General features: G+C 41.4%; 2 protein-coding genes and 2 long non-coding RNA genes across 6 annotated transcripts; 2 read left to right on the plus strand and 2 right to left on the minus strand.

Moving 5' to 3' along the window:
* Positions 1-23,057: 23,057 nt before the first annotated feature.
* DAW1 (dynein assembly factor with WD repeats 1) lies at positions 23,058-71,887 on the minus strand. The gene is made up of 13 exons (XM_029932902.1): positions 71,765-71,887; positions 60,275-60,347; positions 55,815-55,959; positions 54,132-54,190; positions 48,219-48,341; positions 44,493-44,592; positions 40,510-40,617; positions 38,247-38,353; positions 37,253-37,355; positions 36,341-36,455; positions 28,238-28,314; positions 25,637-25,799; positions 23,058-23,459 (listed from the first exon to the last, which is right to left on the minus strand). The coding sequence occupies exons 1-13, from the start codon at positions 71,802-71,804 to the stop codon at positions 23,425-23,427; spliced, it is 1,248 nt and encodes a 415-aa protein (XP_029788762.1). The 5' UTR covers positions 71,805-71,887; the 3' UTR covers positions 23,058-23,424.
* Positions 71,888-72,164: 277 nt separating this feature from the next.
* On the plus strand, positions 72,165-97,196 carry LOC115286338. 2 transcript variants are annotated; one of them, XR_003906007.1, is made up of 3 exons: positions 72,165-72,350; positions 86,028-86,190; positions 86,287-86,552. It is a non-coding gene; the product is annotated as an uncharacterized LOC115286338 (long non-coding RNA). The 2 variants fall into 2 exon arrangements; XR_003906006.1 differs by lacking the exons at positions 86,028-86,190; positions 86,287-86,552 and adding an exon at positions 96,748-97,196.
* A 3,716-nt stretch (positions 97,197-100,912) lies between these two features.
* On the plus strand, positions 100,913-103,056 carry LOC115286339. Its single transcript, XR_003906008.1, has 3 exons — positions 100,913-101,063; positions 101,987-102,094; positions 102,619-103,056. It is a non-coding gene; the product is annotated as an uncharacterized LOC115286339 (long non-coding RNA).
* Positions 103,057-111,565: 8,509 nt separating this feature from the next.
* CCL20 (C-C motif chemokine ligand 20) lies at positions 111,566-115,012 on the minus strand. 2 transcript variants are annotated; one of them, XM_029932905.1, is made up of 4 exons: positions 114,881-115,012; positions 113,651-113,762; positions 112,621-112,698; positions 111,566-111,983 (listed from the first exon to the last, which is right to left on the minus strand). In XM_029932905.1, exons 1-4 carry the CDS (start codon positions 114,957-114,959, stop codon positions 111,962-111,964), a joined length of 291 nt encoding a protein of 96 aa, XP_029788765.1. In that variant the 5' UTR covers positions 114,960-115,012; the 3' UTR covers positions 111,566-111,961. The 2 variants fall into 2 exon arrangements, with proteins under 2 accessions (XP_029788765.1, XP_029788764.1); XM_029932904.1 differs by having other exon boundaries at positions 113,651-113,765.
* Between the last annotated feature and the right edge of the window lie 29,167 nt (positions 115,013-144,179).

Raw genomic sequence — 144,179 nt, forward strand, 5'->3', positions numbered from 1 at the left:
ACTTTGGGTTAGTTACTTAGCTTCTTACATTCTGGGAAGTTTGTGAAGCTTAAAAATAACAACAATCACAAATTACTTGGAGCATATTTGGTCTTTAATGATAAATGTAAATATCTTTACTTTTCCCTTCCCTCCATAGCAACCACTTAAAAACATATCTAAATCTCAAGTCACAGCTTTATCTACTTAAGATTGTGATGAAAGAAGATCTAGAATATTTGGGCAAGAGATGCTCTGGAAATCAGCATCACTATTGCATAAGAATTCAAAGCAATGGAAATGTACTCCTTCTGCTCACTCCTTTTTCAGGAAACTGACGCACCAGGCTGGGAATTATGATTTATTTGGTCTCACCATTCCAAAGTTAAAGGAAACAGACTTGGAATAATTAGCTAATAAATTATATTCTTATTTAATAACCAAGGGAAATGATCATTCTTCCATATCCTCAAAGCAGGTCATTTGTGGATGCTTTTAATGCAAAGTGGTAAGCATAACTGATCAAAAATTTATTATTTAGAGAAGACATAAATACCAAAATATTAATATAATTATCTCCTACATTCTCACTCTGACCAGTTCAGACATATTTATTAATAATAACTTGTGGAAACAGAATTCACAGAACAGACCTTCCTAGAACAATAGTGCATTCACTTATCTCAACAATACCACATGCTGATGCTTGTCCAGCTTTCCTGGAAATAATTATTCAGCATCAATATGCCAAGTTTAAAATCAGAATCTAATTTAAATACTGGTAAGTACACTTGCAAATTAACCTCTCCCAAAATGTTCTCAATTACCAAAACTCTGAACTCAAAGAATATTTTATAATATTGGAAATTGTTAAAGTGGGCTTAGGAAAAAATATATTTTATAACAGATACTCAGTTGTGCTTAGAAAAAAACATTTTATAACAGATATTCAGTTGAGGATGCACACACTGACGGCTCCCGCATTTCCACACAGAAGTGCAGCTTAGTAGGAGAAAATCTTATCTTCTGTGAAAACATACTGGTTTTATAGATCATTTGTGTTTGGTTAAAAGAGCTTTTGGCAATGGTGGCGGTGCTTCAGCCCCTTAAGCCCCTGTCCACTCCTGGTCTGCAAATATATTTTTCTTTCATGGAAAACGACAGGCCCTTTTAAAGAACCCTGGCCTATGGATATTTCAACTCTCATTGACTCTTCCTGTAAAAAAGAAAAATATGTTAGAGTCGAAGCCTGACATCTGGTCCTTTTCTGGTAATAAATAGAATTGTGACTGGCTTATATATTCCTCACAGTTCAGACCTCGATATAAGCACCAAGAAAGAAAATCTGAAGATAGTTAGGCTCAAGCAAAAGCAATAAGGAAGTGTTGACTTTCACACATAAAATATCCTCTAAGGGGCCTGTGAGAATAGCTCAATCCTTTGACTAGATGGACTTAGCTGCCTGACAGATTTAATTTGAATGCCCCTTGAGTTGTTAAGCATCACTGTACTCAGGCATCCTGGGGACACCAAAACCAAGCCTATGGTCCCCAGAAAATCATTCTTATACACCAAAATCTACAATACCCAAAGACTAGAAGTTCTTTTTACCTACTTTTCTTCTCTTTCATTGTAGCCAGTAAGATCTTTCTCTCTTTTATCATGTTCAGTTTTATAATTACATGAAGTATTTGTGTGTATGCATGTGTCTATCCACAAGTTTGATATTTCCTATGAAGAAATGTTAGTTCTTGATACACAATGGCCCTTGGAGAACAGTTTGTGAATCCATTTCTTCAAGCTGGAGCTTAATCAGAGGACCCAGCACAAAAGAACAATCACTCTGAGGGCTCTGTGATGTCTCATGGGTCAGAACAGGCTGTATCTAAAAATCCTGTTATTGATTTGTCTTCCTTATTTTAAAACTAAAGACTTTAACCCAGATAAAATTATATCTTTCCTGCTGGCTGATCTTTTAATAATACTCACAAGCAACTGAGGATTTATCAAAAGAGATTGCTAATGTAATTTCGAGCAGCTTCCTTTAAGAGATGCATTTCTGCATAACACATTTGTCATTGTGTTTTGATAAAGTATTTAAATTATATTTAAAAATAAAAACTTCATATTTGTCAGACTAGATATCTGAAAAAATAACCACCTCAGGCTGAAAATTTCTTTGAATGTACACTAAGCTTCTCTTTAACATAACTTCCAAATTAATTAAATCAAAAAGACATGAGCTAGGCCAAAACACAAAGTCAGGGAGCCCAAGTTCAAAGATCACCTGGGATGCTTCATTGGTCTTGCCTTAATTTGCTTTTGAGTGGTGTCATTTAGAAATGGTAAAACTAAATTTATGCAAAAAAGCATCAAGTTTATGCAGCAAATTAGAAAAGTTAATAAGTACTTCCATCTTCCTTTTCTTTGAATAGATGTTAAAAAATCATCTCAAGGTCAAACAAGTTAAGATTCAGATAAGCAGTAAATGAAGTTGGCAATCACTCAACAAATATTTGAGCATTTCCCACACAAAAAACATTGGATAATAGTTGCAAGCCCCTGGACTACCCATGGCTCAAGACAAACAAGAGTCAGTTTACCCATAAAATGTAAGACTTCCAGACAAAGGAAAAGTAAATACTCTTAACCAGCTTGACTTTGGCCTCTGCCTTAACTTGGCTATAGAATAACTGTTGTAAATCCGTCTGATTGCTGTCTTCAGAGATGACATCTCAATACCTGTACTCTCCAATATGGTTGCCAGGAATCATTTGTGACTATTGAGTATTTGACTCATCACAGCTATTTTGAAGGTTCCTAGTCTTTGTGTCAATATCTTCTCTGATGGCTTCCATGCTTTTTTCAAGCCCAGCGATTAATTTTATGACAATCGTTCTAAATTCTCGCTGAGTTATGTTGCTTGTGTCTGTTTTGAGCAGTTCTGTAGCTGTGATTTCTTCCTGGAGTTTCTTTAGAGGAGAGTTCTTTTGTTTCATCATTTTGGCTAGCCTTCTGTCTCTTGTCAGTTTTAAAAGCTCGTTCTGCACTGTGGGCCTGTTAGTATTTCTCTATTAAAGGAGGCTCTTTGACTGTCTAGGGTCTGTTGTTTCAGGAGATGTTCTTTAATGGTGTCTCTCAGTTTCTCTTGTTATGCCTCTAATTACTTTATTTCCCTACTTAGTGATATTTGGGACTTTCCACTATGTGTGCTTTGGCTTGTTTCTTGAGGTGGCTTCAGGCAAGGGGTCTGTGCACGGACCTTCGTTCTTGGAGATCAGAAAGCTGTGGCTTTTAATTCTTCTCAGTTTGATAATTGAGGGTGGGCGGAGGTAATGGGGTTCCTTACTTCTCCGCCATCATGCCAACTTCGGCTATTGAATATTTGAAATATGAGTAATATAACTGAGGAAGTGAAGTTTTTATTTTACTTAATAATTTGAAGTTAATAATAAAGATTGATAGCAGGATTAATGAATTTAGTTAAAACTTGGACAAATATAATTTTGAAACAGATGTTTTTGCTTCAAAGCCAAATCAATTCTTTGACTAAAGATGAACCGGGTCTGTCAATGTGGGTGGAGTATGAAAGGAAAATGATTATTTGGTATCCAATATAGTTATTGAGCAACTTTCAACATGGTGGAACAATTCAGGTGTGTGAGCCTAGCTTTCAACTGGAAATTTTATGAAATCTAAATACAAAGCAAATATTTCCAGTGAAAATTTAATATCTGAATAAAGATGAGTCTTCCCTAATGCTGCTCTGCTATGTAAATATTCCCATCTTAATTTGTCCTTGAGAGATGTTCATGGAAGTTTTGGCCTCTGGAAGTCTCCTAGAGAACCTCTCTAACAAGTTAGCTACATCTGATCTCACACAGAAAGGGCTGGAAAATGCAGAAGCTTATAGGTACAAGTAAGATTCTTGAGGCCCTGACTATGGGGCCTTTCCAGGCAAGCCTCAAATCTTCAGATCTGGGATGTGTGGTGACTGTGCTGGCCAGGGAGATTTATCTGGAAGTAATCCTGGAACTGCATTATTCATTCTCCACAGAACCTAGTCAGGTTCATTGTAAACAGACTTTATTTTTTTATACTTTATTGCCAAGTTGGTTTCCATATAACACCCAGTGTTCTTCCCCACAAGTGCCCTCCTCCATGTCCATCACCCCCCTTCCTCCTTCCCCTCCCTCTTCAGCCCTCATTTTGTTTTCAGTACTCAAGAGTCTCTCATGATTTACCTCCCTCCCTCTCCCTAACTCTTTTCCCCCCTTCCCCTCCTCATGATCCTCTGTTAAGTTTCTCCTGTTAGACTTATGAGTGAAAACATATGGTATCTGTCCTTCTCTGCCTGACTTATTTCACTTAGCATGACACCCTCGAGTTCCAGGCATGTTGCAATGAATGGCCAGATTTCATTCTTTCTCACTGCCTTGTAGTATTCCATTGTATATATAAACCACATTTCTTGATCCATTCATCAGTTGATGGACATTTAGGCTCTTTCCATTAATGGGGGATTTTCTGAAACATTTCTTGCCTTTTTATTTGGTCTAAAAGAGAAAGTCTGAAGAGATGAAGGTCAGGATTCATAGGGAGCCTCTCTGCACTGATGATGTCACTGCAGTTGGGATCTCCAAGACCTCATGGTTATAGATATCTGTTCTTCTACTCCCAAGAGCTATGAATTTGGGGAGCTGTAGACCTACAGAGATAGTGGGCTGAGAAGCACCTGCCTGGAGAGGAAAAAAGTAGATCTGCTACACACAAATCACATACAGTATCTAAAAAAGAAGAAAAGGAGGATGTGAATTCATCAAATATCCAATAAGCTCTTACAATGTGCCAGTTTTTGAGCTAAATGCAGAAATACTAAGGCTAATTATGAAGTGCCTAGGTGGCTCAGTTGATTAAGCATCCGACTTCAACTCAGGTCATGATCTCACAGTTTGTGGGTTCGAGCTTCACATCGGGCTCTGTGCTGACAGCTCAGAGCCTGGAGCCTGTTTCTGATTCTGTGTCTCCCTCTCTCTCTGCCCCTCCCACACTCGTGCTCTGTATCTCTCTGTCTCAAAAATTTAAAAAGTATTAAAAAAATTTTTTTTAATAAAGCGAGTCAACTAGATCTTACTAATGAGCTATCCAGAGAGAACACCTGCCTTAAACGGTTGCCTAGACCCACTGCAGAGTTTGCATCAGTGAGAAATAAATTTCTGTTTATTAACCTCTTGAGAATTGGGGGTCAGTTTTTTGTAATTGCAGCTTAACTTTATCTATCCTAATTGATGACTAATAAATACACAGTACTTACCCATGATAGGTGTACAATTCAGGGAAGTAACTTCAATTTTCTCAGTGGCTGCAATAAGCCCACATATTTTTAACTAAAAGAATTACTTATTTCCAATTTATATAGGTATTTACTTCCAAGGATGATTGAAAGCTTATTTCAATATAAAAACATGTATAAAGGTGGACAACTACAACATTCAAATTCATTAGAACAGTTGTTCTCAACTCTGACTACATGTTAGAATTACCTAGAAGTACCATTCCAAAATGCCAATGCCAGAGCCCTAACACCCAGAGATTTCCATTTAATTGGTCCATATTAAGGTTTAGGTATTAGTATCTTTCATCAAAGTTTCTAGTTTGAGACTCAATGAATTTGATAGTTGCATTAAACTCTTGGGATAAATTAATTCTCTTACATCTTAAAATTGTACATTGCATTTAACTCTAAACATCCAGCAAAGAGAGGAAAACAGAAAACTTTTTCTCATTCCTGAAACTTATCATGATATTTGAGTGTTTTCTTAAGCTTATTTATTTATCTTGAGAGAGAGAAAGTATGTGAGCAGAGGAGAGGCTGAGAGAGAGGTGGGGGGAGAGAGAGAGAATCCCAAGCAGGATCTGCACTGTCAAGGCAGAGCCCAATGAGGGGTTCAAACTCATGAACTGTTAGATCATGACCTGAGCTGAAACCAAGAGTTGGATACTTAACCAACTGAGCCACCTAGTCACCCCCAGGTGATTTCTTCAATGTTTTTCCCTGTGATGGTCAGTTTTATCTGCCAACTTAGGCCACAGTCCCCAGTTACTCAATCAAACACTTGCTATAAAGGTTGTTGCTAGAATGGTATTTGGTAGAGGTGATTAAAGTTCATAATCAGCGAACTATAAGGAAGGAATGCTGTCTAAATAATATGAATGGACCTGATTCAGTAAGTTTAAAGCTCCTAAGGGCAGAAGCAAGGCTTCTCAGGAGAAATTCTACAGCAGCTTCAGCTTAGGTCTAAGAATTTCACCCAGCTCATCCTGATGGCTTGCCCTGAGGCTTTCAGACATTTCTTGTGTTCCCTCAAATTATATGAGGCCTTACAATAAATATCTTAACATATATTTCTGCCAATTATGTTTCTCTGACTGAATATTAATACACCCCAACTTCCATTAAATTGTATACTCTGAAGGCAGAGGTATTTGTGTTATTCACTATGAATCCTAATACCTAGCAATATGCATGGCCCATAACAGGCACCAATGAACACTTGTCAAGTGACTGAGTGAATGAACCATCTGACTGGGGAAGTAAAGCATGCAGTATAAGGGGGGGGGGCATAAAGGCACAATGAATGCTATAGAATCTATCATAAGAAGAAAGCATCCAGCCATGGGGATCCGGAAAGATTTGCAACATGAGCTGAAGTTACAGGATGGAGAATTAAGGATCAAAAGGTAGAGATTGGAAATGACATACAGACACATTATGTAAGCTAGGCAAGACAAAGCATTTATGTGAACAAATAGAAGAAAATAAATTGGGAAGATCAATCATGACCAGATTTTGTATGATTAAATGCAGCCAGTGGTGGCTCTCACTCTTTCCCCTTTCTCTCCCATTCTCTCTCTCTCTCTCTCTCTCTCTCTCCCTCTCTCTCTCTCTCTCTTTCCCCCTTTCTCTCTTATTCAAAAACCTTTCTTTGAATGCATTTTACTTGCAAGCTAAAATCAGGAAGAACAAAAAAGTTAAGCTCTTCTGGTAAAGAAAGATGTGAAGGACACAGTTCTCACTCACTGGAATAGATGCCTTTAAGAAACTTCTAAAGAACATCTAATGTTCCATAAAACGAGTGTTGAAAATGAACACTTAAGTAACTGACCATATCAGTATTAGTCACTCATTTAACCAGTCAGTCAATCATTGACTCTTTAGAGCACTCTACGGTGCCACATTCTGGAGAAGCTCAGAGGGAAAAGAGAGGACTATGTCCCCTGTGGGTGGGTCCAGCATGAAAGACAATGATGAGGTCCTGAGAGGTGGCCTTCTAAGGGCTCTGAGGTTTATTTCAAAGGCAATTAGTCCCTGAGAGAGGAGGCAGAGTTTTGTAAAAACTGTGAATATGTGCTTACAAGGTTTTTCTCCGACCTCATTTCTCCTCCATGAACTTGTGCCAGAGCCCTGGAGAGAGGAAGCAGAAATGAACTACTCCATCATGGAAATCTCAGACGTGGGAGGGCCAAGGGTGCTTCACAGCCCACACAGCAAAACCGCCACACAGAGTGTCAGTGCCAGAAGTATTGTCTTCACTCAAAGTGGAACATCTTCTAAAAATGGAATATGAGAGAATGCCACCTATCAGGAGAGGGAAAGGTGAGGGTCATTGTGGACAGAGGAAAGGTATTTTGTCCCCTCACCTGGATCCTGTCTTAGAAGAGACAGGAAGACTGACAAATTCAAGGTGGCCCAAAGAGAATTCAAGTCTACGTGCTTAGTTCGCTCTTCAATGCAGACTTTCCATTTACCCCCCTCCCCCACTCCTCTCCCCGGCCTTCTCCTTTCCAATGCCCTTGACTCTTTCTAGCTAAAGATCTTCTCATTACCCAGAAGGACTTCTGGGTTTTCTAAAAGACCCTTGTGCTGGTGGTTAGTCTACTCATATTCTGTCTCTGGGCACTGCACTACACATACCTCACGGCCAACCAACAGAGCTGTTCTCCCTGGCACTCTTGACTTTGACTTCTGCTATACTTTTGTCCTGGTCTCTCAGTAACCCCAGGCCAGAGCCAATTGTAAGATATGCCTTCTTCACACCTGTGCTGTGCAGCCAAGTACCTTGGGCAAGAATCCTACAATCCTGGTACAGATGCCTACACGTATCCGTGGTCCCCACTGTCTGGACCTTTGCTGCTGCCCACTTTTTTGATTTCCTTCAGTGAATATTGGGGGGGAAAAAGTCAATATCCCTCTCAGTCTCTAAGCACCAAATTCTCAGTGGACAGCCCTACAGAAACCAAGGTCATCAGGCATTCATCGACCAGGTCTTGGTGTTGCTACTGCCTTGATATTAAGACAAAAACAAAATGATTCCATTATCATGACCAAACACAGAATTGTTCAAGCACGAAAATGCCCAAACATCGCCCCTTCCTGGCTCGTATGAGTGGTTCCTTTTCCCTCACCGATTTTATAAAATTTACCAATTGCAAAAAATCTATGAGTATACACAATTACAGAATTATACCCACTTTCTGACAGCAAGCCAGAGTAAACAGCAAAGTCTCTAAACAGTCCCCCCAAAGAACCTAACACAATTCCAAACCCTGTAATAAATCTCTTCAAAATTCCCTTTCTGAGTGGCTCCAGGATTCCTCAGGAGAGTACATTCTTTCCTCCAAGGAGTAATCAGCCCAATCTGTTCTTTGTCGGGAGGACACTGACATTACTAATAGGAGTTACTGTTATCACTATTGTTAGGCTCTATGCTAAGCCCTTTTCATGTGTTATCCATTTAATTCTTTGATGACAGTGACAATTTGCCCACTGAAGATATGGAAACACTAAGACTGAAAAGAATCAATGGGGCGCCTGAATGGCTCACTCGGTTCAGCATCTGACTCTTGATTTCAGCTCAGGTTACTATCTCATTGTGAGTTCTAGCCCCACATCAGACTCTCCACTGTCAGTGGGATTCTGTCTACCTCTCTCTGCCCCTCCCCTACCCGCGCTGTCTCGGTCTCTCTCAAAATAAATAAATAAACTTAAAAAAAAAGAGACTGAATGGGATTGTAAAGTCATTCATGTCACAGATTCAGCATGATGTGCAGGGGGCTTCAGGAATCTGGCTTCAGCTCATGCTCTTAATGGTTTTGGAAATAACCCACAGGGGCGACTGGGTGGCTCAGTTGGCATCTGACTTCGGCTCAGGTCATGATCTCACAGTTCGTGAGTTTTGAACCCCATGTCGGGTTCCATACTGACAGCTCAGAGCCTGGATCTTGCTTCAAATTCTGTGTCTTCCTCTCTCTCTCTCTCTCTGCCCCTCCTTTGCTCACACTCTGTCTCTCTCTGTCTCAAAAATAAATAAGCACTAAAAACAAGAAACAGAAAACAACAAAAAAGAAATAACAACCCACAACATTAGCAAAATTAGCTTCTGATATCCCCTCCTCGAGAGTCAGAACATGAACTCTTATTCTTCCAACATCATCCCCTCCTCTGTCTGTCCTTTGACCACCTCTTCCGTCTCCTTTAACACCAGGTTCCGGCAAGTTTCAATCTCCTAATTCTGCAACCTTCCTTTTGCTACTCGAACAATTTTCCCAGTCTGAAATCAGGCATAAGCTTCATTCATTCAAGATCTTTTCTACCTTGGAGAGGTAGGGACGGGTGGGAGGGATCAAAGAAGAGGTCAAGGGAAAAATAAAATCTGGAGTAAAGTGTAAAGCATGAGGTGGGGGGATTGCCCAGCTAGAGATACAAGAATGTGAGTTTAGGATAGATAGGTGTTCCCCCCCAAATTCATATGTTGAAAATTAACCCCCAATGTGATAGCATGAAGAGATGGGGCCTCTGGGAACTAAATAGGTCATGAAGGCAGAACTCACATGAATGGGATTATATGCCCATATAGAAGAGACCCCAGAGAACCTCCTTGCTTCCTCACCATATGATGACACAGCAAGAAAATGGCCATCTACAAACCAAGAAGCAGGCTCTCACCAGACACTGTATCTCCTGGTGCCTTGATCTTGGATCTTCCAGCCTCTAAAACTGTGAGAAATAAATCTCTGGTGTTTCTATGCCCCCCACCACCACCTGTCAAGTCTAGGACATTATTCTGTAATAGCCAAGTAGACTAAAACAGGTAACAGTAAAATCACAAAGGGAGGAAAGTCTGGCATGTTTTTGAGACCTGATGAGTGGTCTAGTTATCTACTGTGTTAGCTCAGGCCACCAAATGAAAACACCACACACTGGATGGCTTAAGCAACAGAAATGTATTTCTCATGGTTCTGGAGCCTGGAGGTCCAAGATCAAGCTTTTGAAAGATTTGGTTTCTCCTTGAGTTTTTCTCCTTGAGCGCAGCCATATCGCTTTGTCTTCACATGGTCTTTTTTCTGTGCATGTCCATTCCCGGTGTCTCCTTACATGTAGAAATTTCCCCTTTGGACACCAGTCAGATTGGGTTTGGGACCATCTTAAAGACCTTAACATAAGAACCTCTTTAAAGACCTTATCTCTAAATATAATTATATTCTGATTGCATTCTGAAGTGGATTAGGATTTTGACATATGAATTTTGGAAGGATACCATTTATCCCATAACATCTGGGATATCAGGGAGCAAGAAAAATTAGGGCAGAAATGTAGGTTAGAATCAGTTCACTGATACCTTGGAATGTAAGGATGGGAAATTTGAGCCTCTTTTTCTTTTTAATTTTTTAAAATGCTTATTTATTTTAGACAGAGACAGAGCTCAAGCAGGGAAGGAACAGAGAGTGAGAGAGGGGGACACAGAATCCAAAGCAGGCTCCAGGCACTGACCTGTCAGCACGGAGCCCGACACAGGGCTTGAAGCCACAAACCATGAGATCACGACTTGAGCTGAAGTAGGGTGCCTAACTGACTGAGCCACTCAGACACACAAAGCATCTTCTTTAAACAGTGAACTGTATGGGGCGCCTGGGTGGCTCAGTCAGTTAAGCGTCCAACTTCAGCTCAGGTCATGATCTTATGGTTCATGGGTTCGAGCCCTGTGTCTGGTTCCGTGCTGACAGCTCAGAGCCTGGAGCCTTCTTTGGATTCTGTGTCTCCCTCTCTTTGATCCTCCCCTGCTCTTGTTATCTCTCTCTCTCTCTCTCTCTCTCTCTCTCTCTCTCAAAAATAAATAAACATTTAAAAAATAAATAAATAGTGGGCTGTATAAATACCTGACATGACATCACTTCATTAGACTGGTCAAAACCAGAGTGAAACTTGCTAACATGGTTCATTTACCAATTATCTATATAGGTTAAATTGTATACTTTGCAGAAACTGACTTCCTTCCAAAGAGACTTATTCCCAGATCTATATATTCATATTCTTAAGAATATTCTTTATCTGCTTCCTCAAACCAAGTCTAAAAGATCCTTGGGATGTTTAAAAGATTGTCTGCAACAAAATGTTTACGTTTAGCCCATGCTTTAAAAGTTTTTGTGATTAGTACTTGTAAGCATCAGCTCAAGTGCTTCAGAAAGCAGCTGATGCTCTTCTAAATATAGGCCACCTGCTTGTCCCAAGGGAGGCAGTGAACGCTGAGCGGCTGAGAGAAGCACATTCAGGAAGGGAGGGCTCTGGCCTTCAGAAAGTTAGAGAAGCATCCACACGGACGGTTCATGCAAGTTCGCCGTCCCCATCACCCAAGTCAGCCCTGAACTCAACCTTGAGATGGCACGTTCTCAATGGAGCAAAGCAAGGTCAAGGACACTCTTGACTGCCAGCTATACCACCTTTGAGTTGGTTTCTCTTTGTGTGTATTATCTCATTTGAGTCTATTATTATATTTCCACATTGTAGATGAGGAAACAAACCCAAGAAGGTCAAATGATGTATTCATAATAATAAAATGATGAAGCGAGCATGTCTTATTCCAAACTGCACACTCTTTGCCACACACCGTGGTAAGTGCATGTTATCTCCCAGTGATCAAAGTCAAGATATCATCAGCCAATTTTGGAACCCCTCCATCGGCAAGGACACCGGTCTGCAATAATGGGTGCAGGCCGTGATCAAGGATCTTTTTGAGAACAAACATGAACAGGGGAGCCTGGGGGGCTCAGTTGGTTAAGCATTTGACCTCAGCTTGGGTCATGATCTCATGGTTCTTGAGTTCGAGCCCTGCATTGGGCTTTGTGCTGACAGCTCAGAGCCTGGAGCCTGCTTCCAATTCTGTGTCTCCCTCTCTCTCTGCCCCTCCTCTGCTTGCGTTCTGTCTCTGTCTCAAAAATAAATAAATATTTAAAAAAAAAACACCCACAGACATAAAATCTCTCACCTGTACATATACGGTGATATACTGGGGTGAACCACACGAAATTCTTTTTATAGATCAAAAGTTGTCAAAATTAGCAATTCTACATGACTCAACCTAATTGATTATTCATGGTAATAATCCAAGAGTTAATAACTGTAACAGTTTTACTCTTCTTCCTATAGAGATTTTCTGGCCTAGAAAATAATTGTGTGTGCCCTTTTGCCTCAGGCGCACCTAGAAAACGAGTCTTCTCCAGCCTGGGGAAAAACACCCAGCGTCACCGTCCATGACACGAAAGTACACTCCTCCAGGAAAACAGGGGAAAACCACTTCCAATTGGAGCCAAAATTCAGCCATTCCTCCTTGAATTGCTATTTCCATAATTAAAGATGAGAAATAGTTGCAAATAGCAAAGTGGTTAGGATGAAGAAAAATACTAAAACTATGAACCATATCACAAAAGATTCAAAGAGCATTATTGCATGTTTGGCATTAAGTCCACACCCAGCATGTGACCTGTAACACACTGGAGGTGACAACAGGAAGTGTGTCTGTGCTCCCTCTCACTGAACGGTCACTTGTTCCTTTGATTGGCCAGTATGAGTAATTAAAATCCAAACCCGGAGGCATTTGTCAACTCCAATACATGCAAATCACTGACATTTTAATAGGCATCTGAGAACATCCTGAGGACTATTTCTACCTTTAAGATATTTCTGAGAAGAATCTGATAAATTCCCTCTAATTTGCCTAACAAGAACATCTTCTCAAGCATGAGAAGAGGAGAGTTTCAAGAAGAATTTTGAAATTCCACTTAATTAATGGCATTTGCCTCTCTTCCTCTTCATCAGTGATTTCCATGACTGTGCGGGCTGGATGCAGCTTTACCTAAAGCACCGTTTTGCAAAAGGGGAAAACTGCAGAAGCACTGGGCTGATTCAGAGCTAGAGGGAGAGCATGTGTATAAGCAGAGCCAGAATTTTATTCACAAGACTGCGGCCATGAGAACTCATGAGAGATGAGCCCTCCAGGTATCCCTTCCTATTAATTTCCCAGCAGAAGGGGAACTGGAAGGCTTTGTCAACTGCAGAGAGGCCCCAAATCATAATAAATTAAGAAAATTTGCCTTGAATGTACAAATTCTCTCTCACCTCTTAAATCCTTTAAATCTAAATCATTGAAGCAGTGTCCACAAATAATATTAGCTGCCTATTGATTGAAATGTTAACAATGTATCAGGCTCATTATGTATCTGTTGACTTATTTATTCCTCACAAACTTCCCCATGCTATCGTTCGTCCTATCTGAGAGATGACAAAACAGCCAAGAGCTGTGTGAATTCTCAAAGTCCCACAGCCAAGCAGTGGTTGGACAGCATTCAGCATTCTGATTCTTGAATCTGTGTTTTTAATGACCAAAATGCTGTCCTTCATAAGAAACTGGCTGTCTCGGTGGCCATCTCCTCACCAAACAAGGAAGATACTGTGACAGTCTGATGGCAGCAAAACATTCAGGGCCTCCCTCCATTTATTCCAGGAAGTAGCTACCAAGGAAACAAAACAAAACAAAACAACAACAACGAAAAGACCACCTTTGCCCATAACACTGAGCAATCCTTCTTTTGAAACATCCCCAAGCTATTTGCTTGACCCCTTGCAGCCAACCAAGGACTGCCAAAGGTACGTGAAGACCAATTAAGAAGCCACCAGTTTGAATTCCCACCAAAAGTGCAATAGTGTTCCCAAAGCTCCCATCCTCATAGAACACTTTTCGGAGACTCAGTCGTTTTACTCTATGAAACCAACTTTCCTTTGCACCTTTAAACTCCAGCTGGCGGGAAAGTGACAGCACCTGGCTCTCCCTCCCCCAAGTTATGAATAAGCAGACTTTGTTAATTTAGTCTCAGACTTACTCTTGTCTCTGGTGGCCCAACACAAACCAATGTGACCTTTTTGATTTATGGTTATGTTAACACACTGAAATTCAAATTATTCACAATTCTTAGACTCTCAACCCAATGAAATTACAACAAAATGTATTAAAACATAAAAGGAATAGATGTTACACTCTGATTAGTTATTACCATTAAAAGACATAAATGGATGTTGGATTCCCTGATAGATTGACTGTATTGTTTTAAAATGACTAATAGAAGGGATCTATAGGGAGAAAAAGAATGATCTCTCATTCACCTTACTCGTCTAAGTCCTCATAGATAGAAAAATATCTCTACCCTGCATCAAGATCTGTCATTTGCCCCAGATATGCCAAGATGGCCCTAAGTTTAAACCAGACCCAAATCTGAGCATTGTTATATATCCCCACATAACCCTGGTCTTTAAAGGACGTAGAATAAAAAGTTTCCCCTTTATACTCTTCTTGTGTAGCTATTCAAAGCAGCAATTTATCTGCCAAAAGATAAACACTGCCACCTGCCGAGATGAGAGAATAAAGGCAAGCAAGCTTATGTACTTTCATAGCAGCAACATTTTCTACTTTTCATTAGTGAGAACATTAATTACTTCATTAAGACCTCACAGTCCCAAGAAAATAGTAACAAAAGCAGCTTTGTTCAGAGAGATGCAGCCAACATTTCCCAAAATGCAGAATAAATAGGCTCTGATTTTCATTGTATTTACAGCTTCTAGACAACTTTTCTGGGATTTCCATCTTTTGCATTCCCATAAACTCATTTGTCAGTTCTAGGAACAAAACCGAAATTCCAGACTCAAGAGGAAATTTAGAAATAGAGAGAAACGGACGGTTTTAATGTGCAGAATTCAAGGACCCCTGTGATACACACACACACACACACACACACACACACACACACACACACAACCTTATCATTTCATCTCCATGTTTTAAGCCAATAGCCATTCTTGGGATTTTTTATAAAAACCAGGGTGTTTCAAAAGGAAGGAGAAGAAAGTGGAGGAAGGTGGTAAAAAGGGGTAGAAGACTCAAAGCTATACCAACTCCCAGGTGGAATCTTCCAGATGTTACAGTGAATTGGCCTCAGAGACCTATAAAATTCCACCGTGTTCGCCCTAAAGAACGGGATAATCCTTCACCCTAAAGAATGGAATAATCCTAAAAGTAACATTCCCAAGCACCAGACTGCTCTCATATAATCAAACCAAAGTCAGAAAGTATAAAACCATGAATTGTTATAAAAAAACATTTTGAAGACTCTAGATCATGTAATTTCAAAAGCATGAAAACCAACTGAACCCTCTTTCCAGACCAGATTTTATGAGATAATCAGAAAGTGTTTTTCCCGTCATGATTCAATCTTTTCCTCCTTCAGGTTTTATTTCAAAGTATACTCCTCCAAAATATACTTTTAGTTCTAAAAAAAAAGAAAAGAAAAAAATTCCCAAAATTTCATAGTCTTCTTTCTCACCAGAAAACTAATCAAGTTGTTTGTACCTAGCACATAGTGTCTGAGAGACAATAAGTAATTGTCGAAAGATATTACCCAGCTATAAATATGTCTAAAGAATTAATGTCAATATCTTCACAGCGTATGTCTTTTTCTTCATGAGGTCCATGTATGATCTTTCCTTTAAATGATATGACTCTAACAGGCAAAAACAAAAACAAACAACCAACCACAAGAATATCATCCTGTGAAAACCAGGAAAGTTGACAACTTAAACATTGCAAAAGATTGTGGAAATAGATTGAGCATCTGATACACTTCTATTGAGGTGAAATTCATATAACATAAAATGAACCATTTTACTATGAATGATTCATTAGCATTTAATGGAGTGCTGTACAATTACCACCTCTAATTCCAAAACATTTTCATCACCCCAAAATAAAACTCTGCTCCCATTAACCAGTTGTGACCCATTTCTCTTTACCCCCCGTCTCCAGCAAAACCAGCAATCCACATTCTACTTTATGGATTTACCTATTCTGGATATATCGTATAAATGGGATTATCCAACATATGATATTTTGTGTGTGGATCCTCTTATTTAACAGCATAATGTTTTCAACATAGGTTTGCCTACACGGTAGCGTATATCACTACTTCATTTTCATGACCGAATAATATTCAATTGTGCAGATACATCACAACGTGTTGATCCATGCACCCACTGGTAGACAGTTAAGCTGTTGTGAGTAGTGCTTCCATGAATATGAGGGTACATAAGCTTCAGTACCATTTTTAATTTTGGGGGGTAGGGACCATATATATCTAGGAGTGCGATTAATGGGTCATATGGTCATTTTATGTTTAATCTTTGGAGGAATCTCAAGATCGATTTTTAAATCAAGAAAAATAACAACATGAAAGATGAATCTTGCCAACAGCAGAGGTTAATCAAGTCACAACCCACCATAATTTAACCTAGTTGGGCTCAGGAATCTCACCAGAATGAGCCAGCTGTGGAGAGAACACTTTTCTGTGGAAGAATCTTTACTCCCTTCAACCATATAAGTGTACCTGGCCCATATTTAAGAATGATAAATTCATTCTAACATAAGGTAAAGGAAAGAAATATATGTGACTCATAATCTGTCATTGGCTTATTGTATTAGTAAGTCAAAAATTACTACTTTGGATACCACTGATCGCATTTAAATATGAGGTTCTTTGTGGGGCACGTGGGTGGCTCAGTTGGTTAAGCATCAGACTTCGGCTCAGGTCATGATCTCACAGTCTGAGTTCAAGCCCTGCATCAGGCTCTATGCTGCCAGCTCAGAGCCTGGATGCTGCTTCAGAATCTGTGTCTCCCTCTCTAGCCTGTCCCACCTTCATGTTCTCTCTCTGTCTCTGAAAAATGAATAAACCTTTAAAAATGTATTTAAAAATGAGGTCCTTTATGATAAATGACGATTAAATACCCAGTGTCAGACCTGCAGTTACATGAATCAGAGAAAAAAGCCCATATAGCATTATCCATTAATCATATTCATTTAGTAAACATTGATCTCATTAAACAAAACTAACTCCTTTTACTTATAATGAGTACTCTTTAAAGTGGCTTTTGTGGTTTCTTTTGCTCTGAGTTTCCTAAGCTTTTTTCAGTATTTTTCAAATATTTTGTTTTACATGTGCAATTATATTATGGTTACATAATTTTACTAAGCAATTAAACAAATACACATTTTACTATAAGAGGAGCCCTACCTTACACACTTGTGACTTTTTCTTTGTTTTCATTGTCTTGGCATGATTTTGACACCCTGCATTTGTGAAATGGATTCCACAAGAAGAATGAGTGGAGCCCTGGTTTTCCTCTGGCTATGGCTGCTGGGTAAAGAAACTTCCAGCCAACGGAGAATGAATGCCTTGCTCTTACAAATTCATACAGGCCATTCGATTACTAAGCGGATCTGCTAGGTCATTACGACATCTATCTTTCTACTCTCCAAGTGTGAATAAGAAGAATCTGAGCCCTTGCCCTTTTCTACTTCCAAAAGCGTTTCTTTTTAATTTTCATCTAGTATCTGTAATGTTTGGGACAAACATTTCTGCTCTGTTACGATAGGATTGCTAGGAGAAATGTGAATTTAGGATTCCCAGGCCACCGGAAATTGGGACCCTGTTACTAAATAATTGAATGCATAATAAAGGTCCAAACTCAAACTTTTATTGGTTGGAAGAAAGAACTACACTTCATAATGTTTATTTTTAAAAACTCATTGAAGGGGTGCATGGGTGGCTCAGTAGGTTGAGTCTGATTCTTGATTTTGGTTCAGGTCATTATCTCAGCTTTTGAATTTGAGCCCCACATGGGGACTCTGTGCTGACAGGGCCAAGCCTGCTTGAGATTCTCTCCTCTCTCTCTCTCTCTCTCTCTCTCTCTCTCTCGGCCCCTCCCCTGTTCTCTCACTCTCTCTCTCTCTCTCTCAAAATAAATAAACATTTAAAAAATAAAATAAGTTATTCAGAGGATTCAAAGGAAATCCAAAGAATTAAAAAAAATACATACGAGTCTGTAAAACACTCATTAACCATGTTGGAAAAACTCAGGAAGTGCACCATTAGTTGAGGCCTCTCTTGGCTATATATAGGACACAGCCTTTCTAGGCAGCTAATTCATGTCTGGCTACTTCCTGGCCAAATGTTCTTGGGCAAGCCACCCTCCCTCTCCTAAATTATGTGTTATCAACTCAAATTTGGGCTCCAATAATCCTACTTCATCCCTCTTTATTAAATGAACTGAGTTATGTAAAAGTCTTATAAACTGTAAAACATACAAATATTTGGAGGACTTTTTTTCTGTTCATTTTAGAAAGCAATCATCTTGATAGAGCAAAAGGAAGCCAAGAAAATAAACTAGATAATTGTCTCAGTTTCTAGTACAGAAGTAACGAGATTATAGATTATAGATAAAAATGTCAATCAGACTGGAGAGCTAGAATTGTTGTTTTTTTAATTGAGGCAAATGTTTATGATATGGTGGGCAGATAGAGAAAATAAAGAGAAGAAAGGCCAGATGATTCCATCAGTAGCAGGAATAGAACTGCTAAGATGTTAGGGCAAATGGAAATCAGAGAAAGGGAAGTAAGTTCTTTCTGGATTTGGTCAGATTAAAAGGACGGCAAGATTTAAGGACACACTTATCATGATGAGCACTGAGTCATGGATGGAATTGTTGAATCACTACATTGTCACCTGCAACCAACATAACACTGTATGTTAACTGTACTGGAATTAAAATAAAAAACTTTTAAAAAGGATGGCAGAATACTTAAACCAAGAAAACATGTCAGCCATCTAGCAACAAAGAAGGATACACAAGACAAGTCAACAAGAGAAACAAAAGGGAAAGCACTCAAACTGTGGGTTCTTGGGTCATTTGCCACTAAATAACCAACATTAGGGGGCACCTGGGTGGCTCAGTCAGTTAGGCAGCCTACTTCAGCTCAGATCACGATCTCATGGCTCATGGGTTCAAGCCCCACCTCTGGCTCTGGGCTGACAGCTCAAGGCCTGGAGCTTCCTTTGGATTCTATCTCCCTCTCTCTGCCCCTCCCTTGCTTATGCTCTGTCTCTCTCTCTCTCTCTCTCTCTCTCTCTCTCTCTCTCTCTTTCTCATCTCTCTCTCTCTCAAAAAAATAAAAATAAAAATAATAAACATTAAACTTTTTCAAATAACCAACTTTGGGAATGCTTTGTTTTCATTGTACATTTTGCTACTTGCAGCCAAAACCACTCTACCCAAGATAACCATGACTTTGAATGAAAAATGAAATAATCCTGGGAAGATAAAAAGATTATAGAAATGTTGAGTCAGTTTACAATTCTTTGTGTCTGAAAAGGAACATGTCTTTAATTATTGTAATTGCTTTTTCTTTTCGTTACAAATTTCCCCCCTTTGGAGACGCACCAAGGTAAATTGTTTGAAGAATAACCACAGCAGGGGGAAGACAGGAGATAATCCACTTGTAATTTGAAATATTTCTGATGTGTTTTTTAATTGCAATGTAAAAGTTGTGTGTATAAAAAGCACTTCTTAGATCAAAAAGCATTTATTTTGTCTCTGAATCGGGCATTATGCTAAAGCATGAGCTACTGCAGTTTTAGATAGGAGCTGTTAGAAAAGATATTTCATTTTTATGAGAATGATTCACTTTCATAAAATCCTATACTAAATCTCAATATATGAAGATGGACTCGACATTAATCATTTATACTGATGATCGTTGCACATCTCAGTGCCTCTATCCAAGAGAGAAATCTCAAAAGGACAATGATGTCAGGGTTCTTAAATTTTAATTGATAAGAATTTGAGTCATATTTCTCCCCAGGATATCTATAATATATTAAAGTGAGTTATATTTCAACTATCACTTCTGAGTAAATAATACTATGCTTTTTCCTGAGAAATGAGCTTATATATCAAATATAGTTTTTTAAGATGACTGCTAAGTTATTAATTATACGAATAATAGAATATATTTATCATGTTTGCCAGATAATCCCAATCCTCAAAACAAGAATGATTATTATCACCATTTTCTAACTGAGGAAACTGAGGCAGTGTGGTGGGGTAATGTTCCAACAATTAAAAGTTGAAATCAGAATATATAAGTCCAGATAGGGGTACCTGGGTGGCTCAGTTGGTTGAGTGTCTAACTCCTGATTTGGGGTCAGGCCATGATCTCATGGTTGTGAGACTGAGCCCTGCATCTGGCTCCACGCTGCATGTAGAGCCTGCTTGGGATTCGGTCTCTTCTCTCTCTCGCTGCCCCTCCTCCCTTAACGTAAATAAATAAACATGTAAAAAAAGAAGAATGTAAGTCCAGGCAATTAGACTCCAAAGTCCACTCACACTTCACTTACTTTCTACAATATTCCAGGTGAAAATAAAGTGAGCATATCATCACTTCTCTTATGATCTTAAGTATCTAAGCATTTATTTTTTAAGTAGTTTTTAAAATACTACTGGAAGAAGTAAAACTTCCAGTTATAAAGTAAGTCACAGAGATGAAAAGTATACAGTGTAAGGAATATAGTAAACAATACTGTAATACAATGTGGTGACGGTTGGTGACGACCCTTCTCAGAGTGAGCATGGAGTAACGTATAGAATTGTGGAATCGCTATGTTGCTCATCTCAAAGTTAACCTTGTATGTCAACTATACTTCAATAATAGAAAATACTACTGGAAACCTTGATAAATATTCTGTGAAGAAAGATTTCCTCAACACATACAAATTAGAGGAAGCTTCTCTGGCCAAGATTTTCCTACAGCTAAATAGGTCAGTGAGATATAGAATGATCTCCATGATACACTGGCTCTCTCTATTGAATGATGTAGCAAAATAGTATTTCAACCTTCCCTAAACCCATTAGAGTCAGAGCAAGAGCCAAGGTCAGCTTCTCCTTCTTGATTTCACAAGTAGTAGCTAAGTATTGGCCCAGGTTTTTCTAATCCAAGCTCCTCTTGGCTTCACCATCTCTGAAGGTCCACCCTCTAGGAGCTGCACTGAAGTTTGTTTATTTCATGCTGCTTTTGTTTTATTTTTCTTCTTGGGTTCTAGACATCCATAGATGATCTGAGGGTAGCTCTCAGCCCAAACCTTCCCATGGATACATCTGATGCTCTTCTCCCACAATTGTTCATTTAAGCGCTGAGTTTAATGGATGTGATGTCTTTGTTAGATTATTTAACTTGAGTGTCACTCACCTTCCTCATTTTCAGATGAGGATAGTAACCTGCTCAGAAACAGATGGCTGGAGGGTTGCACAGATGATATGAGTGAAGTGAGTGGCCGGTGTGTGGGGGGCGACACGCACTCAGCCACACTGATCACTCATATTATTATTAAGAAAATTACTCCATTAGACTCTCATGCGCATTCTCTTGCGTTGGATTCAGGCATCAGTAGTTTTATCTTGTGCTTTATCTTTTAACACTGATTTTTAATATGCATTAAAGAACTTTTACATAGGAAAACCTTTTAAAAAATAGTTTTCAGCATTTCATCGGGAATCAGATTGGTGTTTGATGATTTTCCCTGGTGTCCCAAATGTTTTCCATCCAGATTTTTAAAATTGATCAGTCTGAGTTACTATCCTGTTTAACATTTTTTTTTTTAGGAAGACCTGCCCATATTTTTTACATCCACTATGAACTCAATTCATATTTTCTATTAAGTGATATCCATTTTGCTTTCCTTATATATTACCCTAATTTGATTCAGTTTAAGTTGGCAACTTCTTTTCTGGGGGGAGGAAGTATAGATACACTTTAGAATATGAGGGAAGATTAAGTTTCCATTCCAATTTTGCCTCTCATTCTTAACTGCACAAAGTAAAATCATGAAGTCAGTAATAAAATGTCTAGTCAAATTCCAAACATCCATGTCCCCCTAAAAAATGTGAGAATGCAAACTGGTGCAGCCACTATGCAGAATGGACATTCCTCAAAAAATTAAAAATAGAACTACCGTATGATTCAGTAATTCCACTTCCAGGTATTTCCTGAAGAAAATGAAACACTAACTGGAAAAGATATATGTGCCCCCATGTTCATTGCAACATTATGTACAATAACCAAGATATGGAAACAACCTCAGTGTTGTATCAATGCACTAAAAAATGTGGTATGTAAATACAAGGGCATAGTACTCAGTTATGGAAAAGAAGGCAATCTTGACATCTGCAACAATACAGTTGGACCTTGAGGCAAGTTTGCTAAGTGAAATAAGTCCGACAGAGAAAGACAAATACCATATGATCTCACTCAATGTGGGATCTTAAAAGAATACCAAAACAGAAAACAAACAAACAAGCAAAAAAACCACTGAACTCATAGATACATAGAATAGATTGGTGGTTTATGGTTACCAAGGCAGGGCATTGGGGCATGGGCAAAATTGGTAAAGGCTGTCAAAAGCTACAAACTTCCAGTTAAAAACCAATAAGCCCTGAACATGTAATGTACAACATGGTGACAACAGTTAATAATACTGTAGTCATATTTGAAAGTTCCTAAGACAGGGGCACCTGGATGGCTCAGTCAGTTAAGCATCCTACTTTGGCTCAGGTCATGATCTCACCATTCATGGGTTTGAGCCCCACATCGGGCTCTCTGCTGACAGTGCGGAGCCTGGAGACTGCTTCACATTCTGTGTCTCCCTCTCTCTCTGCCCCTCCCCTGCTCATGCTCTGTCTCTCTCTCAAAAATAAACATTAAAACAATTTTTTTAAAAAAAAGGAAGTTGCTAAGACAGTAGATCTTAAAAGTTCTCATCACACGAGATGCATACATATACATATAGATGTATAATTCACTAAAAACTGCTTCCAAAAACTTTATTCAACAGGTTTTATAACAACCTACAGAGTAGAATCTGGGAGACACATCGTGAAATCACTCTGATTTCCCTTGTCACTATCATGATGCTACTAAAAATAAAAACAAAATTGAAAAGACCAGTGACATTGGCCAAACATTGTGCTCTCTCCTATCATTTCCATCAAATAATATCAAGAAATGAATGAATTTATTAGTTTTAATGGTCATATCTGTGAAGCTAAGGACAGTATATAGTGGACTTATAGAAAAAGAGAAAATGTGAAATATCAAAACAGCTTGCTTAACATCTGTGAAGCTCTGTCTTCATCTCCATTTCCAGCGAGTTTGCTGATCACCTGGCTGGGTTCCGTCAACGCCATATCCTACACGTATTGTCCTTGCTACCTAATAAAACAAATTTTGCAAAGTTATTTTTCCTTTATTTTATTCACTAACTCTCTCTCTTTACAATTAACATTTTCTGAGTCATTGACAATGATCAATATGCTAAATGTGTCCAGTTGTGGAGTCTTTGAGCAGCTTGGGCATTTTGGGAGCGAGCTTTTTTTTTTTTTTTTTATGATCCCTGTCAGTCACAAATTGGGCAAGATGGTGTCCTACTCACAGGAATGAAATTGACATCATCTCAGAATCGCAGCCATCTCAGGCTTCCCCTCTCCTCATTGCTTTGCCCCCCTCCCCCAACAATGTCATCAAAGGGAAAAACATTGAACTTGAACATCTCCAGATATGAGTTCTTAACTTACAAGGAGGCAGCTAACTCCACTTCAGAACATTTCAAAAAAAAAATGTCAGTGGATTTTTCTCTTTGTCAGTAAAACGTGAAATGTGCATTCTCCTGGTCCTCCCTGCCGCTATGATAGACACTCTCTGGAAGTAGCTCTGATAAGACTGCAGCCCAAGGGTGCCACTCCCATTCTCTCAGCTTCTGGAAAGGACCACCCTGGTCCGGAGCAGTGATGGGCAATGCTGACACTCTAACCTTTGGGAACCAGGCATGAAACACCAGTATAGGAAGCGTGCTGACTATGTGATTGGGAACACCAGTGAAAACTGTCCCTTCCACCAAAAGGCACCTCACCTTCTAAAAAACATAATGACTATGTTAATCAGTTCCTTCTAGCTTGTGATTCTTCGCCCAACCTCCAGGAGTCCTCTAAAAATTAAACAGTCAGTCATACCTGAGCCCGTCAAGAAAAGAGGGTTGAACCATTCAAACAAAGTCATTGCTCTGCTGATGGGAAGACAGGGGCGCCACTCCATCCTAGTAAGCTCCGCCATCCAGCAGGCCAGCAGTTAGCACTTTGGTGCTTTGGGATATGCTATAGGTTGGTGATTTCTTAAAAAGCTCAGAAATATAAGTGGGAACACCAAAACAAGGCATAGACGATGTTCCTTCCCTAAAGTCTCTAGGATCTTCTCGTGGTTGAGGAAAGAGGTACCACATGCGGGCTAGAAAAGGAGGGTCCTCTGACAAAGCAGCCTCCTTCTCACTTACTTGTCAACAGCTTCCAGTATTAGCATCCTGTGTCCCTATCACTACCTCCCACCTTTCTCTTCATCATGGGGAAGTATTTGATGTTGTGTTTATAATAAAACATATGGGTTATTATGGCATTTTCATAACAGTACCTATATTTTAGTGAAGTTAGCAAAGGATAAACTTCAGAAAGTAATCTATAATTTTAGAAATTACCCACTATTAAGTAGGAAGAGGAGGTCTTTGGGGGGCAAAAAGAGACATTATTCTCAGGACCCCTGAAGTTATTTGATTTGGAAGCTACTTAATCAGCTAATAGATCAAACCAACCTTGTACGTGCAACATTTAACTTATTAGGCCAGTTAAGCAATTTTTAAATTGCTCAACACAACAAGAATTATGGAGAGCTAGGCAGATTTGGTCCTCTGTGCCCCTTTAGGGAATCCCTGTCCCACACTGCTATAGCACCCCACTCCCTTCCAGCACCTTCTCCAGGGCCACCGCACTGACATGTCACTTTCCACAATCAAAGTTAACTTATTCTCAATCCTGTTCTTATAAAACGTTTCTCATAGAACTAATTCACAATATATTGTTAATAGTTGAAAAATCTCAATATGTGTTCTCTCCCCCCAAATATTAATGGGTTAGGAGGGGGCATCTAAGGAGAAAACAACTAAAACAATTTAGCTCAAAGAATAAATCTCTCATGGGCTATAAGTCCAACTGTGTAGAATCAGCTCCTAACCTATTTTAATTACTCTTACTGACAGCCACAAAATTTAGCCATTCAATGGACAATGCCTGGGGAAATGTGGTAACCAGTAAGGCAGGCTACTGAATTCTTACTTTGTCAAGAGCAACTAAAATTCAGAATTCACAAAGCCTTAGAGTCAGAGCTCACCCCTGTGGTCCCCCAGTGCACCAAAAGTTAAATCATGGATGTAGGAAGCATGGACATGAGCCAGGGACCCTGGAAGAGGGGTAGGGGGCAGCGGTAAAATCCTTTTGGTTTTCAGCTTAGAAGCTCTAATAGCCAATTTAAAAGAAAAACCGAGCCTCTGTCTTTCTTTCCCGTACCTGTAATGATTATGTTGCCTTCATAGTTGAAAGCACATGAAAAGATCTCATCAGTATGCCCCTCAAGAACCTGGAGGCACTGCCCAGTCTGAGCATCCCAGATTCTGGCTGTTTTATCAGCGCTGCCAGTTAGAAGACGATTCCCCTGGGGGTTGAAAGAAATCTACAAGACAAGAAGGATAAATGATCACAGGTTTGTATAATTTGATTCCCAATATATTTTTCATCAGCACAAAGGGGACATTACTAAGCACCTGTCATCTTCCTAGCCTGGCATTTATTCTTACATAGAGTAGTTCCTTCCTGGTGGGAAAAAATATTACAGGGATTAATACATGGAAAGTAAAATCTAGACTGAAGAAACTAACTGGCTACATGCCCCCCTCTGCCCACTTTAACAGCTCTAAGGATAAAGGCCAAAGGTCCCTTCTAATTTGAGTATTCTCTGTCTAGCCCCTTTCCAAAGTCTCTCCATGCAAACAAAGAGAGCCCTGGTGTGGATGAGAACACAAGTCAGGCTCCTTCACACCCAAACCCTCGTGTCATCCCTATAACCCAACTTTCTGTAATCAAAAGCATATAGATCCTCCTTCAATCTGGCCACAGAAACGAGTGACTGTCACGCCCACAGGTGGGGACTTTCATTCTACTGCCACTCAAAGCAAAGCACATTGCATAAGGCTGTGCTGAGTGCCTCCTATGTGCCAAGCATTGTCAAATGGTATTGAGCAGCTCTGAAAGCAAATGGTTAGCTCACTATTCCTTCGGGGCGGTCACCATGCTTCTAAGCCTCTCTAAATTATCATAACAGTGATTTGGGTCACATCCTCCATGACTAAACATTTGATGAGGGCAAGGCTCAAGGCCATGGCCTTTTTTTTTTTTTTTTTTTTTTTGGTCTTTATGTCTCCAGCACAATGCCTAGCACAACAGAAGCTCTCTAAAAGCATTTGCGGAGGGGCACCTGGGTGGCTCAGCTGGTTAAGCATCAGACTCTTGATTTTGGCTCAGGTCATGATCTCACTGTTCCTAAGTTTGAGCCTACATTGGGCTAAGTGCTAACAGTGTGGAGCCTGCTTGGAATTCTTTCTCTCTGTCTTCTTCTCTCTCTGTTCCTCCCCTGCTTGTGCGACCTCTCTCTCTCTCAAAATATATAAGCCTAAAGTGCAATAATACAGAGTTCTAAAACTCTTTATATTCACACATACACAAAAGTATGCACCCTTGTTGAGTGGACCACATCACACATGTCATTAGACCAGCCACTCAGAAACACAGTCTGGGCTCTCCTCCCAGGCTGTGTCCCTTCCTGCCAATCCCAGTGGACAGAGAAGATGTGCTCTGCATGGCCTCCAAGACCAACCCTGAGGGGTAGGAGCTCCCGAGCTCCTGACCACCACCAGCAGGTATAGGGATGGGGGAGGGGGTGATGGGGTGGTAAAACACACAGCAGGGGACAGTTCCAGGGTCAGGGGCAGCCTTCCAAGACCGGAAGCCATCAAACTGATACATTATAAGGAAGGAACAAATCTGATCTCAGGTACAAGACCAAAGAACTGGGCTGAACTGGGTGGAAGTGGAGAGTCCCCACGCCCAGGTCTTTCCAAAATTCTCAGAGAACACAGCTAAACTTCAGGTCACTGATTGGAAGTCTTTGCTCTGTGAATCAGCTGTGGGAGACTCTTATATAAAATCCTAAACTTAACAGCTTTGAAGTTTCAAAACTGGTCATTTTAAGCTCTGTTTAGTATAGGGGCGCCTGGGTGGCTCAGTCAGTTAAGCGTCTGGACTTTGGCTCAGGTCGTAATTTCACAGTCTGCGGGTTCAAGCCTGGCATCGGGCTCCATGCTGACAGCTCAGAGCCTGGAGTCTGCTTCAGACTTTGTGTTTCCCTCTCTCTCTGCCTCTCCGCTGCTCAACCTCTGTCTCTCTCAGTCAAAAATAATAAGTCTTAAAAAAATTAAACTGTGAGGTATTAAATATTTCCAGGAAACACTTTCTCAACTTCATCTAATTCACAGGACACTTAATACTTGCTGCACAGCATGTTAATTTGCATAATATACACTTGTGTGTCAGCCAAGACCAGCTAAAGTACTTCGTGAGTTTAAGTAGCTTTAACAAGTATCTTCAGATAACTCGGTATTTTGCTGATGGCTGAGAAAAATGCTGTCTTATACTCTTTTAAAGGTTTTAAGAATCATTTATGGGGCACCTGGGTGGCTTAGTCGGTTAAGTGTCCAGCTTCAGTTCAAGTCACGATCTCACAGTTCATCGCTTGAGCCCCGCATCAGGCTCTGTGCTGACAGCTAGCTCAGAGCCTGGAGTCTGCTTCAGATTCTGTGTCTCCCTCTCTCTCTGACTCTCCCCTGCTCACACTGTCTCTCTCCGTCTCTCAAAAATAAATAAAAAACATTTTAAAAACTTAAAAAAAAAGAATCATTTATTATGTTGAGTTTGAGGTCCCACTTAAAAATAGTTTTTAGGTAACTGGTTTCCAGAAGGAGTGAGATAACTGGACAAACCTTAGTGCCAACAGACCACTAAGCATGCAATTTTTTTTCAACTGAATAGACTGCTCCAGATGAGAAAGCAACTCACCTTTGAAATTTCGCTTTCATGGCCTTCCAATTTGGCAATGCATTTTCTTGTGGCTACACTGAAAACTCTTGCTGTTCCTTTTAGGAAGAGGAGAGATACATATAAATTCATCTTCAATACAGAACTCTGAACCCCATGCTTTGAATATGTAAATATCTACCCCTCTGACATATAAGCTCTGTGTGTTTGTCTTCTTGCCCCAAGCGAGAGCCACCACCTCAAACTGTCCATGCAAGCTAGTGCCACTGCGGGAGAAGAGGGGGGAGGCCATGTCTATAGCCCTGTGCTACTTAGAAGAAACAATGGGCTCCAAGGTAGAAAGGGGGTGAAGGAATCAAGAAAGAAGAAGATTTTAAAGGAAAAAGGGAGAATCAAAACAAGTTTTGAGATGCTGGTGATGAAATAAGCAGCCAGACCAGTGTCACACACCAAAAAGAGTACAAGAGTACAAAGGGTTCAAAAGGCCTTCTTGAAAAGGAACAACAGTCATTACTTGCTGGGCAAAGAATAGGCACTAAGGTGGCTTTTCTACAGAAAGAGCTAGGAGTATGGTTTGTTCTCAGTTGTTCCTCAGAGCCCAGAAGTGCCAAGCTCCCAGTAGACACTCATTAAGTGGATGCAGAATGGATGGGTGGATGGTGGATAGATGGATGGATGGATGGATGGATGGATGGATGGATGGATGGATGGATGGTTGGGTAGATGGGTGGATGGATGGATGGGTAGATGGGTGGATGGATGGATGGATGGATGGATGCATGGATGGATGGATGGACAGACGGATGGATGGATGGATGGATGAACAGGTGGGTTGAAGGAAGGAAGAAAGGAAGGAAGAAGAGGTATATACATTTCCTTAAAATTAAGGAATGGAGGAGTTAAACAAGTGTAGAAGGAAAAAACAGCAATAATAAAATTGTCAGAAAGAAGTTAAAATTTATCTAGCCAGGTGATATTGTAATTATAACTTTACATAGAGGTAAGATTAGTACAATTAAAACATTACATAAAAGTAAAATTAGCAAAGATAAGGAATTTTGGTTACTTAATTTTCATTCAGAGAAGAACAAAATATTTTAGTAAATTTTGTACTTGTCCTTCTGACAATGTCAACTTCAGGAAGAAGTAGATAAAAATTGCTATTTTACAATTCATATGACTAAAAATATAAAACCTGATACTTAGACATTTCAAAAGCCTTAAAGTGACCGTGTTTTAAGCATGTGTTGGGGTGCCTGGGTGGCTCAGTTGGTTAAGCAGCCAACTTCGGCTCAGGTCATGATCTGGTGGTTCATGAGTTTGAGCCCCACATCGGGCTCTGTGCTGACAGCTCAGAGCCCGGAGCCTGCTTTGGATTCTCTCTCTCTCTTTCTCTCTCTCTCCCTCTGTCTCTTTCTCTCTGTCCCTCCCCTACTCACACTCCTTCTCTCTGTCTTTCAAAAATAATAAATGTTAAAAAGAAAATAAAAGAATGTGTTAGTATCACAAAAGTGAATACCCTGCATAGAGTCATTCTCTAAATTTCTCAAAAGCATTTTTAAACTCCAGGAAAGACAGAAATAATATAGCCTGAAACTATGTTTTTTAAAAAGATGGAAGTATGAATAGGACATCATTGTCTTGAGAGCAATTCCAGTGAGGAAGAAAAAGGTGATATACACAATCAGATGTAGCTACACAGGTAACTAACCCTGCTGAATGGATCCAATGTTAAGAAGGAAAAAGATTTTGTTTTTGAAGTAATGTCTTGTTGAACAAGGAAAGAATAGGATCACTGCTAGGGGGCTTAACAGATGGTAGGTAGAGAAAACAAAGAGAGAAGAATTGATCTTGTAGTTCATTCTTACCCATCCCGCAGCATCCTGATCTCCAAACCTTGCTTGTTTCTGCCCCCCTAGTGCTGACAAACTCCTAACATGCTTTCCAATCTAACATTCTCTATAATTTAACACTCTTTATAATCTAACATTCTCTATATGGCATTCTTCCTTGTCTCCCCCTTTACAATATAGCTCCACGAGGGAAGGGATTCCTCTCTCTTCTGTTCATCTATCTATCCCATCTTCCTAATACAATTCCTGGCACAAAATATGCACTTTTTCTACTTGTGTTGAATAGATTTTTTTTTGTATAAGTGAGAATGATACTTAAAATGAAAAGGATAGGGACACCTGAGTGACTCAGGCAGTTAAGTGTCCGACTTCAGCTCAGGTCATGATCTCCCTGTTCGTGGGTTCGAGCCCTACGTTGGGCTCTGTGCTGACAGCACTGAGCCTGGAGCCTGCTTCAGATTCTGTGTTTCCCTCTTTCTGCCCCTCCATCCCTCACGTTTTGCCTGTCTGTCTCTCTCAAAAATAAACATTAAAAAAAATTTTAATGAAAAGGGTAGATTAGTTATAGTTAAGGGATCATTTAAAAAAGCTGAGCTCTGTGAGAAGATGTAAAAGTAAGTGGTTACTTTGAAAAATAGAATTCTCCAAATTCAGGGTGTTTATAGTTCCAGGATATAAAAAGAACTTGATATATGATCAAAGGATCACCTTTGAAAAGTCCTGGTGAGTAAGAGAATAAGCATCCAAATGTAATTTTGAAAAGGGAGACAAAGGTGGAATAAAGTGCATAATTAAAATGAATCACTGGCAAAAAATTCTACAAGTGATAATGATACAAAAAATATGTGACTACTTAACAGTACGTTAGTCACAAGGAGCAAATGCTGGAAAGCTAAGAACAAATCATTTCCCCCAAAAAAGCATTCCATCTTTGCTAGAATTCCTTAAATGGCTGTTGAGAAGTTTACGTGGACATGATGTAGGGTCACATGGAGTCGCTAAGAGAATTGGACATAATAAAACATCCTATGTGATTGTCAAAGAGACAACTTAGACAGAGTGGAGGCTTATGCATATTGACATGGTGATGACACATGATATGCATTCATGGGAACATGACACAGACACAGTGTTGTAGGTGGTCACCACAGAGATAATGCCAACATAGTATAGCATGATGCATGGTTGTCAAGGAGATGAAAACACATAGTGTGGCATCACACCTGCCATAAAACAGATCATGGAGACACTGGGTAGAGTCATCTGTGGAATACAGGAAGATGGTACCCACACAGTGTAGGAACATATGGGGTCATCATCAGAGAGCACAGATATATTGGAGCATCATATATGGTGATCACCATGGATAGGACACATACTGTATCATCACACTTTGTTGTCTAGGAGATGATGCAAACTAGTGTAGCGCTCCCCCATGGTTATCAAGATGATATAAGCGGAGTATAGAATATACAGCGTATATCCCTATGAGGTTGTCAAAGACCTGAGTAATGGCATAGGATTAGGTATTTATTGACACATTCAGGAGTGACAGCATACCCTGACACATACTTAAGATAGGAAACAGAGTGTGGCATCATATGCTTTTGTCATGGATATGACACAGATGTCATGAAGCATCATTCACTGTCTTCAGGGAGTTTAGTCATAGTAGAACATCATCCATGGTTTTCAGGAGGTGGCGATGTCACAATGTAACATCATATACAGTAAAAGATGATACAGACATAGAGTGGCATGATTATCAAAGACATGATGCAGACATGTCATCCTATGGGATTTGCAAGGAAAGAAGTCTTCAGGCAGAAGACACAAACATGTTATGGGTCATACATGGTGTTATTGGGCCAAATTGTGTTCCCCACAAAACTCCTATGTTGAATTCCTAACCTACTGGGCCTCAGAAGTTGACTCACTTGGAGATTGGGTCTTTTTATTTATTTAAAAATTTTTAAGTGTTTATTTACTTTTAAGAGAGAAAGAGAGACAAAGTGTGAGCAGGGGAGAAGTAGAGAGAAGGACACACAGAATCAGAAGCAGACTCCAGGCTTTGAGCAGTCAGCACAGAGCCTGATACAGGCCTTGAACCCACGAACAGGAAGATCATGACCTGAACCAAAGTCAGATGCTTAAGGGACTGAACCACCCAGGTGCCCCAAGATTGGCTCTTTAAAGAAGAAATGGGGTTAACATGAGGTCCTTAGAGTGGGTCCCAACCCAGGATAGCTGGTGCCCTTGTAAGAATGTGTCATGCTAAGTGAAATAAGTCAGGCAGAGGAGGACAGATACCATATGTTTGCACTCATAGGTCTAACAGGAGAACAGGAGAAACCTAATGGAGGACCAGGGGGAGGGGAAGACGGAAAGAGAGTTGGGGAGAGAGAGGGACGCAAAACTTGAGAGACTATTGAATACTGAAAACAACTGAGGGTTGAAGGGGAAGTGGGAGGGGGGAAGAGAGGTGGTGGTGATGGAGGAAGGCACTTGTGGGGAAGAGCACTGGGTGTTGTATGGAAACCAATTTGACAATAAACTATTTTAAAAAAAAGAAAGAAATGGAAAAAATAAATAAAATAAAATAAACATTAAGCATTTTTAATAAAAATAAAAATAATTTAAAAATTAAAATATTATTCTGTGGGTGCCTTGGTGGCTCAGTTGGTTGAAGCGTCTGACTTTGGCTCAGGTCATGATCTCACTGCTTGTGAGTTAGAGCCCAGTTCCGGCTCTGTGCTGTCAGCTCAGAGTTCAGAGTTCGCAGCCTGGAGCCTGCTTTGGATTCTGTGCATCTCTCTGCCCCTCCCCTGTGTGCGCACATGCGCGCACCCTCTCTCAAATATAAATAAACATTTAAAAACACTTTAAAAAACAAAAATAAATAAAAATAAAAATATGTTTGGCGTATTCCCCTAGGGGAAAAAAAAAAGAAGAGAGACTAGGACACAGACACGTTCAGAGAGAAGACCATGTGAAGACACAGGGAGAAAATTGTCATCTGCAGATCTCAGAAGAAATCAATGCTGCCAGCACCTTGATCTTGAGCCAGTAGCTTCCAGAATTGTGAGAAAGGAAACTTCTGTCTTTTAAGCCACTCGGTGTGTTGTACTCTGTTACGGCAGCCTTGGCAAAACTCATACAGTTATCAGCGAGATCATGCAGGTAGAGGAGACCATCATGAGTCCTTGCACGGACATAATGCAGCATCACGCGTGGTTGACAGGGTGACACAGGTGTCTCACAGCATCATACATGATTGCCAGATTACTTATAAGAGAGCATGATGCATGCTTAGTAAAAAAAAAAAAAATGGAGAGTATATAGCTCCATTCATTGTCAAAGACATGACAAAACAGTATAGTTTCATGCATGGTCGTCACCTTGGATGTCAGGGAAATGATGCAAATATAGTGTGGCGTCATACATTATCAGGGAGATAACACATAGTGTAGTGTCATATGCAGTCATCAGAGTGATGATACAGGCACAACTTGTGTCATACGTGGGTATAATAGACTTGCCACAGACATATTGTAATGTCATAGGTGCTTATCAGGGATCTGAGTCACATATATTTCAACCTCATATACAATAGTCAGGAAAATAACACAGAAATACTGTGTCACCATACCCCGTTTTCCAAATGAAACATATTGTGGCGTCATATGTGATTATCACGGACATGCCACAGAAATAGTTTAGTCACATGCTGAACATGTTACTGGGTTGTTAGAGGAATGATGTAGTAATAGTAGAGCATCACACATTCTTGTACAGGGGGTTCACGTCATGCAGGCTGGTTTCCTAGGATATGATGCATATATTATGTAGCATCAGGCACGGTCATCAAAGAATCTCTCATAGTACAGAGATTATACATGATTATCAAGAAAATGATGTAGACATAAGAAAGCCTTATATGTTGCTGTGGAGAATATGATACAGACATAGTATAACATCATACATGTTTTTAAGAAAATAACACAGAAACAGCACACCACCTTACTTATGGTCAGGGAGATGGTGTAGTTATCAGGATATGATACACAGGTTAGTATCATGTATGGTTGCCGGGAAGATGATGCGATCAGAATGTGGCATCATTAATGGAGGTCAGCGAGCACTTTAGCATCACATAATGTTATTAATTGTTGATATAGACAGTGTAACATACAAGCCTCCCACTGAGATGACACACATTGTGGCATCACACATAGTACTCAAGGAGATGACATAAAAGGTATTACGTGATAAACAGATTTCGAAAACACAATCCAGACATAATGTAGAATCATGTGATTCTATAAATGAGGTGAAGCAGAGATAGCAGATCTTGAAAACATGTTTGCCAAGGTGATGAGGTAGAAATATCACAGCACCACACATAAATTTCTAGGAAATAGTGAAGATATGGTAGAGTATCAGACATGGTTATACGTGATTAGATGAAGATATAGTGTAGTACCATACACGACTTTAAAGAGAGTGACAAGAACCGTAAATTAAAACATAGTAAGGTATAGGATATGGACATAATACAGCATCACACATGGTCATTAGAGGGATAACATAGACTTATGTAGCTCCATTCATGGTCATCAGTGAATGATATAGACATAGTATAGCATTATATTTGGTCTCCAGGGAGATGACAGTTCAGCACCATACTTGGCCACTAAGGGGATGCCTCTCATGGCCATAGCATTGCATATAGTTACCAGGGAGATTAGGTGGACTTTGTGGAGCACCACACAAGCTTGTCAAGGAGATAATGCAGTTAAAGTGCATCATCCAGGGTGGTTTTTAAATGATAACAAAGTCATGGTGTAACTTAAAACGTAATCCTCAGGTATATGGTGCAGACTCAGTGTTGCATCTTATGTGGCTATTAAAGGAACAATGTAGACTTGGTGAGGCTGCATCCGTGGTCATCAGCTGGACAACACAGGTGTGGCGCAGCGTTACTTGCAGCCTTCAGGAGATGACACACAGTGTAGCATCATACGTTTTTATCAGAGTGATGGCTCATAGCAGAGCATTACACATGGTTGTGTGATGGTGTGAGAGGACATCGATTTAGCATAGCATATCATGTGCCTGCCGAGGAGACGGTGCAGAGGTGTCACATGTGGTTGTCATGTGATGTCATGTGGACATCATGACAGGGTTGCCGGCAAATGATGTGGAAGGTGTGTAGTCTCTTATGTCTTGTCAGGAATACATAGTTATGAGGATGACCCACTGTTTAGTATAATAAATTACCATCCAGAGATAGCACACACATAATGCAGTAATAGAGATGGTTGCCCAGGAGGTGATACAGACATCACACAGCATTATATGTGGCTTTCAAGGAGATGTCAGAGACCTGTGTAACATCTCACACATTTGTTGGCAAGGTGAGTTCATGGCAATCATACACGGTTATCAAGGAGATGATGCTAACACAGTACACCTCGTATGCAGCCATCAAGGAGATGATGTAGGTAGAGCATAGTATCATCCATGATTTTTATGAAAACGTGAGTATAGTGTGTTATCATGCATGGTCATCAGGAGGAAGTGATGATACACAGTGTAGTATCTTACTTGGTGACCCAGAGCTGGAGTGGATACACCATGTAACTTGTGTCCCGGAGGGACAAGATGGACATAATGGTATACACGGTCAACAGGAAAATGACATGGTTGTACTGAGCATCACATGAGGTCTGCACTGAATTGAGGCACACAGAGTGTACCACCAGCCCATGGTTACCAGTAAGATGATGCAGATATAGTGCAGAATCATAAATGGTAAGCAAGAAGATGATGTACAGCATAGTACCATATATGCTCATCACAAAGATGTGCTATACACAGTGGAGCAGCACATGTGGATCAAGGAGATAATACAGATTTATTATAGCTCCATGGATGGTGATCAAGTTGATGAGGTCAAGATGGTGTAGCATAATGCATGGCTATAGAGATGATCCAGAATATTCCATTATATATAGTTATCAAGGAGATGTGAAGACCTAGTATAACACCAGATGTGGTTGTCAAGGAAGTGACACAGACACTGTGACACGGTTACCAAAAATACAAAACAGACGTAGTGTAGTGACCAACATCACAGAGACGAGGCAGACATGATTTCTATCATAGCTGGTCATCACGTAGATGACCTATAGTGTAAAATGATACATGTTTATCAAACAAAGCATAAATCCCCCCCATAAATTCAGTATACGAACTGATGAGGACCTACCATCAGCTGACGCAGTTGCAATAAATTTTCCAGTGTAATCAAAACAGCTGTCTAGTATTTCATCATCATGGCCTGTAAATGTTGCCACACACTTTCCACTTGCAGCATCCCACAGCTACAATTAAAAAAAAAAAGATGATTATGATGACTTCCCATCTTGAAATGCAAAAATAAAAAGTGTTAGTCTTTATGACATGCTTATGGCTGGCTAAAATAACTGGGCAAGGATCATGTGTATGATGTTCACATTTTCTGTTAATTTTACCTGGATTCATAACAAGAGACCACAGCCAACCATCCAACAAGGCACACTTTGCACAAAGAGAAGATCAGAGACAGCCATTTAGAATGGGAAGTGCAGATCTGTCACTACACTAGGAAACATCTCTAAGTGCCTGCTTCACTGATTGGAGTGGAAGTGTCCTCTTTTCATAACAAGGTCATCAAATGATATGGAGCTTGTTCTAAAACTGTAATGCTAGAAAATCAAAAGCACACTAAGATTATAATGCCTTGGATATGTAATCAAACAATAATTCCAGAGCATAAGCTCTTAGCAAAAGAAAGTTAAAAGCAGGAAGACATTGTGTTGGGCCTTGTCGAGATTGCCTCTAACCAAGTTTAACAAAGGAACAGTGAGATTAAAGAAAAATAACATGCCTTTTTAAAAATAAGATCTTATAATAATTAACATTGTTTCATCTGATTCAATTAACATTGTTTTACTAGGTCCATAGTTTCTTTAAACTTGGGAGATCAGGAACTTAACCTTTAAACATACCAGTGATCTTTTATAAATTAATATCTTAATTTTACAGTACCTTTGAAATGCATTAATGTTGCAGTCAGTGTCTGACACAGTAAAACACACGCACAGAAGAACTTTAAAGCAAAGGTGTTTCTTGAGCTCACCATGCAGGTTTTGTCCATGGAGCCGCTTAATATCAGAGAACAATCCCAGCTGAATAAGGCTCTGCTGATCTCAGCACTGTGTCCAAGTAGGGTGTACACCTTCCTGCAGAGTGGAGAGAATGTACACTGCTAGCAGACGCCTCCTGTCAGGATCTGTGCACGCATAACGATGTCTAGCCCCTGGGTGTCAGAATCTCAACTTCCGCTTTTACAAAATAACATCTTTGATGACAGTACAGTGATGGCTTTACCATAGCTCAAAAAGAGTCAACGAGGCTGCTAATCCCATTTCGGCAAAAAATATACTGAAATTTTAAACACTCAAAGATAACAACATTACTTAAGGCAAGACCTCGGAAAGCCATGGGTGAAAAATAATAAAGGTCATCTGGAATTCTGAAAGTACTCATACCGGACGAGCGGACCCATTGGTAGATCAGAAACTCCCATCAAATGTCTGTTTCTCTCTCATTTCTTGTTGCATCCATCTTGATTGCCACCCCTGATAATTAGCCCCCTTACCGAGATGCAGACAAGTCCAAGGGAGAGCTTTACAACACAAATAGTCTAATTTAGTTAACGTCTTGGCAACTAGAACCAAAAATAATTAGGAAGGAAATTGAAGTTCTTGGACTAAATTAAGTTTGGGAAATTAGCCATGGTTTTATTTACTCCTGATATCCATGCCTACAGTAATGACAAGCCATTGAAATCAGATTACATAGGATACAGAATAAGTCATAGCCATACACCCAGGCTACTGTTAACATTCTCCTTTTATGTTGCTATGCGGCATTATTTCCCCGGAATTCTAAAAAGGCACACATTGTGTATGGATCAGAAATATCATTAAATAATGAATTATTTTCAGTGTGTCCAATTCCTATAGAATCCAAAGCACACTTAAGAGATATAAGAGTAAACTGATGAACAGCAAAGATTGTCTTCTTAACCCTCTGATTCAGATTTTAAAATTCTTAAAAGACAGAGATACCTTCCAGTTTCAGCTTCCCACACTACAACCGTGTGATCAAAAGACCCTGTGACGATTCTGTTTCCCAAGGTGTTAAAGGACAAAGAGATGATTTCAGCCAAATGTCCCTAGAAAGAGAATGGATTTCGTCATGCACAGCTGTGGAAAAACACTCCCTACAAATGCACAGTCTCCCAGTTGATTAGAAAATGCTAGAAAAGGCAAAACTCTCTAGGTAGAAAAGAGATTAGTGGTTGGCTGAGGGGTAGGAACGGGGAGAGGTTGCAAACAGGCACTGGCTTCTTTCTGGGGAAATGTTTGAAAACTAGAGTTTGGGGAAAGTGGCACTTGACTGAATTTTACTAAAAGTTGACTTATACGCTTAAATCGAGTCAATTTAACACAGTACGGCTGTTTTTATTAATTTTTGTTTTTGTTGTAATAGACTGGGCAGGAGCATGATTTGGGAAATCAGAAGGCTTTTTTCGTGTTGTCTTAAAAACACTTTTAAAAGGGCTGGTATGCAGGGCGCCTGAGTGGCTCAGTTGATTATGTGCCTGACTCTTGATCTTCGCTCGGGTCATGATCTCACAGTTTGTGAAATTGGGCCCCGCTTTAGGCTCTGCACTGACAGCGTGGGGCCTGCTTGGGATTCTCTACCTCTCCTTCAAGCTTTCTCGCATGCTCTCTCTCTCTCTCTTTCTCTCTCTCAAAAAATAAACTTAAAATCATTATAAAAAAATAAAAGGGCTGTCTGCTTTATGGGCTAACAATAGGTGATAGGCAAGTCTGTGAAATAAAGTTAAAAACTTAAAAAAAAAAAAAAGGATATTCTTGGGGCACCTGGGTGGTTCAGTCGGTTAAGCATCCAACTTCGGCTCAGGTCATGATCTCGAAGTTCAAGAGTTTGAGCCCTGCATCGGGCCCTGTGCTGACAGCTTGGAGCCTGAAAGCCTGCTTCAGATTCTGTGTCTCCCTCTCTCTCTGCCTCTCCCCTGTTTGCACTCTCTCTCTCTCTCTCTCAAAAATAAACATTAAAAAAATGTTTACAGGATAGTCTTATGATGATTTAACATGAAAAAGGGTAATAACTATCTGGCCTTTGGCCTGACTTGCACTTGGTCCCGGTCTACAGTCGATGCATAAAACATTCTGAGTCAGTGGGGAGAAGCCCCTCTCGGCAGCAGATTCTGCTTTGCAATAGATCCCTTGTTTCTCTAATTATTTTAGCAAATTAACATATATTACTTTTTTAAATAGCAGAAAAGTTCATTTACAAATCAAATCTCTGGCTGATCCCAAATGGCAAAACTTAAACGTAGCTGAACATTAAAATTCCAAGCCCACAGAACAAATGTGTTCTCCGGTGGCCCCCAGGGGCAGGTGCGCCTGCGCAGCCGCGTCCCTTTGAGGCCTGTCAGGCCTGTGTCTGAAGGAGGAGGCAATGCAGAGACATGATGAGAACATGAGAACGAAGACCGAACGACGACGCTCACACTAATTAAGGCGGGCACTCTGAATTGCGAAAATCCCTTGGCACCAGTTAAAAAGGTGCTTTTTCTCTCTCCAGGCCATTTTGTAACTTTCTTGGAAAAAGCTCTCCTGGCAAAGGGGTCCTGTTTTTAATGTCCATTTATAAGTTGAAAGGATAAGAATCGGGTTTCCTGTCCAGCTGTTCCCACTGGTCGGCACAGAGGACCACCCTATTTTGTCCAGTAGCATGGGCTAGGGTGGGGAGAAGCGGAGGGAGCAGGTCATAGGAAAGTGCTGGGCACCTAGTGGCAGTGGTGACAGACGCCCCTGGGGGGATGGGCGCTCTGACGCTATGGGCGGTGCCCTTGGCCTTTCTCCTCCTTCCACTTGCCCCTTGTCATTTCAGGTCTTGTAATACAGGGGGCTTCTAAGACTGGGGGCGTAGTGGAGGACAGAGTGAGCAGTCAACTTCTGGCAAGTTCTCCAGTTCTGCCTCTTCCAGAAAGTGCCAGCCTCCACCTACTTTGCTTTAAGCCAGATAGATGGCGCTAGGTTTGAAGCTACAGTTGGTGTGGTTTACAGACTGAAGTTGGTCAAAATAAAGAGCTCGTGTGGCTTTCCCAGCTCTCCCATCAAAGCCTTCGGAAAAGCCAGCAAACCAACCAGGACACTCGTTTCATTACAGTCTGAAAGCCAGTAGCTCATTCTGATATAAAAACGTCAATGCAAACAAATTCAAATGGTAGGCGGAGGCTAAAGGATGGCTAATAAAAATGCAGAGCCCCTACAGATGTTGGCATTAGGAACGTACTTTCAGGGTGGACACTTCCTCTCCAGTCCGAATGTCCCACAGTTTGGCCGTTGTGTCCATGCTTCCAGTGGCCACCAGTGTGCTTTGAGGATTGAATGACAAACACACCTGAATTACAGGAAACGGAAGAGATTTTAGAAAGATAAGAGTTTTAAACTGTTAATTTTGTATAGAAAGGCTTCAAGACGCAACCATGTTGGAGTCAGCCTAATTCTTTGTAAATTGCGCAGTGCACCATCAGATCCGAGTGCAGTGAACATTTTGCCGATTCAGTCCTGAAGCACTCTTTTCTTGAGAAGAAGCTGCTCGCTCTCCCATGCCACCCAGCTCGGGCTTGCAGGGGCACCGGTGTCCCTCACAACTTCCAGACCACAGAGGAGCAAGAACAAAAGCCAAACTCATCTCCTTTGAGATTCATGCTCTCTGGCTTCCGTCTTCCTTATTGTTAACGTCATAGTCCTTTCAATCTTCCCGCTCACTCACCAAGGACCTTGGCTATTGGATTATAGTCTCAATTCCAAGTCCTAGGTGGCTTTCCCGTGAGCCACCAATCCAGTGCCCCTGACCCGTGACCCTGCACTCCCTTTCATCACTCCCATGGCCACACCCTGGACTTTGATATCACTTCCTCTAGAAAATTCACTACCAATATCTACTTTTGAGTTATAATTTCCCAGTATGTCCACTCTCTTCCTTTCCAGGCCATCCCCAGGATACCTTCCATCTCATTCAGACCTCGGCCTTTTCCTCAGCCCTTACCTCCACCTCAGCTGCCACCCTGGGAACATCACTCCTGCCAGGATCCTCGATACCTTCACCCCCTGTCTTTCCACTGCACCGTCTGTAAGACTCCTAGCAACCGTAGCAGGCTGTCATTTCATGCTCATTTGCCCTCCGTCCTCACTCAGCTTCAGAAAACTGCATAGCAGATTGCTGGCATTGCTCTTTGGTGCCTTCTGTCCTCAGCTGTGTGCTCCGCACCATTCCTGATGACCATGCTTCTGGCTCGGTACTTCCTCCCTTTCCCCACCCTTGTCCTCAGTCTGTTCTCACCCCTTCTCCACAGATAACCTGGCTTCCTACTATTTCCCTGAGAAAGCTCATCTATGGGGGGGGGGACTTCCTCCCCTGGGGCCTCTCTTCCTTCTCATCGGTCTCAGGTGCAGAGGGATCCCTTCTGAGACACCTTCTTGCCTACACGCCTAGGAGAGACGTGCCCACTGATTTTTCCCTCCTTCTGGACTAGATCCCTCCTAGTGGCCTAGAAATATGCTTGAGCTTTTCGCACATAAAAACAAACTGTCCTTTGACTCTATGTGCCCCCTTTTTTTCCTTTCACCACTAAATTCCTGGTTGCCCACCCCCCAACTCTCCACCCCTGCTGGAACCACTCCAGTTAAAGGGCCCATCCAACGGCCTGTCGGTCATCCTGCTTAACTTCCATGCCGTCTGCAGTGCTAACTCCTTCATTCTCCACATTTTTTCCTTCTTGACAGCTGTGACACTGCTCCGCTTTGCATCTTTTGCTTCCTATCTGGTTTTCCTATCTTTTGGAGGGTTCTTCTCATCTCCATCTGCTCAAGATGCCATCACACTTCTGCCCATACTCACCTTTTACCTTTCAGAAGCTTCAGATGCTCAGTGGTCCCCATTGCCACCCTGATCCCAGTGACTCACACACATAACCATGTCTCCTGCCCAGACTTCGCCGCTCAGTTCAGTCATCACACAGGCAGCTTTGATCAATCAGTCTAAGACACAGAGTCATAGGAACACAGACCTGCTTTTCCATTTATACGTAGAACTGGTGAACTGCTGTGGTCTGAAATCAGGGACCCTCTCCAGGGCCCCTTGATTCCTTCATGTCTAGCATCTACATGGTGACCCAATCCTACTCCTCTCTGCCTCGACCTCTCTCCCATCCTCCTCGCCTGCCTCATGGCAGGCCTCACTCATATCTGCGTGGAAACAAGATACCCGGCTGGTGCCTACTTCTGATTGCAATGCATGCTGTCAGAGGAATGATCTTCCCAAAGAGTAAAAGTGACCATGCTGTCCCCTGCAGAAGAGTCCCAACACTGGAGCACCATCCACAGGGTGAACCTTAGTTCCTTAGCATTGCATAGGAATCTGTAATACGGGCCATGTCAATCACGCTTTGAGTGGGGTGCAGATGTGTCAAGACACGGTGCCCTTAACTGACGCAACTGGGCAGCACGAGGGGTCCTCGGCCAGCACCACTGCCTCCGGGCAGAAGGAGCTCCCCTCTGTGTGCTGTGCGCCCACGTCAGCATATTCTGTGCATATCATCCTGGGATGAGGTTGGGAGGCCCTGCTCTGGCCACACACACTCACCTGAGTCCCAAAGCCCCCACCACTGTTGTACACCTCCTCTGGGCATGCCACTCCTTCTTCCTGGAGGACACTGAAACGCCTGTCCTCAACACCCCCCTGCTGGGCGCTCCCCTTTGTGACCACACCAGACTGTCCACCAACTTCTAGCACGCCCACAAGAGCCTTTGAACTTAGTTACTGATGCCTCTACTCCCTCTACTAATACACAAAATCCCTGCAGGGCAAGATCTCTGTGCGATTCTATTTGGCACGCCAAACACAGAGGCTCGACACACAGTCAATAGTTAGTGAATATTTATTGATGTTGATGATTATGATAAATATCAGTGTTTTCCTAGGAACCATATATAAAAAAAAACCTTTCAAAATTCCAAGCGAGTGTGAGAATGAGGATTATGTCTTTCTTATGACTTTGGGCACATTACTTATTCTCTCTATGCCTCGGCATCTTCAACTGTAAAAGGGGGAAATATCTAGCCCTTAGGGCTGTTTTGAGGTGCAACTAAGCTAACATATGTGAAGGGCTTAGGACAGTGCTTTGTGCACAGAAAGTGCAATTAATGAGTCAGGTTATAGTTTTCCACTGCATTATCCCCCCGTGTCTAGCAAAGTATTAAACATAGCATGAGCCCTTATTGGATGAATACGCCATGCATCTGAAGGATAAATATAAATAAATTTTACTCCTAAAATAAGCAGCTTGTTTATTTTTAAAAGCTCTCATTTGTTCCGTAGGGTGCCAATTATCTCACTAATTGTTATAAGCTGTAACACAGAATTGTCCAAGGGTAAGGCCTCCCAATAGTGAAAGCTATTTAGAGTATCAAACTGTTTATGCAAATGTGAGTTCTAATGATATCCAGGAAACAATCAGCCTAAATGCCTTCTGTGATATTAAAAAAAAAAGGTACTTTCAACGCTATTTCAAGAATTTTATCAACCCCCATCGAGTCAGTCCTTCAAAAGCAAGTCAGTGAAATAGAAAAAGTCACGTTGGATACTGGACTTAAATGTTTATCATGTTACACAGCAGATTGATCAATGCAGGATACCGGTTACGGAACAACAGCTGCAAGATATGAAAACTCAAATAGTTTGTAAATTACGTGAATGTCACCATATAAAATAAATGTAAACTAAAAATACTGGATATAACTATAATATTAATCATAAAGGTAGAGCCACCACTTTTATAATGGACTCCTAAAAAGAAGGGGCAATGGTGTATTGATGTAGGTTCTTCAGTTGTAACAAAGGTACCATTTTGGTGGGGGATGTTCATTAAGGGACATGCTTGGTTTGGGGAAGCCAGGTGGGAATATATGGCACATCTCTGTACTTTTTACTCAGTTTTTCTATGACTCTAATACTGCTCTAAAAAATAAAGTCTATTAAAAAAAGAGAGAAAGAGAAAAATAAAGAAGAAGAAGAAATAGAAGAAGAGGAAGAAGAAGAAGAAGAAGAAGAAGAAGAAGAAGAAGAAGAAGAAGAAGAAGAAGAAGGAGGAGGAGGAGGGGGAGGAGGAGGAGGAGGAGGAGGAGGAGGAGGAGAAGGAGGTGGTGAAGGAGGTGGAGAAGGAGGAGAAAGAAAGAGCAACATAAAAAATATAATAAAATAAATGTACTCACTATTTCTGCTGTGTGACCCCTAAAGGTGTGGTAACATTTCCCCGTTTCTACACTCCATAGCTTACAGGTCTTATCAAAGGATCCAGTAGCAATTTTGTCACTAAGATTAAAAAAAAAAAATGTGGATTTTGAAAACAAATTCAAACACACAATATGATACCCTGAATGAAGACAACACATACTATTAAACAGGCCTATATATAGTCAGAAAGTTACTTCATTTCTAAAACAATAAACAATCCTATGTTTGTTTTGGTGGATAACAACTTTAAGGTCCAATTTTTCAATGCTATCTATTTATGCATTTAATTTTAAATATTTTACATGAAAGGCATAAAATTATGTTTGGGATGACAGTAAGTTTTTAAACTAGCACAATGAATATGGTAAAAATTTCAGCTTAGAAAACTGCTACCAAATGGAAATGAAAAATGTATGAGGTGCAGAAATGTGGAAAGATTCTATTACTAGATCTACTGACAAGGATAATGTTGAATTTCAAAGAAGAAAAATGAAAAAAGTAGAAAGCCAATGAACCATATGGCTAGATATGTTTTTGAGAATTGAGTGTCTCCTTGGGAAAGTAATTCTGCTCATATCCAGTTGTAAGACCTTTGAACAAGGAAGATTTACAGAGGAAATCTGTTAAGATCTCAGTCCATTTCAAACAAGACGCTTTCCAGGTTTACTGTAGAGCATTTGATATCATTGATAGTCACTATCAACACCGGACAGATAAGAGAAGGTTGGCCTGTTTAACCTCTGATCACGGACCTAAGTCTTCTCCTTTACCATTGACTCCTATCTTTTATAGCAAGTCATCAAAATGTTCCACCCAATGGGGTCATCAACTACAGTGCAAGCTCATTGTTCAAATATGTGAAGGGTCTTAAGACCCAAAATACGTCTCTTAAAGCAAATTATATGTGCTTGGCACGGTTGTAGGATTTATATTTTATCCAGACTAACATTAATGCCCTGTTTCTCTCCTTTGCTCTCAGACCACTGATACTAAAGGAGTGAGGTCCTTTCTGTCCACGCGCCGTGCTCCAGAAACAGTCTGCTCTGGAGAATACACACCCACCCACCTCGAGCTTCTTAACACTCAAGGCTGGTTGTCAACCCAAAGCCTGCACTGGCTCTCTCCCCATCCTCTCTGAGCGTTTCTCACTGGCTGCTGATGTCCTCACCTTCTGCTCAGATGTGCTGAGTGCCGTGTGCTCTCGATCAGCCCCTCCCCTCCTTTCTCCAACCCTCCTCCTCCTCAAACACGTTGTCTCCCAACTGTCAGACAATTGTTTCTCAATTCCTGTTTGATCACACACTGCTTTCTATACCTATACGCCACTACATTATAAAAGATAATACTGATTTCATATTTTTTAGAATTACTTTACAGGATCAAAGCTTACTCCTGACCCAATATATAAAACATGTAAATACTAAACTGGTTCATCTCTCTCTCTCTCTCTCCCACCTACACATACGCACACACACACTCATTCTTTGGTGGCTTCTTGAATCTTGAACTTACTCTGCTGAACTCCCCAAATGTTGCTTTAAACCATACATAAATTATCAGACTATGTAACCGGACAAGCAAGTGTTACATCAGGGGTCTTAGTCGAATGCAATAGAAAGGCCAAAGATGAAGAGTTGCTCACCTCTCTAGCCCCCAAAACTTTGTTCTCAGATAGACATGCAAAAATATCATGTCTTTTAAAGTAGAATATTATAAGATGTGGAATTATGTCATGCAGAATCTAGTGCAAGCCCTTTAAATGACCTTGCAAAGTAGGAATTATAGTCAAGGTAAAACATCATCATTTATAATATCTATAAAATCTCTCTCCCATAGGTTGGTGCCATAAGGCATTATAAAAACCATCATTCTCTACAATGTAAAACTGCATACATCAAAGTTAAGTTTTTGGTAATGTAACTGGAATACTTACTCATTTTAATGTACCAATTAAGTTTGATTGTGCCATCACAATTGATATGATTTAAACAGTGTTACATCTTTAAAAGATATAATGACATTAGCAACCTACATAACAAGTTTTCAATATTTATGGTATAAAATGTCTACTTTAAGTGCACAGCTTTTTATAGAATTCCCTTTATTTCCCCTGTCACTCACCATCCTGGACTGTTTTCATCATCCCATGGATGTATCATTTCCTCTGCCTCCTAAACTAATTTCCTTGCCTCCTGTTTCATCCCCACCCAAACCCTCTGAGCCCTTCTCTCTGAGAGCCAGAGCAGCCCTCCCAAAACAGCACTTTGCATGAGTCCCTCCTTTGTACACAAAGCCCTCATCACAACTCAGTCCTCCAGAACAGAATTCAAACTACACGTAACCCTCTGACCTCACCCACTTCAGATTCTCACCAGGAAACGTCCACTCCAGTGCGGGGAGCACTGGGTAGCTTGGCAAAGTCCCACCATGGCGCTGCAGGGCGCCTGCCCCCAGGGTGCCCTCCCCACCTCCTCTATCCTCTGCCTGCCAGGCTTCTGCTGCAGCCTCATGCCATCCTCAAGGCTCCACCAGGAGAAATCACACTGACCTTTCTCTTCTAACTTTTAAACCATTTGCTGTTTTGTTCTAGTCATCATATACTATAGCATAATACTATAATGATAACACTATACGGAAAAAGGGCCATATTTATTGAGAAAGCTTGGTGAATGGAAAAAGTCAAAGAGAACCGTCATGAAAAAAGACACACATTAAAAATGTTGGCTCAAATATGCCATGCGACAGCCTTTTCTATGGCTAACTGGAGCTCATCATCTGCCCTACAGAAATCACATCCAACCTCTACAACTTCCAATTTGAGAAACTGAAACGCACTTGCAGGACAATCTTCATACAAAGATTGTTCTAAATGTTTCAATGTACTTTTCATTTTTACACTGACCTCACCTGTAATTTCATTTACTAGCAGTTTTTCCAAGATTTACCTTACCGGTGTGTTCACGAATAAATAACAGCTTTATTTTCACACTCACATTTCATTAGTTTAAGCAATATTTAGTTAAGTTCCATAATTAAAGTTGAAATCACAACCAACATAAGCAGATTGATGGACAGAGACAACCAACTCATGGTAGATTTAGAACTTAACCAGTGGGAAACGCTCACCAGTGGGCGGCCCAGTGTCTGGAAGTATCCAGGGGGCCGTGGGTACGAGCAGCATATCATGCAGAAGGAGAGCTAGATGGAACATCGGTTAATCTGTTGAATCAGGTAACTAGAGGTTGGTTTTAAAATTCTATTATATTTTGTACTGTTATCGAGGATGCTACTGTAACTTTTCCTGCTAAGATTGTACACGTTCTGTGGATTTGTCACCTTCTCCAGAATTCAGCACTCTAAACATCAATAGGAAGTGCCTGTCAAGAGAATTCCAAGAGGAAGGGTCTCAACCCTGCTTGAACTCGGGACTCCTGCTCTTCTCTTTACTACCGTGGGATCCTGAGAAGCATCCTTGAACTTCATATAATTTCTATGAGAACAATAAGACCTATCCCCAAACTCCTTTAAGCATTGAAGGGGGTGTTTAAAAAGCTTTCAAAGCACACATCAGGTGACTTGCAAGTTTTAGTTCCCTTTTTCTTCTCATCTCCCAATAAACGGAGAGATGAATAAATGAAGGGAGACAAGAGTAAAGGAATTAATGGATGAATAACGAAGGAGTGAAGGAGCGAACGTCTGCTTACCCATACGGATTGTTGAATGCTATGGCATACACCACATTCCGGTGGCCCTCCAGCGTGTGCAGCTCCTCTCCGGACGCGGTGTCCCAGAGTTTACAGGTCCGATCATAGCTTCCTGTGATAAAGCTAACACGAGGAAGACAAATAGATCACAAAGTGACAACACAATGTTAACAATAGCATCGTCTTTCTTACCTGCAAGATTATAACCCCATTTATCTTGCTTTTTACAAAATGAAATTGTGTATGGAAAACCGTTAAATTAAGAATAATATCTACATCCTTTGACTAGGAACTTTTCAATTTTATCCCTAAACCAAAAAGGAGCCACTAAATAAATTTAAGAGTACTCCTGCCAATAAGTATTCTTATAAATAATTAAATAATAATATTAATTAGCAACATTTTCTGAAATTCTAACATATCTCAACAAATAGTATCATTCTTTCTGTTGGTTAGTCCATAAAATCTTAGCACCATCTTTGATTCCTCTGTTTCCCTCACATACCACACACAGTCTGTGAGTAAATTCTGTCATCCCAATCTCAAAATACATCCCCAGTATGGTCATGGCTCACCAGGCTCCATTGCCTCCATCTCTTGCATAAACAATGAAACTATCTTCTAATGGATCTTGGCTCGCACATGGTCCTTACTCCTAATAAATCTATTTTCCACACTGAAGTTGGAGTTCTTTTTTTTTTTTTTTACTTCCTTCAGATGGCTTCCTAACAATCTAAAGGAAAATTCAAACTTCTTCTCATGTCCCACAACCACAAGACCAGCAGCATTGGCTGTCTCTGGGACCTCAACTTGACCCCAAAGCACATTCTGAACAGCCACATTCACCTTTTGCTAGTCTTTCCTTTGCCCATGTGGTTCACTGACATCATCCCCAGGACCTGGAACATGACTGGCAAACTAGTAAGTGTCAATGAATATTTCTGGAAGATTAACAGTCTTCTTGCTTGACTCTTCTTCTAAGAGAATAATTTGTACGTTGGCCTCTCATATGCATTTTTTTATTTCAGAAAGAAAGAGCACATGCAAGTGGGAGAGAGGGACAGAGAGAGAATCTCAAGCAGTCTCCATGTTCAGCCTGGAGCCCAATGAAGAGCTCGATCTCACAACCCTGAGAACATGACCTGAGCCTAAATCAAGAGTAGAACACATTTAACAGACTGAGCCACCCAGGCACCCCTTGACTACTAATATTTTAAAGTTGAAAAAATACTATCTTAGTTATTCCTTAAATATACCATTATAGGAAGGATACTTCCCCAACACAGGAAAAAAATGCACAAAATTAAAAAGCCAGTCTGCAATCAAAGGAAAGAAATGCTGCCATTTGCAACAATGTGAATGGAACTAAAGGGTATTATGCTAAGTGAAAAAAAGTCGGTCAGAGAAAGACAAATATCAGATGATTTCACTCATACGTGGGATTTAAGAAACACAACAGATGAATGTAAGGGAAGAGAAGGAAAAATAAGGGAGGCAAGCCACAAGAGACTCTTAAATACAGAAAACCAACTGAGAGCTGAAGGATGGAAGTGGGTGAGGGATGGGCTAAATGAGTGATGGGCATTACGGAGGGCACGTGTTGGGATGGGCACTGGGTGTCACACAGAAGCGATGAGTCCCTGGGTTCTGCTCCCGACACCACTACTACACTGTATGTTACTTAACCTGAATTTAAATAAATAAATTAAAACAAAAAACTTTTAAATAAAGTAAAGAAATCAATTAGTAAATAAAATAAAAAACCAGTCTGAATGTCAAGCAGTAATGATAAAAGGTGAACAGATAAATGACAAATTCTGACATGGAAACTCAACTAAACAAAAGGGCTGATGAGGTAGTGTGTCTGTGATTCTCCTCTAGACACTTCCTCTTAGCTTCTTCAGGGATGTAAATTGGCACAGTCATGATGGAAGATAGGATGGTGGTTCCAAAAAAAAAAATTTAAAAATAAAACTACCATATGATCCCACAATATACTTCTGGGTATATACAAAAAAAATGAAATCAGGATCTCATAGAGATACCTGCACTCCCATGTTCTTTGCAGCACTGTTCACAATAGCCAAAATACAGAAACAACATAAATACCTATCAGGGAATGGATGTCACACTATATAGCTGTGAGAAAGAAGGAAATTCTGTCATTTTCAACAACATGGATGAACTTCGTGGTGGGGGGGGTACATAATGCTAAGTGAAATAAGTCAAACACAGAAAAACAAATATTTTCTGATCTCACATGTGAAATCTAAAAAAATGTCAAATTCATAGAAGCAGACAACAAAACAGTAGTCACCAAGGGCTCAGGAATGGGAGAAATGGGGAGACATTGGTCAAAGAGCACAAATTTGCAGTTATGTAAGGTGAATACATCTAGAGATATAATGTGCAGGCATAATCAGTATTGTTAATAATACTGGCTTGAGCTAGAAATGATCTATGAATTCAGCAAAGTCACAGGATATAAAATTAGAACATAGAAATCAGCTGCATTTCTATACATCAATAATGAAGCACCAGAAAGAGAAATCAAGGAACTGATCCCATTTACAATTGCACCAAAACCCATAAAATATCTAGGAATAAACCTAACCAAAGAGGTGACAAATCTATAAACCAAAAACTATAGAGAGCTCATGAAAAAAATTGAAGATACAAAAAAAGGAAAAATATCCCATGTTAATGAATTGGAGGAACAAATATGGTTAAAATGTGGATACTACCCAAAGCAATCTATATATTCAACGCAGTCCCTATCAAAATAACACCAGCATTCTTCACAGAGCTACAACAAACAATCCTAAAATTTATATGGAACCAGAACAGACCCTGAATAGCTGAAGCAATCCTGGAAAGTAAAACCAAAGCTGGAGACATCACAATTCTGGACTTAAATATATTACAAAGCTGTAATCATCAAGAGAGTATGGTACTGGCACAAAAACAGACACACTGATTAATGGAACAGAATAGAAAACCCAGAAATGGACCCACAGACATATGGCCAACTAATCTTTGACAAAGCTGGAAAGAATATCCAATGGAATAAAGACAGTCTCTTCTGCAAATGGTGTCACGAAAACTGGACAGCAACATGCAGAAGAACGAACCTAGACTGCTTTCTTACACCACACACAAAAATAACCTCAACATGGATGAACGGCCTAAACATAAGACAGGAAGCCATCAAAATCCTAGAGGCTACAGCAGCCAAAAACCTCTTTGACCTCGGCTGCTGAAGCAACTTCTTACTCATCATGTCTCTGGAGGCAAAGAAACAAAAGCAAAAATGAACTATTGGGACCTCATCAAGATAAAAAGCTTCTCCAAGCAAAGGAAACAATCAGCAAAACTAAAAGGCAACCTACGGAATGGGAGAAGGTATTTGCAACTGACATATCTGATAAACGGTTAGTATCCAAAATCTATAAGGAACTTATCAAACTCAACACTCAAAACACAAATAATCCAGTGAAGAAATCAGCAAAAGATACAAATAGATACTTTTCCAAAGAAGACATCCAGATGGCTAGCACACACATGGAAAAATGCTCAACATCACTCATCACCAGGGAAATACAAATCAAAACAACAAGGAGACACCACCTCACACCTGTCAGCATGGCTAACATTAACTCAGGCAATGACAGCTGTTGAGGATGCAGAAAAAGAGGAAGAGTTTGGCCCTGCTGGTGGGAACGCAAACTGGGGCAGCCGCTCTGGAAAACAGTATGGAGGGTCCTCAAAAAATAAAAATGGAACTACCCTACGACCCAGCAACTGCTCTGCTAGGTATTTATTCAAAGGATACAGGTGTGCTGTGTCGAAGGGGCACATGCACCCCAATGTTTATAGCAGCACTACCAACAATAGCCAAAGTATGGAAAGAGCCCAAATGTCCAGCAACAGATGAATGGCTAAAGAAGATGTGGTAGATGTATATACAATGGAATGTTACTTGGCAATCAAAAAGAGTGAAATCTTGTCACTTGCAACAACATGGATGGAACTAGAGTGTATTATGGTAAACAGAATTAGAGAAAGACAAATATCATATGTCTTCAGGGATATGTGGAATTTAAGATACAAAACAAATGAACGTAAGGGAAGAGAAGCAAAAACAGTATAGGACCAGGGAGGAGGACAAAACACAAGAGACTCTTGAATACAGAGAACAGAGTGGGGTTGTGGGTGGGGGATGGGCTAAGTGGGCAAGAGGCTTAAGGAAGACCCTCGCCGAGATGAGCACTGGGTGTTATATGTAGGGGATGAATCACCAAATTCCACTCCTGAAATCATTATTGTACTATATGCTAACTAATTGGATGTAAATTAGAACAAATAAATAAAATATAAAATAAAATAATAATTTGGTCTTGAATACTGGAAATACACTTAAAGAATAGATTTCAAGTGCTTTCTTCACACACCAAAAAAGTGGCAACTGTGAGGAGATAATATATTAATTATCTTGACTGCAACAACTATTTCACTATGTGTATGTATGTCAAATCATGTTGCACACCTTAAATATATACAATTTTATTTTTAAAAAAACTTTATTCCTTGGTTGTTAAAATTAGAAAGAAAGAATAGAAATGGAAATACAGTCGGTTGAGCGTCTGCCTCTTGATTTCTGCTCAGGTCATGATCCCAGGGTTGTGGGATCGAGTCCTGCGTCCAGCTTTGATCTGGCAGTTTGGAGCCTGCTTGGGATTCTCTCGCCTTCTCTCTGCCCCTCTCCCCAGCTCACTTGCTCTCTCTCTAAAATAAAGACAGGGAAGGAGGGAGGGAGGGAGGGAGAGAGACAGAAAGGAAAGGAGGAAGGAGCGGAGGAAGAAAGGAAGAGAGAGAGGGAGGGAGGTATAGAAATAAACCGGTGGAGCGCAGAGAATTCTCAGGGCAGAGAAACTGCTCTGTGTGATGCCTAGTGGTAGGTATCTGTCATTATACATATGTGTCAACCCACAGAATGAAAGAAAGCAAGAGTCACCCCTACTGTAAACGATGATGTGTTTGTCAGTGGAGGTCCATCAATTGTAAGAAGTACACAGCTCTTCGGGTTAAGATGTCAACAAAAGGAGCTGACAGTGTGTGGGGCCCGGACGTCTATGGTAAATCTCTGGACTTTCTGCTCAATTTTGCCATAAACCTAAAACCACTATAAATAATAACGTCTAATAATTTTTAAATAATTTTTTTCATTTCAAAAAATTAAAAATAGAGCTACCCCATTACCCAGCAATTGCACTACTTAGGTATTGTTCCAAAGGATACAAAAATGCTGATTCGAAGGGGCACATGCACCCCAATGTTGGTAGCAGGACTAACAATAGCCAAGTTACGGAAAGGGCCCAAATGTCCATGTAAAGAATGAAATCTTGCCGTTTGTAACAACATGGATGGAACGAGAGGGTGTTACGCTAAGTGAAAAAAGTCAGTCAGACAAAGATAAATATCATATGATTTCACTCATATGTGGAACTTAAGAAACAAAACAGATGAACACAGGGGAAGGGAAGGAAAAACAAGATGAAAACAGAGAGGGAGGGAGGCAAACCATAAGAGACACTTAAATACAGAGAAGAAACTGAGGCTGGCCGGTGGGGTGTTGGGTTGGGGGGTGGATAAGTGGGTGAGGGCATTAAGGAGGACACTTGTTGGGATGAGCACTGGGTGTTACATGTATGTAATAAATCACTAAATTCTACTCCTAAAATCATTATTACACTCTATGTTAACCACCTTGGATTCAAATAAAATAAAAAATTAAATAAAATAAAAACATCCTTTAGACTTTGTAGACAAGAAAACAAACAAATAAATAATAATGTTTTTCATTTAAAATTTTTAAAACTTTACGTTTTAAATAAACAAATAAGAGAAACTTACCAAGACCCCGATTTATTAAGTGCAACATTGGTCAATGGCAGTATATGTGCTCTGAGAACCTTCAGTGAAAAAAAAATTTTGTTTTAAACTAAAAAAAAAATAAGTTTAATAATTTTAATTTCAAACCAAAGAAGATATTCAAGTTTGTCTTAATAATACATAATAAGTGGACAATATTCGCTATCTGAACCGATGAGAAAAAAATACATTGTATCTTCTCCATTAAGACGGATACTACATTTGGTAGTTAACATAAACACAAAAAAAATATTGGGTCTATGTTTTCCTTGAAATGGTTTTTAAGATAAATTACGGGTATTATATAAGATACCAAATAGCACTGATTTATAATATTGTCTTTTAAATACTGCACATGGTTTTGTCCATATGCATGCACGGCATATAGAGGAAATACACTAAATATGTTTCAAATGCAGGTTTTACAATTCATTATTACTTCTGGAATCCTGACGCTTCTCTAGAGTCAGGGTGGCTCTTACTTCATTTATCTTTCGATTCCTACATTGTCAGGCCCAGAGAGGATAGCTTAACATTTATCAAACGAACAGACATAAATTGTACGGTTTATTGATGGAGTGATTGGCTGGGCTGGGACAGTCCCCGTTACATCTCCTGCGGGGGCATAATTATCAATAGTGTCTGCTTTCGAGATCAAAACTGTTCCCATTGGAAGATAAATTACAAGGTCATGCTGATTACAGAGCTGATATTTGGAGTCAAGTAGTGCCACCTGCTGGAAAAATAAATATTACAAGAATAACTTCCTCCTCTTTCAATAATACATTGAAGGGATGACTGCCAAAGATGGAATATTTTGTATGAGACAGAATATGCCAAATATATAATAATGACATTTATTTTTTAATTTTTTAATGTTTATTTCTTAGAGAGAGAGAGACGGAGCACGAATGGGGGAAGGGCAAAGAGAGCAGGACACATAGAATCGGAAGCAGTCTCCAAGCTCCCAGCTGTCAGCACAGAGCCCGATGCAGGGCTCGAACTCATGAACCGTGAGATCATGACCTAAGCCAAAGTCAGATGTTCAACCATCTGAGCCACCCAGGTGCCATGGTAATAATGACATTTCTTGCAAATTCATTTAAATCATAAAAAGAAAACCAGTGTAATATGAAGCAAATTAGAATAAACTGTTATTGTTCAATAATTAAGAAAAGCTAAAAGCTATTTCTGAATGAATGACTACACTTGTTTTACTTTTAATCTAATCATCAAAAACTATAGAGAAAAATAGGCATATTTACATCACATTAAAATTATCATATAAGCCATATCAATAAATAATTTACTGACATATAGTTTAGTTCATATGGAAGCAGAAAATAGTAAATACTGATATTTCATGACACATAACCTCTTACTATTACTCCAACTGAAATAAACTTCAATTATTCTGCCTTAATGATCATCCTTTGAACACTGTAAAGAATAGCTAAACTTACCGCACATCTTTAACCCTTAAGAAATAAACGTTTGAATTTCATTCAGTCAGTAAAACACACATTTGTTGAGACTTAGTCTTAGCAAATACACATGAGACACAGAGGGAAAGAGAAAATATAATCTGTATGTTATCTCAAATTGATAGGATATCAACTAATTCTTTGAAGTTCTTCTATTCGGTGTTTTTAAATCATGCATTACCTTAAAAAGGTAGAATGTGTGGCTGCTGTGCTGTCTGAGCTTGTCTTGTAATCTCTGTAGTAAAAGCTTTACTTGGTCTGATCGGGAAGCCGTGACCAGAGGCTCTGCTTTCTGTATCTCCTCGACTAAGGCATTGACATCAGTGCTGAAATTCACACATACACAAGTTACGATTTTCTATACAAAATCCGCACCCACATGCAACGGCGAAGAATTACATTGCATTTATAAAGCACATTTATGAAATGTAAAGACGCCATCAGCTTTACTAAGAGATTTCTGGGAAGGGGATACAAATCAATAAAGAAATCAAGTCTGTGTGAAAGTGATGTGGGTTCTTGAGAATGATTCTTCATTAATCGTGACTTTCCCTGTGGAAAGAGAGCAAGCATATTGACTTGCTTACCTAACAAGGCCAAGTGCATGCTGGTTCTGAACTTGAGCTCTTTCTCTTTACTTTTTTCCTGTTTCCTTTGTCTCTTTAATGAACATTTACAGAATATTCCCAGTACAACTATACTTTGTGCCTTATGTACACTTTCTTGTTTAATCTTGTAACAATCCTCTAATATAGTTCTTTTATCACAATTACTTTGGTGATGAAGAAACTGAGATTTGGAAAGGTTAAGTTTTAAATATTTCTTTAGGGAAAGAGAAAGTACCTAACCAAAAATGAACACTCAAAGAATAATGATGATTATATAAATAATTCTGACAGGCTATAACATCATTTTCTTAAAAAAGAACTGCTCAGAAACATACAGATTCAAGGTTTCCCTCAGTATTCAAATAACCTACAGTGATTCTGATAAGCTTTGCCAGTCCGAAATAGTAACTGTCCAAGACAAAGAATAACAAGAATAATGTCTATAAACCACAAAGTATCCAAAATAGGGTCATTCTGCAAAACATCTCACAAACGTATATCAAAGACGCACTGCCCCGTCCCCTCCCTTCCAGAAAGGGCCCGGGGCCCGGCTAGAGGGCGGGTGTTTAGGTATCTGACAGACTCCACCAGTGGCTCCTTCAGGCTCTGCCTCAGCATCCGAGCCCAAGGCTGAGCAGGTGCCCGGGCATTTCCGGGCTTTACTCCGGAGCTCCCTCGTGGGCTTGGCAGAAAAGGTTATCACCTCTGGATCCTCGTGTTTGATGGCTCCTTGTGCTGAACCCTGTCACATCCCATCTGTCACAGATGTCACTTACCAATAACTTGTCACCCACCTACCTCTGTCTCAGCATCTGCTGCCCAGAAGTGCAAACCCTGATAAGCACACCTTTCCTCTTGGTAAATAAACACCTCCTGAGCTCCAGTCTTGGGTAAGGCACCGAGCTAGAGACTACTCATCCCACCTACATGTGCTGAGGCCCTCCTAAGGTTCTGCCCTGGGAGTGTAAAAGATACTGTCTCAGCTTTCAAGAAATACAATCTATTGGAATAGGAGTGAATATTTGGAACAGAAATGCATCAGAGACAGTTTACAATAATGGCTTTGATAAATTTCCAGTCTGTTGTCAAAGGAGTTACACTATCATAAGAATTAAATAATGCCTCTTGGAAAGATTTCCAACAAATGTCATAAATCAAAACAGATTTGCCAGCAAGGTCTAAATTAACCAGCTATTTAGCTGTCACATCCCAGCCCTGTGGTAATCTAATTGGTCTTTTCCCATACAGTAACTCAAGTATGCCCCATGTCATGCAGAATTCATGCAGGTTCTTGCGCAGAACTAGAAATAAGATCCATCCTTTCTCTTTTTTACTTTGAGACATTTATTTACTACACAGGATAACTACAGTATCCTAAGGTTCTACATTTAAAAAAAATTTTTTTTTAAACATTTATTCATTTTTTTTTAATTTTTTTAATGTTTTATCTATTTTTGATACAGAGAGAGAGAAAGCATGAGAGGGGGAGTGGCAGAGAGAGAAGGAGACACAGAACCGGAAGCAGGCTCCAGGCTCCGAGCCAGCTGCCAGCACAGAGCCTGATGCGGGGCTCGAACCCACGAACGTGAGATCTGACCCGAGCCGAAGTCGGAGGCATAACCAACTGAGCCACCCAGGCGCCCCTCATTTTTGAGAGACAGAGAAAGACAGATCATGAGCAGGGGAGGGGCAGAGAGAGAGGGACACACAGAATTGGAAGCAGGCTCCAGGCTCTGAGCTGTCAGCACAGAGCCCAACGCAGGGCTCTAACCCACAACCTGTGAGATCATGACCTGAGCTGAAGTCGGACACAACTGATTAAGCCACCCAGGTGCCTCAGGATCTACATTTTTTAAAAAATGTTTATTTTATTGACTTTGGAAGTCGGGGAGGGACAGAGATTGAGGGAGGGAGAATATCCCAAACAGGCTCCGTACTGTCAGTGCAGAGCCTGACATGGGGCTCGATCTCACCAATCCTGAGATCATGACGAGTCGAAATCAAGAGTCGGACCATTTACCAACTGAACCACCCCAAAGATCTACATTTTTTAAAAATACAGAATCTGTGTTTTTCTGAATTTCTACCTGCAAGACATTTTCTCATATAGACATTTATCTGTGCCACTCATATGATGTTCTGTTTTATACAAGTTGTTTCTCTAGTAAACTAGACAATAAAGTCATTGAGGTAGGGATTAAGATTAATATCTTTAGAGCCTCAGAAAGGATCTAACCTTTGCATGGAGAAGGTGCAAAGAACATCATTATGGACTTAGTAAACGAATGTTGAACAAGGAACTTTCCGCATGCTGGCAGAATCACACTTCTCAGTAATTTGTATCAGTTACAAAAATAACCCAAAATCATGACTTGATCTTAGACTTTGTCTTCCCTGGAAATAGATAAAGCAATGATTGCTGTAGATGACATTCGGTGCCATTATCTTTGCCACCGTTTATTCTTTTTTTTTAATAGTTTATTTTCAAATTGGTTTCCATAATACACCCAGTGCTTCTCCCCCACAAGTGCCCCTCACCATGGGCAAACAAATGACTACCTTCTCCATGGGGTCACCTGGCCCTGGGAGTGGATTCTACCTAATCCATCGCCATCTAGCCATGCCCGGTCCTCACCCGAAAACAAACTCCAGGACTCTCAAGAGGTCTGATTGGGATGAAAGAGGGTTCACACTGGAGAGCAACTCATCTACTATCTAACTCTGGTCTGGGAGAGGTCCCCTCTGCTGCCCATAGCTGACCTTGTCCCACTGATCACAGTAAACTAGGCCAGTCACTTATTTCGCTGGCCCACAACTGTGAAACACATATTGTGGTGTTTTTGTTTTGTTTTAGAATTTTCCCCCCACTCAAAATATCTTCACCTTATCTGAACATGGGCTCCACGGGATCATTACTGACCTGATTCTGTCTCTTGAAGTGGAGTTTTGCATAGGATTTTTGTTTGTTTGTTTTGCATAGGATTTCCTAACGGAACATGCTCACACAAGAGGATTTCCTGGCGCACAACAAGCTTCAGAGACAAAGATGCGTCCTCCTCGGTCTGCCCCCGACAACTGATGAGGGAGCGGAATACAGTCAGCCCCGTGAGGTGTTTGTCTACCAGGCAAATCACAGGCTCAGCACTGTTCTTAAAATGCCAATCCCCAACATTCCTCAAAACTGTTACACGGTCATCAAACAGAAGGGAAGTCTGAGAGACTGTCACCAAGACAAGAAGCCTGGGGAGACTTGACAATGAAATGTAATGTGGGATCTTGGAAGAGAAAAAGGTAATTGAGCAAAATAAATAAATAAATAAAAATAAAAAAAACAAAAAAACACAACAACCCCCCCCAAAAAAACAAAACAAAACAAAAAAACACAAGGAAAATTGAATATGTTCCTTAATTAGTAATAATCTGTCAATACTGGTTCATTAATTCTGACCAACGTACCACACTGATCCTCGATGTTAAGAATAGGGGATGTGGTGGGGCGCCGGGGTGGCTCAGTCTGTTGAGCTTCAGCTCAGGTCATGATCTCACAGTTCGTGGGTTCAAGCCCTGCATCAGGCTCCATGCTGACAGCTCAACCTGGAGACTGTCTTCAGATTCTGTGTCTCCTTCTCTCTCTGACCTTCCCCTGCTCACACTGTCTTTCTCTTTCTCTCTCTCAAAAACAAATTTAAAAGAACATTAAAAAAAAAAAGAATAGGAGATGTGGGATGGGGCACGAGGGATCTCCTGTCTTGACAATTTGCTAAAACTGCACTCAACTAAAAGATTAAAAACAACAGCAAGTCTGTTTAGGAAGACAAAAAAGGCAGACTGACATCCCTTTCCCACCTCGTCCTCACCCAGCCAGGCACCACAGCAGGTGTCCCTGAAGCAAGTAGGAAATAATACACCGAGGGACGTTTTTTGAGCACTGTGCAGTGAGTTCATGCGGCCCTCCCTCACATCGCCCTGGGTCCGCGTTTTCCAAGAACAGATCTGGCCTGGAAACCCAGGTTGCATCACAGAGCTGGCTCACCTGGGACTGAGGTTGAGCAAATCTAGGCATTTGGTCTTCAGCTCCCCACTCGTTTCATATTCCAACATAATTCCTGCAAAAATAAACAGGCCATTAAACACTGAGGATGACAAACCGACGTCAAGAGTTAGTCTACTCTGCCGTAACTTTTTTTCTCGTCTCAATTTTTTTAGTTTTTGAAATTTCTCGGTACCTGGAGTACCTGGGTGGCTCACTGGGTTAAGTGTCTGACTTCTTGATTTCGGCTCAGGGCATGATCTCACGGTTCGTGGGTTCATGCCACACGTCGGGCTCTGTGCTGACAGTGCAGAGCCTGGAGCCTGCTTCCGATTCTGTGTCTCCCTCTCTCTCTGCCCCTCCCCCACTCATATTCTCTCTCTCAAAAATAAACATTTAAAAAAATGAAAGTTTCTTGGCATAAAACATAATACAGTGATTCTGGTTCTAAAACAAGATTGTGTGAACTCACTTTTCCCTAGCCCTTCCTCTAAATGCAGCTATATTCCCTTGAGATAATAGAACAATGCTAAAATTATCGAAAGCTGGGTAGAAGGTGGACCAGCTAGAGGTCACAAGGCAGCACGATGAGTTCCCTAGGTTTTCTTTTTGTCTCCCACACACCCCTAAACTAGAGACCAGAGTGACCAGCAGCCCAGAGCCACCAAAAAGCATAACCAACAAAAACCAAGCCACAGCAAAGCTGTGGCCAAAGGACCAGGAAAAGGGAAGTCAAACAAACAAACATAACTACTGGGAGCCCTAAGCCCTGCTCCACCTCCCCCGTGGGCCCCGTAGGCAGTCTGATTCCCTCGGTGGAGGCCCTGGGCCGGCCCAGTTCTCCTGCAGAGCCGGGCCCAGCATCACAAAGCCACAGGGGTCCGCGACTTCCACTTCTCAGCTGGGACCCCAGGGAGCCTCTAATCTGTCTCCAGCAGAGACAGAGAAGTCCCCGGATGGGTCAGACCCCACTCCACTGCCAGGCACCGAAGCACGTGTCTTCCTGCATTTCAGCCAGTGGTGTCACCAGGGTGAGTCCTGTCCCCCACCTCCAGGTCACTCCGTGAGCGCAGGCATCCTGGGAAGTACCTTCCACCCTGCAGGTAGCACCAGCTAGACCTGAGCAGGGCCTCAGCAGCACCAGAGAAACAAAGCAGACCAGAACAGCATTGCAAGGGCTTGAAAAATTAAGCTGCGTTGAAACTAAAGCCCACAAAGTAGACCAGAACTTCTACGCTAAATCTAAACACGGGGACAGTCTGCAAAGTAGATTCAGATAGGATCAGGAGTCTGATAACATCAGAGCCAGGATGTCCAGGACACAACAAACAGGAAAAGACAATCGACAACCCCCAATACCCAGGATACAGTAAAAAATCACCTAGCACAGCAAGAACCACAGAAAGTTAATCAATGAATACAAATATGGAAGTGAATCAGAGGTTGGAATTATCTGGCAAGGATTTTAAAGGAGATGTCAAAAATGCTTTAGCAACCATTTATCAATTTACTTGAAACAAATAAAAGAAATTTAAAAAATCTAAGAAAAATAGAAGTTTTTACTAAATAGGAATTACATATGACTGGAAAATCCAATGTACCAAATGAAAAACTTGTTGAGTACGCTCAATAGGAGAGTGGAGAGGAGAAAGGATAGAATCAGTGAACCTGAAGACAGATCAATAGAATATGTTCCGTTTGAACAGCAGACAGATAAGTTACTAGGGGGTAAAATAACCTGAACAGCGCCTGGGTGGCTCGGTCGTTTAAGCATCCGACTTCAGCTCAAGTAATGATTTAACAGCCCATGGGTTCGAGCCCTGCTTCAGGGTCTATGCTGACAGCTCAGAGCCTGGAGCCTGCTTTGGATTCTGTGTCTCCTTCTCTCTGCCCCTCCCTTGTTCATGCTTTGTCTCTCTCTGTCTCTCAAAGATAAATTAAAAAGTTAAAAAAAGTTTTTTTTAATAATCTGAACAAAGCCTCTTAACCACTTTCTTGTGCTTCCTCTATAAATGTGAGCCAGTGGCTCTCAAAAGTTTTGACCTTAGGACCACTTTACATTCTTCAAATTATTGAGGAGGCCAGCATTTTAGTTTCTGTAATATTTCCCATATTAAAATTGAGAAACTTTTAATTTGTGTGTTAAACTGTTTTAAGATAGCAGTAACAAAGTCCTAGCACGTTAATGTAAATAACATATTTTTAGAAATATCTAAGGAGAGTAGCATCACTTTACACTTTTGCAAATCTCTTTAATACCTGGCTTAATTAAACACGGCTGGAATCTCATCTCTGCTTCTACGTTCAAGTTGTTGCTACATGGTATTTCAGATGAAGTATATGGGGAAAAATCTGATCATACCCAGATATGTAGTTAGAAAACGGACAAATATTTTAACTGCATTTTCAGGTAATCATGGATAATCTTCTTTAATACTAAATTAAAACTTAACAAGCGTTCATTCATAAAAAGTAGTTGTAATACAGAATCTGAAACCACATAAGTTAATTCTTGGTACATTACATTAAAATCCATTGGTCTATCTCACACTTTCAAAGGATATTTTATTCATGTATGGTTTATACATCATGTACCGGACATCTGAAAAATATTAGTTTCCTGAGTTATGCACATCTTCTAAATGTTGATGTGTATAATCATACAATATCCACTCAAAAATCACAGTTGTTCATATCACTACCGAATCTATCATCAGAAAACTCTTTTGGTATTTGTAAGCTACCCAGCTCATGGAAGTAGATACAAGTTTTCTGAAATTCAGATTCCTGCTTGAAAGCTCAACTTGTATCACTGGCAAGAGATGTGGACAGTTTTGCTTCAAAGTCTCAGGCTCACTTTGCTCCTTTTCAAACAAAGTGTCTTCCAAATGCCCAGGTCTGAAAGCCACTTTTGCTTTTCAGTCCTTCAAGTAAAAATGGGGTTCCATGAAGGAAATGGCCAGTTCATCTCTCAGCTCAAAGGACTGCACGATGTCAACCTCAAAAACAATGTGGACCGTCACTATGCAGAGTACTTTCTAGTTCTTCACCCAGAGTACAAGCACTCCTATGTCAGCGTCTCCCTACATTAGTGAGTTTTACTGTTTCATCAAGGACATTCCTAAGTGAAACTGAGGGGGTGTCTTCCTTTTGCAAATTTATGTCAGTGAGAAATAAATACAATGACCACCCTGAGGAGTTTGGGCACCGCCTGATTTGTAGTAAGTTTCTAGCAGTTTTACCTCCCTCCCTTTTGTAAGAATAGCGCAAATGTCAATCGAGTGAAAAAAGCAGATGATATCTTACTGTTATTATGTAAAGAAATTTGACCTTGAGGCCCCATGAAAGGGTGCAAGAGACCCCAGGGGTCCTGCTACAATTTGAGAAACGTTTCTATCAGAAATATTTGATATAAAAGATATGATTCCAGAAGCATTTCAAATTAAGAGAAAATATGAAATTTTACCAAAACACTGCATTTACTTTCCAAAGCACTACACCATTGAAATGGAATGTGGCAGAGTTGAAAAGGCATGTACTTGGCATCCAAGAGGCCCACGTTTGAGTTCCAGCTCAATTCCTTTCTTCCTTCATGATACTAGTAAAGTAATCCCTTTATATCCCACTTTTCTTATCTGTAGATAATACCTTCAGTTTGTTGGTAGAAATTAAGGAATCCGTATATAAAGTTCCTGGTACACAGAAACTCATTAAATGGTGCTTATTACCTAACCATTCATCAAATACTGCCTTGCGACACATCCTGCATGTCAGTTTATTAAATTGCATCAAAGCCTCTCTCACCAGTGAGATTGTGACATCTTTAAGAAAAGCATTTGCTTCTTCATATTGCCAGGAGGACTCCTTGGAATGAGTCAGGATGGTTTCCCACAGTAAGTGCAGGATTTGGCCAGCTTCAAGTACAAACAACACGATCAAACAGATTTACGTCACTTCCTGTCTCTGGTTTCCCTTTCTCCCTCCATGGTGCCTGCCCCATTTTGTCTTACGATCTGTTTTCTGCCCTAGCAGCATCAGACTCACCAGACTAGGTGTTCCCGGGTCTGCCTTCTCTTCACCCCTAACAGCATCTACCATGAAATCTGGTGGACAGAAACTGTCCAAACAGTACTTGTTGAATACATGAACTAACGGACAGATGATTGGATGTGTGTCTCTGGATTGTTTAATGCAATTACCAAGTCCCTGTCTTTAAGACACATGGACTTTCAGAAATAACTGACATCATGACCAAGTCCCTCCTTCAAATACTATCCTCGATAGGATTTTATGAAATCCCTCCGTCTTTTTCCCCACTTTGTTATTTTCCAGTCTTTATTGATTCCTTCTCTTCTGCCTGACCTTCAACTACTGATTTAGAGTGCCGGTCTAGGAATTCTTCCCTTTTCAGTACCTTTTTTTTCCTCCGTATAAATTCACCTATCCTTGTGGCTTCAACTGCCATCGGTGCCAAAAATTACCCTCCCGTCTAGACCTCCTATGAGTTCCAGACACTCTGGTACCTCACCTGCACCTGAAACAAGTTCAAGATCTTTCCCTTCCATCTTGTTTCTTAGATAGCCTGTTTCTCAGTGTCAGACATCACCCATCACCCAACTGCACAACTAGTCTCAAAAGGAATTCGCCTGAACCCAGTGGGCTTCCCAGATTTGTCACAACCTAAGTAGGTAAACCCAGGCAGCCATTTGTAATAAAGTGTAACATTTTAGAACAGGAAAATCACTCCAAATGCTTTGAATAACCAAACACCAACAAAAACAACACACTGCCCAGAACACCATGGACCTGTGACAGAACAGCTGTACCCAACAAGCTGGTTTGGAGGTACAGTTTTACTTTGTTTCATTTCCCCAAGAAGTGATTCTTTCATATCAAAGTCTTAAAGCCAGACTCTAGTCTAAGAAGCAAATTTAGGAAGAAAAAAAAAAGAAAGGATCCAGTGGAGGGGCAAACCATCATAAATACTGTTATTTCTTTAGAGTAAAAATAGCCTTCATGTTCCACATTAACTGTTTCACCAAATATGGATGTTAAAATCTTTCTAAAATCCTATTTGTATGTTATATGTTCTGGAAAGGATTTAAGAGAGCTTAGGAAAATAGAATAAAAAAGCTAAGATTGGAAGTAGGTAAGAATTAGATACATTGACAAGGGAAGAGTCAAGAAAAGGAAAGAACAAATGTATAACTACATTGAACACCTAAATATAAAATTAAAAACAAATGTACAAGGCCTGGCTGTATGTTATAATTTTTTGTGCTATTGAACATTTTAAAAAATTGTGATAAAATGGAAAGACACATTTCTAGATGAGAAAATGCAATATTATAAAGATGTCAAGCTAATCTCTGAATTAAAGTAATTATAATGATTCTATTTTTTTAATTTGAAAACTTACCACATATTATAACAAACTATAAAACAATGAAGTGTGGTTCTGACACAAAATTAGTTCAATATAATAGAATCATCAATACATGGGAATTTAAAAATGAAGTGAAGCCAATATTTTAAATTAATGGGGAAAGAGTAAGTTATTCAATAAATTTTTTATGCTTTTTATATTTTTGAGAGACAGAGAGAGACAGTGAGAGCAGGAGAGAGTCAGAGAGAGGGGGAAATACGGAATCCGAAGCAGGCTCCAGGCTCTGAGCTAGCTGTCAGAACAGAGCCCAATACAGGGCTCGAACCCACGAACTGTGAGATCATGACCTGAGCTGAAGCTGGATGCTTAACCGACTGAGCCACCCAGGCGCCCCTAAATTATTCAATAAATAATGATGTAATAATCAGCTGGATTTTGGAAAAATTGGTAAAATTGGACTTCTACAATATACGCTCCAGGAACACGTGTGACTGGTTCCCACAGCATCTTAATCTTCTGGATCTTCTGGTTGTGCATTTTTGTGTAATAGGTATGATTCCCAAAACATTTAAAAAGCTGCTACCCCCAAAATTCTGCCATGTTCTCAGAGGCTAAGCTTTAAAAGATGTGAACGTTCCTTACTCCGATCACATTCAACCAACAGAGCCCTTTGAAGTACCCAGAATATTAACTAGGCTTTTTAAAAATCTTTTAACATTTTTTATTTATTTTTGAGAGACAGAGAGAGAGACAGAGCATGAGCAGGGGAGGGGCAGAGAGAGAGAAAGAGGCACAGAATCCAAAGCAGGCTCCAGGCTCTGAGCTGTCAGCACAGAACCCCACGTGGGGCTCAAACCAACAAACCGTGAGATCATGACCTGGGTCGAAGTCGGACCTAAACCGACTGAGCCATCCAGGCGCCCCTTAACTAGTTTAATTAATGTTTATGTAGTTCCTTCTCCTGGCCCAAAATACTAGAGGCCTGCACTTAAGAAGTAAAAGACAAAGGCTGTCACACCTGAGTCAGTTGAAAAGCACGAATGCAACACCCACTCTTCACAAAGTGAAGGGCTTATGAATTAATGAATAAGATAAAAAGAGAATGCCCATGTTTGATTAGCCTTATCACATGGACCTTTAGGAGGGAGAGGCATCATTCCACGGATGCCAACAATGGAATGCTCCTGACCTATATGTTACTCAAAGAAAGTAGGAGGACTGAAATCAGGGGATTAAGAGATGGAACAAAACTGCAGAGGGATAAAGGTAACATGGGAATGATTCAGCGGAGAGTGATTTTTTTTCCTACTTAATAATGTTATTCCAACACCCACCTGCTATTCAGAAGTACCTTGGAAACTTGCATATACTGTATGGCTCACCAAAGACTGGAATTCAGAAATTAAGTGTCTAACCTGCTACGTGATATGACTTCATTGTAAGATAATCATTAAGGCAATAGTTGCAAGTATGAGACTAGAGCCTTATTGGAATGTGAGATGGCTGTTGGAACCCTGGACTTTCAGAGCCGCAGCGAACCTTATGGCTCATCTGTCTGATTTATTCACATTTCAGGAGGAGCTCCAGGTTTTCTACTCTGAACTCATTTATACAACAGCTGTGTGAATGCCTATTCATTCCCCAGTCTTTATCTTCTCTAGGTGCTAGGGATATGGTTATAAACAAAATAAGAGTCCCATGCCTCATGAAACTTTTATTCTAGTGAGAGTGACTGAGGGAAATCAACAAATTAAAATCGTGGTATATTGAGCTGAGATCATGCTAAAAAAAAATTAAAGCAGGGGAGAAGGCTATGAAATATCTTGAGGAGAAGCTGGCAATTCTAGAAATTCTAGAAGGGGGAGGGCTTCACTTTTCTCCCTTTACTTACTTTCAAGGACCAAACTAAAAATTAAAAAAAAAAAAAAAAAAAGCATGACAATACTGGCCATGTAGATGTCCAGGGAAGATTATTCCAGGGGAAAAGAGGAGAAAATGGTTCAGGGACACTGGGTGGCATGCCCAGCTCAGCCCAGGGACACCAGGAGGAGCAGCTCTGCTAAAGGGGAAGCAGGGTAGACTCCAAGGCAAAGGTAGGGAAGGTCCTGTAGGCCTTGGAGATGATGACCTTGGAGACCACGGCTCTGTCAGGGTCGAACTCCAGCAGGTTCAGGGGTCCCTGAAGGATGGACGGTGTTGGCAAAAGGGATGAGAGAGACAGAGGGTTCTTTCTGCTCACCGGGCAGGCATCTCTGCTCTGTTTTGGGGTCTTTATTTATAGGTCAAACGATAGCATGACATCAGAAGATGGTTAATTCTTGGTGATCAGATGCTTTGATCAGCGCAAGTGTACAGAAACAGGTTTTACAGAAGCATTCTTGCAGAACCACCCCATTCATTCTTGACGTCAGTCCCCCAGATTAAGAAAGTAACAAACGAAGGGCCATATGTCATTCCCTCTCATTGCCATGTAGTACTCCATCGTGAATATATACCACATCTTCTTGATCCATTCGTCAGGTGATGGACATTTAGGCTCCTTCCATGTTTTGGCTATTGTTGACATTGCTGCTATGAACATGGGGGAATGACATATGGCCCTTCGTAGGAAAGTGGATGGACCTTGAGGGTGTCATGCTGAGTGAAGTAAGCCAGGCAGAGAAGGACAGAAACCATATGTTTGCACTCATAGGTCTAGCAGGAAAACAAGAGAGACCTAATGGAGAACCAGGGGGAGCGGAGGAGGGAGAGAGAGTTGGGGAGAGAGAGGGACACAAAACTTGAGAGACTTTTGAATGCTGAGAATGAACTGAGGGTTGAGGGGGAAGGGGGAGGGGGGAAGAGAGGTGGTGGTGATGGTGGAGGGCACTTAAGGGTAAGAGCACTGGGTGTTGTATGGAAAACAATTTGACAATAAAATATTATGGAGAAAAAAAACAAAAAAAAACAAAACAAAAAAACAAACAAAAAAAAAGAAAGTAACAAACGTATCTTATTTTGCATGGGTTGTTTTTTTGACAATTTTTATGACTTTGTTTTTCATTAAGAAGCTACAACCAAGTCATGTAACATACTTCTAGGGAGGTTGAATGAATCTTATAGCCAAGAGAATAACAGGATGTTTTTAGTAAAAAACAGGATAACACACATTATTTAAGTTAGTAATGCTAAAATTAAAACATACATTAAGTTGTATATAGATAGGCTGGGAGTTGTTTTATCTAGCTCAATAACCACTAGAGAAAGAACTCTTGTTAAGAAGTCGCTTAAGAAAGCCTTTTTCTTTGATGTAAGCACAATGGAGGCCCTATGTGTGTTGGCCTTGGACTTGGGTTTCTGCTTTCTTATCCATCCTCATAACAGAGGTCAGTACAAGGGAGGGTATTTGTAGAATGTGGACCTTGGGAAGGGACTATGTTCTGTCCTTGTCTCCAATTTCTTATCTCCAAATTAGGCTCCTCTTCTCTGGGCCAGACTTAAGTGCAACTCTTATGTTTTTAACCCTGTCATAGTCTATATTTTGAATCTACAGGGGCCTTTTGGAAGAGTCTTTTAACAAAGACCTACAGTGCTTTGATCTAAAATCTCCTTTGTAAGGATAGGAATAGGTTTCTTCTCATGAGGTATCTGTTTGGGGAATATCAGTCTGATTTGGAATATTGTGAGGTCTAAGTAATGACAACAGGCTCATTCCCAATATAAGCCAGTAGCAGAAGGAGATACCAGTTTCACTTCTCATGGCAGGAGCTGTGCAAACGTCTGCCATTTCCTCACTGTGACTGTGTCATCCAGTGAGCCCTGGGCGGCTCTCAGCACGGCCCTTTTACTTTAAGTGAAATGAAAAGCCATGGGAGGACTCAAACCTAAGACTGACATAATCAGATTTAGGTTCTAATAGTCATTCTGCTGCTGTGTTGAAAATGAACAGAAGTGGGGCAAGGGTGAGCACACTAACAATAGAAGAAGATGGTAGGTATTGCTTCCAAGAACGCTGTATATATTTGAAAGATAAACTGGTAAGGGGCACCTGGGGGGGGCCAGTCGGTTGAGCATCTGACTTCAGCTCAGGTCAGGATCTCATGGCTCATGAGTTTGAACCCCTTGTTGGGCTCTGTGCTGACAGCTCAGAGCCTGAAGACACTGCTTCCAATTCTGTGTCTCCCACTCTCTCTCTCTCTGCCCCTCCCCTGCTCACATTCTGTCTCTCTCTGTCTCTCAAAAAGTGAATAAATGTTAAAAAAATTTAATAAATGAAAATAAAGGCAATCTGGTAGGATTTATTACTGGACCAAATGTAGGGAGTGCAAGATGGGAGGAAAGAATGAGCCCAAGGTGTTGGCATGAGCTTGTGGAGAAAGGGAACTGCCATTGACTGATAGGAGAGACATCACAGGATGACGAATATGCACACCACATCCCCCAATGAATAATCAGGGAGGCTGTGAATTACTCAGGACTACTCAGGTTTTTAAATCTTGAGAATGGATGAGATCACCTAGTATAGATAGAAAAGTCCAAGGACAGAGCTCTGGGAAACTCCCAACATCAAGATCAGAAGGAAGAGAAGCCAACATGACGGACAAAGAAGAAATGACAATGAAGCAGGGGTGGGGGAGTGGGTTTAGAAGCCAATGGACATGGACAGAGTGACCAAATTCATCAAATGTTGCTCTCAGGTCAGGAAAGCTAGGCCTAAGAGGTGGCCAGTGTGTTAGTGATGTTGGAGGCATGGAGGATCTTGAAGAGCACAGTTTCAGTGAAACAGTGAGACTGAAAACACAATAGGAGTGAGTCCCAGAGGGAACAAGAGAAATGAGGAAAACGTTTCTCCAAGGAGGTTTGCTGGGAAGGGAAAGAGATAAATGAGAGAGAGAGAGAGTACTTGCAAAGGGTCAGGAGACCGGTGAGATGTGTGTTATTCCCACCATGTGACCTGATGATCAAAACACCTTGATAGATCGAAACAAATTGCCCAAGTCACATTTTTAAACGGTGAGAGCAAGTTATTATGACCCCAGAGCTCATCATGCTAACCTACACTCCACAGCAAAGGGACGAAAGTCAGTCATTCACAATCTATTTATGGGAACCAGCACCAGCCCACATCCAGCAGCCCAAGTTCTCAACAGCACAGAGAACGAGCTATTTATAACTCCCTCCATACTACCTCTCATATCTAGAGCCTTTTCGCCTTATTGTAACTGAAACTCTAAGCGGGCGGAAATGAGTATCTTTACTAGAAGCGTTAGTGTCACATTGGAGACAATTGCTGCCGCTCCCACCTAATCCTGCAGAGAGGCCCAATCTTCTCATCAGGCAGGGACGTTTGGCCACCTACTGCTTTGTAGCAAGTTTTGCGAACTTTTTATTTTATACTCTGCTTATTGTCTAAGTGAGTTCTAAATTGGAACCGAGAGCTCTTCCCTATGTCTGACCATTGTCTTCACTTAATGCTTCAAAGATGACCATGTCCTCACCTATGAAACAAGAGGTGGAGGCAAGTGTATCCCATTCTAAAACCATAGCGTTCTGTGGGCTGATTTCCAAACTCCTTAGCTCATTTCCAAATTCCTTAGCTCATTGGCATCAGGGGACAGTGACCTTAAAGCCCCAAGGCACAGAGCGCTGTTGGCAGGTCCCCCTCCATAAACGCAGAGATCAATGTTCTGGAATGCGGTCACTCACATAACACGCTCTGTTGAATATGCATTCTTCTCATACTCAACCTACCTCGACATGATCATTCTGGGACCTTTAAAATAAAAAATGTGGTCTTTGTCGGTGTCTCCCCTTCTGGAAACCAGGATCTTGGGACTTTTCCCTCCCCATCTGCCACATTCCTAACTAACCAGAAAAGCATTATAACTTCAACGTTTAGAGACTTCCCAAAAGAATAATTTTGAGAGTTTCGAGGAACAGATCCCAGCAGCCAAAGGAGGGGTGGGTTAAGTTGAGAAGTGCCCTGCTTCTTGCCTCCCACCCCCATGTGGATCACCCTCTGGGAGACTCAGTTGGTCCCTCGGGTCCCCGAAGCCTCCTCCGCCCCAGACCCTCCCAGGGCCAGAGCCGAGGACTCCACGAGAGGACAGAAGGGGCCCGGCCAGTACCTGGCGGGTAATACCGGAGCAGGAGGCTCTTGAGCTTCATTTTCTCAGTCGCAGACCCCCGTCAACGCTCTTTGTAGCCATGGAAACGGCCAAACAGCGGCGGGGTAACTGTGCGCATGCGCGGGCTGTCCGAGCCGGGAGCCTGGAGCCGGGCGCGCAGACTGGGGCTGTGCGGGCTGCGGCCCCGGGAGGCGCCGCCAGGGAGCGCGCCTGCACCTGCCTGTGCGCGCCCAGGGGCGGGCGGGGGCTCCAGGGTGCGTGGCGGAAGACAGCGATCGCCCCCTCGCTCGCGCTCCCCGAGTGTGCCTCGGTGCCAGGGCTGGACAGAGACGGGGTCCCCTCGCGTCCACAGTCGGGGTGACCTCACAAGGGGCGAGGCGCGGCCAGGCAGGGCCAGGTGCGGGCCGCGTGCACTGCGGCCCATTGGGTTTCCAAAGAGGGGGGATGGGAGACGGGTCACAGTTCCAGGCCCCTCCACAAGCCCTGTCCCTGCCATCACAAAAGAATTAGGACCACCACTGAAGAGGCTACATTTCCTGACGCTGCGCCGGGGACCTTATACACCTGTAGTGATACAGACTAACAGGTACGAGTTGTGCACCGTTTCTTACCGCCCCATCTCACGGATGAGACAACTGAGATTCGAATAGGAAGTAAAGACCCACCCAAGATCCCAGCTAGGTAGCGGCAGAAGCTCGAGGGGAGGGCTGTAACCTGGAGCCTACAGTGTGCCCTAAACCCCGGGTTTAAGGCTATCTGGACCTTACTGCGGCCTGTCCTAGTTCTTGCCAGCATCTGTCCTTTGCCGGCCAAGTTGAGGCCCCGTTAAGAAAACTGGAGGGCAAGAGTCAGCGAACCCAACTGCCCATTTCCTTGAAGGAATCTGGCCTGAGTCCCTAAGTCTGAATTTCCCCAAAGGTGAGCATTTCCTGTGTTGTCTTCACAACTGTGGGCACCTTCCCCCTAGCACCCCCTTGACCCCCTACCTGAAAGTTTTTTCTCTAAGATCTTACAATTTCTCTAAAGTGACTCCCTTATTTTACATCTCCTTCTTAACTGTAAACTGAAAGAGAAAGCTGTTGCTAATCCTGTAAATTAAAACGTACACGATTTTCAGTGAGGAGCTACATGTAAGTGTAAAAACAAATGTGATTATTTATTTATTTATTTAAAATGTGTGTTTATTTATTTTCAGGGGAGGGGCAAAGGGAGGGGGAGACAGAAGCCCAAGGAGGCTTTGTACTGTCCGTGCAGAGCCCTACGTGGGGCTGGAACTCACCAACGGGTATGATCATGACCTGAACTGAAACCAAGATTCCCACGCTTAACGGAATGAGCCATCCAGGTGCCCCGAATGTGATTTTTAAAAATGCTATTGAATGAGCCTATACTATTGCCTACCAGAGACCAGGAACCAAAGGCCTTCTCTTTCCTAAAAAAATAAATAATAAATAAAGGGAAAAATCAGCAACCATTTGAAATTTTCAAGACAGCCAAGTGCCCAACTGAGCCTTTCTAACTTCATGTACCCAGGAGGCTGGAGAGATCAATGAAATGGAATAGCTTTGCTACTATGTGATACATGAAGCCTAATACAAAGGGGCAGCACACAGAAATCACAGCATCTCACACTTGGGAAACAGAAAACCAGATGAAATCTAAAAATTCCTTCTAGTGCAAACTCTGCCCTCATCATTAAGACTCTGGAAAAGGTTTAAGTATGGAAGGACCAAGAGTTCTTCTATAAAAACAAGGTAACCTTTAGGAGAGTTTGTTCACCCATTTATTGTTTGTGCTTGGGACATTTAAAATGAGGCTTTTGGAAAAATAGTAAATGGAGACCCCATGTAACCACGTGATCAAAGTTAATATCCCCAATATAGGGACAGGACTGACATCCATATCTCCTATTACAAACTGAAAAAGACACAGCAATTCTCAGGGGTTCCTACCTGCAATGCAGTGCCTGTGTCTAATCATGAAGAAACATCAGGGCAGCCCCACCCGAAGAAATGGTCCAAAGTAACTATCAAGGTCAAGAAAGAAAAGGACTGAACACTACTTCAGATTAAAGGACACTAAAGACATAAAACAATTAGGTGCCCTGAGTGATCCTGGGTTCTGAACCAGGAAGAAAATTAGCTATAAGGACGTGGTTGGGGGAATTGGAGGAGATTTGAATAGAGATGGTGGTTTAATATTATATCACTATTAAGTTTCCTGATTTTGATAATTGTGCTTTGGTTGTGTAAGTGAATGTCTTTGTTCTTAGAAAAAAAATGCACAGACTTATTTAGAGATAAAGGGGTATGATATCTGCAATCAACTCTCAAATGCTTTTTGAAGAACTTATGTTTATGTATAGGGGTGTGTGTGTGTGTGTGTGTGTGTGTGTGTGTGTGTGTGTGTGTTTGGATAGGTGGGTGGATAAGAAACAAAGCCAATGAGAAAAATGTGGAATCAAGCGAGGCAAAGGGCTTCTTTGAGAAGTTCCTCATATAACTCTTGCAACTTCTCCATATGTCTGAAATGATTACAAAATAGAGTGGCTTTTGTTTTCCACAGAACAAGCCAGGCTTCAGAACGCTCCAGGATATAGATAACAACCACAGCACCCTTTGGCTCCACTTTTTGTTAAGAGAGTCCCAAGTTCACGTCCACTCCCTGTTTCACCCCTAATTCTACCTCCATCTTCCTCTAGTTATAAGCCAAGAGCCTTCACCATTGTGACCTATCCTTCCCCATTTTCTTCATTTACAGGGGATCTTGGACTCCCTAAGTGCCTCTTGTCTTTCTGTTCCAGGTAGAAGGTCTCCTACTCCCTTGAACCAAACTTTAACAGGTTGTCATTTTGCTACTTAAAAAAAAATGCCAGCTCTGTCTGAAGTTTCAAACATCCTTCCCTTGGCTCAAACAAGTTAAGCCCAGTTCTCCAACTTAAGTTAGAGAACTTCCTCACCACCTCCACATCGTATCCTGAGTCCTGTTTACCAGCCCTGGGGCACAGGGCCTTGGTGTTGAAGTCTGATCTTTCCACAGCCCATGCCCCCCAGAGGTCAGGAGCCCTCACCTCTGCTGTTGCTTGAGAGTCATTTATCTGGGTGTCCAAGCACCCTGACTGTCCCTTCAGTTTCCAAAGTTCCCTCCCAGTTTCCCCCAACCACCTGGACACTCTCCTGATAGAATTCCCAGTGCTCTGACAAGACAGCCCAGAATCCTGTCCCGGGTACCCAGTATAATCCCCCCCATCTCCCCTTTTGGAAGGCAGTAGGATTATATGCAAATGAAGTGATGATCCACAGAAAAGCAAGCAAAGTTCATGAGTGCCGGCAGATTTCTCTTTCTGGCCTTGGCTTCACTTGAGTTTACAGCTACGCTTAATTGCCTCACCATGTACCCATTCCCCAAAAGTGCTGCATGAATCTCTCAACCCGAGTCAAAAATCTGTTTCACGCTAACTCAGCCCCAGTGCGGAGCTCTGAGGCATGAATGACGTGCAGAGATTTGCAAAAGCAAAACTCCTCCATTGCCCAGGTAATGGGCTCTCATCTCAGCCTCCGAGTGACTGGGAAGATACCTTCCTAACTGTTGTATAACCCTTCTCATCAATTCATGCCATTCTGCGTTGATTGGAGCACCGTGCACTCAACTAGATCAACCATGACCATTCAGGTGAACTTGTACCTATAAATGTAACTCCGACTCTGGGTTTCTTTTCCCTGACACCTGCCTTGAACAACCAAAAACTTAAAAATTAGTAACATGAACTTTGCTCCCCCAGACTAATTCTGTCTGGTGAATCGAAGCCACTCTGGATTTCACTTCTCAGAGTGTCCTTGGACCAGCAGCATTCATATCACCCATAATTTGCTAGAAATGTACATTCTTGCCCCCCCCAACCTATGGGATCAGAAACGCTGGTAGTGATGCACAACAATCCAGGTTTGAACACGGTTTTCTGGTGATTCTGATGAGCAGTAACGTGTACAAGCCCCTCAGTTGGTATAGTCAGTTACCGTGGCTTTGCCAGAGCTGAGTGAAGTCAGGCACTCTCCCCCTACTGTCAGGCCTGTTCTGTATTCTGAACAGTCTTCCCTGATCATCAGGGACACTGAGCTGGTTGCTCACCCACGTCCGAGGTTGTGAGTAAGACCCAGAAGCAACGTGGGAATCACTGGAATTCTGAACATAATTGGGTTTCAAAGGCTCCAATGCAGAGAGACACCAATAGATATCAGAAGGTAGGCTGGGGGTGGGCAAACCTACAAGTGGGAGACTGAAAGGAGGAGGGGGAGAAGGACCCAGGAATGCATGCTGGAGAATCCAGCTCAGCACTGAGGCGAGACAGATGGGCAGGAATGGGGCAGACTCAATGGTTCCCATTTGACCAAGTCCTCCTGGAAAGGGCCATGGCATCGATGAGAGACTAATCACTAGTCTTTGGCGCACCTGCTAAAAGCGGCCCATGATAAAGGTACAGTACCTTCCTGGAAGGAAAGTACAAAGAATGAGATCTGAATATTCAGAGACTGGCAGTACTGGGCAGGGCTCTGCCCCCCAGGTAAGGGGACCCCACCACGGCTGCCCTAGATGGGCTGCAGCCGGGCTCTTGAACCTTCTTTCCATTCCTGCCTCCACACCACTGAAGGACTTTTCAAGTACCTGATCTTACCTGGGACTGAAAAACCCGCGGGGCCGGGGGCCACTAACTGAATCACTCAGTAAGTACACATAGAGGACACACCAGTGTGAGCCACGATTCAGGTGCAAGGGATCTAAGTCTGAAAAAAATATTTGGGGAAATCATCCTAGAGAGGGTCAGACTTCGGGTGGTTTGAAACCATTGTGTTTAAGGATGGGGACATGTCTCTAGGTGGGATTGTATTTTCCTTCAAAGAGGGATCACTATGGGGACATGCAGGCCACATGGACAGGGCTGATCCACCAATAGCTTTTGTGGCTAAGAGCAGGATGCTTGCCGTGCGTCCCGGCTCTGCTGTCTGCCAGCCACGGGCTCTTAGGCAAGGTCCATGACCCCTATGGCTTCAGCTGCCTCATCGGAAAGATAAGAATGATCCCAGTATCTAATTAATGGGGTTGTTATCTCTGCATCTGACTTGTTCAGAGACACTCTGTAAGTATCAATGATGGTGGCGATAACAAGAATTTGTTTTCCTAAGGTTTGAAATTGGGGAAAGGGTGTATGCCTACTGCTCCCAGTTAAAGTGATAATCTAGATCAACAATTCCTCTAATAATCACAGACATGCAATTGGAGTCCTTTGTATGATGCATGACAATAAGGTATACCTTTCCAGGTAGGTCAGTATTAGTATAATTAGTATAGATAGGAAATCTAGTTCACATTCCTAAAGACATAACTACTTTCTCTTTAGATCCAAATAGATTTGTCTTCTGAAAGAAATAGCCTATGAGGATTTGGAAGGAGGAAGAGGGTTAGGTATCTTAATAACTCTAGAGATTGTCCAGAGAACAACAAAAGTGTGTAAGGACCTGAGAATGTGTGCAACATGAACAACAGGACGTAGCACAGGCACGATACCACCTTCCATACCTGACACAGAGTGGGTCCTCCATTCGTGTTTGATGCTTAAGAACTTAGAGGATCCAGGGTGCCTGGATGGCTCAGCCAGCTGAGTGTCTGACTTCGGCTCAGGCAGTAGTCTCATGGTTTGTGAGTTCAAGCCCCGCAAGGGCCTCCGTGCTGACAGTGCTTTGGATCCTCTATCTCCCTCTCTCTCTCTGCCCCTTACACACACACACACACACACACACACACACTCTTTCTCTCTGTCTCTCTCTCAAAAATAAGCATTAAAAATAAGAACTTGGAGGGTCCATTTGGAAGAGGAAGTAACTGATCATGTGCAGGTAGAGGTCAGGGTTGAGAGAGATTCCCAGAGACAGATTTCAGCTCGATACAAAGAACTTGGTGCCAGCATGTCCAGGAACAGACCAGGCTGTCTCAAAAAGTCCTGAGGATTTCCCAGCACGGAAAGTTTCCGCAGAGGCACTTGGACCAGCTGCCAGGATTGGGACTGCAGAACACAGTGTGAATTGGATGAGAGTCCAAACTAGATAAGAGGTCTGATTTCCGTCCTGATGCTGCTGTTCTTTGATTCTGCACTGCCTGTGTGTTTTCACAAGGGAACAAATGTGGACAGGGGAAGGACGGTTGACTGGTAGTTGAGAGACAGAAGCTCCTATCCTGCCCTTCCCATCGGTGACCTTTGAGCAAGTCATTTGTCCTCACCCACAGTTACTCATTTGCAAGTCGTTGTCTTTCAGTTCATTCAGTCACAGCATAACACGGCAAGCTGCTTCATGCTCTGGGCTTGGATCTTTGTGTTCCTTCCACCTGATAAGCCTCACACTTCTGACGTCATACCAGGCTCCGGTCACCTCCAGCCCATGCTCAGCTCGATGTAACCATATGCGGTGGGTGTGGGTTTCACATCACAACAAGAGCAAGTCCTGCTGCTAGCCCCCATTCAGAACCCTGCCCCCCGCCACTTTCAGGCAAATGGATATGAATCCAGAGATTCCTCTGGAAACCATTTCATGTGTAAAACCTCATTACAGGGGCGCCTGGGTGGCTCAGTCAGTTAAGCGTCTGACTTCGGCTCGGGTCATGGGCTCAGGTCATGATCTCACGGTTCATGGGTTCGAGCCCTGCGTCAGTCTCTGAGCTGACAGCTAGCTCAGAGCCTGCAGCCTCTTTTCAGATTCTGTGTCTCCCTCTTTCTCTGACCCTCCCCTGTTCATGTCGTCTCTCTCTCAAAAATAAATAAAACATTTAAAAAATTAAAAAAATAAAATAAAACCTCATTACATTCAGAACCGTATTTGTGTTGTGCTCCTCAAATAGAGTCTATTTGAAATTCCCAATAGATCTTACACAATAGCCACTTAGCAAGGCTTGCAGAGAAAGGCCCAGAAGTCTCAGTCACTGTTACCTTGTCCTGCCATCCTACTTGAGTTTGCGACCCCTCCCCCTACTTGCCAGGGTCCTCCCTGCCACCTCATTGAGATGTCACTACGTCTTGCTTTGGATCCCAGCTGGACAGTCTGTGCATTGCCTCTCCATTTTCTCCAGGAGGCCAGCAAACCCTAGAAGGCACTCTAGCTTTCCCTTTGTTACCCTTTGTGCCCCACTCATGGGCCCAGAGAAGTTTCCAGTATCTAAGCTCAGCAGATGGACCATGATAAAGTAGGGGGTTCTCTCTAGTCCACCTCGGGCTGCCATGTCTACCCAGTTTCCACCCATTGCGGTAATGCACGAAAGCTCTGTTGTGAGGCTTGTTGGATTCTTGCTGGGAGCTGCATTGGTCTTGCTGGATGGCACGGCCACGGCGAGGAAATGGCAGATGTTTGCACAGCTCCTGCCATGAAGCGAAACTGGTATCTCCTTCTATTATTGGCTCATGTTGGGAATGGGACCACTGTCATTGATTAGGCCTCACAATGTTCCAAATCAACCGATATTCCCCACACAGCTACCCCATAAGGAAAAGCATATTCCTGCCCCTGCATAAAGGATTTTAGATCAAAGCGCTGCAGATGTTTGTCAAAAGGCTCTTCTAATGAGCTTTGCAGACCCAAGACATAAGGGGGCTAAGAACACAAGAGTTACAATTAACTCCAGCCGGAGAAGAAGAGCCTAACTTAGAGATAAGAAACAGACAAGGAACGGACATAAGTTGCTACATGTAACTTTGCTAACTGGAGCCACAAATACCCTCCTTTGTACTGACTTCAGTTATGAGGATGGATAAATAAAACTAGAAACCCAGGCGCAAGGCCAACACACCCAGGGCCCCCATTATGCTCACATCAAAGAAGGGGCTTTCTCTAGCAACTTGTTAACAAGCATTCTTTCTCTTTTGGTTAATGAGCTGGATAAAATAATTCCCAGCCTATCTATATACAATTTCACCCATGTTTTAATTTTAACGTTACTAACATAAATAATATGTATATTATCCTGTTTTTTACTAAGAATATCTTGTTATTCTCTTGGTCATAAAATTTACTTAACCTCACTGTAAGTGCATTACATGATGCATACATTACTCGGTTATAACTCGTTAATTAAAAACAAAGTCATAATTATTGGCCAAAACCCAACCTGTACAAAATAAGATAGGTTTGTTACTTTCTTAATCTTGGGGACTGATGCCAAGAATAAGTTGGGATGGTTCTACAAAAATACTTCTGTAAACTTGTTTCTGTACACCTCTGATGATTACAGCACCTTATCACTAAGAATTAGAAACTGTAAACAATTCCTATTTTCTGATGTCATGTTATTGCTTGACCAATAAAAAAGACACCAAAGCAGACAGAGCGGAGATGCCTGACTGGTGACCAAGAAAGAAACTTGTGGCTCTCTCACTCTCTCACGCCAACACCGTCCATCCTTCAGGGGACCCTGGACTTGCTGGAGCTGGACTCCGGCAGATTCTAGTGTCTCAGAGACGGCTGGGATCATTCTTCTTTCCTCCTGGACCCCAAACGCCAAAGAAGTTCTTGCTCACCCTTCCACATCTCATAACAAGCTGTCTCCAACTTTCCTTCGTCTACCGACATGAGAGGGTCATTTTCTAAATATGCTGGTGGCAGTGGTGCTGGTGAAGAGAGTTGGTTTGGAATCAGCTGCTGGTACCTTCTGCTGGACCTTGAACCACCATTGGGCAGGTAACACCCAGCAGCGCTTTATACAGAGTCAACACTAGCATGAACCACGCCTTTGGGGGGGAGTATAAAAAGGTGTCATCTCTGGGTTGGAAAATTATAAATGATGTCCCTTTACTGTTCTAAGACTCCAGGACCAGGATTAATGGGCGCACCCCCATATCGGGCCAACCCAAGCTGGTCATCGGCCAAGTTTCTCCACACTCTTCCTCCAGGGCAGGTGTGCTGGCTGGCCGCTGACCTCCACGGATGCCCAAGGGGGTGTTGATCCTTTCAGCCCTATTCACATAAAAGCCTTTACCCACCTAAACTCACCTGTGAGACGCATACTGAAGTGCATTTGCCTGCAAGTTGTTTATCAATGCTGAAGAAGTAGGGGAGAGACAGTGTAATGCATCTCGTTAGACCTGCCAAGAGTCAACCTTTGATGCTGTAGACCATTGTGTGTCCTCTTCTGGAAAGGATGCCAAGACGAGTCGGAGCAGTTTCAAGTTGAATGCCAGATCTGCCGTTTATAGCAGGGTCACTTTTAGAATCTAGTTTCCTTCATTCACGGCGGGGGTAATAATAGTATATGCCACGTGAGATTCATGGGCCGATTAATGTAAATATACACAGGGCACTGTAAACCCCTTTAAACCTGAAGGCATCTAAAACTGTTTCTCTTTAGACATTATCATATTGCAACTATATGCCTCTGTAACTGAATTATCTAACTCTGGAATGTATACATGCACCATGTATCTGACCATCTATTCGAAATAAATACCACTTGAGGTTTTTTTACAGTTCAGTGATGGTAATTTAGCTGCTAAATAGCCCATTGCCAGTAGGGGGCAGCAGTGTACATCTGTTCCCTATCAGTGGGGACACTTGCTTTTCAAAGTGCAGAGCCAGGGTCACACAAGGAGTATTCATGTCTTCTTGCAGGGTACACTCCCTCCGTCTGGATTCCAGAATCCTATCTTTGCAGACCATTTCCTGGATATACCAAAACAGCACACAGGACAGATTCTTGTTTCTCTTTTTGTGATTTTGTATCTGTTGAGGTTTGGTCATTTGGATGTGTGTTCCTCTTTGCTTTAAAAAAAGATTCCATATTGGTGAGCTAGATTTATCTGTTGTTTTCTATTGCATTTAACTTTTCTTATGTGTTACTGCTATATTCTCAGCCATGATTTAATCTATTTGACAGGAAAAAATCAATTATTGAATATATAATAAAATAGTGGTCATGGTCAGTGACACAGCTGTAAGAAATCAAAACACACAGGTTGAAGAGCTTTGCTGATAACCTGCAAATATGCCGGCAAAGGTAACCATAATAATAATTTACATTTACTGAGCACTTAATTGTGCCAGCCACAGATTATGATTTGATTTAATCTTCCCAAAACCTCAGTAAAGTGAGGATCATTGTCCCCATTCTACAGATGAAAAACTGAGGCTCTGAGAGGGGAAGGTAGCTTGAGCCTCCTCCCAGTGTATGGCCTTTTTAAATAGTTCTTTTATTTTTTTGCTTGCCTTTTTAGTCTACATTTTTTATCCAAAAAAAATTCCCAAATTCCATTTTCTCCTGCTTTCCTTTTTTTTTTAAAGTTTCTGTTTAATGTTTATTTATTTTTTTGAGAGAGAGAGACAGACAGAGTACATGGGGGAGGGGGAGGGACACACACACACACACACACACACACACACACACACACACACACACTTCAAACTAGGCTCCAGCCTCTGAGCTGTCAGCACTGAGCCCAACTAGCTGGCTCCCTGGAACTCAGGAACCTTGAGATCAAGACCTGCGATGCCTAACCAATTGAGCCACCCAGGTGCCCCCTGCTTTTCTTTCAGAGAATGTAGCACTTTCCCCAGGAAGGAGGAACTCCTTGTAGGAAGCTTCTTTTCCTAAGATGAGCCTCTGCAGACTCAGGAGCCAGGGCCCCTGCAGGACAGTAATGTCCGAGGACTGTGACTTCACGTGGGCCAAACAACCCCACGCGCACGGTCGCTAACAGGTAATATTTCAAAACGGAAAAGGAAAGAATCAAACTGCCCTGATCGTGTTTTGTTTGCCATGGGAATATATGCAGAAATACTTACGGCAGAAGGAATTTGAGACCAAGGGAGCCGTGATTACTGTTGTCACTGCTATTGTTATCCTTTCCCCCAGAACTTAACCCCCTGGACTTCCCTTAGGCTCAGAGCAGCAATGTTTGGGGGTAATTACAGGAAGGGGTTCCGAATCCTTTCTCCCTCCCTCCTCTTTCTCTGACCCCAATGGCACCCCCCCTTTTTTTTCGAAGCTTCTTGGCTTTCTCCTGCCCTTCTGATCCATTTCCTTCTTTTCTTGTTTCGGTCCCACATTGCTGTCTCCAATGGAACAGCATCCGTTTCCCAAACCAGGTCCTCTTGGGACCCTTCCTAGACTTCCCTTCCTTCCTTATGTTGAATCAGCTGACAAGTCGCCCAAAACTCTTATGCGGCCACTTTGGCAGACCCCGCAGGAAGGCTCCCTGAGCCGTGTGTCATCCCGTGGCCGTGGCCTGATGGGGCCCGGTGCGGCCTGACTTCCACCAAACAGGTGGTGCCCTGCCATCTGGAAGCCGAGCTAAAGTGGGCAGCACAGTGTGTGCGCAGCCTGCGGGCTCCGTCACCTGGTCACAAAGTGCATCAACAGTCCCACACCCGCTCTGCAGCCTCAGGGATGTTGGAAAGCGGAATGCCGGCCGTCCGGAATGCCCGCAGTGCCAGGGCCCCAGCGGCCATCCGCTGTGCTGGAGTCCTGAGCCCCTGCCTTCTGACCGTGGCAGAGTTGGCCGCTCACATGGTGTTAACGGTGTTAGTTGTAGTTTGTTGGTGTAGACCTAACTCCAGTTCTGCTCAAAATGTGTTCTTCTAGCCCTCCAGGGACTCAGAAAGCTTATATCCTGTTTTCATGACTTTTGTTTAAAATAAAGTCCTGGGGGTGCCGGAGTGGTTAAGTTGCTTCAGCATCCGATCTCGGGGTGCACAAGTTCGAGTCCCGCATCAGGCTCTGCACCAACAGTGGCGCCTCCTTGGAATTCTCTGTCTCTCACTCTCTCTGTCCCTTCCCTGCTTGTACTGTCTCTGTCTCTCTCAAAATAAATAAATAAACGTTAAAAAGAAATAAATAAATAGGGGTGCCTGCATGGCTCAGTAGGTTAGCATCTGACTTCGACTCAGGTCATGATCTCTCAGTTGGTGAGTTCAAGCCTGCATCAGGCTGTGTGCTGACAGCTCAGAGCCTGGAGCCTGCTTCACATTCTGTGTCTCTCTCTCTGTCACTCCCTCACTCATGCTCTGTCTCTCTCTGTCTCTCAAAAATAAATAAAATATCAAAAATTTTTAAAAAGTAATAAATAAAATAAAGTTCTGCCCAATCATTACTTGGCCAGAAAAAGTGATTGGAGACAACAAATTTTCAAAGATAGGCATCTGGAAGTGGTCATCTCACATGGGTGGGTCTGTAACCAGTGGTGGATGAAATATGGAGAGTCCCCCGCCATCCCAGCAGCCCCCAAGAGATCACACTGATTTTCTAGGGAATGACACTATGCTAATAAGACAGAGTAAGCAAGAAGGACAAGATACCCTGCTATCACCCGTCGATGCAAGTGGGTCAAAGATAAATTCCGTTAAATGCAAGGATCTGCCACCTTCGCGATATTCGAGGGAGACCAGTATTCTCAAGTTTGTTGGGATATAAACTTCAAGGAGAAAAATAAGATGTTGCGCCCTGCCCCCCATCCAACTAAAAGGCAAAACGCTTGGTGGGAATATTGAAAGTCTCATCTCATTTACTGGATGACCTCTAAGGTGGCTGACTGAGTAGGACTGAGCTAGGAGGGTCCTCAATTCCTCCAGGCTGCAATGCAAACAGATTCACCTCTTGATTCTTAAGGGTCAGGGTCTCAGGGGACCTGAGTTTGAGTCCCGCATCAGACTCTGCACCAACAATATGGAGCCTGCTTGGGATTCTCTCTCTCTCTCCCTCTCTCTGTCCCTCCCCTGCTTGTACTGTCTCTGTCTCTCTCAAAATAAATAAATAAACATTAAAAAGAAATAAATAAATAGGGGTGCCTGCGTGGTTCAGTAGGTTAGCATCTGACTTTGATTCAGGTCATGATCTCTCAGTTGGTGAGTTCAAGTCCAAGGTCAAAGCCTGATGGATGATGAATAGAGCCTACAGAGAGAGCCGTGAAGGAAAATCACTGGGTTTTGGAGCCCACCATGTCCTCTTCTTTAAGAAAATCTTCTTTGGAAAAATAGTGTTTGGCTTGCTATGGAACCCTATAATAGAGGCTAAAGCCCTTACCCAAAGACCAGCGCCTTATAAATGGAGGTGTCTACCCTGACCTGGATGTTGTCTGGCTCTTCAAGCAATAAAGTCAGGTGTAATCAGCAGCACACTGTTGACAAGAGGGAACACATTTGTGGGATCCCATTGGAGCAGATCCTGAAGGCATCAATTCATTGCATGAACAGAGGTTATACCCCTAGGATGCCTCTACTGATACGCTGACATCTTCTCTTCTGCCCACACCCCCAGCCATGTAAGGAGCTTATGGTAAACTGAGGAAGACAAAAAGCTTAAACATAATTTAAATGTGCCTTCATGTTGTGGTTTGTGTATACAATGGGTTACTACTTGGCAGTGAGAAACAATAAAATCCTGCCATTTGCAACAACATGGATGGAATTAGAAGGTCTTACGCTGAGTGAAATAAGTCAGGCAGAGAAAGACGGACATCATATGTTTTCACTCATAAGTGGGATTTGAAAAACTTAACAGAAGACCATGGGGAAAGGGAAGGGGAAAAAATAGTTACAAACAGAGAGGGAGGAAGGCAAACCATAAGGGACTCTTAAATACAGAGAACAAACTGGGGGGTTGTGGGGGTGGGGGAGGGAAAGTGGGTGATGGGCATTGAGGAGGGCACTTGTTGGAATGAGCACTGGGTGTTGTGTGGAAGTCAATTTCACAATAAATTACATTTTAAAAAATAACAACAAAATTAAGTAAATAAATAAAAATAAGTGTGCCTTCTTGAGTTGGAAGTGGACAGCTGTGGAGTCACAGCCCCAGCTGGCAGTAACTGTCAAGGACCCTGGGGAGTAAAAAACTATGTCCAGGACAGAACCTGAAACAGCACATCTCAACGTCCACTTTGCATGGGGTGGGAAAGAAGGCCTGGTGTGTGAAAATGTTTCGGGAATTGGGAGGGAAAAGTTGGAATCCGGAGACAAGGGGGTCTAGAGAAGATGAAGGTGGAGGGCCATCTCAGAATGGGGCCAAGTTGTGGGAATATTATGTCCTGTGAATGTTGACTGAAGACAATCCCTGGAACCCCCAAAATGAAGGTTCTCAGTGACGAAAAATAAAAAAGGAAACCCACTCCAGAGCTGTCAGTCCGTCTCCTGTTCACCAACCCCACTTTTTGCTTAATGGGCCATGAGTCAAGTGGCTGGAGAGGCAGGGGTGAAAGCGAGGCATGGCCCTGATGGGATTTCTTCTCACCACTGGACAGGCTGGCCTCCTGCACTGCTGAGGGTCCAAATCACCCATGGTAGCAACCAACCTTGAATCCCGTTCTTGCACCATACCCTGAGGATGAGGCTGACACCATCAGAAGGTGTATTATCATGGAGGGGACTGAAAATCGCCCCCTGTGGAAAAGATGCCTACATTGGGTAAGAATTCTCTTCTCTGCCTTGCGTGCTCCTTCCCGCAACACAGGCTGCCTGAGGTATTGCTATAGATGGAATATGTGCCTCTCTCTCCACCAGAGAATCCAGATGCTGAAATCTTAATGCCCAGTGTGATCATACTGGGAGACGGAACCTTTGGGAAGTGATTAGCTCATGCGGGTGGAGCCCTTATGAACGAGATTAACGCCTTTAGGAAAGAGGTCCACGAGAGAATTCCCTAACCCTTTTCTTCATGTGAGGCCACCGCAAGAGGTCCTCTGTAACCTGAAAGATGGCCTTCAGCTGCCCATGCTGGCCCTCCGATCTTGGACTTCCAGCCTCCAGAGATAAAGAAGAAAAATAAGTGAGAAATAAATTTTTACATTGTAGAAACTGCCAAGTTGTGGTATTTTGTTAGTAGCCCAAATAGACTAAGACCCCATCATGATATCTAAACAGTGTTGCTTCTATGGCGCCTGGGTGGCTCAGTCGGTTAAGCGTCCAACTTCAGCTCAGGTCATGATCTTGCGATCCATGAGTTCTAGCCCTGCATTGGGCTCTGAGCTGCCAGCACAGAGCCCGAAGTCTGCTTTGGATTCTAGGTCTCTCTCTCTCTCTCTCTGCTCCTCCCCCGCTCACTCTCTGTCTCTCAAAAATGAATAAATATTTTTTAAAAATTTAAAGAGTGTTGCTTCTGAATAACAATAACAACAACGCCAAGGGCACACGCATGAAAATGAAGGCTGTGAGAGCATTCCTCGCTTTTACCACCACCTCACCACCTGCAAGCAACTGGCTTCTAGAAGCACTCAGTTCCAGGACTGGCTGGAAAGTGATGCTTGGTTAGATGAGGGTGTGTTGTTCCTGATGTGGTTATTTGCTCTGAACTGACGACCGTATTGGGCACTGATTCTCCCACAGTCAGAATGTATTATTCTAAGATCCACAGGATGGACGGATGTGAGAGTGGCATTTCTTAACATCCCATCTAATAATCCACTCATAATAGTTTGCTTCTCATCTTTTCAACAGTTGTTCTACTAGTTCAGAGGTCTGAGATCCCACGGACAAAATTAGTCCACCGCAGGGCAAAACTGTTGCTCCTCATGTCCCTGGGTAAACAGGCAAAAGAGAAAAGGAGGATCACCGTGTTGACAGAGGAGATTAGATTGGTTATCAAGGAGAAACGGACTTCCTGTTAAATTAGGCACACAGTGGGAGAACATTCCTCAAACCAAGAAATCCTGTGGAATGGCTCTATATCATGCCTATATCAAGTGGTCAGAGTCAATGGAGACCATGGGAACCAATGTAGCAGGGACCTCCCTAAGATTCATGCCCCTTGGGAACGAAGGTTTCAGTTTCCCCCTGAATAAGTAGCCCTAACCTGCTGAGGCATTGGCTGAAGACCCAGGGGACACAGAACTGGCAGCAGAGTAAGGAAGACAGAAATGGCAAATACTGAATAAAGCCACACAACTGGATGTAGAAATGAACACCGTGGGGATGACATGTGTCTGCTCACCATGCTGTGTCCTATCTTACCTTCTCCTCCCTTTTCCTACTATTTAAATGGGGCTTGGTTAGAATTCTGCCAGTAGGTTACAGCAAAACAACCCAGGCAGAGACTGAACTAAATGAAGAAAGACTGGCGTCCAGAGGCAATGGCTGACCCTGGTAACATTTGGGGGTCTGCTTTGGGGGTGAGGTGAATATGTGATTCACATGAGTGAAGGCTTCATGACAATCATGAAGGCAATTTTTGCTGTTGTTGCAGTGGTCTGAAAGTTCACAGGCAGGAAGAAGTGCATTCATGGGTGTGGAGGAGCCACAGGTGTGGTCTGTGGCGAGCCCTGGATAATGGCTCCATCTAGTCCATTCCAAATCCCTTGTGTTGGCTCAGATTCTACTGCAAGCTGGAGGCTGAGAAACCCAGGCTGCCCCTCCCAGCATCCTTCTCGCACACATTCTCTGCATGACCTCACCACCCTAGACCTCTCTCAGAAAGAATGGGGTAAGAGGTGTCTAAACCCTGATTCGGGATATGTTTTCAGCTGCAATATTGAGTTCAGGGATGTCAGAGTCAGAAGAATGAGAATGTGAATCACCTCATCGATTACTGAATCCTGACTTCCCAGAGCGGAGCCTCAGCATCCCGTATACGGAATGACAGCCTCCCCCTGGAAGGATCTGTGTGAGAAATAAGTGAGATCATGAGTGTAAACCACCTAGTCCAGTACCCGGCACCCATCGCCAGACATTGGTTCCTAATCCCTCAACAATCGACAGATCTGTTTGCAGTTTGGCAACCGGTCAAACATTTTCCAGAAATACAGTGAATAAAAAAAAAAGAGTGCAGCATTGGAGGAACGATAAGGAAAGAATTCATGATACTATCTAACAGGGCATGAAGCCAGGGAAAAGATCACAGCAATCCGGTGTCTTTTTGGAGTCAGAAAGTTATCTGGGCAAAAGCCCCGCTAGAACGTGGGGTTAGTATCCCGCCGAAACTTCGGGGCTGCATCACAACTGTAACCAGATGGGGTCGTTACGTTGTTTGCAGACCGCAGACCGTGTTCTCGTGGAGCTCCCTGCTTCCTCTACCCTCTTGATCTATTTCCCTCTTGGAGTAGAAAGTGCTATTTAATCCATAGCAATTACCTACTGTGTTCTTTTCTCTCTTTTTTTTTTAGCATTTTCCAAGTGAGAGTTCCTAAAATATGTTGTTACATGCTCTCCACTTTCATGTTAAAGCGGAACTGTTTGAAACGCTTGTTCTCAAAATTCATTCCCAGCGCTAACCTCCAGCAGGAAAACAATAAAAATGTAAACCTCGTTTCTTCACAGTGGAAACCACCACTTTGGAAACAATGAAGTGAAGTTAGCGTTCAGGGCTGGCTGTCCCACTGATGCTATTGTTCTCGAAATGTTGGTACCTGATAAACCAGAACAGAACAAGAAAGCTATTCATTGTGGAGTAACAAAATATGCAATGTGTGATATATTAGTGATACAACCAGCTCAGTGCTTCCCATACACAAGGACGAGAAAGGAAGTTCACCTTTGAGAATGGGTTTAGAAGAAAGAAGGAATCTGTTTGCTCTTTAATTAATGTATTTCATGAGCCCAGTGAAAGGTATATGTAATCCTTAAATATTTGCTGACCATATTCATTTGTTTTTTCTAATTTAACTCAAAATATAAAAACAATGAGCAGATGCTTAGGTATATACCAATATAAATACAGTACATAGATATTGTTTAATATATATATTAATTCCACCCATTAGTGAGTGATAAGGAGGAGGTAATGGAAGAACAGAAGATAAAAGAGAGGAAAAACAGAGTTAGATGGTTAAAAAGAAGGGCAATGGAGGTATTAAAAGCAAAGAGGAAGGGAATTATCATGGGCATATGAACAAAGGGAGAAAGAGAAGGAAAGAAAAAGAGAAACAGTGCTAAATAATCTGAATCTGAATTTTAGGTCCTGGGAGTGGATCGTGAGTGTGGGAATGAAGCTGCCCATTTCTCTTTCCTCCCTCCTTGCCACATCGGTGAGTTCACCTCAGTGTGAACAATAAACTCTTGCTCACTAATTGAATGAGGATCAGGAAACATCACAGCACCACACAAGGTCACTTGCAAAGACCTTGGACCAGTCCATAGGCATAGTTCAACCTATCGTGGTTCTTCCCTGGAATAAAGAACTCACTTCTCAAGGCAGTTAGAGATAGCTTTGTTCTAACAGAGTAAATCCTCAGTCTGTGTCCGCCAACAGTCCAGCCTTGGAGACCAGACTCAGCGCGTCTAATCTCTCTTCTACAGGACAGCCCGTGGGAAGTCAGCTCTGTGTGCCCTTCAAGGTCACCTTGAAACCCTGTTGGCTCCTCACACCATCTTCTCTTTTCCTTTTCCAAGTCTGGCTCATTCTCTGTGTGTGGTCTGAACACCACAAAGGAAAGGGGCTGCTGTCTCCCTCATTCTAGAGCCTTCCAGTGAGATGCTGTATCTTGAATTCCAATTAGGCAGCCATGTGGCGTTGGCAGAGCTCACCATGGAAGGACAGTTTACACTTTGCATGCCTCACACGAAAAAACAGTTTCCTTCCCCTTCTGTGGGCACAGAGCTCTGAAAACGTGTTCACACAGGATAAGGACATTTGTCTTTGTCTCCGTCTCAGCCGCCTTGGTGCACCAATTCTCTTTCCCCTAGGGATGTTCCCCAGCATTCTTTTCCTCCTGCATCGGCCCTTCCCAAGGGTCCCGCTGGACTCGTGGTTATCGCCAGGGTATTAGGAGCCTCTACACCCGCTGCCCTCTTTAACGGTCTTCCTCCAAACCGTTTCCAGACCACGCTTCCTCCTCCTGCATAGCATTCCGGTGAAGAGGGCAAATACGGAGTCAGACGCCTCATGACGCAATTGCACGGACCCAGGCAACTGAACTAACCCTCATCCTTCCTCCTGTAAAATAGGAATAATAATGATGCCAACCTCTTGGCATCCCTGTGAGTTATAGCCATACGTGTAAACCCTAGAATAGGACAGGACTGGGCAGTCAGGAAGTGCTCGGAGAGCGTCAGGTTCTATTACGCCGCTTACTCTGGTTCTGCCTCTTAAAAAAGCCCACGTGATTTATAAAGTCACACCGAGGATCAGCTGACCATTGGCCACATGTGCCATGTGCGGGATTCCTTAATGTTGGGCTCGTGAAATGTGCAAAATTCTGTGGGTATAAGCAGTTTTTCTCTCTTATTCTCAACTCTGGCAGCATATAAGAATCATCTGGAAAGCTTTTTTTTTTTTTCTTAATTTTTTTTTTTTTTTTTTTGAGAGCAGGAAAGGGGCAGAGAGCAAGGGAGACCAAGGATCTGAAGCAGGCTCCTGGCTCTGCACTGACAACAGAGAGCCGATGCGGGGCTCAAACTCACAAACTACAAGATCACAACCTGAGCTGAAGTCAGATGCTTAACCAGCTGAGCCACCCAGGCGCCCCGTATCTGGAAAGCTTTGAAAAACTACTGATACCCGGGCTCCTTCGTGCATCAGATAATTCTGACACCAGTAGTCTGGGGTGGGGCTCAGGCGTTGCTTCCCAAGTGTTCTCCTGGGCATCGGTGAGAGCCACTGCTGCATAGGAAGGTCCCTAATCAGAACGGGCAGCAGATCATGTTGTGGTTTAAAACCCAACAACAAAACCAAAACGTATGTCAAACATCTCCTTTCTAAAACCTTCCATCCCATGGGTCTAAAGTGAAGCCAGGGGCCTGTACATTTCCAAAAGGTGGTTCTGGTGTGTTCTGGAGACCACGGGCCAGCAAATTTTCATCACATTTGTGATGAAGAAAGGTTGGCTCCCAAATGGAGGTCTGAGGTGTGGCTTCTGTGGGGAATAAGGTTTGCCCCCTTCCACACCTCTATCTGGACCCAGAATGCTTGCACTCAGCCCCCCAGGAGTGGGGGTTGGGGCAGCCCTGGGTGGAAGGGGCCACCAGGAATGGAGAGAGCCCTGGGGCATCTGGCTCTTTCTTTCCCAATTGGACCAATCAAGAAGTAGTAATGCTTGCATCACTGAGAATGAGAAACATCAGGAGGAATGGTTGGAGCGTTGATATCCCTTCTTTATCTTTATCCAAGATATTGTAGGTTGACAGACGCAGCCTGAAGAAAGTTGTTTCTGTCAACATATGCATCTGAGACCAGAGTTTCAACAGTAACTGATAAACATTAAATCCAGGATGAAGTAGATTACGGTCACCTCATTTCACACCGCTTCAAATATAAATGTGTCAATCGACAAGCTTTTATAAAAGAAAAACTATACTCAAATGAAGTAGAATAGACTGTTGTGTTGTTCTGTATTTTTATCTATTCGCATTCTTTAATGTATTCTCTTTTTCAGGGAGACGTTTAGAGAGCAACATGATTTTACTTCCTGTCTTTCTTAAGATGAGTTTCCATTGCTCTGAAATTATTCTTCTCATATTTATGACGGGACAATGTCTGTTTTTCAGTGAAATGATGGCATATTTGCTTGCTCATTTGTCTTTAATTATGTTGCCTTGAAAAATAAAGAATTGGTAACTCTGTGTTACTGCACTGTGAATCCCCTCCATCTTTTTGAAAACCAATCTGTGAAATCCCAGAGTCTGGGAAACAAGTGGTTTCTACTAAGTGCTCTTCGAAGTACTTAAATAATATTCAAATAAAGAAAGTATACAGAGAACTGAAGCAATATACAAACAGTAGGTGTGGAGTGAGGTGCCCCCGAAAGGTTTTTGCATGTGGAAATTTGACAGCCAAACTAGAGATAATTGAATTTTTAAAGGGAAATTTCTTTACCCAAATAGATCTGTAACTAGTGACACATCATAATCAAAGGAAGAACCAAACAATTAAATTAGGCGGAAGTGAGGACTAGTGAACTTAAAAAGTGCTCCTTTGGGAGCATCTGGTTGGCTCAGGCAGTTAAGCATCCAACTCGGGCTCAGGTCATGATCTTGCGATTCATGAATTCAGACACAGTGTGGGGCTCTGTGCTGACAGCTTGAAGCCTGGAGCCCGCTTTGGATTCTATGCCTCCCTCTCTCTCTGCCCCTCCCCTGATCCTACTCTGTTTCTTTCTCTCTTTCAAAAATAAACATTAAAAAAATTTCTTTAGAAAAAAGAAAAGTGCTCTTTTGGAATAATTAAACAAAACAGGGAAGACTATACTATCTTAGATAAATGATGGATGGATGGATGGATGGTGGGTGGGTTGGAGGGACAGATGGATGTATGTGGATGAATGGATGGATGGATGGATGATGAAGAAAAGAATGGGGGCTAGAAACCGGAAGACTAGAAAGATTTTGGAAGAGGGAGACTATGAGATGAAGAGGAGGAGGAGGGGACAAGAAATATGAGAGAGTGTGTAGATAGCATGGAGGAAAGGACACAGAGCTATTCTACAAATGAACTAAATGGTCCTCATGTCCTCAGTTTCCTCATCTGAAAACAAGTGAATTAGTTCCAATTATCTCTAATCTCCTCTCCAGTGGTGGCATTCTCTATGTCTAAGGAGAGGTAGATAAAGAAGACAGAAAAGGTAGAAAAACAGAAGAAAAGAGGTTCAGTAGTTCCAAAGTGTTAAGCTATGTGTTAATTCCTGTAACAGATTACAACCTTAGTGACCTAAAACATCACTTTACTCCCTTACTGTTCTAGAAGCCGGAGTCCTAAAATCCAGGCAGCCCTCCTGTGTAATTCTCATGCAAGCTTTGATTCAGAGACATGAGCCCCTTTCATGTTTCGGCCCTCGCTTCATCTATTTGTGGTTCCAAAGAATGCCTTTGGGACACAGCTGTCAGATTTAGCAAATACAAATACAAGATGCTCTATTAACTTTAAATAACAGATAATCAGTACATAGTATTTTTCGTGTAAGTATGCTCCCAATATTGTATGCAGCATAACAATGCTAAAAAAATATATATATATGTTGCGTATCTGCCATTTAAAATGAACTAGCTGCCCTCTATTTCATCTGGCAACCTTCCTGAGGAGAGTGTACCCATTTCAAACAGGCAGACGGGATACCAAACATGGATAATCCAAAGCACTGTCAGCACGGAGCCCCATGTGGGGTTCAAACTCACAAACCATGAGACTACTGCCTGAGCTGAAGTCAGACACTCAGCTGGCTGAGCCATCCAGGCACCCTGGATCCTCTAAGTTTATGGTCCAGGCCAAGATGAAAGTTTGTTCATCAGCAACAACTTCCACGCTGGAGCTACGCTCAGGCCAGTTTCTTCCCCATTATTCTGCCAGAGACTCTGGTGCCTTGTAACCTGCTTCAAATGTGACGCTGAGCACGTTGCCACTCTTTATAATTCTCGCAAACTCCCTCATGTTGCCTGGGAGACCCTGTCCCCAACCCACCCCGCAGCCTCCTGTGTCACTCACTGCTCCTCTTCCCTAACTCCCTCCACACAGTCTTCCTCCAGCCCCTCCCATAAATCTTGGAGCCAACATAGGGTGCATCTGCACTTGCATTGTCACTGAGAGAAGGAGAAATGCCATGATCAAAATGAGCTGAATGGCTTCTAAGTTAACATCGAGGACCAAGCAGGAAGGGCCGCAAGTAAATCCTCTTCCTCTCTGGTGAATTTCCTGTTTCTTTCCTGTTCGCTGCGGATTCAGAGTCCCGGGTCTTTGACTGACTCAAGCAGATTTTGAGAGCATCTCCAAAAGCTTAAAAAAGAAACTGAATACGAAAAATAGTGCAAAATATGAATTTGTTTAAGGGAGGGTGGTTTTTAGGCTTCCGTTTATAAAATGGTCTGACCCAGTTTTCAACTAGGTCAAGATGTGGTACACTGAGTTAAATCAGGAAAGGCACAAATTACCCTAGAGCAGAGGAAGATTTTGGTGAGGTCACTTCCGGGCTGGCTGCTCCTTTAGCTGGAGTGGAACTTGCCTTTCCAGTTGAGGGAGTGTCCTGCCCCCAGGAAAAGTGAACTCATGGTTTTCCCATCCTCCTCCCAACTATGACCAGGCCCCCCCATCCCTTCCTGTTTTAATGACTTGGAGTGACCCCAAATGGTTTGCATTGTGGTGTTTTTCATCTTTCATCTTTTCAGTCTCCTTTTTCTTTTTTTCTTAGCAAAGTAAGAAGTAAAGACCCTGGAAATTTTAAAAATCTAACGATTTTCATTTTTATTTCCTTCTGTATTTTCTCTGGCACCATAAATGGTAAATATGTTTTGCCCCATTGACCTGATCATTTCCCTGAGCATCTACCAATGAGTAAATTAATTGGACTTTTCTCTTATGACCATTCTTGGTTGTTGGATTATTTTTCCCTAACTTCCCTTACTTGGTTTTGTTGGGCTTTGAAATATGAGCCCGCTTGATTTCCTGTAAATATTTGTTCTTTAAAAAAAAATAAGCTTCATTTTATTCTCACCCTATAAACTTTGAATTTTCTCATTCCCGTTAGACATTTCTGATCAATTTCTCTTTTTTTTTTTCTGTTGAAACTTTGTTTCTCAATTGTCTTTCGTGTATCTTTCCCTTTCCTCCCCTGCCAGCAAAATGGTCTTATCAGCCTTCCTAGTTTTTATACCTTTAATTCCTCCTGACTCATTTCCTACCCTCTTTTCTCCTTTGGGTCTATGCCTCAATTTTCCCCTTTGAAGTTTTCTTTCGTTTCTTCTTTTTTTTCTTTACATCATCGTGTTCCTGTAAATCTCCTAAAAGCAAGTGGGACATTGGGACATTGACCTGCCTTTCCTGTCCCCTTCTTACACTCTCACACACAAACCCGGGTCTCAGCCTCACTCACTCCCTGAGCTCAGTCTTACCTCTTTTCTCTAACTTACCTCCTACTGTTCCTCCAAGGCCCCTGCAGGAAGTCACCCTCCCCCCACCTTCCTGGCCAGGTCAGTCAAATGTCCTCTCTGCTTCTGTCACCCCCTGGATTTAACTTCCTTATTGATAAAAATTCAAGGTGGGATTGTCAATTGACGTGTTCTTTTTTCCTCTTTAGCTTTTTGTAGAGAGAAAGAGAGAGAGAGAGAGAGAGAGCAAGGGAGAGGGGCAAAAGGAGAGGGGTGGGCTGGAGAGAGAATCTTAACCAAGCTCCATGTCCAGCGTGGAGCCTGACGCTGAGCTTGATCCCATGACCTTGAGGTCATGACCTGAGCCAAAACCCAGAGTCATATGCTCAACCAACTGAGCCACCAATGCACCCTTAACTGACCTGTTTTTTTTTTTATTTCAGATATAACAACATAGGAAAAGAGTGCCTAAAGCAAATGTGCATTATATTGAACAACTATTTTTAAAAACCCAGAGAGCCTCCCCCTGGGTTAGCACACCTCAAAATTGCTTGTATCCTTTTTGTCACTTCTAAAGATAACGGTTACCCTTGCCCTTAAGGCTACAATCACTTCCTGACTCTACTTCAGAGTTTTACCACTTTTGTAGGCTTTCTTAGGCAACAACATTTACTTTTTCCTGATTTCGAATTTTATAGAAATGGGATCATCCCGTGGGGAGAGCGTGAAGATCACTGCCTTGTGTCTTCATTCCTGCACTCAGTGCTGTGACTGAGATTCTGGGCTATTGCAGTTAGCTGTGGTTTTGCTTATTTTCCCTTCTTCTGTCTAGATTTTCCATTGCATAGGACAGCACACAATTTATTCATTCACTCCAAAGTTGACGGACCAGTCTGTAACTACTGTACGCATCACGGCTGCACACATTCTTATACAAGAATGCATTTCTCCAGGTCAGGAATGAGGAAGAATCGTTGAGTCACAGAGGACGCTTCTGTTCAGCTTTGGTTGGAAATGCCACATGGTCTTCCAGAGAGGTGGTAGCAATTTACATATCCGCTTGCAGCCTTTGGAAATTCCATTTAATTGATTCCGAGCCTCACCTTCTTCGCCAATCTGATGGGCAGGAATGGGCATTTTCATCTCTATGTGCCAAGAGCTACCCAATTAACTGATTTCTAGAGGGTGTTCCCATGCATTTATTAATTCATAAAACTCCCTATGTTTTTTGTTTCATTCCAGAATTATGCCATGTCTGAAAATTTTCCAAGATCTACCTTAGGGGAACTTGGATTAAGCGTGCACCGATGACAACTACTCTGGAAACTTGTTTTCTGTGACATGAAAAAGCTTTGCTCCACCAGCACTCCTGGAGCACCGGCGTAGTCTGCACCTTTGTGCGCAGCAGAGGGAAGGGGGCTGTGGCACATCCCGTGTCTCCAGCCCGCAGATAAAGGGTGGTCAGCACGCCACATTCCTGGGCTCAGGAGGGGCCTTTCCATCCTGCCCTCATGTTCCAGCAGTTCTGGAATCAAGAGATCTGGGCTTTCCAGGGACTTTCTGTGGAATCCTGCTACCCCTGGAGGCAGGATGCAAGCAGATTCACTCTTTTCTACCTACCTCATGGGGCCCCTCCTGAAATTCCCATCCCCATCAATTAATAGATGCTCACAGTAAATCTTCTAAAGTTACACGTTTTTATGGATTGATGTTTTTTTATTTTAATGTTTATTTATTTTTGAGAGAGAGAGAAAGAGAGAAGGGGAGGGCCAGAGAGAAGGGGGGCACAGAGGATCCAAAGTGGGCTCTGCATTAACAACAGAGAGCCCAAGATGGCACTTAAACTCACAAACCCTGAGATAATGACCAGAGCTGAACGCTTAACCTACCAAGTCCCCCAGGCACCCTGATTTTTTTTTATTAAATGATGCAAAAAGAGACACTTTGGGCCCTCCCTAGCACTGTGTCTTCATAATTCTCTGGAGATCATTTACTAGAGAGGTAGTAGAAATAAGATGGAGTGAAGTTTAAAAATGTAGAACTGTCACTGTAAACACATGTTCAGGGATTTGTTTTTAACGTCAGGGAAGTATTGCTAGTAAAAATTTCCCCATTTAGAAACAAGTGTTTTCCTTAATTTAGATGTTAATTAAATGTATGAGTTAATGCTCTGTCATTTTTCAAAATGACTTTTGGTTAGGGCCCCTGTGAGAAGTTAGTTTAAAATTCTCATTTTAAAATCTTTTCTAAGGGCACCTGGACGGTTCAGTCAGTTAAGCATCTGACTTAAGCTCAGGTCATGATCTCATGTCATGAGTTCAAGCCCCATGTAGGGCTCTGTGGGAACAGCTCAGAGCCTGCTTCAGATTCTGTGTCTCCCTCTCTCTCTGCCCCTCTCCCACTTATGCTCTATCTCTCTAAAAATGAATAAACGTGAAAAACGTTAAAAAGGTCCTTTCCACCTTTCGTATTTCCTCCAGAAATATTTGGGACAATGTGGTGTGTTTGAAAAGATTCCTCAAATTGAATGTTCAGTACCTGCCTGTCCGAGAAGTTATTTAAGAACTTTCTCAGAAGTTGATAGGAAAAGAGAACGTCATTAGAAAATTGTGGTGAATTTTCGTAACACTCTCAGAAATGAGGTTTGAGTTACGTGGAAAAAGAGACTCTCCAGTCTCAACCCGCCCTGTTACCAGCCCTGGGTAGCCTCCCCCAATTCCTTCTTAACTGATGAACGAATCCTTCTTAATGAGTGATACCTATAAGTCAATAAAACAAAAAATGGATTAAAGCTTCACTCAGAATGATTGCATGTGCCCTCATAGTCAGCCATACTGTGTTTTAAAAGTTAAGAATGGGCAACTTTTTGCAAGAAGAGAAGGTCATCACTAAGGGGGAAAGCATATGAGCCAGCGGCAGGGGCTTTGTAGAAAAGAAGGAGCACTGGGATGGAAATCTCACAGTTCCCATTCTAGAATCATCTCGATACATCCTTGGACAAGCTCCCTAAGCCTCATTTTCCATACCTGTAAAAAGAATTGAAAATTAAATAATATCTAAAATCACATGTGGGCTTTAATTTCTGTGAAAGATTGATACTGAGTCCCCAGAATTAATAAAAAAAGACTACTTTCTTATAAATCAGAAAAAGATCATAATATTTTATACACTCAAAAGATAAAAACTTTTTGCAACAATAACAAAGTCATCGCACGCTTACCAGAATAGGTTTTAAAAAAAGGTTTTTTTAATGACAATATTAAATATTGGCAAGAACTTTTCTACATGGTTGGTGGGAATTTAAAATGTTATAATCATTTCAGAAAAAATACACAGCACTTCCTTATAAAATTAAATATATATCTATCCTCTGACCCAGAATTCCACTCCTAGTTAATTTGTCCAAGAGAAATGAAAATGTATGTTTACAAAAATCTTGTACAAGAATATTCATACCAGCTTTCTTCATAAAAACCCCAAACTGGCACCATTTTGAATGTCCACCAACAGGTGAATAGATAAATGAACTGTGGTGTATCTAAACAATGAGATATTACTCAGCAATAAAAAGGAAATAAAGTATTAATACATACTTAATCTGGATGAATCCCCAAACCTTGCTGAGAAAAATAAATCAAACACAAAGAGAATATATCTTGTTAACGATTTAGATTACACAATTGTATACATTTATCCAAACCCCTGGAATAATACATTTAAAATGTGCCCATTTTGTTTCAAGTAAATTACTTAAAAAAAAAAAAAAAAACTGGAGCACTGGAAACAAATACCAAACCACAGTTCCTGATATGCAGGCTGAAATAGTTGGGAGTGGTGTGGACTAATGTCAGCAAGTTATTTGAAATGTATCAAAAATATGTCAGATCAAGGATGGAGATGAGCGGACTTGAATGTCTATCATGTCTGGTCAGCGGGCATATGCGTGCTCACTGCACAATTGTTCCAACTTTTCTCTATGTTTGAAAAAACCTTATACTCAAATGCTAGAGAAACAAATCAACAAGAAAAAGGAAAAGGAAAAAATTCACCTAATTGGTCCAACTGATAACAACACAGGGGAAAATGTTCATTTTATTGTTAAGGGCAACATTGTTACTATTTTGTATCTCATACATCTCATATTTACTGTAAGATACTATCTTTTCTCATATATACTATCTCATATATACTGTAAGATAAAGCAAGTAAGTATATTGTTATTATCAGGAGCCAAGATTGACAGTGTAAAAGGAGAGACCAAAACTAAAACCCGAGAAGTTAAGTAAAAATTCTGTAATATTAATTACAAATAATCAATCTGATGAAAAACTAAGTACAGTAGGTCTGACATCATAGATCAAATGAGATGTCAATCTGCCAGCACAGTGGGTAAACCTTTGTTGGAAACTAATGTGAAAGAAAAAAACTGGCCCAAAAAGATATGTGGAGCACAATTTTCAGGAAGTATAATACGGATTAGGCACCAGATATATTATTAAATGATTGTTAATTTTATCAGGTGTGATCATTGACCTACTGAGTATGGGGAATTTCCTTGCTTTAGGAGATGCCTGCTAAATTCTTATGATAGGAGAGCATTATGTCTGAAACTTACTTTGGATAATTCAACTAAACAGGCAGATTGAAAAAGAGAATTGATTGGAAAAAAAAGAACAATGTGGCAAAATGTTTAAAAGTGTCAAAACTAGTTAACACACCCTGTTAAAACTAGCCTTTCAGATTTTCTCATTTATAACAAAAATGTTAATGAAAAGAAGAAATTATAATAAATAAAATAATCTTTTAAAACTGATAATAGAGAGTATAATTTAAAATAAGGTTAAAATAGGGGGCACCTGGGTGGCTCAGTCGGTTAAGTATCCAACTTCCGCTGAGGTCATGATCACATGGTTTGTGGGTTCAAGTCCCATGGTGGGCTCTGTGCTGACAGCTCAGAGCCTGGAGCCTGCTTCAGATTCTGTGTCTCTCTGTCTGCCCCTCACCTGCTCATGCTCTGTCTCCCCCTGTCTCTCAAAAGTGAATAAACATTTAAAAAAATAAAATAAGGTTAAAATAATATTAATTGAATTTCCATCCACAGTGAGCAACACAAGCAAGGACTTCATGCAAGGATCAGATCGTGCCACCAAAAAGATCAGATCATGTGATTCATGAGCCAAATCCCAAATTCCCTTCCATGCCTCCTGACGTACTTCTGTTTACCTTCCCCACAATGGTCAGACACATGACTTTGTTCTACTTGATAGAAATGACCTTCATACAAGGTCCCTTTGTTCTCCCAGTGTGCTGGATACTGGAAACGGGCTCACTCAGCCTCCCATGTACCCTCCTTCTTGTGATCACATTCTTCAAACCCCTCCTGGCTAGGGTGCTGGGTGTGCTGTGATCTGCCTAGTGGAGGTACTAGTTCAAGATCTGGAATGTAGAAATAAGGTGGTCATCTTGACATTTTCCTTTTCTGGTTTTTGCTATCTGGCAAAACCATGACATCATGAGGTTTCTTTGCTGGGATTCCAAGTCCATCTCCACCTGCAAGGGTAAGGAGTTACCACCTCCTCTTTCTTTTTTTTTTTTTTATTTCTTTTGTGTGTGTGTGTGTGTGTGTGACAGAGAGAGAAAGGTATGAGCAGGGAAAGGGTCTGAGCTACAGAATCTGAAGCAGGCTCCAGGCTCTGAGCTATTAGTACAGAGCCTGATACAAGGCTTGAACTCACAAACTGCAAGATCATGACCTGAGCCGAAGTCAGACACTTTAACTGACTGATCCACCCAGGCACCCCCAGCGCCTCTTGATGAGGCTTTCTAATCCCCGGGTTGCAGCTACTGGCACCTATTTTCCAGCTTCTAGATAGTCTAGCCGTGGCCAAAGTGGTGACACCAGGGCCATTGCCAGCAGTGGGTGATTTCAATCAGTATTCTTGATTCCCATGGTGGGTCAGTTCTCTATGGTTCTAGAATGATTCCTGGAGACCCAACTTTGAATGCATCTGTCAACCCTTCCAATAATTTTCTAAGACCTAATTTCTTCTATTGAAATGTTTCCTGATTAAAATACCTATATTGGTTTTTATAATCAACACTGAACTCTGGGGAATTTTCTGAATCTGAGAAATGTATATCTTAAAATACAAGATGTTTTGAAATAACAGGAACTTACATTTGGTCAGGGATTCCAAAATCTGGAACACCAAACCCCCTTGGGCACTTAAGGAAAAAAAATAGAGTAACAGACTCCACCCAAACCCTATAGAATTAGAATCTCTTTGGGTGGAGCCTAGCGTGTATTTTTAAAATCTGTCCAGGTAATTGTGATGCAGTCAACCCAACATAGAAACCCGTGGACAAGTGTGCAGGCCTTGAAGGTGCAAAGGTTTGTGGATGTCATGAGATTCAATCGTCTGTCTGATGCAAGGTTTTCCATGCTGACATTTTGATATTTCCCAACCTTCCTCTGCTACAGATTACCTTATCATCCTCAGTGGTTTATCAGCCTAGCAGGAACTCAGTGTTAGGAAAAGCCCGCTTTGCCAAAAGAATGAAGTAACTTCTTTCAAAACCGTGCAATAAGGTAAATGCCCAGGTTAAACTGCGACTTTAAAATGCACACTTTACAGGATGTACATTAAGCTTATAATTGCATATGATACACTAGCAAGCTCTTAAAAAATATTTTTGTCAGCTTAAAACTCATTCCAGATGCTGTTTATATAGCAAAACAGGGTCTCAAAATAGTACATCGCAGATTTGTGGAATTACAAGATATAAGATTAGAAGCAATCTTAGAGATGATTATTTTAAAACAGGGACCTGGAGTGAAAAGCAGAACTTGAAAATAATGAAATAATTTTTAATGAATATATACACAAATAATGAAAATAACCTTTAAAAGGTGACCTCAGAGGCCTTTACTTTGGTCTTTTACTCAGTCGTTAACGTTAAGCGAGGAGCGATGTATTTCATTCATTAGGGGGTGCGTTCAAGCCCCTTTTCAAGTAAGTGACAATTTATGTTCACTTCCCTACCTGATCTTTCTTTATTTTTCCCTGGGGTCTCTCTCACCTTGCGATGCTCACTAACCTTATCCTGCTGCAGGTCCAACTCCAACCTCAGCAGTTAGCCAGTTGATTAAAGACGGAAAAGAAAACAGAGCAAAACAAAACAACAGAAGCTTAACAGAAATCTGTGATTCTGAAAAAGAGAAGTGAACATGGGTCTGTGTACAATGAACTTCAATCAGAAAGCAAAGGCGGAGGGGCAAGTTTCTCCTAACATCACCTTTGAAAGCCTGAGGAATCAGTGAAAATGGAAGTCCATCTGCTCTCAATATTCTGACTCTGACAATGACCCTGGGCTGCTGCTTTCTGCTCTTGGCAGAGGCAGATCACAACTATGCCCAAATTCCTTTTGATTTCTTATCCTTCTTTTGGGTATTAACTGCACTGAGTTCTTTGAAATTAAAGACTTGATGTTAAAGAAAAAAATCATCAGTAGGGGCGCCTGGGTGGCTCAGGCAGTTGAGCGGCAGACCTCGGCTCAGGTCATGATCTCAACGGTTCATGGGTTTGAGCCCCACGTCAGGCTCTGTGCTGACCGCTAGCTCAGAGTCTGGAGCCTGCTTTGGCTTCTGTGTCTCTTTCTCTCTCTGCCCCTCCCCTGCTCATGCTCTGTCTCTCAAAAATAAATAAAATGTAAAAAAAAGAAAGTTTTTTTTAATAAATACACAGTGTTGTAAAGGAACAGGCAAATTCTCATCATTCATTAACTTGGCAGGTATTTCTGAGTGCAAAAGCCTGCCCTTGGGGGAGGACACATTTTTCTTGCTTGAATCGACTTTTCCTTAATCAACTTTCTAGTTTAAAGGTCTTTTTAGGAAAGGACTTCTCTAGGCTGACCTTAACCTCCACAGAGAGAAACAGATTTGTTCCCTTACTCATGAACTTTGTCCAGGAACCAAATTCACTTACCCATGAGAATCAGCTGGCCACTTGAAGAAATACAGATTCTTGGACCTCACTCTAGACCAAATAAATCAGAATCTCTAGAAAATTTCTATTTTAACAAGAGATGAAACCAGATGGCTATTTCCATTCTGTTTCTATTTTTAAGTAAGCCTAGATATTTCATCAAAACTTAAGATAAAATTATTTTTAAACATTTTTCTGATTATGAAATGAATATATGTACATGGCAGAGAAGTTTGCAAAAAGAAAAAGAAATGTTAAGAAGAAAACAAAATTTACCTATTAGTCCAAGTCCTAGAATTAAGAAAAATAATCAGATTGGTGTTTCATTTTTAATTTTTTCTATTAATATGCACATATATGTATAATATACATGATATATAGAATATACATAATATGTAAATATATACATTTTATTTATATAACATATAAACATAATATACCTATTTTATATTTATAAAATTTACTATTTTATATTTATAATATATATAATATATTTATGTAAGTATGTTTCTATTTCATATTTTATATAAAAGATATATATGATATACATAAGATATACTATATACACAATATATTTTTATAATTATATATATAATTATATATAAAATCATACTATATATAAATATATGTAAAATCATACAATAAATACTATTTCTTTATATGTAGACTTTCTGTTTATATGCATATATACTCTGAACATGTGCCTGATTAGTATTTTACAGAAACAATTTTATTTAACTATTATTTATTGAGAATCCCCTCCATATTCTCCTTTAGGTGTTAGGGATACAGTAATGAGTATCTGAGGATACAGGCAGAAAGAAATGTGCACCAATGAACCTCTATTACAGTATCAGAATGTGCTAAAAAAACTAGCTGACTGATACATGAATGAATAAATACTGACAGTGCAAGGGGCAGGAAAGATAACATTTGAGTGTCTATGCGGCGCTGACAACAGTCCCATTATAAACTCGTTTCAGCCTTATAACGACCCTGTAAGGCAAGCACTAGAATCACTCCCACTTTACAGACGTGAAAACAGAGGCCCTCACTGCTTGCCGGCAGATCAGAAAGTATTTACAAGTTGCTATGAAGTAAGTGAGAGGACAGCCTAGATCAGGTGGCCAGAAATGTGTGACGCATCATGAGGTTTGGGTTAGCAGGCAAGAATTGAAGCCAGATAGATGGAAAGAAAAGGTAGGAACCAGGACATTAGAGACCTGCGTGGAAATCCAAGCAGGTGGAAGGAAATGGGATTAGGACGCCAGAAAGGAGGCAGCCCATCTCAGGGAGGAGGCAGCCAGCCTGTCCCGGTCACCCCACGCTGTTATGCTGTGGGGGGTTCTAGTTTGTTTCTCGGAGACAATATTTTCACAATCCCCCCCCCACCCCCCCAATTAGTTGTAAAGCAGAAGCACTCCTTCACTGCGATGTTTCCACCCAGGCTGACTCATTCTCAGCAGGTTTCACGTCGGGAGATGGACAAGCGGATTTTGCACCGTGGGACAGGGAAGTGGGCAGGCCCGGTCAGGCCCAGGCAAGGTCAGAGCGTGCAGGGAAGACACAGGTGGTGACAACCAACCCTCACCCTGCCCCGGGAGCCTCGAGGATAGAAACCGAGGAAGTGGAATCCCTTCAACTGGTGAAACACAGCTTCCCAGCCAGAGGGGGCTGCGCCCACTGTGCCACCCCGGGGAGCGGCGGGTGACAAACCACCATCCAACCAGAAAGAAAAAGTACAACATTGTGACACGCGTCTGGCACCGCCCACGTCACAGCAGGAGCTTGCTCCTCCAAGGAACAGACTTTTTAAGTCATTTTGATACCAAAAGAAAAGTCGGAATGTTCTATATTCTAACACTGATGCTTTCTAAAATGGCAGAGCACGTAGATGACTCTGAAGACGACCAAGAACCAGAAGAAAGAAGCAACATTAAGAAGCATCGAATGCCACAGTTACTGCCCTCCAGGGCGCCTGGGTGGCTCAGACGATTAGACTTCCCACTTCCGCTCATGTCATGAACTCCTGTTAGTGAGTTGGAGCCCAGGATCAGGCTCTGTGCTGACAGTGTGGAGCCCAATGTGGATGCCCTGTCCCCCTCCCTCTCTGCTCCTTCCCCAGAGTCTGTGACAAGAATGTCACTCCCCTTCTAATCTTCTCAGACAAGCACAGGGCCAGGAGCAGGGTGAGACCAGCATTCCCGTGTCTCCATGGTGGCACCTCTCCATTCCTATTCCCTTCCCCCATCATCCCCTTTGAGGTACACTCATGTGGTTAACACATCCCCTCCTCCTCCCCCCGCCTCCCGCCCTGCCAGCTGTCAGTTGAGGATCTGGAACAATCCTTCACATTCTGTGAAGACTTTGGCATGAGTCTACAGCCTCCTCTTTCATTCTTGTTGCTGACATCAAGGTAGGCAACTTTACACCCACATGGCACAATGTCACTTATAAAATGTCCCCCTCCTCAAACGAAGCTTCAGCTCAGCCCCCGTTTGTAACTTGGCATTAGGGAGCATGCTAAATGACACCATAGGAGTGCAATCCACAAAATCCAGAAGGTAAGAAGCTGTAGAACCAAATGTCCTGGTTTTTCCAAAACATAAAAGGTGAGGGTGATAAGAAACATAGATTAAAAGTAAAAAGAAACAAAAACAAATGCAGGTGTGGTCTTTCTGTGGATTTTCTTTCTCTTTCTCTCTTCTCTCCTTTTTTTTAAATTTTGAGAGAGAGAGTCAGACAGCGAGTGTGAGCAAGGGAGGAGCAGAGAGAGAGAGAGAGAGAGAGAGAGAGAGAGCAGCTCCACATTGTCAGTGCAGAGCCTGATGCAGGGCTCAAACTCACGAACTGGAAGATCATGACCTCAGCTGAAATCAAGAGTCAGATGCTTAACTGACTGAGCCACCCAAGTGCCCCTGGATTTCCATTCAAAAAAATTCAACTGCTAATATATATATATATAAATAAATAAAAACTACTTTTGGGGGGGAAACAGACAGGGATTTTCTTTTTCTAACAGGAATATTTCAATGTTGACCAGATATTTGGTGATATTAGGGAATCAGTGTTAATCCTTAAATCTATAATGAAATTGTTCTTGCATTTCACATATATATTTATAGACCGAGTAATTTGGTATCTGGGGATTGCCTCTAAATTACTCAGCGGGTATATATGTGGAGAGAAATGAGTTCGATATTAGAGGTGTGACAAGATGGCCGTTAGTTGGTTGATGCTGGAGGGGGGAGGGGGCTTTATGTAGGATTCTCTGCTTTTGTACTTTCCCTGATGCAAGGCGGGGAGAAGCGCTCCATGTGGGTGGCCCATGCAACCTGACAGCCTTCCAGTTCCGCATTCCACTTGAGCCACATACCGCAGTCATAACCCTTCACTCCAGCCCCCCAGCCCACCTGCTCTCCTACCCTTTTACCACACTGAGGGCCTCTCCATTCTCTCCCAGTCTCTCAGCTACCTTCTGGCTTCATCTCCTCATCTCTGGTCTACAACCCATGGTCGAGTCCTTCGACCTCTCTGTCTCCCTTCATCATTGACTCTCTTGGCCTCTTGTCCTTACACTGTCTCTAGAGGCAAAGCCTATGCCTGGTCTTGTCTCATTAGCTCTCTGTCCTCACACTCAAGCTGCAACAGGCTGCCCGGCACATGCCAGCTGGAGGCACAGCGCACTGATTGTTTTTGGCCTCGGTAGAACCCCCACAGCACGGAACAATCTTGCAGTGCATCCCTGTGTCCTTCACTGGCTGTCTCCAAGCTTCCCCTTTCATCTCCAAGCCCCAACTCTGCCTTATCACTCAGCACTCTGAAAACTCTGAAAAAAACGACGAGTGTTTCGCTAAGAAAAGCAAGGCCCCCAGGCGCGAACTCCATGAACCTCCTCCACCTCAAATAGTGACCTCCTCTCCACCTCTTCCCACTCTTTGATCAGAGGGGATCAACGCCTCTTCTTCCAAAGGAAGACATAATCTCCATTGACTTGTGTTCTGGAAAACACTTCTCTTATCTCTTGAGGGAAGTTCACCACTGTCTACCCTCTTTGTAGAATCTTCAATTCTTTGGGGCACCTGGGTGGCTCAGTCAGTTAAGCCTCTGACTTCACCTCAGGTCATATCACAGTTTGTGAGCTTGAGCCCCACGTCATGCTCTGGGCTGACAGCTTGGAGCCTGGAGGCTGCTTGGGTTTTGTGTCTCCCTCTCTCTTTGCCTCTCCCCTGCTCATGCTCTCTCTCTTTCTCTCTCTCTCTCTCTCTCTCTCTCTCTCTCCATCTCCCTCTCTCTCTCTCTCTCTCTCTCTCTCAGAAAAATAAACATTTAGTTTTTTTTTAAAAAAAGAATCTTCAACTCTTTAATATTCTCAGTATCTTCTCAACCTCTCTTTCTCCTTCTGTCTGTCTGTCTTTTTCTGGCTGTTTCAATATTTTTCCATCTTTGGGAGGAGAAAGGCTGTCTTTCTAGCTTCCATTTCCTCTTACTTTCACTGCCAAACCATTTATCACCACATATTCTTCAACCCCCTATTTCTAAAATCACCAGTGACATACAGAGTTGATTGCCAGAGTCCAAAGGCATTATTACCCCATCCTAATCCTCTGTGGCCTCTTAATGACGTCTGCACTTATGGAGGGCACTGGTGAGATACTGAAGAACTTGGAGCCCTGAGAATACAAACCAAATCCACATGCCTTAGCGGTTTACACAGAGACACCAGGGAAAAATATGACTGAAAAACTGAGACGAATTCGAGTGGTCAGAGATTCACCCCAGGGAGAGAGGTCTAGACCCTAACTGTAAACTAGTGGCGGAGATCTCTGTTCTCAGCAAGACTGCATACACAGAAGGTGCGACTCAGACTAAGACGAAGCAAAATCCATCCTCTGGCACCATGTCTGGAGAGGGAGGGTTGGAAGTTTAAGGAGGCCTTTGTTGCTTCTCAATCCCTGGAATCTAAGGATGAGAAAGAATTCATGTATTACATGTATAATTAAAAATACATTAAAAAGACAGAAGACACTAGTGGGAAAAAAAGCCAGACACCAGAGAGTACATTCTGTGGAGTTCTACTCATACTAGACCAAGAAGGGACAAACTCATCAATTGAGAAGTAGAGCAGAACAGCTGTTAGACCTGGGATATACAGATGTGAGGGGGCACGAGAGAGCCTTCTGGGGGCTGAAAGCATTCATCATCTTGAATGGCCCGGAGTTGTCACACAGTTTGCACCCATGCCAAACTTCACCAAGATGTACACCTCAGTTCATGTCCTTTACTCGGTGTAAATTATACCTGAATTAGAAAATTTTAAAAAAGGGTTTTTTTAAATGTTTATTCACTTTTTGAGAGTCAGAGAGAGGCAGAGCATGAGCAGGGGAGGGGCAGAGAGAGAGGGAGACACTGACTCTGAAGCAGGATCCAGGCTCTCAGCTGTCAGCACAGAACCCAACACAGGGCTTGAACCCACCAACCGCTAGATCATGACCTGAGCTGAAGTCAGATGCTTAACCTACTGAGCCACCGAGGCACCCCTGAATTATAAATTAAATAGAAAGATACACATTTTCCAAAATGAAGAAACAAAAAAGGGAGAAGAAGATTTGTGTATTGGGAGCAACCTCCCTAATCCAACAGTCCACGGTTGGTGCAGGGAGACTATGAAATTCAGCATTCAGATTATATGGCTGGGCCTCAGCTGGGCACTGGGATCCCAGGCTGAGCAACGGGGCTTTGTGAATCCAACTTGACCTCATGGGGGGAATGCACTGATCCACCCATGTGCTCATGGCCGTGTACTTGACACTGGAATGTTTTCATTGTGATTAATAAATTGGCGTTCTGGCCTGGAAATTTCAGTCTCCAGAAACTCAGCTAAGAGTTATTAGCACTTTTAGTCTTGAGTCAGACGCCTTCAGAGTGTTCCCAAATGTGCTCTTTCTCTGGCTCTGTGACACTCCCTTGCTCAGACCGCTCAGGGGTCAGTCTGGAGCAGGGCCCCCTGGCCGTGGCCTGCTTTCTCCGTGCTGTCCCAGGAGAGGGTGATGGGTCGGGGTGGGAAGGAGGTCTAGGATGATTCTTAGAAATCCCAAATTCAGCCCTTCTGCCTCTGTCTTTCCAGGCTGGCTCTCACTGAGTTCTCGCCATGTCTAACCTTAGTCGCTGCTGCTCTCTCTGCTACTTCTTCCATTTTCCCTTCCACTTCCCTTCCCCTCTGCTTGGACTTTTACAATGGTTCTTCAGTGCTCCCATGTTCAAGTTCAAACCACTAGACGTGGTGGAGATAACAGTTTCGCCTAACCTGCAACCACTCCACCCTCACCCACGTTCCCTGCATACTTTCCACTTCATCCAGTTTGCCAAATTGGTGGCGTGGCTGACATTTACGATGGGGCAATTCTTTATTGGGCAGGACTGTCCTGTGCATTCCGATAGGTTTAGCATCCCTGTCTCCTGCCCACTGAATACCCGTGATACCCCACCTTCAGACATTCTGAGAACTATAATATGCCCCCAGATATTTCCAAACACCCCCTACTTTTCCAACGGGGTGGCTCATACTGGCCCTTCATACCTCAGCCCAAGTATGGAATCATATACAATTACCATCCCCATAGTTCAAGAACACAGAGTATTGACTATTTCATGTATTTCAACCAAGTATTCTTCCCTTCTGGAAGCTCTCGCTGCTGACGCCCTAGAGCGCTCTGTGACTCTCTGATCCAGGTGCTCACACCAGGTGAGGTAAGAGCTGATTTTCTTGTCCCCTCCCTCTCACCTCACCGCTCAGCCCTAATTACCTGGGAGCAAAGACCAAATCCTAACTTAATCACTTCATATCTCAAACTTCACTTGGCTCAGTACCTGTCACATAACATGTAATAAACCCATGTTTGATGAAAAAACAAACAGGATACTGAGCATACTTTCCCTGATGACTCAGTGTTATTATTCTTGGACATAGAGATGACTTCCAGGCTGACTGAGCCACATACAGCTTTTGGCTCTACACCAACGGCCCACCACTGCTCTGCCTTGTGGGTCTGTGGGTTGGCATCAGATCACGAGTGTGCTTGCTGCCAGTGGTATCTTGTGGCCTTTGAAATCGGAGGCAGACTGTTTCAAGTCCTTCGTCCAGGCACTCCATGAACTTTGCTGATTGAACATTGCAGTAGTAACTATCCTGATTCAGGACCCTTTTGTCTTATTTCTGGGTTCTTGTCCAGTTTCACACACCTGAAGTTCTCTTCTGCTTAGTGAGGCAATCAGTTTCTGGAACCCTCCTTATAGTCATTTTGTTTTTGGAAATTGCTTAAAGATGACTCAAGAGAACTTTTGAAATAGAGAAATGGTTCAGTGCTGAAATGTCCATTTTAGGTCCCTCACTGGTGACAGAATGATGGACAAAGGAATTTCTCAAGATGTTTTCTAAGTAGTTGTTGTGTCCCTGTAGTCACAAACTGTACAGGCACACTTTTTTATTTTGAAAAGTTTTATATCAGTAAACACTGAGCTATAGATCTCAGACTTAGGATTTTTCTAATTTTTGGTCTGGATGACTTTGAATAAAAAAAATAAAAATAAGGGGCACCTGGGTGGCTCAGTCGGTTGAGCATTCAAACTTCGGCTCAGGTCATGATCTCAGTTTGTGGGTTTGAGCCCCACATCGGGCTCTGTGCTGACAACTCAGAGCCTGGAGCCTGCTTCGGATTCTATGTCTCCCTCTCTCTCTGCCCCTCCCCCACTTATGCTCTGTTTCCGTCTGAATAACAAATAAACATTAAAATAAGTAAATAAAAAATAAAAATAATAAAACACCTTTTCATTATAATTCTTATAGGATGAAATCCAGGATCATGAGGAACAGAGATAAGAGGAACAACTAGGCTGAAGTAAATAGGGAAATACAATCCCTCCCACCCCAAATTTTTATAATTACCATATATTTAAATATGTTTAAAATATTTTAGTATTTACCTTAATAAGTGGTATATAACTCTATCAACAAATAAGTTTTAGTTCATTCTTTTATTTTCAATATTTATTTTTATAATCATTTTTATCTTTTACAGGCTAATTACAACAGTTTAAGAAACAAAACTATGTAGACAGAAGAATGTTAAATAGTTTTTTTTACAAATAGCTTGCAGCTTACAAGAAAGTCCATATAACCGCATTCCTCTACACATAAAGTTACACCTACTACGAAACAAATAGTTTATAGGAAATTAGTATTAAATAGCAAAACACACACACATACAAACAAATATTTAAATAACTTAACATAAAATAGAGTTTGACTCTAACGTGATGCTTAACAAAGCAAACTACGATGCAATATGTATCAACTTCATTAATTGGCAAGTCCAACGAGGCACAAATCAGGTAAGTGCTTAACTCTCAACTGCCAACTCCAGCTAGATTCTCTCTTTGCTGTCCAGCTCCATCCCAGAGAGCATCCATTTTTACATCTTTTTGATTCTTTGACTGTCAGGAGAAAAAGAAGAAAAAAATAAGCCACGACAGGATGATTGGGATGATTGACTGGTAGGAATGCCTTTTGTACCTAAAGATTACTTCCCGTTAATCTGAGGGGGCAGGGAGCTCGGAATCCAGATGAGGAAATCAAGGTTCAGAAAGGAAGGGCCATGCCCAACGCAACTCAGCAGGGTAATGACAGCAACGGGCTTGAACCCTTAGGTGTGTCTTTAAGTTCAGTGTCAATGGCACCTTTGTATTAGGTGACTTCTGTTCATTTTGACAACATGTTAGTATCTATTAGCATCAACTAAAATCAGAACTATTGTTCTCTTTTTGACTCTTTGTTTTTCATTTCTAACAAACAAATATCATGCGAGGCATCTTTGCACTGAAAGTGAAGAAGCTAGTGACTAACAAATGCATAGAGGACCAACACATCCTGTGAAAATCACTAAATTACAAAATATAAAAATGATGCAAGTGGAAAAAGTGAATTCTTGTTCTCATGGTCCAATTCCAATTTCTCCTTTAAAATTCTATAGTGCTCAGGCTGAAGGGTCCCCGCGGGCCTTATGATCCACTACTCTGCACGTGGCCTTTGCCCCAGACAGTTGAGGAGGAACTGATGGGATATATCCCATACCTGAGGATATGCACAGCCTGTTTCACCCAGATCTTCTTTGGATCTGCACACACGGCCAATCTCTTCCTTGTGTAAAAGCTTAAAAAAAACGCACAAAAAATTTGATTTTTGTTTAAAAAGTTTTGAATGGCTATTTCATAGAATACACAATGGAAATTTTGTATTCTGGCTGACTGCCCTCTACTCACAAAGCATTTTAGTTGTTTCAGAGGTGAAACAAAAGACGATAGCAATTATTTCTGATAAAGCTTGATGCAAGAAATGAAAGGGACTCTCTCCTACTTTCTCTGCAACTTAACAAACAGTTGAGCAATGGCTGGACAATAAAATGTTAGAATTGTATTTTGATTTTGTTGCTGGTAGTTATGCTAACCATGTGTCTATTTGACTAATAATTTATATCACTCCAACGTATAATATCCTATGTGAATTAAGAAAATTACATATAACAGTGTAGTAACTAAGCTTTTACTTATAACTCCAACCATTCTTTCATAGAAGATGTTCATTTCAAAATTGCTGTCTTCCATATTTTCATGAGATATCCTCTTAGGTGCTTATACGTTTATCTTAGAAAGTGATTTTTGCCTTCAACTCTTTTTTTTCTAAAAGCCAAGCTTTCATCTTAGTCCAGTCCTATTTAAACTTTGAAGTACATATGTACCATCAAAACAAACGTATCTTTGCCACATTGGTTATTTCCGAATGAAACTTCCAAAAAGGCAAACTTTTTTTTTAGACTTGAAATTCCTGTGCACTCCTGATTCAACTGAATTAAAATCAATTAGGGATGCTTGAGTGGCTCAGTCGGTTAAGTGTCCGGCTTCAGCTCAGGTCATGATACCACGGTTCATGGGTTCGAGCCCCGTGTAGGGCTCTGTGCTGACAGCTACTCAGAGCCTGGAGCCTGCTTCCGATTCTGTGTCTCCCTCTCTCCCTGACCCTCTCCTGCTCGTGTTGTCTCTCTCTGTTTCTCAAAAATAAATAAAAAAACAAAAAAATTTTGAATTAAAATCAGTTAATAACTTACACGACTGCATCGATGTCACAAGCTTCATTGGACAGCTGCTGTGTGAAGCCCACGATAAACTTAGGATGAAGGACGTGTTCTGTATACCGAAGACAGCAGTCAAAGCTGCTTGCTGCTAGAAATAAATTATAAGGATTGAGTCCACACGAATGAATGTATCCTGTGAGAAGCATCATAGAACTACTTGAGGTTGTATTTATACATGGTAAATAAGCTATTTAGAGAAAGAGTTCCAATGTCTTTGAGACCTGATTTAACATAGTTTCCAGCTCTCTTTTTAAAAAAATGGTTATGTGCTGAGCAATTTGGGTTAAAAAATACAGTTTAGAAACACATGACCTCTAATAAAAGGAATATCTTTACCAAACTGACAATGTTTTCTTTTAAGTTCACCATAATCACTCAAGAATATGAGTAGAACCCACTTGAAGAAATTCTTATAGATAAGCTTCCAAATTCAGAAAGTGAATAAATATGGAGATCTTAATCTATTATTTGGCCACCAAGTATTGAGAGCAGGGGAAGGGCAAGAAGTTATAAAGGAAAATGTGATTTATAGGGGCTGCTTACAGAGGCTGCAAAAGCATTTTGAAATTGTAATATTAGTGGAAAGTTTTTATTTTGTTCATAAAAGTTCAACACGTGCATTTTCAGGAAAGCACCTGTCTCTAAGTGTCACGTGCTCTGACAGTCATAAAGCAATTCTTGGACATTCTCCCCAGGTTAAATTACAACCTGCTATAAGGTAAAGAATAAATGTTATCCCTAAGGAGGCAAGAGAAGGCCCCAGAGGCATGTAAAGATGGAGTAGGCAGGTGCGTACTCTGCCCCTAAAGGGTGAGTTTTGACCTTTACTATTTAGCTGAGAGGTGAGAAGGTTGAGAAAGTGGGAGTGCTCCTTACATTTTAGAACTGACCCAATTAACTGGTAATATTACACAACTGACATCACTCCCAGAAAGGGCATTTTGCCCTGTTGTAAAGCCGGGGGTGGTGTCTCTAAGAGCCCCCTCCCCCCCAGTCTGCTGGGATTGCCAGCAGAGAGAAAAGCCCGATCAGCAGCAGTAACTTTTCTTTCCCTCCTCATTCGCCAATGAGCTGACAGCTCTCATCACTTCTGAAGACTTTCTATCAGGTTCCCATCCCTTGGGGACCCCCAGGTGAGCTCAAGGTGTAGCAAAAAATGAAAAGAGTTTTTCCTCCTGCTTTAGCAGACAGAGTGATACTTACCTTCTGACTTGCTGCACAGGACGAGGAGCAGCGTTGACATCAGAGCAGTCAGGAGAAAATTCTTGTAATTGCACATCATTTTCAGCTCAAAGAATAGATCTGCCCTGCACTGGGTACCCCGTGAGCTAGGAGTGCTGCTGGCTTGTGATGGCAGCCTGGGTCTGGGATGGCCCTACTTATAGCAAATATTGGGAATGTACACAGAAGGCGTGTTCTAACACGGGTTTTCCCCCATTGATCAACCTGCCCCATCATGTCGTCACAAATAAATAACTACAGGGAAAACTTCCTGCCTTTCCCTAATGTTGGGAAGCTGTGAAGATCAGAGTAGAGGGGCGGTGCTTGAGAAGGGGAAAATCCTGCTAAATCCTTTGGATGTGCAGAGGGAAATGCTGCCCAGCCCTGTGGCTCAGAAAAGGTTTTCATGCAGTTTTAACTTAACTCTTGTCTCTGAAAAGAGAGAGCAAGGCTTAACAATGCTACAAAGGTCAGTCCTACACCTGAACATTATAGGACTCTATTGTTAACACTGTATTTGCTTTCCAGAGTCAATTGGGAGCAAGAGGATGAGACAGAATGCCAGACATACTTGGGGACGCATTTATAATTGCATAGTTGATGCTCGGCTGTCACCAAAGCTTGTATTTCTAAGCTACCACTCAGATGAGGTCATATGGCACTGCTGTAGTCATGTTCCCAATTTTGGCAGAAAATACCAAACCTTAAGGAAGACTCAAGCCTCAATCTCAATGCCATGTCAATCCTTCTAAGAATCTTCTACATTTACAGGACTCTAATCAATTTACAGCCCAGAAAATACTCCCCGTCTGGCCTTAACTCCTCATGCTGATATAGTTATCTAACTCAATACAGAGCCCCAGAAGAGTTGAAGAGAAAGGACAATCCACAAAATAAATGTCAAATAATAGTGAAAATAACAGTAATGTAATATGAATCCCTGACCTACCATGGTATAGTAAGAACTTTCCATAGGGCAGAATCTCATTGTATGTTAGGGATTAGGTTTGTAGCAAGGGAGTTTTTGGAGATAATGGAATTAGTTTCTATCCTATCACAAGCAAGCATGGTTACCCATATCTACATGTATGTTAAAATCCCCAGAACTGTACATCAAGAGAAAAAAATGAATTGTATGGTATGATTATTTTAAAAAATAAATTTAAAAATCATTGAAATCATTAAACAAAAACTATCCACTAAACACAAATATGTTGAAAGTAAATAGGTCAACAAAGTTATACCATGTAAACAGTAAAAACACAGAAACAAAAACAAAACTCGAGTTGCTATGCCTAGACACTTATATCTGACAAAAGAATTTTACAACAAAAATTGTTACTAGAGATAAAGAGAGAGTTCCATTATAATAAAGGACCGATTCATCAGGAAGATACAAAAATTATGACCGTATATAGACCTAACAATAGCACCTGAAAATATATGAAGCAAAACTGACAGAATGGAATGGAGGAATAAATAATTCAGCAATAAAAATTGGATACTTCAATACCACATTTTCAATAATTAATAGAAAAACTAGACAGAAAACCCACAAAGTACATCATAAGCCAACTAGACCTCACAGATATCTATAGAACACCCCACCCGAAAATAGATTGACATCCATCCTTCTTAAGTGCACATAGAACATTCTCCAAAATAAGTCACATGCAAGGCCAAAGAACGAGTCCTAAAAAATTTAAAAGGATTGAAATCATATAAAGTATGCTTTCAAAAGACAATGGAATTAAATTAGAATGGGTAACAGAAGGACCTTTGGGAAATTTACAATGATATAGTGATATTAAATGTTGCATTCCTATATAACCAATATGTCAAAGAGGAATTCATAAAGAAAGTAGAAAATGCTTTGAAATGAATGAAAATGAAAACACAAACATACTAAAATTCATGTGGTGCAGCGAAAGTACTGCTCAGAGAGAAACTTACAACAAGAATACATGAAATAATAGCAAAACAATAGAGGAAACCGGTGGAACTAAAAATTGGTTCTTTGAAGAGATCAACAACATTAACAACTTTTAACTTGACTAACCAAGAAAAAGCAGGGGAGGGGGTGTGGGCACAGAGAGAAGACAAACTGCTAAACTCAGGAGTCAGAGAGGTCATCACTACCTACTGTAAGAAATAAAAATGACTATGAACAACAGTATGCAATAAGATAGATAGTATAGATTAAAAGGACAAATTAATAGAAAGATACAAATTCCTGAAACTGACTCAAGTAAACATGGAAAGCTCAAAAAGTCCAATAGCAAATAAAGATATCAAATTGGTAACTAAAAATATATCTATAAAGAAAAATCAAGTAAATTCTACCAAACACTCAAAAAAAAACTAAAACCAACTCTTTCACAAACTTTTCTAATAAGTAGAAGAGGAGGTAACAATTTCTAATTCATTCTATGAAGACAATATCACACTGATATCAAAATAAGATAGAGACATCACAAGAAAATAAAATTACAGATCAATATCCTTAATCAATACAGACACACAAAAATATTCAACAAAACATTAGCAAACTATATCCAGAAATATATAAAAAGGATCATGCACCATAACAAAGTGGGATTTATCCCATGAAATGTAGTATATAATATTAACTAAATGTAAAAGAAGCATAAAAAGCATTTAATAGAACTCAACACCCTATCATAATAAAAACAGTCAACAAACTAGGAAGAGTAAAGAACTTCCTCAACCTGATAAAGGTCATCTATGAAAATCTCATAGCTAATCAAACTTTCTGTTGAAAGACTGAATAATTTCCTCTTGAGATCAAGCCCAGGACAAAGATGTCCGTTCTGACCAAACCTATTTATTCAACATCGTGCTAGAGATTCTAGCCAGGACATCTAGACAAGAAAAGGGGGAAGACACCCAGATTGGAGAGGAAGTAGTAGCTATCTTAATTTGCAGATGACATTATCTTATATATGGAAAATCTTGAAGAATCCACTTTAAAAAAAAACTATTACAACTGTTACGTTCAGCAAGGTTGCAGGATTAGAGGTCAATATACAAAAATCAATTGTATTTCTACACACTACCAGTGTCCATTGATAATAATGCACACCTGAAAATAAAATTAAGAAATCAATTACTTTTGGGGAGCCTGGGTGGCTCAGTCAGTTAAGCGTCCAGCTCCGGCTCAGGTCATGATCTCAGAGTCCATGGGTTTGAGCCCCGCGTCAGGCTCTGTGCTGACAGCTTAGAGCCTGGAATCTGCTTCAGATTCTGTGTCTCCCTCTATGTCTGTTCTTCCTCCGCTCACTCTCTGTCTCTCAAAATAAAAATAATAAAGACATAAAAATTTAAAAAAAGAAAACAATTACTTTTATAATAGCATCAAAAAAAGGACCAAATTCCTTGGTGTAAATTTCAAAAAGGATGTGGAAAATGTAACTAACGCTACAAAATATTACTAAAGAAATTTAAGAAGACGTCTAAATAAATAGAAAGACATCCAGTGTCATAAATTGGAAAGATTTAACATTGTTAAGATAGCACTACCCACCCACTCACAAAACCAATCTTCAGATTCAAAGTAATTCTTATCAAAATTCCAGCTGGCTTATTTGCAGAAATGGAAAAGCCAATCCTCAAATTCATATGGAATTGCAAGAGATTCCAAATACTCACAACAAACCCAACAAAGAAACCGAAGAACAAAGTTGGAGGCCCTACAGTTCCTGATTCTAAAACTTATTACAAAACCACAATAATCAAGGCATACAATACTTGCATAAGTGCACACATGTATATCAGTGGAATAGAACTGAGAGTCCAGATATAAGCCCCCTGTATAGTCAACTGACTTTTTTTCATTATGGTGCCAAGACCATTCAGTGGAGGAAAGAAAAGTCTTTTCAACAAATGGTGCTGGAACAACTGGAAACCCACTTGCAAAAGAATGATGCTAACCCCCAGCTCACACCATGCACAGAAATTAACTCAGCATGGGCCACAGACATGGGCGGCTCATTCAGTTAAACATCCGGCTTCGGCTCAGGTCATGGTCTCATGGTTCGTGGGTTTGAGCCCTGCGTTGGGCTCTGTGCTGACAGCTAGCTCAGAGCCTGGAGCCTGCTTCAGATTCTGTGTCTCCCTCTCTCTCTGCCCCTCCCCTGCTCACGCTGTCTCTCTCTGTCTCTCAAAGATAAATAAAAACCAGAAAAAAAATTTTTTAAAAGACGTAAAACAATGAAACTCTTAGAGGAAAAGATAGGAGCGTATCTTCATGACTTTGGCAATGGTTTTTACAGACGTAATATCAAAAGCTCAAGCAACAAATAAAAAAACAAATAAGCTGGACTTATATAAAAATGATAAACTTTTGGGCTTCAAAGATTACTACAAAAAATATCAAAAAAACAACCCACAAAAAGGCATGAAATAATTTGCAAATCATATATCTGATAAGTGACTTTTACCTGTTTCCAGAATATATGAAGAACTCTTGTAAGTCAGTAATAAAAAGATAACCAATCCAATTTAAAAATGGACAAGATATCTGAATAGGCATTTCTCCACAGAGATGTAAATGGCCAACATGCACATGCAAACATCCTCAAAATCATTACTCATTAAGGGAAGGTAAATCAAAACCACAATAACATATCACTTCATACCCACAAGAATGGCTATAGTCAAAAAAGTTGGGTAAAAAATATTGACCGTGACATGGAGAAATTGGAACCCTCATACACTGTTGATGAAATGAAAAATGATGTGGTCCCTTTGAAAAATAGCTTGATAGTTCCTCAGATAGTTAATTATAGATGATTCTGCAGTTCTACTCCTAGGTATATACCCAAGATAAGTGATAACATATGCCCACACAAAAACCTGTACATAAGTGTTCATGACAACATTATTCATAATCACCTAAAAGTCGAAAAATTCCAAATGTCATCTACTGCTGAATGGATAAATAAAATGTGATAAATTTGTACAATGGAACATTATTTGACAACAAAAATGAATGAAGTACCGATGGATAAATCTTAAAAAACTGCACTAAATGAAAAAAAACAAGCATAAAAGGTCACATATTATGTGATTCCATTTGTATGAAATGTTCAAAAGTGGTAAATTTATAGAGCCAGGAAGTAGAGGTAGGGTGGAGTGTCAGGGGAAAACGCGGGGAATGGAGAGTGATTGCTAATGGGTATGTGGTTTCTTTATAATCTAAAAATAGGTGGTGACAATGGTTGCGTAACACTGTGCGTATGCTAAGCTATAAAACGTGTACTTGCAAAGAGTGAATTTTATGATATATGAATTATATGTCAATAAATCTCAGAACAACAACAACAAAAAATGCTCCACCTTCCTAGATCAAACACTCACACCAGCGCACAGATCCTCTCTCCTCTACTGTCTTCATTTTTCCTTCTTTCTCCATTCCTGTTGTCTCTCCTCCTTATTTCTTATCTCTGAATCACATGGCGTTTTTTGGCTGATTTTTTGAGGGGTACTTTTTATACTGATTGAAATTGTCTTTCCCAATGCTTAGCTTGATAGACGTGTCACTTAAACATTTTTTTAATGTGAACTTCAACTGATTTTTTTTTTTGATCAAGGAACATGTTAATGGGAAGTGTAACATAAGGTTATTTCAAACCTAAGCCATTAGAAAACTGTTAGAAAGCTTTATCACACTGGTATTTCTTTTCTAGCTATTGTTTATTATTATTATTATAGAAAGAGAGCAAGCACGAGCAGGGGAGAGGGGTAGAGGAAAAGGGGGAGAGAATCTCAAGCAGTCTCCATGCTCAGCTTGGAGCCCAAGACAGAGCTCAATCCCATAACACCGAGATCGTGACCTGAGTGGAAATCAAGAGTCAGACATTCACCCCTTTAGCTGTTCTTTTCAAATATCTCAGATACATTTCCAATGAGTCCTAATTCCTACATGTAGTAGAGCCTTGGTGTCTTTCTCTTCCCCATTTCCAAAAGTGACAAGTGTCTTATGTGGCAAATCATTAGTGGTACATACAGGTGACTAGAACATGACTAAATTCAAGACTACTTACAATAAGAGAATCAAACACAACACGAGTAACTACAAGACAGGGCAATTTGGGTAAGTGTCATATTTGTATTACATAAAACATTGTCATAGAAATTGTTCACACACGTGATCATTTAAAAGTTACTTAACACCCTTTCCATTTCTATGACAGAGGAACATCAAGACATGTCATTCTGACTAATGGAGTGCCCATCAAAAACTGTTCTCTTTCCTGTAGAGTTTCATGAAAAGTCTTTTTTAGAAGATGGTGGGAGTTCCCTTTAAAACAGCATTTATTGAGCACCTACAACATGCCAGATACTTTGGTAAAGAATGTGCTGTGAAAGCAAAGAAACGTGATGTTCGATTCCAACAAGGGGACGTGCACCAAAGACCAGCAACCCTGAGCTTTCTGGCTTCCACACAGTGGGCCCTGACTGAGCTGAGCTCTGCTTACAGGAATGGTCCTTACCATGATGCTTTACTAGTACAAATTACAGAACTTCTAAGCTAGAGAACAGAGACCATCTAGTTCAATACCTTAATTTTAAAGATGAGGACCCCAAAAGCAGAGAGACCTTTGACTTTGTCAGTGTGAAATCATGAGGACCAGAGCTGGGTCTAGAAATCAGGCCTCCTCTCTAAGTCAGTGAATTGGTCCTCATTTCTTCCTCAAACTTTTATTATCTGATTCTCCAATGGATGGTGTTACATGTCATTAGACTTCACTTTCATTTCTCCCAGATAGTGATACAAGTTGTCATTTCCACATAGGCTTACTCATACACACCAAGCACTGAGGTATTATAGAAATCACTAGAAATGAAAATAATAAACCACAGCTTCAGTGGAGGATAGCAACAATACGAATTTGCACAATGACTACTTAAAACAAACTGAGGCTCTTGTTTCTTGTCACCCTAGTCTGGATTTCCTAAAGGCAGAGCCTTGGGTGCAGGTCATTTGTCTGAGTGATAAAATCAGGAAACAAGAGTGAAGCAGGAGGGTGGAAGGAGGAAAAAGCTTTCAAGGTCATTCTGTGGGCACTGATTCCACGAGAACCATCTGAGAAACAAACAGATGTCTTGGAATTATGCCCTAGAAAGATGGTGGATGGAGTATCTGTTGGTTGGTTCACATCCTCATTAGTTGAGAACTGTCTCAGGGGGTATTGTTTCCTTACAGATTTAAGCTTCCTTGGGAGAGGAAAGATTTGTCCAACATTTTCTGTCAGCCCTGAGAATTTCCGAGAGCAGAAAGACAAGGTAAGTTGTTATTAGTGAGTTGTGATCTGAGCTCATTCCCCCACAGCTGAGGCTGAAAGCAACGGTGGCTGAAAGAATGTGACATGGGGTCGTCCAGAGACGCCTGGTATAACTGGCTTAGAAAAGCTTTTTTAGAAACAGAAATCTGAGGCTGGCAATTGTGGAGAAATGAACTGTCATACAGGCTAAGGTCAGAGGAGTCCTCCATAGACCCCAGGAAGACAGCTTTGTTTCGTAAAAAGTCTTCCCAGAACATACTGCATACTCACAGCTCTGTTTTCTTGTGTCCCATTTATCCTGAGGCAAATGCTTGGCCTATGAATTCATTGTGCAAAGATACGTAGTCATCCCAAGAAATACTTATGTACTGAATTCAGAAAAACCAAGACCTCATGGTTCTGAGATCCACAAAGAGGCCTCAGAAGCTCATAATTAGCACGAAAGTGATAGTCCAAAGAAGAGCAGCCAAAGAATGTCACGTTGACCTGCAGCCACAGCCAGAAACAAGGTTCTGGGGATCAGTGCTAGCATCGTGAGGAAAGGCATCAAGATAAAGAAACCTTCTACCTTCAGCTTCAGTCCCAGCCTTACACTTGTCAACATGACACTTGACAAAATTCCTACAGGGAGTAGGTCTGATATCAGTTTTCAAATATATATATATATAAATATATATATATATATAAATATATATATATATATATATAATGTTATCTTATAATCACCCCTGACAGACTCATGCATAAATTGCTTCCTTTCAGGAGCCAAAGGAGATACCACTGAGACACTGTTAAAGAATTGGTTTCACTTAGAACAGGAAGCCAGCTCTCTTCTGGATTCCTGCAGGGTTGTTTAAACCGAAGTAAAGAGCGTTTGTAACTGGTCGGATGAAAACTGGCACTGTTATCTCAAGAGGACAGTGTTGAGGGTCACCATGTACATTTTTGAGTGAACAGTTGGACACCCACCTTAGTCAATGATCAAAGAAAGCGCCTTATGCTGTATGTGTGAAATGTGAAAAAAACTTTTTTAGCCCAGTGAAAGTCCATCCAGCTCATATTTAGTTTCTCTGTAGAGAGAATTAACATAAACTTAAGCTAATTCCTCTCTGTATTGTTTATCTTGACTGGGAGGCACTTCAATTGCCTCCAGTTTCCCAGATCCTCGGTTTCTGTGTAGTCGTAGCAGAGGAGTCTCTATCAATAACATATAGGCAGAAATCAACAGGGCTGTTGCAGGACTCATCAATGAGCCCAGCAGATGCAATCCAAGCCAGTAAAGTTAGCCTATCAAACAGTGTAAAGATGGTATAATGAGGCAGGTAAAAGAAGACACCAGGCAGGGGCGCCTGGGTGGCTCAGTTGGTTGAGCGTCCAACTTCAGCTCAGGTCACAATCTAACGGTTCGTGGGTTCAAGCCCCATGTCGGGCTCTGTGCTGACAGCTCAGAGCCTGGAGCCTGCTTCAGATTCTGTGTCTCTGTCTCTCTCTGCCCCTCCCCTACTCTCTATCTCAGTAATAAATAAACATTAAAACATCTTTAAAAAAAAAGATGTCAAGGTAGGCACAGACTTGACATCTTCTCCAGGAGTAAAAACAAAAACAAAAAAGCCCTGCATTTGGTGATCTGGCATCCAAGCCAGTGGGGGGCTCACCCAGAAACAGGACAGCTGAATGTGTAATCACTTCCATTCTGAACCTGGTCTTCTTTCTGTCTCCTCCAGACACCCCCTATCCCCCACAATGGTTCTCCACCTTGGAGTCCATTTTGAGTGCAGCTCTTGAATGATTTTATTAAATGTGTTTATTTTTTGTCTGACTGCTTACATTTGCTGAAGAGCGGCTGAAAACCCTGTTTTCTCTTACCATCAGAGTCCCCACCACGTTATCCTCTAGGACTTACTAAACTGTGGTGCTTTTGACATTGGCAGGTTGAGGGGGGTTATTTAGCAGAATGTCTCCAGAGAGACAACAGGGCTCCTTCTTCAGAGCCATTATGACTCACAAGGAGGACTTGTCTCCAATAGAAGGTCCGAGGGTAACATTAAGAGCAGCATTAAAATCACTCCACAGACATCCTTCAGTAAGTCCTTCTCAATAGAGTAGGAAGTCCCTCTGTTCCTTCACTCAATAGCAAATATTATGAAAACTTAACACAGGTCAAATAGATAACATCTCAAAGTCTTTGGAGGGCCCACTAGGTGAGCCTTTGTTGCTTGTTATTGACATTGGAAAAATGGAAATGGTCTTTGTAGACATCTAAAAAATTATTTTCTCCACCGTGCTCCCATGGGATGGAATGAATCTTCCCCATATTATTCTAAATGGAACTCTGAGCCACTGACACCAATTCTTTCCTGATGTGGAAAATCATCCCTACTTAGTCTTGACTTTTAAAATATACACATGCACACACACACACACACACACACACACACACACACACACACACATATATATACAGAGGGCAAAATAAGAAGGAACGGACAAAGAATGTGAAGTTATTATCACTCAGAGGAAAAATCTGTAGAGAATGCCTCATTTCCATGGACCATACTATTCACTGAAGAGGAAGTAGAGAAATTCATTCATTTTATCCACCGAAGATTCATTGTGCATCTTAGGAGGGTGGTTAACAGGTTTGCCTGACTGGCTGAAAAAAGACCTGTGCATTGAAATCCAGGTTGAAGAAGGATTAATAGTGACATGAAACATCAGGAGATTAAAATTCCCATAAGAAACAAGATAAATACAACACCACAAACCAAAATTCTCCGTGTTCATGCTGGATGTGTGTTTGTATATGGGTAACAACGAGAAGACATTTAAGTTTTCTAGGCATACACTGTTCAAACGTGTTCACCAATTGACAGTTGTGTTACAAAAACTATTCTTGTTTTTCTATATGATACTTTAAATTCCATCAGGCCAATATGAGGTTTAACTTCTTTCTTTAAACAATCCAAAGCATCATTTGTATTTTCCTTAAAAGGACTTCTCACTGATGAAATGCTAGGCTTGGTAGAATTTTCTTATAACCCTATTCAGTGGAAAATGCAATAAATGCCATTGAACAGTTTTATGATTGATTTTAACAGGATATTTCCCATGCTACAAGTAGAAGTCAACCTTTTATGAAAGGTTCTGAGGCTCAGTGCAGAGCATTGAGGTATCATGATATAATAGAAGTATCGTCCATGAGGCATGGAGATGTGACATGAGGACAGTAAACTAGTGATCCCTGGAGTGACCGCTCCTCTTGAATTGTCTGAATGGTTTTAATGAGATGGTGGATATTTAGTCTTTTCCTTGCAAAAATATTTTATCACAACATATATACATCAAACTGAATAGATAAATCTTCTACTGTCTTTTCTTGAAAATTGAAAGAACAGGCTAGAAGGCATACTATAGAAAGAACAGAGTTTTAAATATCTTCCTGCCCCTTTGAAAATACTACCATAATGCATACTCTATCGAAAGAAAAAGATATTAAAGGAGTCAACAGAGAAACGCAAAGATAATTAGAAACGCATCATCCTAGAGAATTACGGGGTTAAAAATTTTGTATAACCTTCCAGACTTGTGTCTATTCATATATTTAACCTAACTCAGATCTTACTGCACATGTGTTTAGATCAAAAAAATGTACTCTCTCTACTATCAATTAAATAGGACTATGGGTTTTCATTGCTTGGTTATCCATGGGTTAACTCCCTAGCTTGTTTGTAACTTCTGGGTTGTTGTAAGTAACCCAGTACTATGAAGAACACTCTATAGATGAATCTTTGTGCCTATTCTTAATCGCTTTCTTTAAAAAAAAAAAAAGCCAAGAAATGGAATTCTAGGGTCTAGAAATGTGTACCTATCTCAGTTTTGAGATTGCCAAGCTACCCATCAGAAATCTGAGTGTGTGGACCCAATTCCTTCTATATTTCACAACATAAATGAATAGAAATACATGCATTTACTTAGGGCTTTGTGGAGGCAACATCTACTTCCTCATTAAATATAAGTCTAAATGTGACAAATGCTGGCAGCTACTATGATACCTGCTAGCGTCTACCTCATTAACAGCTGGGGACTTTTTTTATTTCTTTTTTTTTTTCTGGCATGGAGCAAACATGCTCTGAAGTGTATATGCCACACCCTGAACCCTTAAAGTAAATATTTTGCCAGGGACATCGAAGAACCGGAAGAGAACCAATGAAAAAGAGGAGGGCAGTCCCTATGACTCCCGTACTTTCCAAAGGAACCTCTGGGTACTGAGTGTATTTACCTAACAGATTAGAGGTTTTAAATATCTAACTGAGTTATTGCTCTGATGATGAAATCTCGGTTGCTCCCTATTGTAAACTTGAAAATTCCCCTGCATGCTTTCTCAAAGCCGACCTGAAGGAGCCAGCTATAATAGTCTGAGTGGGCAGAGAATCATTTGCTAAGGAATGCTGCTTAGTCAGGGCACAGATGGGGATGGATCCCACATGTTCCTACAGGGCACACAGTTTCTTATGAGAGCTAGCAATTTTCCTTCGGTCCTTAAGAATGGCACCGGCTAAGCGACCAGCGGGTGACCTGTTCCAAGTTCTAGTATGTAGTGGTAGCTACTGCAGTATTTTGCCAGTTCACTACACTTCTGGAGAGAAAGATTCAGTGTCCATTTGTTACACGTTTCTGGAGTTATCCTGGGAAAGACTAAACCTCATCACTTGTTTAAAGTAATCTGTATTGGGGCGCCTGGGGGGCTCAGTTGGTTAAGCTTCCGGCTTCAGCTCAGATCATGATCTCACAGTTTGTAGGTTCGAGCTCCCGTCGGGCTCTGTGCTGACAGCTCAGAGCCTGGAGCCTGCTTTGGATCCCTCTCTCTCTGACCCTCCCCTGCTCACACTGTCTCTCTCTGTCTCTCAAAAATAAAGTAAAAAAAAACATAAAAAAATTAAAAAAACAAAATAAGGTAATCTGTATTTACTAAGAATACAATCATAAATGTTTGCCAAAAAAAATGTCATAAATGGCACACAAAACTGTTCATTGTAGCATTATGTAGAATAGGAATGAAAATGGAAACACCCAATTAGTTAATAATAGAGCAATGATTAGAATAATGATAGGATTTCCATAGGATTGAGGGGCACCTGGGTGGCTCAGTGGGTTAAACCTCCGAGTTCGGCTCAAATCAGATCTCATGTTTGTGGGTTCGAGCCCCACGTCAGGCTCTGTGCTGACAGCTAGCTCAGAGCCTGGAGCCTGCTTCCGGTTCTGTGACTCCTTCTCTCTCTGCCCCTCCCCCTCTCATGCTCTGTCTCTCTCTGTATCAAAAATAAATAAAACATTAAAAAAAGAATAATGATAGGATTTCCATAGGATTGAATAATACGTTGCATTTAAATAATTTTGAAATATTTTATGCAACAAGGAAAATGCTAATGACATAAGAATAGAGAAAATAGTAGGACACAAAGTTGTAAATAGCATGTTAAGCCATTACGGAAAATTGTATATATTTGTACTATGCATTTAAAGAAAAAAAGACTGGAAGGAAATTCACCAAAATGAAAACAGAAATCACTTCTGGTGGTGGGAGGTTCTGCCCACAAACTTTCATATTTTTTCTATATTTATCAGATTTTTATAACAAACACATATTGCTTTTATAATCAAAGAAGAATAAATTATTTTCAAACCCACATATTAAAAATCCTCATTTCCAACTATAGTGAACTTATAAATAGGAATTTAAAGAGCTACTTTTCTTTGTAGTTTTAATATTTTTTAGTAAAAATTGCCATCAAAGATGATGATCTTTCTTTTTTCACTATTTTAATGTTTATTTATTTTTGAGGAGAGCGTGACAGAGCATGAGCAGGGAAGGGGCAGAGAGAGAAGAGGATACAGATTCTGAAGCAGCTCCAGGCTCTGAGCTGTCAGCACAGACATGGGCCTTGAACTCACGAAATGCAAGATGGTGACCTGAGCCGAAATCTGATGCTCCGTTGACTGAGCCACCCAGGTGCACCTACCTCGTTTCAGGCTTTCATGAGGATATTGCAGTAAGTCTTACAAAATTTTCACTGCCCTCCAAACTTCACGGGCGCCCTAGAAGGTACATGACTATTCCAGGGGAACATCAATAATATATTTTGTGTTGGAATTTGCAGGATAAAAAAGGTGAAAGCTAACTAGAAACTGTTTACATGAGCTAGTAACTGTTTCAATTTTTAATTGGGAAGTTGCTTTTATTAGGTTAGGAAAATGTGTCCATAACAAAAAGTTTCAGAAACACAGAGTACTTTGCTGGTGAAGGAACACGAATAACTAAGCATACCAAAAACTTGGTGTCTGACTGGGCAACTCAGTGTGTTCCCTGGATTTTAGCATCTCCATCAGAAAATAAACAATGCACAAACACCTGCTCTCCAAATTCTCTTTTGGGAGTAACAAAATATTCAAAGGCATAAAATAATTATTTTATAGATCTTATTAATTAGCAAATTCATTTCCACTAAATAAGAAGAAATATCTGTAAAGTCTTGTAGTATTATAGTTTTATGATTTTCTTTTTGTAGCAAGAATATTTCAGATTTAGTCTTTTGGCAACTTTGAAGTCTGTAACATAGCATTATTGACTATAATTGCAAGACTGTGATTCATAATCTGACTGCAAGTTTGTATCCTCTAACCATTATCTTCGAAATTCCCCTGGCCCCTGGCCCCTGGTAACCACCATTCTACTCTGTCTTTACTAGTTCTGTATAGCCTTATAGTTTTAACCAGCTTATACTAATCCAGTTTAGCCTTGTATTTCACAATGGTCTGATCCTAAGAAAGCATCCAATTTGATTCTTGTTACGTTTCTTGACTGTGTTGCATTTCACCATCTTAATCATATTTCCTCTCATAGTAGAAGTTAGGCAAATCCGAAGATGTCTTATCACTTCCAACCTCATTATTATCATTTATGGCACATTTCCTCAGAGCTCACAGCTGCCCATTGGGAATGAACCCAATGAGAGAACCAGATAAACAACTGGAATGCTCCACCATGCCCTCCAGCTCAAGCCAAGAGCCACCAATCTGCCTGGAGCCTATATGTCAAGTCAAGATTAATGAATCATTGGCCTGGTTCAAAAGATGTTTCGACTGACACTAGAACTAGGTGGAGTGATGTAACAGCCGGCCAGGGAATGAAACTAATAAGACCAATGCTTTGGACTCATTCCTGAATGGGTTGATTGATCTGCCTCTGTGCAACAGACCTTAACCCAAGCCCGCCATACGTAAGAGGGCCGGGGTGAGGGATGGTAGATGCGCCAGAACAAAATGTGGTCTATTACAGGTCTATAACAATCAGAACATTGTCTCCAAAAAAAAACCCCAAATGATCAAGAAGCTCAACCAAAAAGATTCACCCTGATCAATATCATAATTACTGAATTTAAGCACTTTCTGAACTGTTTCCACCCTTTCTGAAGACTGGCATGTTCCCTAGGTAGAGAGTCACAAGTGAAAACTGTCAGACTTTCAAATATCTGTGTCATAAATCTTTCTAGTACAGAACTTTCTCCCAGAGATGAGTCAAGGGCCACAGATGATGTTCATCCAAGCTGAAGGATGACCAGGACCACTGGAAGAATTAAAAGTTGAGACCCACTATAATATGACTTTAAGAAATTGTGTATCCCACTGTGAAAGTCGCTGGAGACTTGTGTACCCTAAAATGATTTGTTAATTAATTAGTAAAGATACATAGTCGCTTTCAGAAAGATGATTATAAAAAACAGGAATGAGGAATGCAAAGCTCCATTGACCCTGGGCAGCTCCTCCTACAAGTCTGTGGCACACATTGCTCTTACTCTCCATTTATCTTATTTTATTATTATTTTTAATTTTTTTTTTAATTGACATTTATATTTGAGAGACAAAGTGCAAGCCAGGGAAGAAAGAGGGAGACACAGAATCCGAAGCAGCTCCAGGCTCTGAGCCGTCGGCACAGAGGCTGATGCTGGGCTTAAACTCACCAACTGCGAGATCATGACCTGAGCTGAAGTCTGACGCTTCACAGACTGAGCCACCCAGGCGCCCCTCTATTTATCTTATTATAATATCACCCCCGCTTTCTTTAGGGTTTTGAGCTTATTTTCTCTCTCCACCTTACTCTTTCTTTTACAGAGCCTTTTCTTCCTCACTCTTCCCAATCTCATTTCTTTTAACATATAAAATATAAGATGAACTTTGCCCTCTCTACTTCTCTTTTTCGTTTCTCACTTTCTGTACCCAATAATGGCATCCAAGAGTATAATTGCTAGCTGGCTCTAGAAAACATGTTGGCTCTTTTACTTATTGACAAGTGTGTACATGTATTGACATCCCGCCTCTGTCTCCAAAATGGAAACATATCATCTGATCCCTCCACAGACTTTGGGGAGTTTAGAATAAGTCAGTACAATGCACACATAATTTTAGCCATTACAAATGAGAAAGCTTTTGTTTTAGAGTAAAGGCAACCAAGAAAATAATTCAGGGTGGGGCACCTGGGTGGCTCAGTTGGTTAAGCCTCCGACTTCAGCTCAGGTCAGATCTCATGTTTGTGGGTTCGAGCCCCACGTCAGGCTCTGTGCTGACAGCTAGCTCAGAGCCTGGAGCCTGCTTCCGGTTCTGTGTCTCCTTCTCTCTCTGCCCCTCCCCCTCTCATGCTCTGTCTCTCTCTGTATCAAAAATAAATAAAACAGTAAAAAATTTAATAAAAAGAAAATAATTCAGGGCTAATCTTCCTTCTCCCTCCAACTCCAAGGAATTTGGATCCTCATTAAATGTCACAATAAATAAGAGACTAATTACAGGGATAGAAAGAACTATTTTAAACACCTGGAAAACTAAATTTTTTTAATATTTATTTATTTTTGAGACAGAGACAGAGAGAGAGAAAGTGAGCACATGAGTGGGGGAGGTGCAGAGAGAGAGAGAGGGAGACACAGAATCCAAAGCAGGCTCCAGGCACCGAGCTGAGCCATCAGCACAGAGCCCGACAGGGAGCTCAAACTCATGAGTCACGAGATCATGACCTAAACTGAAGTTGGATGCTTACTTAACCGACTGAGCCACCCAGGAGCCCCTGGAAAACTACATTTAATGAGAGATTTCATTGAAGAAGGGGTGAGGAGAGGAAGAGAGTCAATGTTATACTTCCTACAATTTTTAGCAATAAAATACATTAGGAAGACTGAAAAACTTCCTCTTTCAAGAATTTCAGTCATGCCAATACATATAAGAAATCAGCACCAAATAGAAAAACTGGCCAAGTTACTTTAGAGAATGTGAAAGAGGAAACATTTTAGAGACTTCCATAGACACACATGAGTACCGCTTGAACATGTGCTGGTGGTCAGGTTGGTTGGAGGAAATGGCACAGGGCTCGAGTCAGAAGGGTCACACACTGGCCATGTGGCCCTGACCACGCCACTGAGTTTTAACCCCTGTATCCACAAAGTGAGGATAAATATGTATCCAAGTATCACTTAGAGGGCTGGTAAGGGATTCCAAGTGAAAGCACTATGTACCATGCAAAGTAGGAATCACAGGCAAGCTATTGGCATAGACACTGTTTCACCACACTAGGCAATGTGGTCAAGACAAAGGTGTAAAAGAGATAGTCTTGGTGGTTGAGAAGATTATACCTCAGTTATAAGGATAAAACATGAATCAGTGAAAAGCCCCTGGGTGGCTCAGTCAGTTAAGCATTGGACCTTGGCTCAGGTAACAATCTCAAGATTTGTGGGTTCAAGCCCCGTGTCAGGCTCTGTGCTGACAACTCAGAGCCTGCAGCCTGTTTCAGATTCTAGGTCTCCCTCTCTCTCTGCCCTTCCCCTGCTCATGCTCTGTCTTAGTCCCTCTCAAAAATAAATAAACATTTTTTTAAAAAGGTATATATCAGTGAAAAAGTACACTTACATAGCAACTTACTGAGGGACATTTCTATAAGTACTTTATGTTTATTTATTTGCTTAATCATTGCACTAATATATAGATTTATATATGTGTGTGTATTATATATAATGATTGTCAGAATTATTTCCATTTAACAGGTGAGGAAACTACAACAAAAAAAAAAACAAAGCAACTTCCCTAGAGTCACAGGTAGTAAGTGACAAAAATGAGATTTGAATCCAGGAGTAGAGGGGGACACAAAGGCGGGATGGGGGGAGAGAAGGAGGAAGAAAGGGAGGAGGGGAAGAGAGATAACTAGAAAGAAGGAATTGAGGTTCCAAACTCAGTGTTTCGGATTCTATGTTATTAAAAGAGATTAATGATTTAGGCACCCACCGTCCTCAGCTCTGGTGAGCCCCTCAGAGAAATGAAGATATCCAAGAACTCCTGTCCTTAGAGAAATGCCAAACTGTGAAGTGTTAATAACACAGTGGTGAGATATGGAAATCTAACATGTGACATTTACAGAAAAGGAGAAATGTGGTTTTTCACTCTCTCCCTCACTATTATCACAAAACTTTCTGAAGCATTAGCAAAAGTTAGTGTTTCCTCAGCAAAGAAAGAAAATAGACACTGGGAATAGGGGAAGGGATGCGAAAAATAAAGAAATAAAACATTTTCAGGGCACCTGAGTGGCTCACTCGGTTGAGCCTCCAACTCTTGATTTCGGCTCAGGTCATGATCTCAGTGTGTGAGTTCGAGCCCCAAGTTGATCTCTGAGCTGACAGCATGGAACCTGCTTGGTATTCTCTCTTTCTCCCTCTCTCTCTGTCCCTACCCCCTGCCTGAAAAAAAAAAAATTAAAAAGTTAAAAAGCTAAAAAACATTCTCACGCAATGTTGATGCCAAAGACTTTTCAAAGCTCTTAGATGTGAAGAAATGATCTCCTGGCACCTGTAAAAATGTCTCGTGTGCAGCTTCTCAGGAAGAAAAAACGCATGCCCCACACTCCATGGCTATCCTGTCCTTCCAAAAGCGTTTGCAATCCACCCACCGTGTGCGTGACACCCTCTGACAGAATTTTCCCCAGCACGTGTGCCATTCTGCCAGGAGGTTTGGCAAGGGCTCTGCCAGTTTCCTCCACGGTTTCAACTCTCACAGTTTAAAGATTGCTGATCTTTTCACTCTTGCCTTTCTTGTGACCTATTTACTATTTCCTGTATGCCAGGAAGAGACTTGATTTGGGAGTACAGAGTAACCTGTCAGCAGCGAGTCACAGTAAATGCTTTAGAACTTGAACCGAATCCAGTTCCCAGGAGTGACTAAGAGCAGGTTAGCATGATCACTCATGAACTACATAATGCCCTTTCCCAGGGCCGTGAGAATGATGCGCACAGATTCAGAGATTCAAGATGAGTTTCTCAGAACCAACACTGGAGGAAAAGCTGGTGTGATTCCAAATGATCTGGCTGTGAAAAGGGAAGGAAGACATTGCTTCAAAAAGCAATTGTAAAACCTCATGTCAGCCTCAGACACAGAGTCAAGAGTTGAGGGGAAAGGGGCCTGACGGTGCTTGTGGGATTGTCCCACCCCTCCTGGAGCCAGGCCTTCAGGGCTCTCCCGATTAGGAAGATGGTGGCCACTAGACTGGACAGCATTCACCATAATATCCACAGGCTGGGGAAGACTCTTAGAAGGCTGGAGGGTCCTCAGTTTCTGGAGCTTTGCCCATACGCCTTGATGTACAACCAAGTCCAAAAGGACTTTAAGAAACCTAAGAATTCTTCTGGTCTTATCTCTCACCTAACAATATGGACATGCTGATCCAAGTGCCTTTCCCCAAATTCTCCCCATTTCTGGAGTAATCCCATTTACTCCTTCTATCTCCACCTGGCTCACCATTGTTGTTGGATGTTCCCCATTTATCCCTGAAGACTTAATTCAAAGGCTACTTTTATAGAGAGTTTCCATAACTGGATGAAACAGCCCTTTACTTTGAACTCCCATGGGACTTTGCTTTTTTACTACATAAGGACCTATATCTTCTTGCCTTTCTCTGTACAGCACCTGACAGAGGGTAGAGGCTCAAGAACGTGTGCCAGATGAATAAACCAACTGAAGTCACCTTTGATTATTCTCACCCCTCGTTTCCCACATCTATTAATCACTAATTATTTTACACATTTGGCTTCCAACTCATTTTCTTCTTTCCCGCCACAGCTCCCCTGGCTTCAGGTCTCAGAAATTCATGTTGGCATTAATATCATAGTTTTCCAAAGCAGCCTCCTCACCCATCAGAGAATCAAAGAGTATTGTAATAATGACACAGAGACACTTGTTCTCCATTGTTCCAGTTGTTCTTCCCAAGGAGAGAAAGAGGATGGTGGACCAAGAAAGAAAAAGAGAGAGAGAGAGAGGTGTGTGGGGTGGGAGTGGTGGATAAATAAAGCAAAGAAGGAAAGAAGGAAGGAAGGAAGGAAGGAAGGAAGGAAGGAAGGAAGGAAGGAAGGAAGGAAGGAAGAAAAGATCACTTTGTGGAGCCAGATCTTAAAAGAAGATATAAAGAATGATCATGCAGAGAAAACCAAAAGACAGTGAGATGAAGAGGGCTTTTTTGGCAACAACTATGAATTTGAAGTTTTAGAGAAAGGGAAAATTTAAACTAATTCTTTAATATAAACAGTTTCACCTTAGATCCTTCATAGATCTACCACTTCCTCTCAAGCTGTGATTTGAACCCAAATCAGTCCGGATTCACAGTCCATGCTATATTTCTATCACTTTCCTCCTCCACATTGGCCATGGAAAGAGAAAAATGGGAGTTATCACTGCATATCCCAATTTTGTGTCAGTCCCAATTTTGTGGATTCCTAGGATGCATGGATGGCTTTCAAGGTATTTACCAATCCCCAGAAATTGAATGTAAAAGATTATTCTAGCCAATGCAATGCTGAAAAAGATGTGAAGACTTAGACTTACTCTAAAACTACAGTAATCAAGACAATATGGCATTAGTTAAAAACATAACTAAAAGATCAATAGAACAAAATAGAGTCCAGAAACAGACTCACAAAAATATAGTGAACTGAAATTTGACAAAGAGGCAAAGGCAACACAAGGGGACAAAGATAGTCATTTCAACAAATGGTGCTCAAACCACTAAATATCTATATGGAAAAAAAATCCAGGCAGAGACTTACACTTTTCATAAAAATTAACTCACAATGGATCATAGACCTAAACACGAAACTACAAAGCTTCTAGAAAATAACATAAGAGAAAACCTAGATGACTTTGGGTGTGGCAATGACTTTTAGATACAACATTAAAGACTCAGTCCATGAAAGAAATAATTGATAAGCTGCACTTCATTTAAATTAAAGACTTCTGTCTGGGAAAGACAGAGTCAAGAGAATCAGAAGACAAACCACAGAGTGTGAGAAATCATTTGCAAAAACGCTTATATGATAAAGGCCATTATCCAAAATACACACAGAACTCTTAAAACTCAACAATGAGAACACAAACAATCCAATTAAAAAAATGGGCCGAAGATTTTAGCAGCTACCTCACTGAAGAAGATACACACATGGCAAATAAGCATCTGAAAAGACACGTCACTGGGGAAATGCCAAGTAAAACCATATTGAAATTCCACCCCACACCTATTAGAATGGCCAAAATCCAGAACATTAACAACACCAACTGTTGGAGAGGATGTGAAGCAATAGAATCTCTCATTCATTGCTGGGTGGGAATGCAAGATGGTGAAGCCAGTTTAGAAGACAGCTAGGCGGTTTCTTACGAAACTAAATGTCCTTTTACAACACAATCCAGCGATTGTGCTCCTTTAGTATCTACCCAGTGGAGCTGAAAACTTACATCTACACAAAAACTTGCACACAGGTATGTTCATAATTGCCTAAACTTGGAAGCAATCTAGATGTCCTTCAAGCAACTGTGGCTCACACAGACCATGAACTATTATACAGCACTAAAAAGAAATGAGCTATCAAGCCACACAGAAAAGACATAGATAAACCTTAAATACATAGTACAAAGAGAAAGAAGCCAATGGAAAAAGACTATGTACTGTATGATTCCAACTATGTGACCTTCTGGAAAAGATGAAACTACGGAAACAGGAAAATGATCAGTGGTTACCAAGGGTTGCAGGTGGTGGAGAAGGGACAAACAGGTGGAGCACAGAGGATTTTCAGAGCAGCGAAGCTACTCTGTATGATATTATAATGGTGGATACATGTCATTACACATTTATTCAAACCTATGGAAAAAACAATACCAAGAGTGAATCCTAATGTAAACTATGGCCTTTTCGTGGTAATGATGTGCCAATGCAGGTTCACCAGTTGTAACAAACACATCCACTCAAGTGTGAATATTAACGATGGGGTAGGTCCTGAGAACATGAGGGCAGGAAATATATGGGAAATTTCTGTACCTTCCTCTCAACATTTTTATGGACCTAAAACTGCTCTAAAAAATTGTCTTTAAAAAAAGTTGGGTCTATGTGTGTAGGTGTGTTTTTTCTCAGGAGGCATGCCACGGCTTTCTCCAGAGTCTTCAAGGAATCTATAATTTCAAAAAGGTAAAGAATCACCACCTTGGAGCATTTCTGCAAATCCTTGGATTTTCTCTGAAGAAAGTTGCATGTTTACTCCTTTTAATTCATTTCCCTGAGCCCACCGTGCAAGGGCTTTCACCCATCCGAGTCTGTTCTTGGACACAAGAAGGGCTCCAAATCACCCTCCGTTGTTTCATCTGGGCAGAACTCCAGATTCCTCTTACTCGAGATGGTACTTTCCCAGCCTTGGCACTGCTCCCCTTCTCTCCTTTACCCTCTTCAGATAATCATGCAATGTTACTTGCGTGCTATTTGATTCTTCCTCTTTAGAAAATCTAGCTGATATACTGTTCCCAGCCTCTTTATCTCAAGCCTTCCCCACTGTGCCTGGCTGAGCAGGTAGTTTCCTGCTGGGACCAGAGCCAATCAGTTCTGATGAGGGTTTTTTCTTTTAATTCTCCCAAAAGAAAACTCATTTTCCTATTGGTAAATGTGACAAAGGTGAATCAATTTTGTTCCTGTCATCAATTTTCATCAATTCAGAACTTCAAGTTAATATACATATATATTAATTTTATATTGTATATAGATATATATACAATTTATTTGGAGGGAAGAGAGTGGAATGTTCAAATCCATAATGAGATTTCAGTATTGTGAGTGACTTTAGAATTTTCATTCATTTCAACAAATAACTCAACTACACACCCAAGAATTTTGTCCAAGTTTTAAAACTAGTCAGTTGCAGAGTCAAGAAGTTTTTCCCCCAGACCATTCTGAACCACCAACTCCAAGATACACATATTTTTTTTTCTTGCTTAGCATAGCATTTTTCTGCAAAGTTTCTTTGCTATAAAACCAGGAACTTGTGGTTATATTGCATTGGAGCAATTTTTCTGGCTATATTCCTAAGCTGAATAATACAGATTAAATATGCAGACTGTATAGCACTTGCTCAGAAAAGATTTATGAGAAGGAAGGAAGGAAGGAAGGAAGGAAGGAAGGAAGGAAGGAAGGAAAGAAAGAGAGAGAGAAAGAAAGAAAGAAAGAAAGAAAGAAAGAAAGAAAGAAAGAAAGAAAGAAAGAAAGAAAGAGAAAGAAAAGGAGGGAGGAAGAGAGGAAGGAAGGAGGGAAGGAAGGGAGGGAGGAATTGAAAGAAAGAGGGGGGGAGAGGGAAGAAGCAAGGGAAAGAGTAATGAAGGGAAGAAGGAAGGAAATAAAGACTAAAGATGTGTATATATCTAAACAGTGCACAATTGAAGATTTGCAAACTAGTTTCATGGTTCAAGGTCTAACAACTGACTATTTGTAGGCTCAGCAGCAGGGTCCCAGCCCCTCACTAAAGTGTTCAATCTGCAGAGACAGCTGCATAGCAGAAGGCTGGCAGCCTCCCTGGTTTTGGGGCTCAACAGCCTTCCAAAAGCACGGCAGAAGCTCTTCATTCAGCAGCTTTTTACCCTCAGTCTTCTTCCAATAGGAAATGATCCACCCCAAAAGTTCTATCAGTTCTGCCAAACACCTCTCTCTCCCAACTGCACGTGCCCCAGAAGAGATGAAAAGGAGAAACCATTGGCTATTTTCTCATTTTACTTGTTGGGGACATCCCCATGGAACCCATGTAAGAGAAAACACTGATGCAGTCAGAGCACTCTTGCCCTTAGATGTGGAGGATTCTATCTCTCTTGCACCATATAGATCTTGGCAAATGAAATAGGGGATAGGAAGCAGGGTAAGGGAGAAAGGCTGTGAGACTAGAGTTGAAATTGAGTGGATCAAGCAGGGCACGGGGAGGGGAGGAAAGATTCTAGTAAAAAAAAAAATGGCGGGCACTTCATAATAGTACTTGAGATGAAGGTGGATACGTTGAGGAATTTGCTACATGGTTTGAGAATCAGATATCTATTTAGCTTTAATATCTTGATGCTTTTATGCTTGATGAAAAGTGTGCTTGCTATCTACTTAGCTTTTCTTTCCTAGGGATGGGAGGATTTCTGTGAAAGTACTATAAAACTTCGTCTCTCAGCTGGCCCAGTGATCAGGTTCTCCACACAGTTGAGAGTTCTGGCTGTCCTCTGTGGCGCGGGCTCACCTGGTGGAACCAACCACAGTGGGCCATTGCACTCAAGCTCTGTTGTGACTAGCAGCCTATGTAGTGATTTTCCACTTTCTCCTTGAAGCCAGTGATGCATGGATCCTTACTATCTGGACAAAAGAAGATAGAGAAATGTCTTTGTTTTTAACATTCACACAACTCTTACACAACTTATGTACCAGGCCTTGTTCTAAGTGATTTTTCAAATACTAACGTATAACATACAAAAATTCTGTGCCAGAAGATTTCATATTTATTATTTAATCTAGTGTCTCTGAAAATGATACCCAGGAATACTCATGTCAGAATCCGGGGATTCTTGTTAACAACGATAGGATCTAAATCAGTGCTTCTGATAACCACGTGAGGCGGGCTTGTTGGTGCCCATTTTACAGACAAGAAAGATGAGATTCAGAGAAATTTGCATCTGGTCCAAAGCCAAACAACAATGAAGTGCTGGGGCCAAGATCAAAACCTGAGTCTGCCTGGCTCTAATGCTCATGCTCCTTCAGCAGCAACACAGAATAGGATTCACACTGATACCCCCCTGCTGTCGTTTCAGCAACAAACCTTGTGTATCTACTTTGTGCAAGACACTCTGGAGGGGCACTGTCATATCTTAAATGTGGCACCTTGGGATCAATAAACTGCTTTGGGACAAAGGACCCTGGGTTACTGGGACCAGGGCTTGGAGTGGTACAGGAATGGAATGGATAAAAGCTATGGACCTGGGAGTTGTGCAAGTTGTAGATCATCCAGGCAAAAGACTGTGGTCAAGACACTAAGCATGACACACACTGAGTGTCCCACGGATGATAAGCTATCTACGAAGGAGCCTACCCCATGAATTTGGTGAAGATATAAAGCACAATGGGGAAACCCAACAGGACCAGACAGAGCCCTAGCCTCTGGGTGGAGTTTCTGGGCAGGATTGGGGGCCCTGGGGTGAAATGACAAGAGCTAAACAACAAGACAGGGCCATTTCCAGGGCCATGACCTGAGACATGACATAGGCCCCATCCAGCGGAGAAGAGCCCAGGAACCATGGTGGCAACACAGGCTCAGGCCGGGCCAGGGGCAAGGGGGAAGAGTCCTCAACCCTTCCTCAAAAGAAGCATCTTCCACGCTTTTCTGTAGACCCCCATTATCCCTGGAGAAGGTGAAAGGCGATCGTGGCCGCCGTAAGCTAAGCAAAGTTAGCTGAATACTTTACTGATGTTTTCAGAGACATTTGTATATTCAGCTTCATTTTCAATTTTCAAAGCATTTCCTAAATGTGTTTGATCACAGAATGCATTTTTTGTGTGTGTGTTTTTTAACAGATCATCTATTGTTATATTGGAACACGTCGTTATTGTTAACATTGTTATTGTTAACATCACAACTCTGTTGGGTAAGGTTTCTTCCATCCATTCTCCACCTGCAAGATTGAAAATAGGTCCTGAAAATGGAGTGACTCTGTGCTACCAGGTAAGGGGCCAGGGGACCCAGGCTGCAGTGCTGGGAACCAGGCAGGGCCAGACATGAGGTGTGTGATGCAGAGAAACATCATTTCTGCCTTCAGGAAGCTTACACATTATGGAAACCTAGCCCTTTGAAAGAGACAACTAAACCTTTGGTCTTACCATACTCAGGTCACACTTTCATATGTGTGAGACAACTCTGTCAGCTTTCTCTTCTCGCTTCCGTGGAGTCGGCTATTAAAAATACACATGAGGCTTGGGGTGCCCGGGTGGCTCAGTCAGTTAAGCTTCCGACTCTTGATCTCAGCTCAGGTTGTGATGTCACGGTTCTTGAGTTCAAGCCCTGTGTCTTGCTCTACACAGTGTGGAACTTGCCTGAGTTTCTCTCTCTCCTCTCTTTCTCTCTCTCTCTGTTCCTCCCCTGCTTGTTCTCTCTCTTCCTCTCTCAAAATAAATAAACATTTATAAATAAATAATGTGACATGTTCATCTTATAGAACATCCATCAGCAAAAACCTAAAAAGTGAAGCACTAATACTTGCTACAGCTTGGACAAACCTCAGAAACCATATCTTAACTAAGAGAAGTCAGATACAGATGACCACATAGTGTATGATCCTGTTTCTATGAAATGCCCTAGAATAGGCAAATCCAGAGAGGGCAGACTGGGGGTGGGGGAAGAATGGGGAGTGAGTGCCAAAGTGCTGGGGCTTTCTCTTGCGGGGGATGAAAATGTTCTAAAAGAAGACTGTGATGATAGTAACACAAAGGTGTGAATATATTGAAAAATATTGAATAAATTAAAAACACTTAAAAATTGAATTGCACACTTTAGACGGCATGTGACTTAAATCTTAATAAAGTTATCAATAATAATTTTTAAAAAAAGGATTTACTATGAACCTCCCTCATACCTTACTAATTCTAGGAACAAAGAAAAGTCTTTCTTGACTTCCTGCCTGCCCAGGGCTTGAAGAAATTGGCACTCCTTTTTTAGTTAAGTCATGAAAACTCTGAATTGAGAAGAAATAGTCCCTTTCCAGCTCGACTCTTGGAACCCTTCCCCTTGATAAAAAAAAAAAAAAAAGAATTTGCGAGGCATTCTCCCTAGAAGCCATCTGGGCTCTCCCAGGCACAGCCGCCATGTTTATGTTGGGACAGCATTGACCCAATGGGTAGCTTCAGAGCAGGTATTGTTGAGACACTCTGCTATTTACCAGGTATTCAAAGGGCCATCTCTTATTTTTTTTTTAAACTTTCAAAAAAGGATTTTTATAAAATAACATAAGAGAATTAAGTTACAGAAGATAAACAATGAAAAGGCTTTGACTTCTCAAAACCATCAAGGTCATGGAAAACAGGGAAAGATTGTCTCTGACCAAGGAAGACTGAGACCAACTGACTAAATGTATAATGTTCACCCAGCGAAGATCCTAGAACAGAACAGGGTCATTCGTGAGAAACTGATGAAATCCAGTGACGTCTGGGGTTTCATTCATAAGACAGTGACAGTGAGGACAGTGTTGCTACATGGGTCAGGGTTCCAGAAGCTGGTGCGTTAGGACACGCAGGCAGAGTGCACAGATCCTCGCAGTACTGTCTCCATAACTTTTCTGCAAGTCTAAAATCACTCCCAAACAGAAGAGACAATTTTCTAATAAATAAAATATCAATGCACAAATTTGAGCCCAGTCTAAGCAAACCGTTATTACTTTCTTAGCTTCATCTTGCATTTCTCCCGTTTTGGGGGGGATATTTTAACTTTTACAAGACCTTCCTTCTCTACAATCAGATACAAGAATCAGTTCTTCCTCACTCTGGTTCCCAAGGCCCCACCTATGCCTCTCTGCTGTTTTCTCTCTCATGACAGAAGATTTCCATTCCTCTCCTTTTCCTTGCAGTCTTCACAGGAAGAATTTAGAGAAAATCAGTCACTCTGGGACGTGACGGTGAACTGACTCCCAGAGTGACCTCTACTCACTTCTGTCTCTGCTGTGTCCTCCCCACCACATTCTCCATCTCAGCAAAAATCGTATCATACTGGAAACATCATAGAATCCCGACTGCTTCTTACCAGAGTCTCTCTAAAGGTCAAGCCACCCCAGCAACCTAAAATTTGGACAAGAAACCATGAATTTATAGTGGCACATTCTTATGCTGTCTTCATTTTAAACAAATGGCTTGTTTGAAGTGATGTCAAGTAAAGAACGAGTAAAAATTAATCATGTGAGTTGGGGCTGCACCTGTCAGCACATAGGAAGGAAGAAAAAAGTGAACCAAAACATGTAAATGTCAACATTTTTCTTTTTCTCCAAGAATAACCTTTACTGTTAGCATCACTTTTCACAAAAATTTTCAAGGTGTGGGAGAGATTTTTTTTCCAGTTTCTGTCAGAGGAGACAAATAACCACAATACCAAGGATAAATTTCAACATCAATACTTCTTGGAATTCAGCACTGAGAGCGTTTGCACGCTCTACCAAACCACCAAAAAAGTTAAAGACCTAGAACTCTCTATAATTCCAGGTGTAACAGAAATGAAAGATTATTAATCAATAACAAAGATGGAGAAGAAGTCCAATGGCCTTTCCATGATCAGTGGAAATTCTGATAGACAATACCAGAACTTTGATTTAAAAAATTAAGAAATGGAAAACTATAGACTCATAATTTCCTCTCATGTTCTTTGTCTTTCTTTTTAAACTGACTTACATAGATTTGAAGTCTTTCTAGGCTCAGCTTAGATGTGGAAAAATCTACTATGAAACGTGACCTACTTAGAGCTCAGTGATATTTTCATAGAAACTTCAGAGGTCATCTGAGACAACCACTCATGTTTCAGATAATGCGATGGAGGCCCGAATCAGCTGTGTGACTCTTCCAGGAGAACCAAGACTTTCATCCAGGCCTTCTGATGCCATATTGGGTGATCTGTCATCTGCCCTTTGGCCTCTTTTCTACTTATCTCACTTAAGTCAAAAAAGGTAAAATGTTTGGATATGGAGAAAGGGTAAAGTAATTCATTATTCTATTAAAAAAGGCATCTATAACCATAAGAAGAATTAGAGACAATAATTATCTGTTATTGAAAAGCCACTGTCTAGGGGCGCCTGGGTGGCTCAGTCAGTTGAGCATCCTACTTGGGCCTGGGTGGGCTCAGGTCATGATCTCATGGTTCATGGGTTTGAGCCCCATGTCAGGCTCTGAGAACCTGGAGCCTGCTTCAGATTTTTGTATCTCTCTCTCTCTCTCTCTCTCTCTCTCTCTCTCTCTCTCTCTCTCCCTGCCCCTCCCCTGCTAGGGCTCTCTTTCTCTCTCTCTTTTAAAAATAAATAAACATTTAAAAAAAATTTTTTTGAAAAGCCACTGTCTGTCTATTTTGTTATCTGGTTCAGAAATAATGTTATGCTCTCAAAGCAAGATTATCTTCTTGTTGAAGCCCAAGATCCTCTTTTGCTAGACTATGGCACCTTCCCCTCCATGAATAGCATAGGATAACTAAGCATGCAGAGAATATGTATGCCACTACCTCAACACCTGCTGTCAGAAATTCTCTCAGAGAGGGACCTGTTTACATGAGCAAAATGTCATAAGTGGTAGACTCATCATATGCAAAGAGAAGGATACAAAAGAGAAAGCTGACACGTTTGCATTAAAAATCCACAGAAACTAAAACCCCAAACCATAAAACTCCTAGAAGATAACATAAGAGAAAATCTACATGACAGTGGGTAAGACAATGATTTTTTTTTTTAGATAAAACACCATAGTCACAAGCCATAAAAGAAATAATCAATAATCTGGGCTTCATTAAAATTAAAATTGTTTGCTCTGCATGGATAATGTCAAGAGAACAAAAACATAAGCCACAGACAGTGAGAAAATATTTGCAAAAGAGATATTTAAGAAA

This window comes from Suricata suricatta, chromosome 3, assembly GCF_006229205.1.
Source record: "Suricata suricatta isolate VVHF042 chromosome 3, meerkat_22Aug2017_6uvM2_HiC, whole genome shotgun sequence".
Lineage (NCBI taxonomy): Eukaryota > Metazoa > Chordata > Mammalia > Carnivora > Herpestidae > Suricata > Suricata suricatta.

Bases quoted from the DNA above. Each gene is read 5' to 3' on its own strand.
- CCL20 (XM_029932904.1), bottom strand. From the start codon at position 114,959: ATGATGTGCAATTACAAGAATTTTCTCCTGACTGCTCTGATGTCAACG. The intron at 113,766-114,880 runs GTAAGTATCACT...ATTTATTTCTAG, and splicing joins CCTGTGCAGCAAGTCAGAAG to CAGCAAGCAGCTTTGACTGC. The intron at 111,984-112,620 runs GTATGGGATATA...TTCTCCTGACAG, and splicing joins CAGGCTGTGCATATCCTCAG to TCAAAGAATCAAAAAGATGT.
- DAW1 (XM_029932902.1), bottom strand. From the start codon at position 71,804: ATGAAGCTCAAGAGCCTCCTGCTCCGGTATTACCCGCCAG. The intron at 37,356-38,246 runs GTATCTCTGTCT...TCCACTCTGCAG, and splicing joins TGGGAAGCTGAAACTGGAAG to GAAGGTGTACACCCTACTTG. The intron at 25,800-28,237 runs GTGAGTTGCTTT...CTTGTCTTGTAG, and splicing joins ATGAAAGCGAAATTTCAAAG to ATTTCTTTCAACCCCCAGGG.